Source organism: Peromyscus maniculatus, chromosome 1 (genome assembly GCF_049852395.1).
Source record: "Peromyscus maniculatus bairdii isolate BWxNUB_F1_BW_parent chromosome 1, HU_Pman_BW_mat_3.1, whole genome shotgun sequence".
Taxonomy (NCBI): Eukaryota; Metazoa; Chordata; class Mammalia; order Rodentia; family Cricetidae; genus Peromyscus; species Peromyscus maniculatus.
In genome coordinates this window covers 152,880,328-153,019,770 of record NC_134852.1, presented here as the reverse complement: position 1 = coordinate 153,019,770, position 139,443 = coordinate 152,880,328, and the positions used below count along the sequence as shown (strand labels likewise).

The 139,443-nt window shown below is 52.4% G+C and overlaps 5 protein-coding genes and 1 long non-coding RNA gene across 29 annotated transcripts; 3 read left to right on the top strand and 3 right to left on the bottom strand.

The window, feature by feature from the left end:
* The first annotated feature begins 4,750 nt into the window (after window positions 1-4,750).
* On the top strand, window positions 4,751-7,327 carry LOC102927506 (uncharacterized). Of its 2 annotated transcripts, none has more exons than XM_076566484.1 (5): window positions 4,751-6,002; window positions 6,086-6,221; window positions 6,308-6,440; window positions 6,519-6,646; window positions 6,729-7,327. In XM_076566484.1, exons 2-5 carry the CDS (start codon window positions 6,167-6,169, stop codon window positions 6,761-6,763), a joined length of 351 nt encoding a protein of 116 aa, XP_076422599.1. In that variant the 5' UTR covers window positions 4,751-6,002; window positions 6,086-6,166; the 3' UTR covers window positions 6,764-7,327.
* Window positions 7,328-24,424: 17,097 nt separating this feature from the next.
* Window positions 24,425-43,070, top strand: LOC143269634 (uncharacterized). The gene is made up of 3 exons (XR_013046203.1): window positions 24,425-24,689; window positions 42,164-42,368; window positions 42,625-43,070. It is a non-coding gene; the product is annotated as an uncharacterized LOC143269634 (long non-coding RNA).
* Window positions 43,071-46,599: 3,529 nt separating this feature from the next.
* On the bottom strand, window positions 46,600-54,240 carry Mrpl23 (mitochondrial ribosomal protein L23). 2 transcript variants are annotated; one of them, XM_006977286.3, is made up of 5 exons: window positions 54,112-54,240; window positions 51,549-51,671; window positions 50,538-50,620; window positions 49,919-49,992; window positions 46,600-46,821 (listed from the first exon to the last, which is right to left on the bottom strand). In XM_006977286.3, exons 1-5 carry the CDS (start codon window positions 54,126-54,128, stop codon window positions 46,684-46,686), a joined length of 435 nt encoding a protein of 144 aa, XP_006977348.1. In that variant the 5' UTR covers window positions 54,129-54,240; the 3' UTR covers window positions 46,600-46,683. The 2 variants fall into 2 exon arrangements, with proteins under 2 accessions (XP_006977348.1, XP_076411719.1); XM_076555604.1 differs by lacking the exon at window positions 54,112-54,240 and adding an exon at window positions 52,726-52,853.
* An 18,977-nt stretch (window positions 54,241-73,217) lies between these two features.
* Window positions 73,218-90,063, bottom strand: Tnnt3 (troponin T3, fast skeletal type). Of its 17 annotated transcripts, none has more exons than XM_076555523.1 (17): window positions 89,937-90,063; window positions 87,150-87,184; window positions 86,991-87,004; window positions 86,192-86,209; window positions 84,790-84,807; window positions 84,582-84,596; window positions 83,338-83,352; window positions 81,020-81,058; window positions 80,440-80,458; window positions 78,091-78,136; window positions 77,398-77,514; window positions 77,227-77,304; window positions 76,879-76,992; window positions 76,664-76,773; window positions 76,435-76,525; window positions 75,379-75,419; window positions 73,218-73,457 (listed from the first exon to the last, which is right to left on the bottom strand). In XM_076555523.1, the coding sequence occupies exons 2-17, from the start codon at window positions 87,164-87,166 to the stop codon at window positions 73,403-73,405; spliced, it is 807 nt and encodes a 268-aa protein (XP_076411638.1). In that variant the 5' UTR covers window positions 87,167-87,184; window positions 89,937-90,063; the 3' UTR covers window positions 73,218-73,402. The 17 variants fall into 17 exon arrangements, with proteins under 17 accessions (XP_076411638.1, XP_076411633.1, XP_076411647.1 ...); XM_076555518.1 differs by lacking the exon at window positions 75,379-75,419 and adding an exon at window positions 74,710-74,750 and having other exon boundaries at window positions 89,937-90,062; XM_076555532.1 differs by lacking the exons at window positions 75,379-75,419; window positions 86,192-86,209 and adding an exon at window positions 74,710-74,750 and having other exon boundaries at window positions 89,937-90,062.
* A 1,745-nt stretch (window positions 90,064-91,808) lies between these two features.
* Prr33 (proline rich 33) lies at window positions 91,809-98,258 on the top strand. 2 transcript variants are annotated; one of them, XM_006977252.4, is made up of 2 exons: window positions 91,809-91,894; window positions 95,719-98,258. In XM_006977252.4, the coding sequence occupies exon 2, from the start codon at window positions 95,726-95,728 to the stop codon at window positions 97,034-97,036; it is 1,311 nt and encodes a 436-aa protein (XP_006977314.2). In that variant the 5' UTR covers window positions 91,809-91,894; window positions 95,719-95,725; the 3' UTR covers window positions 97,037-98,258. The 2 variants fall into 2 exon arrangements, with proteins under 2 accessions (XP_006977314.2, XP_042113680.2); XM_042257746.2 differs by having other exon boundaries at window positions 91,820-91,908.
* Window positions 94,203-130,840, bottom strand: Lsp1 (lymphocyte specific protein 1). Of its 5 annotated transcripts, none has more exons than XM_006977253.4 (11): window positions 130,601-130,840; window positions 105,590-105,733; window positions 102,658-102,816; window positions 100,664-100,760; window positions 100,232-100,324; window positions 99,999-100,042; window positions 99,778-99,859; window positions 98,819-98,953; window positions 98,438-98,515; window positions 98,190-98,296; window positions 94,203-94,581 (listed from the first exon to the last, which is right to left on the bottom strand). In XM_006977253.4, exons 1-10 carry the CDS (start codon window positions 130,666-130,668, stop codon window positions 98,207-98,209), a joined length of 990 nt encoding a protein of 329 aa, XP_006977315.2. In that variant the 5' UTR covers window positions 130,669-130,840; the 3' UTR covers window positions 94,203-94,581; window positions 98,190-98,206. The 5 variants fall into 5 exon arrangements, with proteins under 5 accessions (XP_006977315.2, XP_006977317.2, XP_076411627.1 ...); XM_006977255.4 differs by lacking the exon at window positions 130,601-130,840 and adding an exon at window positions 118,171-118,650; XM_076555512.1 differs by lacking the exon at window positions 130,601-130,840 and adding an exon at window positions 118,171-118,650 and having other exon boundaries at window positions 98,202-98,296.
* Window positions 130,841-139,443: the final 8,603 nt, after the last annotated feature.

Below are 139,443 nucleotides of genomic sequence, written 5' to 3'. Positions count from 1 at the left end.
GTAAATGTACCATTAGGAGTTTAGCCCACCCAAGGGAGTCCTTCCGCTCTCCTGTAAAAACCTCCATCACATTAGTGGTTGGATGTGATGCAGTCAACCCCAAAGATCTTTGACTATACCAGGAGGAGCACAACAGAGGATAAAGAGCCATGGTGCCATGAAGAATGTGTTCTAATGATCAGAGAGCACACGGGCTGCCCACAGCCTGGCTGATGTCAAGAAGACAGTCATTGCCTATGCTTCCTGAATCACCACAGAAAAGGAAAAGGTTGGCAAGCAAGGAGAGAATCAGTTCCCATGTCCTGGGGGTGAGTTGCAGGGCGCTTAAGCCCAGAATCCAAAGGGGCACCCACACATACGTATGGGCTTCCATCAGACATAGGAGATTATGCCCTATTCTTGGGTGCCTGCTGAATCTGTTGCAAGTTGTAGAGAATGAAGTTGCCACGTGGTGGCAGCACGCTCTCTTGCTCCAAATGTAAAGACCCCCGGTATTAGAATCCATCCACACGCGGCAATGTCTTGGCTCACCCAAGTCTAGTGTCTCGGTGGATCACAAAAGTCATTAGAAGAATAGGACACGCGCATTTCTAGGCTGGCCCCCTGTGGTCTTGGACCCCCCAAACCAACATCGCTTAACGATCGGTGAAGAATCAGTTGTACGTAAAGACCGCGGTTGCCGCGTGGTGGCAGTGAAGTCTCATACATCGTAGTCCTAAAACAGACTGCGACTGAGATTGGGGTTCACCCATAGTGGTATCTATGATCCCACAGGCCCGGGCTTCATGAGGCCAGGGATTCACGAGAGTCCTTGATAGAACTTTCCTGTGAGCCATACCAGGCATCTGACTTTTAGGGTTCCGAGGCTATCGGCGTTGTGGTGTGGAAATCAAGGCATTTCTATAACACGTGACGATCATAGACTGTGTTGTAGCTATCTATCTTAGTGCCAACCCCACAGTCCTCAAATCCTGAATCTTGGTACTGACATCTGACATCTCTGTCCAAGGAACCACTTAATCAGAATACTTCACTCCAGCCCTGATCACCCCCAGATTCTCTCAGCAATAGCAAAGCCAACAAAGCCATCAACTTGGGCTTTGAGATGCTAATTGGACAGTTCAGGTGCTAATGAGTCAGGAGCACCGCTGTAAACAGTTTGGAAACTAAGCATTCTCCCATTACCAGAGCTCAGCCACAAGCTTGGGAGCTGCAGAACCCCATTTCAAGCCTTGGGTATCAGTTGAGCCCCAAATCAGCTGCAGGTGTGGCAGTGCCCCAAAGTTGTCATTTTGTGGCAGCATAATTTTACACATGGTACAGCTTATAGATGGCAAAGTTTGGGGTTCACCTGTTGTACTGTCCCTGGGAGCCTCCATACAAGAGTAATCAGAAGGCAGGGTGCTTGTGCATTTCCAAAAGGGTCTTCTTGGGTCTCAGATCCCATAAAGCAGTATATAAACCAGTGTATATGGCTCAATACCAGATGGCACGGAAGCAATTGTGAGTGAAAAGACCTAAACTGCCGCACCCAGTGACAGTGTCATCTTAAACATTGCAGCCCAGAGGCAGCCAAAGATGGGGTTGACCCGCGGCAAGGTCCGGGGGCCAAAGCTAGGGTTCGCCTGCAGCAATGTCTAAGGCCACCGATGCCCCGGGGTTTGATAAAGGTCATAAAAGGGTGGAATACTTGTGTTTCTCGAGGGTCTCTTTGATCTCCGGACCCCAAAACCAATCAGTATCAGAAGGCATAGAAGCCATTATATGTGCAGGGAAATGGATGTTACCGCGCGGTGGCAGCATACTCCTATCTATTGTAGCCCAAACGCAGCCATCTGGGGGGGAGTCACTCCCAGCAATGTCCTAGGTCACCCAAACCCGATGCAATTCTTGGGGGGAAGGTTAGATTGTGTACCCCTGGAGTGTTCCCCTTGCACCCTGAAACCAGAAAACTTGGCTCACTCCTACACGGCACAGGATCGGCTGTGATTGGTAAGACCGAAGAAGTTGTTTTGCGGAGACAGGGCAGTCCCACACATTTCAGCATAAAGACGATGAAAATTGGGGTCCACCTATGGCAGTGTCCAGGGCACTCAGACCTAACATTCAATAATGCATGAAGGCCATGGGATGATAGGACATACACATTTCTTGGGTAGCTCTCTTCGGTCTCGCGCCCTTCGGATCGGTTCGCTCTCTACACAGCGCAGAATTGGCTATGGTTAGACAGACGTTGCCGCGCGGTGGCAGTGCAGTACTACACATTTCAGCGCAAGGCGCTGAAAGTTGGGGTTCACCTGTGACATTGTCCAGGGCACTCAGACCTAGCATTCAATGATGCACGAGAGCCATGGGATAATAGGACATACACATTTCTTGAGTAATTCTCTTCGGTCTCGCGCCCTTCGGATCGGTTCGCTCTCTACACAGCATAGAATTGACTATGGCTAGCGATACACGTTGCCGCACAAGGGAAGTGCAGTCCTACACATTTCGGCACAAGGCTATGAAAGTTGGGGTTCACCTGTGACGATGTCCCAGGTCACTCAGGCATAGCATTCATTGATGCATGAGAGCCATTGGATGATAGGACATACACATTTCTTGAGTGGTTCTCTTCAGTCTTACACCCTTCGGGTCAGCTCACTCCCCACATAGCGCAGAATTAGCGATGGCTAGAGAGATGTTGCCGCGTGGTGGCAGTACAGTCCTACACATTGCCAGGCAGACGCGACAAAGGTTGGGGTTCGCTCGTGACAATGCCCGGGCTCCGTGCCTCAATGATCACCAAGAGTCATAGGGGTCAGTCATTTGTGCACTTATGAAGTGGTCCACTTCCGTCTTGGGACCCCACAAACCAGCCAGATCTGCTCAATCGCTGCATGGCACAGAATTGGTTACGGGTGGGAGATGTACATACCGCGAGTTGCTGCAAGTATCACACACGGAAACCCCAATGGTGGTGAAAGCAGAAGTTGGGGTTCAACTATGGCAATGTCCCAAGTCACCTAGAAACCATAGCGAGAAGTTGAAGAGTTGTATAGAGGCTAGGAGATGTCAGGGTTCAGCTTGGTTTGAAGCAATGGGGGTGCGGGGGGAGGGGGGCAAGAACTGCTGCCTGGCCCATGAACAGCCTGCCCGCGGGTGGTCAACTCTCAGCCTTTGTTCTGCTGGTACTGCCAGGGTTCTTAAGGTTCATCGGGGATGGGCTACTTATGGGAGTTGCTTGGGCTTTTATGCCTAGCATGGAAGGACTTCTGGGGTGATTCTCTTCCATCTTACATACCGATCTCCGAAAAGAATCATTTGTTTAAGGGTGTAGAGATGAGGGGAGACAGATAGCTCAGTGGTTAAGAGCACGGACTGACATCCCAGAGGACCCGGTTTCAATTGCCAGCACCCACACAAATGTACCTGGCCGTCCAGTGTCCGATCATGCCCCCCCCAAAAAAAAGAAAAGAAAAAGGTGTAAAGAAAGCCACAACCATGAGGCAAGAGCACAGACTCACATATTATCACTCCAAGATAACAGAAGTGGGGTCTACTTATGACCAAATTGGGGGTGTCTTTTAGTATCATAACCTAGGTTCCTCCCATGGAGATGACCAGAGCTTTCACAAAGCAAAAATGGGGGGGGTCCCACAAAAGAGCCAGAAATTAGCACTCAGTTGGCATGCAGCAACTGGGCTGAGGATCTGTCAAGAAGCTATTGCACCCTACATAACCTGAGGGTCTGCCGAGTTGTCATAACTGGTCAGCACTGGGGCCCTCCTCACACCTGGAGTTCCAATCCCTTCCATCTAGGGCTGCCCCACTCTCTGATGACTCTAATATCTTTGATGTGTGGGTGCTGCCCATACCGGTTAGAGCCCCAGAACTCTCAACAGAGGCCAAGAACAATGATATACCCCAAGTGGCAGAGGGACTGGGCATCTCTCCTGCCCTCATTCTGTCACTGATAGTGGTAGCACGCTAGGATAGGGAGACAATGTTGTGCTCCTGGTTGGCTGGGGAGACCGAGGCCAAGCTGTGAGGTCACTAAAAGAATTCATCACCAAAGACTACTAGTAAACCTGATGGCCAGGAAGGGGATGGTAAGAAGCACCCAAATTAGTTGCCTCGTTTGATGCCACTGTGGCAAGACAAGGTCAGTCAAGCAGACGGGGACAAAGGCTGGGAGTTGGCCACCAGTAGCTGTTCAGCCGCCCTGCGGCAGTATGAGAACTCTGCCCCCATCCATACTCCTGTCGTGGTCACCATACAAGCTGAGTGGTGAGCGACTCCTGCATGGCAAGGTGCCCAGGGTTCCATGAAGGACGCCAGTGGGCTAGGAGGCTGTAAGTTCTCGACCCAAAGGGAGATATTTGGGGACAGTGCCAGGCCCTGTCTAAGGGATTCAAAGTGGGAGTTATGGTGAGGCTGTCTTTGGAGAATTTTCAGGACGGGTGCGGGTGTGGGGTGAGGCGAACGTGCGCTGGAACGATCCAGGGTGGAGGTGGGCCCTGCGGGGCCCCCGGCGGGGCCGTACACTGATTGGCTGACAGAGTAGGGGCGGGAATTCTGGGCGGGGCCACTCCAGTTAGAAAAAGCCCGGGCTAGGGGGCCCGAAGCACCGGGTGCGGGAGGGGGGTGGGGGGTGGGGGGTGGGGGGTATGGGGAAACTGGGGAAGATGGGGTGCTGGAGGGGAGTTCTGTGGGGCCGAGGAGCACCTCGGCATCTGGAGTCTGGCAGGAGTGGTGAAGGGCAGAGGGGCTAGCTCAGGCAGTGCAAAGGCATCGGGACCTGGGAGCCAGGGAGGAGCACGGTGTGGCTTCCAGGCATCGCAGAGGCTGGAAAACATCGGTGTGGCGCTGAAGGGCCTGAACTAGGGTTGGTGAGAGGAATGGGGAGCCAGACATTCATCCCGGTCACTTTTGGTTACAGGACGTGGCGGCTGGTCGGATACAGGGGAGCTGCTGGGAAGGGTTCGACCCCAGACCTGGCAGTGGAGGTGTAGCTGGCAGCAGTGGCAGGTGAGGATCGCCGTCTGCTGGGCAGGTGAGTCTCCTTCTTCTCTCTGGGCCTCGCTGCTCTGACCTTCTAAAAGAAGGTTTAGAGAGCGAGGCCGGTGAGAAGAAGTGGCTGGCCTCCCAGCAGAATGGCACATGAGAGGCAGGACAGTTAGCAAAGGAGACATCGTCTCGGGGGGAGCCGAGACAGAACAAGGCCGGGGGACCATTGGCCACCCCGGAGTGGACAGAGCATTTAGAGGGAAGGAAGAAGAGGGCGCAGGGCTGCCAGTCAAGACTGAGGCTGCTGACTCCAGGGAGGTGATAGGTGACCTTGGAGACAGTGGCAGAGGCCATGGGATCCAGCAAGAATAGAAGCATTCCAGGCTGGGGTCAAACAGGGCAGGACGGGGGTCACAAGACACAGATGGGTCCCCAGCCGCCACCACATCCCACCCACCGTAATTCATTTAGAAGAAGGTTCAAGAGTGGCTCTGGCAGGGCCGTCCAAGGCCTTTGCCAGAGATTCGAGGGCCGGAGAGCGGGAAAGAAAGGCAGTGCGCAGGTCTACATAGCAGGGTGTCACCAGGAGAGGGGTGGGGGCTGCAGGTGTTGGACTCCAGGGGATTTCACAGCAAGGAGGCTGCAGTGGGTCCAGCCTGCAGACACCACTCCCACGAGGCACTGCGGCCCAAGGACTGGCGCGGAAAGGGCCCACAGTGGACGCTTGTGCACTGTATGCCCTAACCGCTCAGCCCCTGGGTCTGGCATGGCAGACAGAATATTTCCAGGGGAGTCAAGGGCACAGGATGAAGCCAGACAAGGCGAGGCAGGTGGGGCAGAATGAGTGAGTTTTCTAGGAAGGGAGGTTGAGGCGCAGGTAGAGAGAGGCAAAGCAAATGGGGTGATGAGCCAGTGAGGCACTGGCCTCCAGAGTCCGTGGCCAAGGAGGGCCTTGCGGGCGGCGACGGAGCAGTGATCGGTGCCTCTGAGAGCTCGGACTGGAGATTAGGGTAAGTGTCCATCTCGCCTGTGGTCACCCGTCTCCTCCCACCCAGGTACACTTTATTCATGTCTCCTTTTTTTCCCCCCACAGCCAGGTCTCCAGCAGAAGTGGGTGTGCCAGCCAGGCACTAAAGGCCAGGATGGCAGGTGTGGTCAATACAGACAGAAAGACATGACATGGTCCGGTGTGATGGAGAGGACAGAAGGACGGCCATCCAGCCTTCCTGGTGAGCATACTATACTCCCCGCCATGGGGCAGCACACTCTACCATCTAGTTGCCCGCCCACTCACACCAGATTCTGTCCTTTACAGAACATCATGGGCTGGCGCCGTGGGACACTGCCACCATACAAGCCGTCTGTTCTTTTAGTTTTCCCGAAGAGCTAACACATCTCTGCTGCTCTCTGGATCCTCCTCCCCCTACTTTGAACCCTCAAGATGAAAGGTAAGGACTCTTTTGCCCCATATGGGTGGGGCATGGCAGGCTGCCAAGCCCAGGGGCCTCATTCTCTCCCTTCCACAGAAATGGTGCTACCCAGCTCATGTCTGGGCCTTTGAATCCGGGGACTCCTGGAAGTCCGTCTAGTTCTGAATCAAGAATATGTTGTGCTCGGAACCACTACACTACCTGCCTCAGGAATCGGCTCGAAGGTGAGCCAGGGAACCCTTCTGGAAACTTGCCAAGTCCTCCCCACTCCTGGCCCCCACCCATTTGTCTTTTTTCTCTCTTCAGGTGAAGCTGAAGGAACAGACGGTAGCGGCACTTAAACGGCAGACCCACAGCACCCACCCACCCACCCCTGAAATTCCATCTTCATGGCCAACTCTGCCTCGCCTGGGAGACCACCACCCACAGCATCCCAGAGCCAAGCCTCTGCTCTGGGATGGATCCATCACTATCATCTCCCTCCTGTCTTTTTCTTCTTCGTCCTTTCCTGCAACCTTATGTTTCTTTCCTTTTGTTTTTTCTTTGCTTTGAGAGACTCAAAAGCGTCCGTGACTCTGTTTCCCCCGCCTATCCCCTTTGAATTCAATTTGCACTAAGTCGTTTGCACTGGTTGGAGTTGCGGAGACAGCCTTGTGTCTCTCCGTGTGAATGTAAACAGCGAATGTGCGGGCCCCTTTGGCCATGCCGCCCCAGTGCCTGCCTGTCATCCACCTCTGTCTGGGGGCGACTGGGTGTGGCCGCGTGCTTGAGGCCTCGCCTTCCCCTCGCCTAGTCTGGAAACAGTTCCATCATAAGTGTTCAACATGCCCTACTTCATCCTTTGTCCCTCCCTGCCAGGGCCTCACCAGAGGTCCTGGGTTCATCAATAAATACAGTTACAGTCATTGGTCTCAGGGACTTGAATCATGATGTCTGCGACTCACTTGGGGAGAGTTGGGGGGCAGAGGAAAGAAATGAGGGAGGGGGGATAAATGGGTGGAGTATAACACCCACGACGACGATGAAGAAGAAGATTATGAAATGGGGAGGGCCTCTAGGGTGGAATGGGAAATAATGGATAGGAGGGGCTTATGAAACGGAATGGGGCATTGGGATGGGGGCCATGAGGGAGGGGGGCTCATGAAATGCCAAGAAGTTATGGTATGGGAGGGGCCTGTGAATATGAAAGGGTCCCTGAGGAATGGGCAGAGGAATAGATATCACAAGTGGAGAATGGCAGAGTGCCATGTGAAGACAGAGGCAGGACTGAAGAGGCTCCCTAAAGAGAAGGGGGCTGGGGAGGTGAAGGGCATCCTTAGCAATGAGAGAGATGGCTGGGCCCCAACCAGAAACCTCTGGATTCCACACTGCTGCTCAGTCCTGCCTGGATAACTCCCTGAATCCTCACACTAGTCCCAAACCCTGCAGCATAATGGAGGCTGTAAAGTGAATCTGACATGCAGTGGGGCTCCTAAGGGGTAGGCAGCCATACTTGAGGCTGGGGAGACCATGGCCACATAAAGAGGCGCATGGTTGCCTCTGGGCCTGCCTCTCTTGCTCTGAGCCTGCTGAGCTCTAGGCTGGAGCTCAGGTAGATGCATGCAGTGGTATTGTCCCTTGCTGTCCGCTGTGGGTAGGAGCTGAAGGGCCACAACAGAGAATAAGGACATGCACAGGTCTGAGGGTAACTGCAGTGTAAAACGTGGGGTACAGTGAATACTCAAGGACATTAGGAGGTCAGAGGGAAAGACGGGTAGATGGAGGGTTGTCCTTGGGTGCAAGCAGAGCACCCCATGGGGTTGTGATTAGTGTCCTCACAGGGACAGCAACTGGCTGGGCTGATCCCTCTGTCTCCGAGCCTCCTACCAGCCTCCTAACTCCTAGACTCTTACCTGTACAAATACTGGAAAGGGACTTGAAGAGCAGCTCTTAAAAATGAGGCTGGGGTCCTGGGCCCTCATCCCCCCTCCCCCAGTCCCAGTGCTTACAACAGTCAAGAAAATCTCCTCCGGCTGACAAAGACCAGACGGGACTGACTGTCAGGAACACCCACCCTCTCCACCCCATACCCTCTCTGGGCAGTGGGCCAGCTCCTCCCCCCCCTCACCACATGTCTGGTCTTTCTTCTGGACCCTCTTGCACAGTATCATTTGGCCCTCAGATTTTCTGGGAGGGGGACCACTGCGGCACAGGGTGGTTAGGCACCCACTAGACACAATTACATACGGGTGTTTCTCTGATCATCTCCACAGAGGATTTCAAAATCTTCTAGTCAGACCACGTCCATCTTCCTCACCACCCCACAAGAGGTGCCTTGCCCCAGTGTCATGGGTGGTGGGTATCTACAGCCTTTACCTCTCTACCTTCCAACCCTACAAAAGCCAGGCTCGGAAAATAAAAAGCTTCCTTCCAAGAGACGTTGGCTGGAACAGCTAGCAGGCACTGCAGGGAGCCCAGGAGACGAATGTTGAGGACTGGGGCAAGGGAACCCAAGAAGGCCCAGAGTCTGCCTAGAGACACAGAAATAGAATCGGTGGGCAGAAAGGGGGTTCAGGAATGACATGAGCTGCCTCCTCCGTGCCATGCTTTCCTGGTCACCTGGAAAGCCTGGCAATACTAAAACTGAGTCGTACCCAGACTTGGAGGTGTAGGGTGCTGGAATCACACACCACCATTCTGGAGTTCTACCCAGAAGACACTGAGACAAATTTGAGGAAATGAGGGTGCCAGTGTGGCAAGGGAGAAACTGTCCCTTCCTCTCCCTCACCAGTCCGTGGCAGATGCCTCCAAGTACCCGCCGCTCCTGTCAATGTCACAGATGGTGAGGATGGCATGGGCCGTGGTCTACTCTGGCTTAATCCACAGCTCTTATATTTAATGCAGAGGGTTCTGAAGCCGACGTCGAGAGCCAGGAGCCCCCCCCCCCCCCAGAGAACTGGATGGACAGGGGATGTGGGGGGGGACAGGACCTCAAGGTGCAGGCCCCCAAATCACCGTAGCTCTGCAAACAGGTGTGCCTGTGAGTCGTGGGCCTCAAGAGCCTCGCCCCGGGGTGGGGGCTGGGAAAACAGAAGTGGCCCAGCCCCCCACACCCCCAGCCAGCACAGCCCCTCCATCAGCCCACAGTTTGGAATGTGTTTACCTTTAGCCCAACCCGATTTCCTGCTTTTTAGAAAAGGGGCTTAAAGAGGGCTGCTAGACAGGCTCCAAGCCTGCCACCCAAAGGCACTTTCAACCCACCCACCCCCACCCCCCACCCCCCACTCCCCACCCCACCCCACCCCACCCCCGTGCTGAGAAGCTAACAGGGGCTTGAATTTCATCCCCAAACCCCAGCCAGGGTGGGTAGTGGGGAGGGTGGGGAGGGGCCGGCTGCTCGGCACTGCACAGCCTGGGAGGAGGAGACGTCTCAAATCTTCATGGGGCCCAGGGTCCCCCGCACAACCCCCACCCTGCAGGCACAGAACCACAGGGGTCCTCACACACCCAACCCCCTCCCCAGCTATGTTTCAGTGACAAGTTTAGTTTGGACAAAGAGCGGAGTCGCTCATTAGAGAGTCCTTATCTGGTGGCGTGGCCACGGTAATAACTCAGGGTTTGTCCCTGGAGACCCATGTGCTGCGTGTGGGTTCGTATGTCTGTGTGTCTGAGGAGGGCCACGTGGCCTCACCTCTACCCCGGACTGTGTGGTAGGATCTCCGTGCTGACCAGTTGGCCAGGGGCTGGTGCTGAGGCTGAGGTCCTGGCCTTTTTCAGGATTTTCTGTGGGGGTGTATGTGGTCGAGGCCCCGTGTGGGAACAGTGTCTCCAGGAAAGTACACCCTTGCGTCTGACTGTGTTGGGCGTCTGTGGTTTCATGTCTCAGGTTGAACTGAGTAACCCAAGAGCGCGTTTCAGGCAGGAATCATGGACATGGGGGAGGGACAGCAGTCAGAATATTTGCTATCCCACTGAGTAGAGAACATTCCAATACTGTGCAGGGAAGGAGGCCTCTTAGGCCCCGGGAGGGGGGCAGGGAAAGCTTCAGGTCTGACTGCAGTACACACCCTGCAGAATCGCACACATGGCGTGGAGCTGCAGAGGCTGACCTCTCCCTAGCAAACTGCACAGAGAAGACAGAAGGTTGGGAGTCCAGTCTAGAGATTTATGTTGTCCTCTTCAACCATGCAGACCAGTACCTAACCAGAACCAGAAGCTGGGCTCGAAGGCTGTCCCTTTCCAGACTGTTCCCAGCCTCTACACAGATGACTTATGTGCATGTGCGCGCATATGTGCGTTCATGGGTGTGTGTGTGTGTGTGTGCCATGAGGAACTAGGGCTTTCTCTAAGATTGTGTGAATCTCCAGAAAGGAGAACAGAAGGTTCTGGAAGAAGCTGTGGTCAGCTCTGGCCTCCCCTCGGGCTGTTGTAGCCAGGCTGGCTCAGCAGGGCTACCCACCCTCTTTCTTTTCCTTTCCTTCCCTCTCCTCTCCCCTCCTCTCCTTTCTCCTCCTCCCCCCTCTCCTGGTGACATTGTTGGCCCCTTTCCAGGGCTGAGGGGAGCCGGCGGGGGCCCTTCCTGGAAGCCCACCTGCAAAGGCTTGCTGGGAAGGGGCCTGCTCTCCCTCAGGCTCCCACCCGCCCGCAGCCGTTTCCTGGAAGCAGTCACTGTGGGTATTCTGTTCCTTGTCAGCTCGAGCCTGCAAATAAAGCAGACACTGTGCTCCTTGTCCTTAGGGAGCCCAGCTCCATCACCCCACACCTGGCAAGACAGCGGGCGGGCAGTCGGGCCACGGGGAGCAGTGTGAGGCGGGGGCTGGACCCATAAACAAGCACAGGCGCCAAGTACAGGAGGCTCCTACCCCCACCTCTGTGCGACACCTCTGAGATGAGCACATGCCAAACCCCCAAACCAGCTCTAGGTGCAAAAGGGAGATCCCCCAGGACAGGACACCAGGGAGAGAGAGGCTGGCAGCAGGTCTATGGAGAGCCACTGGTTTTGCAGATATCTTCTGCCTGAATGGGAGGTCCCGGGGATCTGGGGGTCTCAGGAGAGAGGCATCTCCTTAAGGAAGAGGAGACGGGGCTTGGTAAAAAGAAAAACTTCGCCTTGAGCCAGGGGAAAAGGCAGTACAGAGTTCTGAAGAGTCAGAGTCAGGGCCTTGTGGGCACCCCATCTGGGAGAAGGGGTTAGATGAGAAAACCTGGACTCCAGTCTTTCTAGGGGGAGAAATGAAAGGAAGGATGGCGAGGGGCCTGAGTGCCGAGCAAACACTGGGGGCACACATCAGGCCAGGCCTCCAGGCTCCAGGCCCAGGCCAGGGGAGACATGGAAGACGGTGACTCCCAGGCGTGCTCATGGGGTGCAGTGCTGACTAGGTAGGGTCACAAAAGACGAGAAAGTGACTGGTAGGATTATGGTACCTGGTGTCAGACTCTGGGGGCCATGCGTCTGAGAAAGAATGGGCTCAGAACATGCATCTGAGCCCCCACGCTACACTGTGTCCCGACCTCACATGGGTGGAGGGCTTGGAGTAGTACTGCCAGGGATGGGGTCTAGGGGAACAGTGGGGCCCCATGAAAGGCTGGGAAAGACTGGTTTATTCAGGTGGCATTCAGGTTGTGCGCGTGCGTGGTGGAGCCCATGGGACTAAGGGAGGTGTACACAGAGCCCTCAACAGGCTCCCCATTGGCTGCTGGTGACTTCACTCCTGTGTCAACACCACCATGTCTGCCGCTTCCTGGCTGGCCAGAGTTTATGGAGCGGGACGCAACCCCGCCTGGGCCCCCACCTCACTCGGCCCACACACTGGCCCACTGTTAGGGTCTTGGGGGGTGGAGGCTGCGCCATAACATCCTGGTGCCTCCTGCTCTTTCACCCACCTCTGAGCTCCTGGGACAGTTCTTTCCCTCTAGGCATCCCTGGCCAGAGGGTGTGCAGCCCCCACCTCCCTCTCCCTCTGGAAAGGAGCTTGAGGTCCTGGGGCCATAGAGGCCTGTAGCCTGTGCCTATGGTTATGAAGTCAAAAGTAGAGCACAGAGCAGAGATCTCAGGCTGGACGAGAACCCTAGAGGGACTGTAGGGTCTCTCTCTTATGAGTCTCACAGACTTGCCTTCTCTGACCCTAAGTTCTTGCAGGGTGGCCACTGGTCAGAGAATAGTCAGAAAAGCCACTGTAATGACCACCCTTGCCCACCTGGCCTTGTGATTCCCCTTGGAGCAGGACACGCTTTCTGGGCAGTTAGAAGGACCCTTCCAATGACCAGAACCCTCATTATCCCTCCTAGAGGCTAACAGCCCACCCTTACCCCAGCAACCAGGACAGGGAGGAGTTGAAATTCTTGATTCTCTGTGTCCACTTGAATAATGGTGACCCGGAGGAAGCCTCTCCTCCCCAGAGAGGCTACAATCCCAAAAGCGGTGGCCAACACCTGGAGTAGGTGCATTTCTCACAGAGCCAGTAGCCCAGGACAGCTGAGTGGAATTCTTCACCTTCCTAAGCTATGCTGATCCCTGCTACCACCATCAGGGAAGCTGCCTGTTGGGGTTCAGATTTGCTGGTTTCCTGGGAGTCTTTCAGGGACCCAGATGGGATGAGGTAGCCTGGGCAAAGAGCCCTGGCCTACCCAAAGCTAGGATACTTTCATAGAGAGGTACAGATATACTGGGGTTCCCTGAAAAGCCACAAGGTCCTTAGGCCAGAGCACCCCTGCCAGCTGAGGAGCAAGAGAAATGAGAGGGAGAAGACTCAGATGCCCTCAATCCTGCCTCCTCCACAGTTCCACGCCCAGTGGCTTCCATCACCAGTGAGCCATACCCAGGAACACTTGAAGGGTCCGAACACATCTGAATGAAGTCAGTATGGAAGGGCAAAATGGAGGGGAGCAGTGAGGGTGAAAGACAAGAAGGGGAGCCAGAGTTGGCACGGCAAACTGGAGGGGAGCGTCCTCTGGGGACACTAGGAAGGAACCCTACCAGTTGTCACTAAATCCCAACTCCCGTTGGCTGCCTTTCTGTCCCAACAGCCCTTCCCTAGGAGCAGGCCTTGGATACAATTCCTGTCCCTTCACATCCCTCCCTGGCCCCGCCCCATGGAGTGGTCTCTATTTGTGAAAGCTGCAACCTGTCTCTGCCCTGCCACGAACCCCTCCCCTCATCAGGCAACACTGTCCCCTACCAGAGGGTGAATGGCCTCCCTCTCCCTCAGGTCGTGGGGCAGAGTACATGTGTGCCAAGAGGGGCCCCCGTGGGCCACGTGGCTGTTTACAGTTCATGAGAAGCAGCTGAGATAAAAAGCTGTTTTCCCAGTGGGCATGGGGCCAGAGGGGGATGAGGGGGCTGGGGGAGTCAAGGCCAGGCTGTAGGGCTTTGTGCAACCTTGGACTCCCCCTCCTACGTGTTTGTGCCTACAGGAGGGGGTGCAGCGGCAGAACAGGCCCTGGACGAGGCTGTCAGCTCCGCTAGCTCCCTAGACTTTCCCTGGGTGCCTGGGAGTCCCAGGTGTTAGCCTTCCCTTCTGTGACATTCCACCACCCAACTGCCTAACTGTGACTGCATGTGGTCTGTGATTTGGGTGGGCATAGCCCTGTCCGAGGGACTGCCAACCTATGATGAAGGCAGGGGGGACAGGCGTCAGAGATATGTAAACCAAAACTTGGCAGATGTGGAAAGAGCCGAGATAGTAAGATTAAGGGTTTACATTATGCTCAAATCAAGGGTAGATGCTCATAGAGGAGTCCTGGGAACTAGTAAAGTCTCCAGGAAAAGGGACTTCAAACCTTCCACCCCTACCTGCCTAGGTAGGCCTCGAGGTAACCTCTTTGGGTAGCCAAAATGCCTTGGGCCTGGAAGAAAGCCCCATCTCTATCCACCTGGCCTCTCTAGGCAAAAGAGAGTCCTCCAAGATCTTATACAGCTGGGGGTACTCCCTTGGCCCAGCCTAACTTATCCCAGTGAGGCTTCTGGTGGGAGCCTGGGTGGGCCCTAGAAATAGACTGGCAAGCAAGGCCTTGGCTACCAATCTCTTGAGTATAATTTGTCCCTTGGGGGAGTCAGCTTTAAGTACCCCTGTAAAGCTAGGAATCTGTGTGACCTCTTCATACAGGTCTTTGAGTCCATCAACACATGCCTTATCCATATTGGGTCCCTCCCCTCCATGGCCAGCGCCTCCCTTGGTGTCTGAAGAAAGGTGCCTGTTCACATCTGCCTGACTCCTGCTTGAAATCTATGACAGCTTCCAAACCCTAATCTGGGGACATCAGTGAATATCTCAGAAATGGGTTACCCTGAATATTCAGCGTGCTGGTGGCTGGTGCTGCTAACAAGTAGAGACACTTTATGATTCAGCATGATGTCCCCACCTCTAGGGAGGACAACTCACCCTTCTTCCACCTGGGTAGCTCCTTCAAAATGGCAGCAGAGTCTGCAGGGCCCAGACTCCCATGGCCCTCAGTGGGTATAGTCAAGACAAGTGTTCATTGAGATGGGAATGAATATATGGACTCTTATCCTACCCTGAAGCCAGGGGAGACTAGATAGAGGTGGCAGATTACATTGTTCTTTAAGGGCAGTATCCCCACCCCATCCAGGAAACTTGCAGAAGATAAGGAAGAGGTAAACAGGGTGTCTGTAAACTCTGGGGAAAGTTCCAGAAAAGAGAGACTATCAGAAAGGCCACATGCTTCATACTCGCCCTTACCTCCAGCTGATGAACCCGGAGCCATGGTTCCTGGTTTTATTTTTCTCTAGCTCCCCAGGCCCTTACCTGCCTCACTCCACTAGCACAGATGTGTTCTTATTTATTGATTTTGATTTTTGAGAAATCTCATGTAGCCCAGGATAGCCTTAGAACTCACTAGGTAGCTGAAGATGTCCTTGAACTCCTTCCTATTCCTCCTGCTTCTATCTCCCAAGTGCTGGGATTACAGACATGCACCTCCACATCTGATTCACATGGTGTTAAGGATTGAATCCAGGACTTGGTGCAATGCTAAGTAAGCATTCTGTCAACTGAGTTACATCCTGGTCCTGTTTTTAAACTTTAAAACTGTCCAAGCAAGCCAGGCAGCAGTGGCGCTCGCCTTTAATCCCAGCCAGGTGGGTCTCTGTGAGTTCGAGGCCAGCCTGGTCTACAGAGCAAGATCCAGGACAGGCACCAAAACTACACAGAGAAACCCTGTCTCGAAAAACCAAAAAACAAAACAACAACAAAAACAAACAAACAAACAAAAAAACTGTCCAGGCAAGATCAAGCAGCTCCTACAGTCCAGCATGACCTATTTAACAACTGTTGTCCATGTAGGTAACCCATGAAGGGAAGACCACTTGGTGTGGCCTGGCTGCTCTGTGCCTCTTGGAGACTTCCATTCCAGACTGGGCATCTCCACCCTCGAAAGACTTCCAGAAGGTTACTTGGGGTGCCACGGGTGAGAGCACTAGCCAGGGACACCAAGGAAGCTCTGTAGATGAGAACTTAGGGTGTGGCAGCCTTCCGGGCCAGGAAGAACATGCTCTGGATGTAGGACTCCCACCACCAGAACATAGGAATGAGGCAGGTTAGCACACTGGACACTGTTGGATAGGCCTCTGATAAAGGGGACTTAGTGACAAGTCCAGCACACCAGCTTGGCTGTGTTCCTTGGGTCCCTTGGGTCCCACCATCTATAGGCCCGACCACCCTCTGACATCACACATGTGTAGGTAACCAGAGGTCCCCAGACTTCATGGGGCAGCCAAAAGACAGTTCCTGAGGACCCGCTATGGAGCATCGAGACACGGGGGAGGAACTTGCGAGAACGTCAAATGGTCCCACTGCTAGGGTCAGCAGAAACCCAGCCCACAGTCCCTCCCTCGTCAGGCGGTGCAAGCGGGGGCTGAGAGGGGCAAAGTCCTAGGACACTGACCGCACAACTCAAACAGAACAAAGACCGGACCCCCTGGACAGGCCGTGGGGGCACGGTGCGAACTTAGGCAGGACAAGAGAGCCCCTTAGCGTCGTGAGTGTGGTCCTACATCGCTGTCTTTGCCACAGTCCACAGCCTCTCTGGGGAGGTAACCTGGGACTTTCGGGGCCAGGGAGCACATGCCAGGCCTGCTGCCCGCACAGTGGGGCAGCAGCCTAGCACCCAGCCTCTATGGAGAGGAGTCCCACCTTCCCTAGTACACGAATCCCTCCTAGGAGAGCAAGGTTTCAAGGTGTCCTCTTTCAGGCAGCTCCTCAAGTTCTAATCCCAGGGGCCCAATTCTAGACCTCCCTTGTCAGCCTCAGGAAGCACCATCCCATTTCTGCTTCTGGGGGGCCCTTTGAGAATCAGGAGACAACAGAAATGAGTTTCCTCCATTCCTGTCCTGTTGGAACCAGGGCTGGAACAGGCAGAGGAAAGTATCCCTTTGCCACACAGTGCTGGCAGTCAAGGAAGTCCCCAGAAAGGGAATGCTGATTTCCCTCAGAGACACTGAGGCTGGGGTAGAGAAGGGACATATATGCCAGGCGGTGGTGGCGCACGCCTTTAATCCTAGCACTCGGGAGGCAGAGGCAGGCGGATCTCTGTGAGTTCGAGGCCAGCCTGGTTTACAGAGCGAGATCCAGGAAAGGCGCAAAGCTACACAGAGAAACTCTGTCTCGAAAAACCAAAAAAAAAGAGTTTTGGGTTGGGGATTTAGCTCAGTGGTAGAGCACTTGCCTAGCAAGCACAAGGCCCTGGGTTCGGTCCTCAGCTCTGAAAAAGAAAGAGAGAGAGAGAGAGAGAGAGAGAGAGAGAGAGAGAGAGAGAGAGAGAGAACATACAGAGAGGTGGTGGCAATCCTAGCCCAGCTTCCAGATCTTTCTGACTGCTACCATCAAAGCTCCCAGCCCTCAGGCTGCAGGGGTACCTTCCCCAAGTATACGCCAAACTCTTGCTCAGAAGACTCCCCAAGTACCTCTGGCACATTCTGGAAGCTAAACCCTGGGTAGGAAAAAAAAAAAAAAAAAAAGCGGCTGTGCTATGAGATGGCTGTGACCATCGTGGATCAGACCTACAATAGATACAAAGGATAGGCTGGCTTTTGTTCAAGAGGAGACAGAATCACGGTGCCCTGAAAGGGATTAAAGAGCTGAGAACCCACAGTCAAGGTCTCACTCTATCTAGAAAGCCTCAGAGTTCAGGCTGCAGGGTTAAAATGGAGGCTGGAAAGAAAGCCTTGCACACTCAAGAAGAGGAACAGTGTCTACAGGTCTCAGAGCGCCAGGTATGTAGGGAGGGACTGCCGTATCCAGAACTGGGCAGGGAGGGGGTGTGGGCTCTTTCATCACCCCCAGAGATGCTACACAGCCCTTCTTGTGGAAGTAAGACCCTCTGAACCTAGAGCTGTAGCTATGAATGACTTATGAGCAAAAGTCCACCTCCTGAACCCCCTGCCCAGGCAAAGCACGCCTTTCTTCTGGTGACAAATGGGGGGTACCCAGCTGCCACAGCCATCTGGCTGAGGAAGACACTAGCCCAGAGGGTGTGGTGTGGCCTGCTAAGGAAGGTCAGAGGCCATGCTGGCCCGGAAGAGCCTCCAGCCACCTGGGCAATTGCAGTTCGGCTGGTCCCCACCCGCCCCTCTCTGCAGGATCAGAGGAAATCACAGCGGTGCAGGCAAAGTGTTTATTTTCAAATGACATTTCTAAGAAAAATGGCCTCCCCCAAATGCTTGACCCTATGCCTGGAATGTGGGGAGACAAACAGCTGTCTCGACTCCCAGGCCCCATGAAGACCCTGGTTGGGGGCAGGGGCTATGAGATACCTCCTGGGGATATACCAGCCACAGTGGTCAGGGCACAAGATCCTGGCTCTGGGCTCCATTCCCAGCCTTGCTGTGTCCCCAGCAGGATACCCACACCCCCATGGCCCTGGGGTCACATGCATGCAGGGACAGCTTGTCTTGACCAGCAGGGCCCAGCACCCCTAGTGTGGAGTTCACAGCACTGGCCTCCCAGCACACGCGCCATCCCACAGGCTGCCTTAGCGCCGCTGCTCCTGCTGGGCTTCTGGCCACCCAAGCTTGCCCCAGCCCTCCTCTGAGCTCCCCACTCTGGGAAGCACACAGGGTCCCCAGTGCTCAGTCCACAGAAGGGTCCCAAGTCCTCTGGCCCATAGTTCCCACAGGCGGAGACCAGGCTCTAGGGGTGAAGACCCTGTTTCATGATTTCCTCCTTTAGCTGATTCTCTACTGCCTAGCCATCAGCGACCCGCTGCCTGACCCCCACCCACTGTCTAGGGCTGGGGAGAGATTTTGGTGGATGGGTGGGGATTCGGAAAGGTACCCGAGAGCTGTTCCTGCCGACTCAACTCTGACCATAGCTGGCTTGTGAATCTTTACTGCTTCCATTTTGCCTTCCTCTGGTCTTAGCCTACCCTGGGGATCCCTAGAAGCTGCCTTTGTGTGCTCATTGTGAGGACACTGAACCTCAGCAGTGCTGTGAGCACTGTGAGGTGCAAAGGACCTCACCTGTTCCTCTCTCAGGGGTTCCCTTCTCAACTTTCCCGTGAGCAGGGCTCAGGGAGCCATAAGCAGGTCCCTTCTCCAGGGGTAGGGGGTGTGTCCCAGAGCTCTGATGGCCTGTACTTAGGAGCGGGCTGCTAAAGAGTGGAGGGGTGCTTCTCTGCCCCCGAGCCCCAGCTTCCTGCCTCACAGCCCACAAAGCACTAAAGGCCACAGGTCCTCGCAACATCAAAGGCCCAGGAAGCTCCTTGTACTGAATTAAGTGTAAAAGGGTCCAAGGCATGTGGCCTGCATCTCCCACAATTACCCCTGCCTGCTGCAGGATGTGATGGGGACGCGGTGGGAGGGAGACCCTCGGAAAGGCCAGGTTGGGGGCAAAGAAGCATGCAAGGACACCCCTCTGTACCCCAACAAATAATAGCTGGAGGAACTGCACTGGGCAGCAGAGCCAACACACAGCTCTTCTTTGCTTACTTCTGTGGGGCCTGAGTCTCAGTCTGACCACGCTGAAGCCCTTTACGGGAGCATCTAGCACAATCCATTGACAAAATAGGACCCTTGGAGGTCCTCACTCACATCTCAGGGTCCTTGACTAGACACAAAGGAAACAGACAGGTGTGGGGCCCTGTAGAGCCCACCAGTGGAGAAGTCTCATGGAGCTGCAGGACCCAAACTCAGAGGAGGTAGTTGGGGGAGGAGGTTTGTGGGACATCCCAAAGTCCAAGGGGAAAATGCTGATTCTCCTCTGGCTTCAGGAAAAAGGGCGCTAAACACACCTACACAGTAGGAAAAAAACAAGCATTTCCCGGAGACCTGAGAATGTTCCAGAAAAGTGAGACAACAGTTGGAGGGGGCAGGGGGCTGTGGGGTGGGCAGGGACCTGAGTCCAATGAGGGCCATAGAACAGACGTCAATGACCTGGAATCCTTATCACCTGGGCCTCTCTTTACATACAGTGTCCCCTCTGCAAACTTTAGCTGAGCAGAGGCCAGGCCAAGGGTCAGGGGCCAGCCATGCCCCCTCTGCCGGTCTCTGTCAAGCTCTGTTGCCCTCCTGGCCAAAAGCCAGCACAGCATCTGCCCATTTGGTCCCAACTGAGACAGGCCCCTCTCCCCAGGGACACTTGCAGAGTCCTTCATCCTGGGGCACTTGGAGCCTCTGTGCACGATCAGCCTGTCTGGCCCTGGCAACATGATTTGCGATTTTCCGCCTCCACACTGTTGCTAATTGCCCTGGACCTGGGAAGGATGGATGGGGGAGGGGGCTCTGTAATCCCATCATCCCCAAGCAGGGGATCGGGCTGCCAGGAGATGACTCCATTTACCCAACTAACGTCAGCAGAGCCCTGGGCCTGGGGTAGGTGTGGGAAGAAGCTCTGAGAGGGCAGAGATGTATGCTGCAGGGGGTAGGGGGGTAGTGTATAAAATGGGGGAGGTGCCCCCAGTCCTTGTGGCCCCTCAGTTCCTTAGAGCAGCTGCTAGGCTTCTTGGAGCCCATGTTCCTTGGTGTGGATAACCACTGTAATCCACCGTGGAGGGCTTAGTTCAGGGGGGCCAGACTGGACCTGTCAGCCGGCTCCAGGAGGCAAGGACAGCTGCTGTTCCCCAGTGTTCCCAGGGACTAGACCCACCAGGCGTCAGAGGGAAGCCCCCAATGTCACCTACTCTTGTTCCCAAACCATTCCCTTGCAAGAGTCAGGTCAAACTCAGACAGGCTCAGGCCCCACGAAAGTAGGTGGCAGAGAAGATGGAGCTGTGTCACCAAAGGCGACAGAGAGGATCCCTGGGCAGCTACTGGTTTCAGAGGACTTCCCCCCTGAGCCCCATTTTGCAAACAAGGATGAGAAACCTAGCAAGAAGCTTTGTTTTAGTTCACCTGCAAGGTGTGGCCGAGTATGGGAGTGGAATCTGGTTCAGCAGGGGGAACGGAAGGTCTTTGATGAGTTGCTGGAAGGAGGGGAGACAGTTTGAAGAATGAGGACAGCTGCTGGCTTCCATGCAGAGGCCCCCTTCTCCCGCTGAACACTCCGTCCCCCACTCGTCATAGCCCACCCAAGGACAACACTGTCCCCCACTCTTAATCCTCCTGTCTGCTTCTTCCCAAGAGCCCAGGAAATTGGACACATTTTCAAAATTCTCAGGCTGCTGCTATTTCCTCCTCAAATTCCTCCTTGCCCCAGCCACCCAAATCCCAGCCATGGGAAAGAGACGCCATTGCCTCTACACAGACAGCATCTCCAGGCGGGGCTTCATCCAGCACAGGGTAGATGGCGCAGCAGCTGGCTGCTGTGCCTGGGCAGCTGTGAGGTGCAGGGGTGCCAGGGAGAAGAGCCCCGATTACCAGGCCGTCGTGGGAAAGCTGTAAAGGAAAGCTACCCAGAGGGCTTTTTGCCTGTGGCCCCTTTCCACTCTGCCTGGATTTCTGGCCTCCAAGTGCCCTAGGGAGAGGCAGATGGGAGTCCCAGCTGGGGACACTTGTGTCCTGCTGGCTACAGGCTCTGCCAAGAATGTCCATCTGCCCGTGCTGGAGTTACCTGGCTCTAAGCGTGGGTACCAGTTCATCAGATCAGGCTTTTCTCAATACATCATTACAACAGGGCCAGTCCACCCCCGGGACTCGCAGGGCAGCCCAGTCACCATACCAAAGTACCCTGCATGTTCTCCAGGAAGGGCTTAGCACAAGAATAATGCCTTCCTGGGTTTGGGTACCAGCTGGCTGCCAGGCTATAGCCCTGAGGCAAGAAAGGCCTGGTGGGCAACCCTACCCAGGTGGGCATGAGGATTTGTGGAGGTGAATGATTCCCAAGCTCACATGTCCAGGAGGACCTTGAGGAGGTGGCCGAGGGGCCACGTGGTGACCGCCTGGAGAGACAAGAAAGGTTTACTGAAGATAACGGGCGGAGGGAGTGGTAGGCACAACTAGACCCTGGACCCCAACCTCTCCTGGACTCTCTCGGGCGGGCTGGCGTCTCTGGGGTCGCTCCCAGTCATCCTGTAACTGTGTAACCAGTGCCTTATCACTAGATGTAGAAATGCTTACAACCTGGTGGGCTGTGGGGGCCGGGCTGCCCTCCCGCCCGCCCGCCCGCCCCACATGTCATTATCGGCAAGTATTCTAGCGGTCTCAGCCTTTGTTCTTCCCACCACCGGCCCGGCCTTGATCCCTAGCTGCCCCCCACGCCTGCTGCCTGCCCTTTGCCCCCTGTTCACTGCAGCCAGATCGAACCCCCACCCGGCCCTTCCTGCCCGAGGCCCTGACATCCCGCCAAAGGTGTCCATCTTTGCTTTCCTCTTTCTCTACTCCATTTCATGACAGAAAGCAGAAAGTTTCCTCTGCATGCCACAATGGGACCCCCCCCCCCCAAACAATGGAGCCAAAAGGTGTTCCTAAGCTGGAACCACTGGGCCCTCAGATTACTTACTGAACTACCCTCTCTCCCCATGGACCCTTTTCCTGTGGTTTTGAATTCTAAATGAGATTCTGCATTGCCCCTGCCATGCCTGGGCTTTCCCACAGAAAGAACTGGTGTCCACCCACCCAAGAGAGGATCTTTAATACGGGAGACATTGGGTCCATGTGCTCAGGGGGCAGGTACCCTTTATACACCACGTTTCCCTACCTCGCCAAGATGTTCACTGTTGGCCTATTTAAGGCAGGAGAGCTTCCTTTAGCCAGGAAACTGGAGGCTAGGGCACAGAGGAACCACAGGTGAGAGGAGAGAGATCATGTCTCCCGGAAGGAGGTGAGGGGTCACCAGGACAGAGATGAACAGAGAGACACCACTCCACATGCAGGGACAGAGAGCAGGACTCTTGGTCTTTGTGAATTCACTCCTTCACTGTGGACCTTTCGTTTTATTGGGGTATGATATGTAACAGACTAGGCCATGCAAGCACAAAACATGTGCTCAATGCTGGGCAGTGTCTGGGTGTTTTATTTTCCTTCCCTGGCTGCAGTTCCAAGGCCTCTCAGCTTGCTTGCTCTCCTAAGTGCAGAGTGGATACAGAGGTGGTCCTCTGTGGTGAAGGACCTGGATGTTACCTCCAGGCCGAGAGCACTACATGGACAGAGGGCCAGGAGAGGGAGGGCAGATGAGGCCCAGACCCAGCAGAATCTAGGGCTATGTCCTGGAGACTGAACACAGAGTAGGCCCTGCAACCTGACCCAGGCCTGCCCTGGGTCCCACCTGCCGGCCAGGGTTCCTGCAAAACCCTGACAGCTGAGGAGTCACACCTTCCCAACTCTGGTTGTCATTAGCTGCTCCTGGCGGGAGGTGGAGGGGTGGAGGCTTGGCCCCACAGCCAGCAAGGATCGAGGCTCACGTGGGGCCACCTGGACCTCATTATTCTTAAGTGGTCCAGTCTGAGCTTGGGGAGAGAGGAGAGAAAGCTGCCCCACCCCCCACACTTCAGCCAGCACACTGGGGCCCTTCTGCCGTGATGGAGTGCTTACCCCAGAAAGAAATCCACAGAGGGCTGGGCCCCAGAAGATAGACTGAAGGACTTGGCTGGGAAGGGGCTGAGCAAGACAAAAGGAATTTGGGGCTAAGGTGGGACAGTAAGTAAGGCTCTGGTCCTTCCCTGTCACTTAAGGTTCCCTGTCTTTCCCAAAGGTGACCTGGGATGTTTAAGAACAAGGCCACCCCCATCATCACCCTGTTACTGACAGGTAGGAAGGGTTTAGAGCATTTTCCCCACAGCACTACCTAAGAAAAAGCCCCTTCCCCCCGCTGAACCCCTGTTCACAAGCAGAAGGATGCCTCCAGAGAGGCCCCTAACCAATGATGGCAGCGGAATGGTATTAAGGGGGCCAGAAAAGGGGTAGCACAACATGGGAACCAAAACCCTTTTTCATCTGTTCCCTGGCTCAGGCTATATCCCCAAGATATACCCCCAGCAGCCATGGACGATCTCAGTCTACAAGAGAGCAACTTGGTTTCCATGTAGGAAGGGTAGGCCTGGCTCCCAGACCAGTTCCCAGATGGAAGCTTCCATTTTGATCAAGCAGTGACTATCATGTGGGTGGGGAAGGGGACATCTATCAGTGTTCAGAATCTGGGGCAGATGGTTCAGCAGAGCCATTGGTTCTTGACTCAAGCCTGTTATTCTTTTGAGACTATCTTGGACATCCATATTGCGAGTCCCTTTATACCTCCTTGTACGCAGGAGCTGGGACCAGCCTCTCTCTCTCCCCTCCTGTGCAGCCACAGGAATCTGCAAGGGGCTGCTAGAGGGAAGGGAAGCAAGGGTGCAATGGGCAGGGCAGGGTGGGGCAGGGCGGAGCCGGGCATCTGTGGGAGGCTGACCTGAGCAAGGGGACATTGGCGGACCGCTGGCATCATCACCTTCACGTTTTGACCCACTGGGTGAATATACACTAAATGAAGCACAAATTAGCACAGCCAAGGGAGAGTCAATTGTGTCCCTTCTTCTTAATCCCTTTGGCTTAGGGTTTCCCCAGCCTGGACAGACTGTCCGAGGGGAAGGCTGCCCAAGGGCACTCGGGCATCCGTCCGGGGACATTCAGGCAGTGACCAATCCCAGGCCGCCCCGCAGTGTGCCCTGAACTGTGGGCCTTTTCCCAGCCGGCCACTGTGGGGGAGCAGCCACTGTGGGTCCCCAGGTCTTAGAGAGATGATCAAGGATGGGGCAGGGATGGAGATCAGCGTGAAGCCATATCATGGCTAGAAGAACATGAAGGCCACGCAGAAGGACATCCCTCAGAACTAGACCTTCTCTCTCACCTTCCAGCACCAAAGCCGAAGACCACTACAGCCCAGCTCCGCCACCATCACATCTTGGCTGACCAGCTCGGGACAGGTCAGTATCAAGATGTTCAGGATGGATCTCTGGGAGCTGAAGACAGTAAGCCCTCAATGAATCTTGGGCTCTGGTCCCAGCACTGGAGGTCCAGGTAGGGGCCCAATGGGGGTCTCTGAGGACTTGAGGGCTCACCCAGGGGCCAATCAAGGCTGAGCATCCTGTGGAAGACAATTGCCTCCCTGAGATGATCACAAAGGAGGCAGTTACCAGTATCCAACTTTGTCGGCTGCAGGTACCGGTAACTTCTCCTGCAGAGGGGGTACCCTCCCCACCAGCCCCCATCATATCTGGGTCTGGAGGGTCTTGTCCTGGCCCTAGGGGCTCCTCCCACATCAGGATGTGGCCCCAGCCCCATCTAATTCCATTTCTTCCCTTCCTCCTGGCTTGCCTGGAGATACAGAACAGAGGGGCCGCTCCCAGCCCCCAGTCTCAGAAGTGTGCCCCTCTGAGCAGATAAGCCTGCCTGAACCCGGGACAAGTTAGCTGCCCCCACTGATCTGCTCTGAAGGCCAATTGGCCTTGGGATAAGCAGATCTCATCCGGAAAGAGCCTTGTTCCCCTCACCCTAATCCCCCCGGCCCCTTGAGCCCAGCGGGCTGGGAGCTTTGACCTAAGCAAATAATTAGTCCAGAGACTGGAAGGCTCTGATCTTTGTTCCCTGCCTTTATCCTTCCTACCCTTCCCCCTTTAGGTCTTGAGATAACCAACAAGCCTTTTTTCCTTCTTTCTTTCTTTTCTTTCTTTCTTTCTTTCTTTCTTTCTTTCTTTCTTTCTTTCTTTCTTTCTTTCTTTCTTTCTTTCTTTCTTCCTTCCTTCCTTCCTTCCTTTTCTTCTTCTTCTTCTTCTTCTTCTTCTTCTTCTTCTTCTTCTTCTTCTTCTTCTTCTTCTTCTTCTTCTTCTTCTTCTTCTTCTTCTTCTTCTTCTTTGCTTTCTTTAGACACTCTCCAGCTCAAGCTAGCAGAAATGGGTGGGCTGGCACCTCAGTCCACACCAGAACCAATGCACAGAGAGCAGAGAGAGCTATGGTATAGGGGACCAGCCAGTGGGGACAAGATGGGGCCTCATCACCTGAGGGAATTGCAGGACTAACTTGTGTGCAAGGAACCTCTCAGAGCATGGCAGGGAAGAGGGACCAGCCTAGGTTCCTAGATCCTCTTCATGCCTCATCTTGATCAGGTTCCTTGAGATGAGGCCTCCCTCATCTAAACATGATTCTTCCAGGTCTCAACCAGCCATGGGCAGACTCAATCCCACTACCTTGAGACCCCTTTTCCCTCTTATCTCCCCAAGCCTTTTAGGTGGGACTTCCAGGAGAGGAAAGTGGGTCCCAGGAGCCCCCAGCTCAGGTCGGTCTATCCTACCTTGCCCCATACCAGTACACAATTACCTTCTACCACCCCGCAAGACACAGGTAACTCTTTGCTTCTTGAACTTGCTAGCCTTGTGTCTTGGTGTCTGGTACAGGGCACTCTGGCTACTGGCTGCTCAGCATTCCAGGTTCCACGCTGGCTGAGGGTCCCCACTACCTCTATCCTTGAAGACACATGGTCATTAAAAAAGAAAAAGAAAGGTGCCCATCTTGGTGGTGGCTCTGACAGGGACAGAACACTTTCTCCTCTGGACAAGTTTGGGAATTCTCTCCATCTTGGGGATCTTTTCTTCTGTCTTTCCTTCTATAAGAATGTCACCCTCCCCTAAAGCTACCTCTTGGGTCCAGGGATGGCACCGCATTCTGCAGCCTATTTCTCTCTTTTAGTCTGTTACTACTTTTACTCTTCCCAGAATCCTTCTCTTAGGTGTTCACTTGGCTCCTGTAAAGGCCGTCCATCTTCCCCAAGTACTCTCACCTGATGGGCCAGCCCAGGCCCCATCAATCCAACAGCCCCTCTTTCCTTTCTCCCTGGGGTTTTCTATTTCCTCTTGGTCCCTCCTCACATGATAGCAGGAGGGGCAGAAGGAAGATGTTGGCCCAGGAGACTCTGGGCCAGAATATAACGGCTTGGAGACTTCCTTGAGGGGATGGACTCAGGGGAAGGAGAACAGTGTTTGCCATGTGAAAAGCTTAGGAAAAGGCTTCATCCAGCACCATAGGAGCTCAAGAAAGATGGGGAGAGTCTTGCCTTGGAGCTGGCCAGGGTAGTATGTGGGTTCCCTAGTCCTGGGCTCACTGTGAACAGAGGGAGGACCATGCACCACCCTTACAATAATCACTAAGAATGGACCGGCATTGCTTCACCTTGAAAGCCACCGTGTTGCAATGTCAGACAACTATCACCACTGCCTTTGTTATGGCATGGTCACAGAGTCCCACTTTACCCCAAAGACCCACAATAGCACTGAACTTTGGACTTGTAGCTGGCCATGGACATTTTTTGATGCCTCAAGGGAGATGGATTCGAGGTCTAGAATCAACCCAACCACTACACCAGGACTATCAAGGTCTTACTTGAACAAGAGACTCCCATCCCAAGAGGTGCTGCAGCCAGGCTCCAGATCCCACATCTGGGGCTGGAGCATGTCTAGGGGTGCCCTTCTTCCTGGTCTTGCCTGCCCCCGCTGGAAGAGAGAGGAAACAAGCTGCTCCTGGATAGAAGGTGCTCCAGCCATCTTGCCCTTCACGGGCCTTCAGGAGGGTTGTGTGGGTAAGAAGGTCAGGGAAAGGCAGAGGAGAAGGTGGAGGCATTTCAATGCGCGGAGAGAAGGCCGGATGCTGCAAAGGTACGGAGGAAAAAGGACAAATATGGCTGCGTCTGGCACACAGTGGCCTGGGTAGTTGCTGGCCTTGGCCAACTCTGCCTCTGAAAAAGTGCCGTGCCTCACTGGCCAACCTCTGACTGCTACATGTGAGATTTGTGGACAGTGCTGACCAGCTAAGCCCTATGGGCCAAGCCAGGCTCCAAGGGACAGGAAGGAGCTCACTGCTCAGTGCCTGGCCTCGGGCACTGCCGAGCCGTCTCCCATTTCCAGGGCACCTGGGGACGGGCAAGGCCTGGATGCTCAGCCCAGCTACTGACTGTCACCGGAGGAGAAGGTTAAACCTCTCCTCTCCTCTCCAATGCCTCTACCCTGATCACTTAGCTACTTTCCCACTTTAGCTTCCAAGGCCTTGAAAAGCACATCTCTTAGGAGCTGACAGGACGAATCCTCCACATTACACTCCAGCCCCAGCAACACACTGTCCTTCAGTGCTCACTCATGGAAGAAAGCTGCGTTTCAGGGCCAACTAGCTCCTTCCAGGAGGACAAGGGTGGGACTAGGCAATCCCACCCACCCCAGTCTGGCAGGGAGGGGGGCTATGGGGTAGCTGAGGCACTGAGAACTGGCAGGTAACAGGCAAATGGAGAAGCCATGCCTGCGCTCTTAGCTGCCTTCTCTGGCCATAGGTGTCATCCTCTGGGACTCAGAAGTACGGATGGACGCTGGCTGGCTGGGAGTCATGGGTTAGGGGACAGCCAGGTTGGGCATGGATGTCTTTTTGAGACTCAGAGAAAGGGAATCACTGTGAGAGGAGAGGGGCCGGAGGTAATCATGGTTCTGCTAATTTACAGATGTCTTTTCCCCAAGGCTGCACCTCTCTCCTTGGGGGGAGAGGGGTGCTGTTGGTGGAGGGAGCTTGGACCCGATTTCAGTAATTCCCCTAGGAAATTATAATATGGAACAGAAAGGGACCCTCCAGCTGCTCATCAAAATGCTGAAAACAACAGATAAGTGAGCAAGGGACTGGGTGGCTTGAAGTGTTGTTCTCTTGGCTTGGTAGGCAAATCCCTGCAGTCCCGTGTAGGGTTTGCCCATGGGGCCCATGGGGGCTTTAAGGGACTGGGAAGGTGTCAAGGCACTTGCAGGAAGACTAGGGGCCTGTGGACTAGGACAAAGGCAGCTAGCTACTCGTCCAGTAGCAATGGGGAGGGAGGTAAGGACAGATGTGAGAGACTGGGCAGGGACAAGGTCCACTCAAGGGCCTAGAAAATCAGGACAAGTGCAGGAGCCTGAGGTCCAGGGGCAAAGTTGGCAGGACCCACACAGCCCGGACTTGAGGCGCCAAGACTGAGGTTTCTGACAATAGGGAGACCGGGAGGCAGCTCTGCTTAGAACTGGGGTGAGCTGGACCTGGTGCACAGCCCAAACAGTGCCCTGCCCCCACGCCTCAGCCTCCTGCCTGCCCTCCCACCCGCTTGGGCCTTCTGGATTCCATCAGGTACCACAGCAATCTGGCTGTGACAATAATGAGGCAGGCTGGGGTCAGCAGGGTGACCTTTCATGGCCCCAATGTTTGGAAATCCCCAAATCAAAATGACCCAACAGACAAGCTTGAGAGTAGATTTCCCAAGTGGCCCCTTCAATTACCAAGAGAGGAAAACAGCAGGCCCCAGCCATTACCAATCTTTGCAGACGGGATAACTCAGGCCCAGAGAAGTCCCAAGCAGGCATGCCCAGCTTTCAGCAAAGGGGGAACCAGGCTGCCTAGAAACTGCACACGCCAAGCAAGAGACCAGTGGAGGGGTGCATGATTGAGGGGTCCAGCGCCCACGATTCTGTAGACTGTGGCACCCACCTGTAGGCCAGAGCACATACGAGTGTGGGGCAGAATGGAGGCCATGAAGGGGTTAACTTATAATAGCTCAGGGCCGGGGACACCAAGGGCTGAGTGAGGCAGGATTGCAGGATAGCCACCCCCAGCCCAGAGTTTTGTGAGCCAACATTCTTCTTTTGTGTCCTTCCTCTCCAGGTGTTATTTGAAAAAAAAAAAAAACACTTCAAACTTCATACAAAAAAGCTTCACGCTGAAAATTTAATGTAGAAACCCTGTAATCGCTTTTCCAGAGATAAGACACGGCCAGGAGGGGAACCCGATCCCTGTAACACAGAAAGCAGTCAGGGAGGCAGGGCCTGAGGCGGTGAGGCACAGGCTGCGGGGTTGGGAGTGGGGGTGGGGGGTAGGCAACAGCAAGAAGGCCACTTTGGGGGCACATCCACAATAGGGACACTTGAGCCTTCTAGAAGGCTATTGGCCTTCTGTGTACACAGTCGCTCCTTCTTTGGGCAGGACCCTTCTGCCCCAGGGAGCTCAAGTTTCGAAATGACGCCATGGCCTCTTGACCAGCAGCCTCAGAGACTAATTTGGGGTCCTGAAAGGCTCAGGTTGGGAACAGCTAAGCTGCGAAGGGCAGCTAGGCCAGCAGGGTGTATGACCTCGCATGCCAATGCCCTGCTGCCTTCTGGTCAGCAGCGCCACCATTAGTAAAGACTTGTGGACGCCATGCTCCCACTGCCCCTACCCACCACATGGCCCTGGGTGCTCATAGTCCTCTGACCCACCAAGGCTTGGGGTTGTAGACGTAGGAGACCAAGAACGGCCTTATCCCTAGGCGTTGAGCCTCCAAAGACAAAGAACCTAAAACTCCTGGCTCTTGCGTCAGCCCCTATCTCCTGTGAGCAGACCCAACTCGTCTAGGTTGTTCCCCACCCAGAAGAAAAATATCAGAAAACAGGCTAGGAGCGCACAGAGCCTGAGACCTCCCTGCCGGGAAGGTATGGGGTGGGGGTGGGCTGCTCCGGCGGGGCCCTGGGTGTGTTTGCGCCAGACCTGCAGTTCTGCAGCTACATTCCATGGGTGGGGGCGGAGGAAGGCGCCATGTGGAACCAACTGGCCTGGCTTGGGGGCAGGAGGCCCCCCAAGCAGTGAGCCCAGCTGGGCATGCCTCTACTGCCCCCTTCAGGTGGCCCAAGGCTCAGGACCAGCTCCTCCCGAGACCCCGCTGAGTACTCTTGATGGAGACTCAGGCACCCCAACAAATGGGATCCTACGTCTAATAGAAGGAACCAGGACACAGAAACCTCTGGGGCAGTGGGGTGCTGTTCTTTGAACAGTCCCAGACCCTCCAGAATTCAGTGGGTAGGGGCTGGGGATACAGCTCCCCATAGGTAGAGTGATTGCCTAGAATATATGAAACCCTAGGTTTGATCTCCTGCACTGCATAAACTGGACATGGTGGCACATGCCTGGAATCTCAGAACCAGAGAGGTGGAAGCAAGAGAATGTGATGTTCAAGGCCATCTTCAGCTATATAACAAGTTCAAAGTCTGTCTCAAAAATGAAACAACAAAAACCAAAGAACTTGGGGTGGGGAAAATACCATATAGCTCTCTATATGACCCCAAGATCTTGGGAGCCCTGATCTCTACCTTGGGGGTAGGGTCACACTCACCCAAGCCCCACACAGACTCCCCCATAGCCCCACATGACATACTAACTTGGGTGGGTTGGGCAGGAAAAGGCAGGGCACACATGGCCAAGCAGGATTTCCACAAACCCAGTACCCATTTCTCCCAAACTTGACTATGTCTCTCTTGTCATCCACCCCACCGAGAAGACATCATCGGCCTGAGGCTACTGTTTGCCTGTCCCCCTCAGGGTTGCCAGGACAACGATACAGAGACCCAAGAAGGAGTCATAGCTCAGAGGTGACCGAATGGTGCTGGAAGCCCAGTGCCAACGTCAGGTGCCCTGTACCCTCTTAGGACTCTCATACCCTGGCCCCAGCCCTCCCAGACCCACCAAGAATATTTCATGAGCTCCATAGGCAAGCACGTGGTGGCTCAGTATGCCAGACTAAGTCCGCCAGACTGGCGCCAGCTCTTAAGCCCCATGTCCCCACCTGGTCACCCTGTCCTTCTTTGGAACCTCTGGCCACTTAACTCTCAGGTCCAGTTTCCCAAATGGGAGCACCCTGACCTTTTCCTCTATGTCCCCACAACTCCACAAAGAAGGGTGTTTGTATCTGGTACCCCTATCTACAACGCTTCTCTATATCCTGGGGTCTTCCCGCTCTTTAGTCCCCATGGTCATTCATTGCAGTCAGTGGGTAGGGACCCTAGGGTGGGAAGAAGAGCTTGTGAGGAAGCAGGAACATGTAAGGAACATTGCCCTGTTTCATATCCAGGTCATGAGTGAGACAGCATACCTGGAGAACTAGGTGACCCTCTCAGTCCCTTTCTGGGGGCCCTGCAGGTTTTATAGCATGGGGGTCCCAAGAAATAGCCCCTGAAATCTCCCAGTGTCTGGCAATGAGAAGCATCGTTCTGACTGGGGCCATGTTGATGGACAGGAACAACTGTGAGCACTCCAAGGGACACTTGTATTTCAGCAGAGGGCGGCTGGGGCGGGCTTCCCACCATCTCGAGGGCCATCCGATATTTTCGGATAAAGGACATTCCTGGCATCCTTCATCACCCTCCTTGGGCAGCTGTTGGCTCCTTTTATCCCAGCACAAGTGGCCATGTCCTCCTCAAACCCCAAAGGAGGCTCGGAACACATACTTTTCCCGTTATGTACCGGTCGAGGGGCCAAGGAGGATTTAGCTCGGGTGAGGCCCAGCAGGCAGGGGATGTTCTGGGAGGTGAAGACAGGCCCAAATGGGGAGAACAGCTGCTCCTAACCCCAGAGGGCCTGCTGAACCTCGAGCCTGGGATTTATTTTTAGGAGGCCCCCCTTCCAGAATGTAGGCTGCCTCAAACCCAAGGACACAGAGACAAACTCAGAATGTTCACACACCAGGGTACCCCAGTATCTGAACAGCCCCTCAAATCCAAGAGTGCCCAGTGGGTTGTCTGACTCTAGTCTCTGGGACAAGTGGGCCAGTCCTTTGGGTATAGTTTCCAGTGGTACATTCATTCACAACCACACCTTAGCATGAGCCCCAATGTCCCCTGAACTCCCAGACCCAGGCCAGTTGCTTCTTCCCCTGAGATGTGCATAAGTCATTCATTTAAGTCCGCTCAGCTGAGTATGTAGTATGGGAAAGTCAGAGTTTTGCAGTCAGGGTACCTATGTCCCAACGATAGGACCTCTGGAGGCTAAGGAAGGGGACACCTTCTAGGAGAGAGTCAAGTGACAGAAGTATGGACAACATCAGGGTGAAGCCCCAAAGCCACACAAGAGACCCAGCAGAACCCTAAGACCTCCATAGGGTCCCTGCCAGCTTCAGAACAATGATGTTGCTTCAACATGGGACCCTTCTAGTTACCTCCAGCTCAGTGAGTTTGCTTTTGGGGCCAGGCATAGTGTTGTGGAATGCCTTAGGACCTGGGACCCTCCTTCAGGAAGCAGGATGTCCCAGGGGTCTGAATAGGCCTTAAGGATTGGACTTTACAGATCTTCCAAAGTCCACCATCCTAAGAATAGAATCACTCCAACTGGCATGTCAGTTGGTCTTGGTGACTGGGCAGGCTGGCCACGCCACCTCGTGGTCGGGGTCTGGGCCGGCACAAAGGGAGGCTCCCTTTCCATGCCAGCAGGACCAGTGCCAGCTCTGAGGAGCAGTTTGTCCATGAGATGCCCATGCCTGGCCACATTCTGCCACACCGTGGCCATTGGGAGGAAGGGACAGGGACCAGGCTTGGCAGGGAGGCATTGAGGCTTTGCCTAACTCCTGGATCCACTGGGACAGAGGACAGGGGCTAGGCATTAAGAGAATGGGAATCCTGGGAATGGATCACCCTATTATTTTTTCTTCTGCCAGCCAGGACCCCATTGTGGGCGCCATGGGCCCTGGCCCCCGACTGGGAGTGGCTGCGGCCTTGCTTGCTTGACCTTGATCAGAATTCCTCCCTATTCAGATTCCCTGCCGGTATCCACCCTTCTGAATGCTTAAGGGAAGTTCCTTGTTGTGTATCCTGTATTTTGGGCGTTAACTACTTAGATGCTAGATGGTCGAACATTGAGTCTGGAATGTAGACCACTGACAGCGAACTTCTGCCCTCCGGGGGTTCCTCCATTTGTGCTGTAAGCCTGTACGTATTTAAGGTTTCTCCCCTCTTTCAATAAATGGCATTCGACATCCAAACGTACGAATGACTCGCTGTCTCTTGTCTCTATTTTTTAATCCGCAGCCCTTCGCTCGGACGTGGTGAACGGTTAGCGGTGACGCAGGCGTTACCGCTACAAATGGAGGTTCCTACCGAGATCTGAGAAAGAAAGGACCAGCTGACGGACACTCTTGGAAGGCCGGCCGGCATTTTAAGGTAAGAGTGGATTGGAATGGGTGCTGCTAGCTCACAGTCACTCCTCGAGGAACAATTAATTGGACTGTTGAGGCGGCAAGGCACCAAAGTTAAGTAAGGGCAAGACAGCTAAAGATTTTAAATGAAAAAGGAAATCTTCCCCATAGAGAAGAGGGAAGGAAAGGAAATTTCCCGTTAAAAATGGGGGAAAAATTTTAATCAAGAAAAAAGGATTTTCCCGGTAAAAAGGGGAAAAATTTTTGAAACTAGGCCTAAAGATTTGGGCCCTGTAGAGGAAAGATGAAGGAAAGAGAAAAGCCTCTTCCTGTGGTAATGGAGGAAGAAAAGACTTTTTCCAGTTGTAGAGTTTTCAGGATAGCTGAAACTCTGAGCTCTCTCTGCCAGTGCAGAGCAGCAGCATCTAAATTACAAAGAATCGGCAGGTAGGCCTCATTGCTGCTGGCTGAACAGCAGGCGAGCCCAGAGCTTAAAGTTTTACTGTCTGTGTGCTTAATTTTGTTTCAAATGTTTTTTATTTTTCCCTCAGAGTGGGAATAATTCAATATTTAGGATCCCTTCGTGGGAAATGTTTTTCTGTTTTTCCCTTATGGTGGGAATAACTCGTTATTAGGTATTCCCTTCATGGGAGTAGGAAGTTTAAACGTGAGTTTATGTGTGCGGGGCGCGCCCAGCGACTGTGGCCAACAAAGACAAAGGCGGGGCGGACAGATACACGCTGGTGGGAGACAGAGCCGTGATAGAGTGCGAGTGCGGCCCAGGTAGGCGCTGGCAATAGAGCCCGAGCAGTGGGCAGAACAAAGCTAAGCTACAGCCTCAGCTCTCGCCAAGCGAGCTGAGGCCTGGAAAGGGACTAACACTAAAAGTTTAACCGGGCCTAACTTCTGGTGAAAAATGGTTTTGGTCAGGACATTAAATGCTAAGTCAATGCTGTGTGAATAAAGGATGTTCTGTTCTTTTGATTGTCTTGATAAATGTTTGGATTTTCATGGTAGATAAACTAAAGGAACAGGATTCATAATTTTGAACTATATATTAGGTATGCTCTTGTCTGTTATATATTAGATGTGCTCTTGTCTGTTGATCATTACTGAAAATTTGGCTCTACAATTTAAGTTGCTTTCTAGAAATTCTTGGTTTAATTCTATAAAAATATAACACCTAAAATGAATTGGGTTATTAGCCTATTAAATAATGTTGCTAAGATAAACCCATAAATAATAATCTCTTCCTGATAAAAAGGTTACAAAATTAATTTTCCAATAAATCACTTGGAAGAGTGATGACCCTGTATGGGTGGAGCAGTGTCCCCTTGCTAAGGAAAAATTGGAGGCTGCGTATGCATTGGTTAAAAAACAGTTAGATGTTGGACATATCATTCCTTCCACTTCACCTTGGAACTCACCTATATTTGTTATTAAAAAAAAAATCAGGAAAATGGAGGCTGTTACAGGATCTTAGAGCTGTAAATAAAACCATGCTTCTCATGGGAACAACACAGCCTGGCTTGCCTGCCCCTATGGCAATTCCTAAGCATTGGCATTTAATTGTGGTTGACTTGAGGGATTGTTTCTTCACCATTCCTTTGCATCCCGAGGACAGTCCTCGCTTTGCTTTCAGTGTTCCTTCAGAAAATCTTAAGGAACCTTATCAGAGATATCAGTGGGTGGTATTGCCTCAAGGAATGGCCAATAGCCCTACTATATGTCAAATTTATGTGTCTTTGGCCCTAGCTCCAGTTTGAAAAGCTTTTCCAGGTGTTTATATAATTCACTATATGGATGATATATTAATGGCTGCTAAAGATAAAAAACTTGTTTTTGATGCCTTTTCTTATTTACAAGAGGTTCTTAGTTTGGCTAATTTACAAATAGCCCCAGAAAAGGTACAGGTATCTTTTCCCTATCATTATTTAGGTCATGAATTGTTACGCACGGGCATACGCCCACAAAAGATTACACTGCGTATGGATCAGCTACGCACACTTAATGATTTCCAAACCTTTCTGGGAGATATTCAATGGCTTCGTCCCACTTTAAAAATTCCAACAGGTCAGCTTCGCCCCTTGTATGATGTCTTAAATTCATCTCCCCGTAAATTAACAGCTGAAGGACGTGTAGCCCTACAACGTGTGCAAGAGGCCCTGGAACAGGCTCACGTACAGTATATAGATCTTAATTCTCCCTTATTGTATTTGTGTAAAGAATCATTGTCTTCATGCTTTCGCTTACATGGGAGTGCCAAAATGCATAAAAACTGATAATGGTCCCGCCTACAGTAGTATGGGATTTTCAAAATTCTGCCAAGATTTTTCTATTGTTAATAAGACTGGTATTCCTTATAATCCTCAAGGGCAGGCTATAGTAGAACACTGCCATCGTACCTTAAAAACTTATATTGCTAAAGTAAAAAAGGGGGAGTTAGGGGCTCATCTTTCCTCTCCACATTCTATTCTTTCCCTTGTTTTATATATTTTAAATTTTTTATCGGTGGATTCTGCTGGAGTATCTGCTGCAGATAAGCACTGGAGGGCTCCTGTTGCAAATCATCCTCTGGTGCAATGGAAAGATCTTTCTACTGGCACTTGGAGGGGACCCGATCCGATGTTGGTGTGGGCCCGGGGATCTGTTTGTGTCTTTCCACAGGACAATGAAGTTCCTCTCTGGGTTCCTGAACGCTGTGTGCGCCCTGTGGCTGCTGCTGAATCCCAACATGGCAGAGACCTATTGGGCCTTCGTAAAAAACTCTCCCCTTCTGATGCCGATGGGGATTGAGAGCCCAATACGGCCAGCCTTGACAAACATTATTCTAAGCCTAGGAACTGTAGCCATATGGTTGGATTCCTCAGAAGGTAATGTATGGTAACTTTTTTCAAAAAACATTGAGAATGTACCACACCTTGGAGATTAAGGATAACTCTAAAGGTCAATGAACTTCAGTTGTAAACAGCATACCAGCTAAGCCTTTTTCTCATCTTGCAACCCCCCTCAAGCTGGTGTAGTACCTACTTTTCAGGAATGGCTCTGTGCAACATTTATTTGCCTCCTGAAATTCATCTAGCCTTTTTTGAAGATACCTCAAAATTTGTGAGCCTGAATGTGGCCATTATTGAGGCCATTAGTTCTACTCCTTGTTTGCTGTTTTTGTTTTCTGTTTTCTTTGTTTCTTAGTTGTTCTCTTGCAGACCTGCCAGCCTAAGTAGTGCTGGGATCAAGAAAAATGGGCCTTGGTGGTTCGTGTTCCTGGAGCCGTGTCCATGCCAGTGGACCGTGGCAGCTAGACACAGATGATGCTCACACGCTCCAGAAGAGACTCTGACATCGCTGTTGCCGTTGTTGCTGTTTTAGCAGTGGTGGTCGCTGCTGCTATTGTTTCTGGGATTGCTATTTCATAATTGGTTACTACAGCTAGCACAATGGAGACCCTGGCAGCAAAAGTAGCTACCACAGTTAGTTAATCTTTCTTATTGGGCATGACAAATTTAATTCCACTTTTATACATTATAATTGGCTTTGTAAGTTGTAAAAAATTATTAAAACTCAAGTTCCATTTGCTTATGGGATACCACCTTACAAGGACTCCTATTTACAGCAAGGCTCGTTTTAGAAGGGAGTGGTTCAATTGCCTTTAGCCTCCTGGCTATGGGTGGGTTCGGACTTCTGTTGGTCTTTTCTGTGTCACACAGATTGCAAGCCCAGTGCCACTTTGAGATCTTTGGCGGCAGTCACTCTACAGCTCACATGGTTGAGTCTGTATGATAATGAGTATTCAGAGACGGGTAATGCTTGGGCCGCTGCCACCAACCTAAGACAGAGCACTTGTGTGGCCTGGGCAAGTGTCTCTATGACGGGTAAGGTGGTCTGCTGGTCCCACGCAACCTAAGTCAGAAGCTCATTTAATAAAAAGGGGGGAACTGTGGGCGCCATGGGCCCTGGCCCCCGACTGGGAGTGGCTGCGGCCTTGCTTGCTTGACCTTGATCAGAATTCCTCCCTATTCAGATTCCCTGCCGGTATCCACCCTTCTGAATGCTTAAGGGAAGTTCCTTGTTGTGTATCCTGTATTTTGGGCGTTAACTACTTAGATGCTAGATGGTCGAACATTGAGTCTGGAATGTAGACCACTGACAGCGAACTTCTGCCCTCCGGGGGTTCCTCCATTTGTGCTGTAAGCCTGTACGTATTTAAGGTTTCTCCCCTCTTTCAATAAATGGCATTCGACATCCAAACGTACGAATGACTCGCTGTCTCTTGTCTCTATTTTTTAATCCGCAGCCCTTCGCTCGGACGTGGTGAACGGTTAGCGGTGACGCAGGCGTTACCGCTACACCCCATGTGACTGGCATTACAACACCACATGTTTTGTTTTATTTTGGTTCAATAATACTGGGGATTGAACCTAGGGTCTGTTATATGCCAGGCAAGTGATCTACTAACTGAGCTATATGCCCGGCTTATAACATGCTCTTTTGTAATTATTGTTGTTTATTGTTTTGTATTAAGACAGGGCTTCATGTCTTCTAAGCTGGCTTTGAAATCACTATGAAGGTGAGGCTGGCCTCGAACTCTTGATCCTTGTGTCCATCTCCCAGGTGCTGGGATTATTGGCCTACTTCACCATGTCTGGCCTTCATGACACATTTTATACAAAGAAGAACCTCACAGTCATAAGGCCAGCAGCTTAGAGTGGAAACTGGACTCTTGTCTTAGGCCATGTTTCCCTTCTAGAAGCCTCCCTGTCTACTCTTGACCCCCAACAGCCCAAATGTTCCCTGAAGCAATGAGTGCTCCATGACTAGATTTTGGCTGTTGTCTGTTTTATTTTTTTTAGTTTTCTGAGGTGGCAGTCCCACTATGTAGCCCAGGCTGGCCTTGAACTTTCTAAGTGTGGGGCTCATAGTTGTGTGAAATGCTCAGTTTGTGACTGCTGTCTACTAGACACTAGAAGCAAGGTCAGGGGTGGGGAAATAAGGGGGTGTCATTCCCACCCTTGTGGGCACCTAAGGTGTTCCATAAACTTTCATAAGAGCCTTTAGGCCAGATCCCCTATGTACCCTCAGAAACTGAGAGATGACAAGCTGAGGGGCGGCAAGATGGGAGCCCAGAGGGCCACCCTGAAATGCTCAAAGCTTCAGGAGGTAATCTGTGCCCCAGTGAATGGTCCAGTGGGGAGCGGGGGAGGGGCTGGACTTTCTCATCCAGCAAAGGCAAAGCCCAGAAACAGCAGACCCTGTCTGTGCCTGCCGCCTGGCCGGCTTTCCTAATGAGCTGTTTCCAGGCCCTTTGATCTGGGGCTTTAACGACACCCCCTACCCAGGAGCCTCTCATCCTGCCTGCAGCCTGCACAAGGCTTATTATCCAGACCCGATGACCTGACCGGCCTGGGACCAGCCTGGCTGCCACCTGGGGTGGACACTAAGGGCTCTTGTTCCCTTGTGGGGGAGGATGTTCCTTTTGGGTCCAGGGAATGGGCTGTGAGGATAGATTGTCCCCAGAGTCACCTGGGCATCTCTATGCCTGAGGTTGGATTCTCTGACCAATGTCCTCTTTACTTCTCATCGTTTAGGGCCTGCTGGGAACTTTCACAGACACATACAATGTAGCCCAGGTCTGAGGGCTCTTCACTCACTTGAACAGTACACTCCATTGGAGCTTGGGGGCTAGAGGTCCGATCCCCAGTATCCTGCAGGCCAGCCCCTTGTTCTCTCCTGGAGCTTATTCAGAGTAACTGCTGGGTCAGCAGCCTCTTGTCCACTTCCCAAGACTGTCCGTCCGTCGGGCAGAAGCTTCCCCCTTCATCATGCATCTTCCTAGGCAGACTGTCACTCTGGTTGGCTCCTTTGGTCTTTGTGGCCATCTTGATCTCCTCTGGCCATGGCTGTGCCTCAAGAAGCAGTGAGCCACCCCAGGCTGGGCAAAGTAAGCCTTTGGAACTCATGGGGACTGAGTAGGACCAGCTGTCCCTGATGGGGGTGGTAAACATGGAGTGAGACCTGAGCTGAAGGGTCTCACTGTTTGAGGTGACCCTCCCCCCAGGGCATCCCTCAGCCACTTGTGAACACACTTAAACACACACTGGCGGGAAACGAGGCCTCTGTGCACTGGTCTCGGCCCTCCCCCTTTCTGGCAGCAGGCTTGGAGTTTTATGAGTGCCACAAATCAGGTGTCACACAGTTTGGGGCTGACATGGTTTTTATAAGAATTATTTAAGGCCCCAGCCGCCACTGAGGTCCCAGGGAGGACTGGGGTAGGGAACGTCCAGCTGTTTGGCCCATGGAATTCCAAACACTTCATAAAGTAAAGGTAGAAAGTGAAACGGGGGGGGGTCCCCAAAACTGCAAGGGCCAAGCTCATGTTCTCAGTCCTAAGGGCCAGCCCGCAAGGCCCTGGTTCTGAGCTCTAGCAGGAAAGTGAGAGCCATGGAGTTTGAGAATTTGTCCCACTAGCCCCCAGCAACACCCCGAAGTATCCCACCCCCAGGACATTCTTTGAGTTCTGGGGACAGAAGTCAGACCCCCTCCTAGTGATCTTTCAAATTTCCATTATCTAGGTTCAATGGGCAAACTTCTGCAGGTCTGGTCTGTGCCGGGGACCCAAGGGTGCACCCCAGTTTTTGCAGGCTTGATCTAATAATTCAGCAGTTCTTAACCCGTGGGTCGCAACCATCAGAAAACCCAAATTTCCGATGATCTTAGGAACTGAGACCCTGTTCAGTAGCAAAATTACCGTTCTGAAGTAACAATGAAGAACTTTCACTGTTGGGGCCATCACAACATGAGGAACTTTATTAAAGAGTCACAGCATTAGGGAGGTGGAGAACCACTGCACCAAGTGTTATACAATGTTTGACTGATGAACTGAACTAGTTAAGAGCAGCCCTGAAAGGCTAGTTAAAGATCCAGCGGTTAGTAGAGGGATGGGAGGGTGGGTAGCCCTAGGTATCCAAGCACATATATATACCCTGGGAGAACTGCTGGCCTTGCACAAGGAAGCATGAGCAGAGAGAAATAGACACAAAGACTCCCCCATCACACAGCAGTTTCTGTTCTAGTGTCCAAACTGCACCCCGCCGCCCCACTCCCCACACACAGAGCAACTTGTCCCAGTGATGCTGGGCACACGGCACTGCTCCTCACAGTTGGTGCCCCACAAAGGCTAAGGAGCAGACCCCATGGCAGGGAAGGAAAGGGTGGGCTCAAAGATGCCAGGGGACCAGGGCCGGGGGCTCGCCCATGAGAAGGACGACTCTCCGCTGCCTTAAATCTAGCCGGAGAAAGGAGGGAACAATTCTGCCTATCACAGGCCCTGAACCAGGCCTGGCCTCAGGAGAGCTGGTGAGTTCCTGGTACCTCTGTGGCCCTGTGTGATGCAGGGAGCCAGCTGGGAAGTGGCGGCCCGGAGTGGATGTTAGAGTTAGATTCGGCAGGCTCACCACCTTCCCAGCCGAGCTTCACAGAGGCAGCCTCTGCCCCAGAACCCCCGTCTTTACAGAACACGCCGCGGTGGTAAACACACACAGCTCCAGTACAGGCAGACAGAGGTGCCATCTCGCCTCACACCATGACTTGTATGTAGGGGCTGTGAACCCTTCAGCGTCTCAGTCCTCTCCGAAAGGGAAGGCGCTGAGGTGGCTTGGTTCTAAGGCACGTCGGAAGACATGGCAGGGTGAGGAGGGGACGGTTTAGTTCAGGGGGAACCTCCAGGGCCCCAACCCTACAGAGGCTGACCACCTGATGAAGTAGGAGGTGGCAGAGAGAGGGTGAGCGTACAGGGCAGGGACTGGTCTGGCGTGGGGAGGAGTGCAGGGACCAGGGCCGGAACAGCAGAACTCCAGCACCCTCAGAGGCTGGAGCCAATCAAAGCCAGATGTGGCAGCAACAGAAAAACCTTATTTACAAAGAAATAATGAAGCCATTTGGGGGATTGGTGCTGGGGGGTGAGCTCAGACAGGGGGGGACCAATGCAGACACGAAGCAGGTTCCTCACGGGCAGGACTGGAGGTGGTGGTGCTGCTCCAAGGCCTGGGTGAAATGGGGGGGTCTGTCGGTCCCTTAGTGGCCTCACTGCTGCAAGGCTGAGCTGGTGGGAGCAAGCGAGGTCCCTGGGGGAGGCCTTCTCCCTTCCTCTCTGGAAACTCTATGCCTGAGGGTGGAGCAGGGGCAGAAAGTGCTAGAGGGGAAACTGTAACAACCCCCCACACACACACCACAAAAGAAAGGCAGCACAGGCCTTGCCCAGAGTCCCGAAAACTGGGTAGAGGCACAGTACAGGTAATTCTTTGTCTGTATGTGTGTGTGTGTGTGGAGAGAGATGGCAAGCCTTTTTTTTTTTTTTTCTTTCGGGAGGCTCTTTCATTGGGACTTGGGGCTCTCCGATTAATTTAGCCAGTCCCCAGGTATCCTGCTTCCTCAGCACTAGGAATACAAGCATGTTCTACGGTGCCTAACTTTTCACAGGGTTCCAAGGGAGCTAACGCAGACCCTCATGTTCCACAGCAAGTACTTTATACCCACTGAGCCACCGTCAGAGGAGCAAGGGAACAGACCTGTGTGTCCATCAGCTGCTGCCTCTTCAACCTTGCACAGAAATCCTGCTATCTCCTGAGGCTTGAGCTCAGAGTGATGCCTGAGGAGGCCCACAACGGGAGCAGCCTCTGGGACGGTGAGCACAAGCCTGGAAACAAGGGTGGGGGTCAGGGAAGGGACCATGTTCACAGGACAGCCAGCATGTCCACTGGGACCAAGGAATAAAAACACGTGTCCACACACAAATTTGAATAGCAGCATCAGTCACAAGGGTCAGATGGTTGAAAAAAAACTTATGAGCCCACTAAGTCACAAACAAAATGGTAGTCCACCCATACCACAAAGTATCACCCAGTCCCGAAAAAGGAAGGAAATCCTGTCCTCTGCCACAGACTAGATGGGCCTTGAATGTACTGTTTGAAGATAGGAACCAGCCACAGGAAAGACAGATCCTCTGTATTACCATTCACGTGATGTTCCTAGAATGACCACATCCACACGGACAGGAGAAGGTAAGATGCAGAGCCAGTGGCTGAGGAGGGTAATGGAGGGGCACAGCTAAGGGGTGAGAGTTTGTGGAAACGTGCGTAACTCTGGCAACACACTCAAAGCCACTGAATCACATACTGACGTTCAGTCTGTGCAATGCGAAGCACAACTCTGGAAAGCTGTTTAAAGCCAGAAACAATGGGACTGGGGAGACAACGTTCAGCAGGTAAAGCCACCTGCCACCAAACCCGATGAGCTCAGTGTGATCCCCTGGAAGCAGAGAATGGACTCCTGAAACTTGTCCTCTGATCTCCACACCCCTTCACACATAATAAATGAGTAAATAGAATTTTACTGTGTTTTCAAGAGTTTTAATTTTGTGTCTATGTGTGCATCTGTGTGGTGCCCACAAGAGAAGCCCTGTACAGCTCCGGGGCTCTGGATCCCCCCGGAGCTGGAGCTGTCTGCTGGGGTGAGCAGCCTGTTATGAGTGCTAGGAACCGAACCCAGGTCCTCTACAAGAGCAGTGTATGCTCCTAACTGCTGCGCCATTTCTCCAGTCCAATCGATGTAATTTAAAATAAAAGGCAAACATTGATGTCCCAAGGCCAGCTCTCTCCTGCCCAGGGTAACAAAATGAGGGGACAGCCCTCTCACCAGACCCGAGAGCCCCCTGCCCTCATCCTCTGTACTAACCTGCTGGCATGCCACCCACTTTCTGGGGTTCGTAGTTTCTCTGCAGTCCCTCTCTCCTGCCCTCACATTCAGCTGATGTTATCAGAATCGCCAGGGTGGGGTATATGCACCTTCTTTGAGGGTTAAGAGAAAGGGATACTGAGTCACAGGGAAGCCAGTTCCTGGAGTCCTTACCCAGGGACAGAGAAGGGACACTGAGTCACAGGGAAGCCAGTCCCTGGAGCCCTTACCCAGGGACAGAGATGAATTTGCTAAGGCACTGGCTGGTCTTCCCCTCCTGATCCTTCAGATGGGGAGAGGGACCTGGGGTCGAAGAGGAGACACCCAGCCTGTTCCTCTCGGAGAACAATGTGTGCCTGGGGTTGTAGGCAGCCTCAGACGGGGCCCTTGTCCTGACTTCCAGAGCAACCCATCCCAGGCCACAACCTGTGGACTTCTCCTCAGGCCACATCCATGGTGTGGTAAGCAAGGCTGGGCTTTTCTGCCAGTTCTGGTTAGCCAGACAAGAAGCACTCTGGGAAGATGAGCCTCACAGGCCCAGAGGGGCCAGCAGGGCACCCGGACACCAGAGGGGGATACAGAAGCTTTGGGACTCCTTGAGTGACTGGGGCAGGCCATCTCCTTAAGCTCGACCAGGCAGGCTTACTCTCTGTGGTTGTTCACGAGGTGTGCGTGTATGTGTGCATGTACACTTGCACACGGCCGGCTGTAGCAGCTCACCCCAGCCTTCTGTCACCCTGTCCTGAGCATCCCCTCTGGGGCTGAGTCTGTGAGGTTACAGGAGTTTAGAAGGGCCCCCCCGTGAGGCCCTGACCTTATGCAGCTCCTCAAGAATTAGTAGGCTGTGTGTACAAGGAGAGGTAGCAAAGGAGTCTGGCAACAAGGAGGAGGTGACCCTGTCTTCATGGCCCTGGTCACTTACTGACCTAGGCTGTCTTACCCTAGGGGACTTGGCTCTATCCTAGAGTGATGACTGCACCCCAGGGCACCCCAGCTGCCCTACCCAGGGAGCCTCCTGGGCAGGGGGGAAGCAGGCACCAGCAACTGGAGGCCCCTGCCTCCTCCCCTGGCTAGAAGAGTGGGTTGTAGCCTGGGCCTGTGGGGGGTGGTGTGTGTGTGTGTGTGTGTGTGTGTGTGTGTGTGTGTGTGTGAGAGAGAGAGAGAGAGAGAGAGAGAGAGAGAGAGAGAGAGAGAGAGAGAGAGAGAGAGAGAGAGAGACTGGGGCAAAGCTGGTGGGGTGGTGGGGGACTGAGGCAGCCAGCAGGACATGATGAAGAGTGACCTTGGCCCCCAGGGCTGTCTGTGCCCCTGTGGAGATTGTGAACAGTTCCTTGTGCATGCAGCGTGAAAGATGGGATTCCTCCTCCCCCAACAGTGAGGGTCCTCCGTGCCCGGGGCCCCATGAATTATTTCTCTAAGGAAAATACAGTTCTCCTGCCCACTTCCTGACCTTCGCCGTCCTCTAAATCAACACTTGAAGGGTGCTTTTGCTGGCCTCCAGGCTTCACCAGCGTGCTCTCCACCCCCATCCCCCCAGCTCTGCACTCCAGTGGGGGTGGGGCTGAGCACTGACTCCATCTCAGGGGCCCCCAAGCCCTGCTCAGAACCCACAGCCCACAGCCGAGCCACGTTGCAGAGCACAGATTCCAATCCCGGCAGACAGGCGCCCAGAGACAGGAGCAAGATGGCACATGAGCACATGAGTGTTGAGACAGGGCTGTCCCCAGCATTTGGTGATACCATGCAGACTGCTCCCCAAATCTTCAGGCAAACTTCCTCCTTAGAACTAAATTTCACACCAAGACGCACTCATAATCAGAATCACTGAGACAGTCATAATCACAACCACACACATTTAAAAGACACACACACAGAGACACAATCACACACCCAGAGACAGAGGCAGTCACATCCACACTGATACACAATGACAGTTTGACACAAAGACACACACACTGACACAGTCACAGACATATAGTCACACTCACACACATACCAACACACACAGTCAGTCTCACAAACACAACACATGAACACATAGTCATAGTCACACTCAAACACACACCGACACAAAGTCACAGTCACAGAATCGGACACACATGCTCTGAGACACAGTCACACTCTCAGATATAGAAACACACATAATCCTGTACACAGACAGAGATAATTCATTTCCAGACCCGTACAACTAGTCACTGAAGAGACAGATACGCTGATACCTAGACACAATCACACACAGAGTCACAAATACAAACTGCGGCTTAGTGGCACACTCCTTTAATCTCAGTACTCGGGAAGCAGGGGTACTGAGTTTGAGGCCAGCTTGGTCTACAAAGCAAGTTCCAGGACAGCCAGGGATACACAGAGAAACCCTGTCTTGAAAAACCAAAACCCAATCAACAAACAAACACACAAACTCAGGCATCAATGCTGAAAAACTTTCAATAGGCACATACTCTCAAGATTCCGGTCAGCACAGCTTAAGGTGCATGACTTTGCTCTTAAAAATCTTGAAAATTACAGCCTGTGTAGGTGTGATGGGTGTGTGGAGGCTGCTGTGCTACCCTACCCTATGTGTGGAAATCAGAGGACAATTTGGTGGCGCCTACTTTGTCTATCCACCTGGGTTCTGGGGATCAAACTCAGGCCTTCAGGCTTAAAGGGAAGTATCTTTATCTAGCAATCAATCCTGCTGGTCCTCTGCGCCTTGTAATCTCTGTCCCTGTCCTCCTACTGGCTCCACGCTGCTCTTTCATGTCTCATCACCCATAGCCTTTGGTCACGGTGGCCTGGCGGTCTCCTTGCAATGACACAGCCCTGGAGCCTGCAGATCTGCCTCTGATGTCCTTTATGCCCTTCCACATCCTTCCTGCTCACCATCCCTCTCTGGTCCTTCCTGCCATTGTATCCTACCAAAACCTGCCTGGACGGGCGATTCCCTCCTCCCCCCAGTGAGGACTGCAATGTGGGACTGTTTCCTGGGGCTCACACACTTGCCTGGTAGTGGGCTTCTGCTCCCACAGAGGCCCCCTGAGTTGTCCTATCAGCTATGAATATTCACACTGCTGTCTGTGCCCCCAGAATGCTGACCTGCCTCAGGCTCTACCCACTGCCAGGCCTCCTGCACCACATGTGTCAGAGACCCAGAGGTGCCATCCAAGACAGAAAGCAAAGTGTCCAGCTCTTTTTCCACAAAGGATTTTTATTCGGGTTTGTCAGAACCACTGTGCTCGCTAGGTCTGTGGCCCAGCCCCTGTTACCACAGGTCACAGGCCAAACCAAGAAGGGATGCCAGGGCACCGGGGGTCGCTGCTCTGCCTCTGCTGCTGAGGCTCCTCTTCCTCTGCAGAACTGGGCTCTTTCTCAGGAAAAAGATCTGGAAAGGTGAATGTCTGCCCATGTGCCTGGAGAGAAAAACAGGGGCTTAGTAGAGAGACTGAGGCTGGCCTTCCTATCACAGCAGAGGAATTTAATGCCTGGAGGCCAGCAGTTCTGGACCCTGGATGACAAACAGGATGATGAGCCACCAGTGTCTCTGGGCAGGGTTCCTGCTGGGAAAACAAACACCTTGCAGGCCAGCCCTTCGACCTTTATCTATCAGCGGCAGGCTCTTACCGGGACAATGGCCCTTTTCATGGACATTATCTCTTTACAGGGGTCTGCACCAGCCCAAGCCTCATTAAAAACAGTCCAGCAAAGGCCCATTCACCAGGCGGCAGCCCGTGGAACTGGGGGCAGGAACTAGGAGCAGAAAAACAGGACACAAATGACGTCTGGTGCCATGCTAAAACTTTTTCCATCCAAAATATCTAAAGGCCTTCAGCCACATTAAAGGCCGCCCTCCTCCAGGCTCCGAACTTGGCAAATAAAACGTACAGAGAAACCTACATACGCAGCAGTCTATAAATCAAGTCTGGCTTTGCAAATTAACTGCTTTTACGTCTTTCACTAGAAGTTCAGAGTGTGTCAGCATGGCCACGTCCCAGCCTGGGGCCCCAAGCACGTGGGCCAGCACCAGTGAAGGCCTTGGGAGGGGGAATGAGCCAGTTCTGCAAGGCTCTAAGCAGATCCAGGGCTGGGAGGCTCACTTGCAGCCTGCCAACATCTCCAAGATAAGAGGTGTAAGAGGAAAGGGGCACAAAAGGGCAACCCAGAGGCAGAGAGCCCCCCTCTTGTCTCACGTGGAGACAAATAGGGAATTCTGACTCTGGGGCACCTCAGTAAATTCAGTCAGAGGTGTGCACTTGGCCTCCAAAGACTTGCTTTGGGACTGGGCATGTAGTTTACTTGGTAGAGTTCCTGCCTAGCACGACTGAGGCCCTAGGTTTGATCTCCAGTGCCACAAAAAACTTTGGGTGGTTCATGCCTGGTGCTGTAATCAGCACTGGGGAGGTCGAGGCAAGAGAATCAGAAATTTAAGGTCATCCTTGGCTACACAAGGAGACCAAGGCCAGACTGGGCTATATGAGACCCTATTTCAAAAATAAAAAAGGGGAGGCAGTAGCTTGTAAGCAGAGCTGATGGCCCATCTAGAGTTGACAGCTGTGTCTGGTGGCAGCTGAAACCCAAAATGATAGCCTGAGGTCCAGAGACAGATAAGACAGCCTATGCGGGTAGGTATTGGGAAAGAACAAAGACAACCAGTAAGGGACCCATTTAACCATCTACGGGCGCCCGTATGACTTCTCTGAGGACTATCTCTAGAGATAATGACTTCATACTTTAAAAAAAATGTAGCCACCCACTCTCCAAGGAGGGAGAGCCGGTTTTGAGGGGCCCAAGGCAGGAAAGGAAAAAAGGCCAAAGTGAAAAGTGGAGAAGCCAGTCCTGACTCCAGTAATCCCAGGGCCCCAAACGCCATTGTTGGGCTGGACTGTGCCTGCCCGTAGCATTTATTCTGGAGCCTAGGGCTCAGGGCCTGTATGCACCACTCAGTCAAACACCATTCTGTGTAAACATGGTCAATGCTCTTTTTGTTATGTGGGGACTGGGAGCTTGCTAAGGCTCCCTCCCCACCGGACCAAAAAGATGTTTATCAGTTTGTCAGAAGAAAAATGTGGACGCCCACCACGTGGGACCCGCCTTTCCCCTTCCACACTCACAATGAACTGTCTCTCTCTGGTTGCCCCTTCCTGAGTCTCACAATACAGTTACCAGAAGCCCCCCACCCCCAAAGGACACGCTAGAAGACAAAGACAGTCTTTGCAGATACAGCCGGGAAGTCCCAAGCACTAACCATTTCGAGACTGGAGCTGGGAAGGGGGGTGCACTACAAATTTTAATTCTGGTCGAGAAGCCTTGCCCAGTGGGGACACGATGGGTCCCCATTTATCACGATTTCACAGAGGAAGGAGGCATGCCTGGTGGCAGCTGCAGACGCCAGATCTAAGAACTACCGTCCAGCTTTCATGAGCGTGGTGGGGCTGAGGGGGGCAAATGTAGGGGCTCAGATGTCTCAGAAGCCACTTGTAACCATAGCTGTCTCTGAAGTGACTTGTGGCAAATGCCAGCATATGGATGTGGCCCCACAGGCCATGACAAAGACAGATGGGGGGATTCAACACCAGTGCACAAATGCACACACACACAGGCCTTCAGACAGCCTGGGCCTTCTTTTCCCACCTGCGTGGCTGATTTTGTGCACAGCAAATATTAGAGCCTGTTTAGAACAACTGTGGGTCTTTTTTCAGCAAAGCTGCCTTCTTCACGGGGTCTTTGAACAAACAACCATCCAGCCCGGGGTGGGGTGGGAGGAGCCCATTCTCAATAGCATGACTGCCATCTAGTGGCCAGCTGTGGCAGCGGGGCTCCCTGGAGGGCTGTTTACACAGAAACTGGAGAAATTGGAGGAAACCCCCCTGTGGGGTTCAAGCAGTGGGGGGCTAGTTAATGGACCCTGCCGAGTGGACTCTTCCCGGCAAGATTCCCAGAGGTCAAAGGGGATTCTGCTTGGACACTCAGACCGAAGGGTGGTGGTTTAAAATCTGGCCTCAACGACCACCGTGGGTCTAGGAGAGAGGCCAGCAAAAGCAGGCTTGAAAATGCATACTTCCAGGCAAGTCTGCATCTCAGCGAATAAAGACCCCCCGGCAAGGACGAGGTGAAGTGGCTTTGGTGCCTGCCATGATTAGACTGACTAACAGCAGAATGTGCAGGGCCCTTGTGCCCCAGACATCTCGACCTCTTCACTGCATTGGGCTCCTAGGGGAACATCAGCTATGCATCAGGCCCAGGATCTGCCCAAGGCCGGGTCCTCACCGAGCTGGGGCTTTCCACATTCACCTTCTGATTTGTTTTCACCAAACACAAAGCCTGGCCATTGGCCTTTAACACAGCGTAAGGAATGGACTCAGCGAGCTCGGCCGGCCGAGGTGCACTAGGACCTGGGCTTCTCCCTTCCCAGGTCTCCAGGTCGAGGCTCCACAAAGGTGGAGTGCACTGCACAAACAGCCCCGGGACGCAGCCGTGACAAGGAGCAGAAACAGGGCTGCTCTCACTTACCAGCTGCACGTAGGCCACTTTGTAGTCTGGCTTCTTGATCCTTACATTCTTGTCGTTTCTCCTCCTGTTGGAGCCTGTGAGGGGACAGCAGACCCTGCCTTAGCTCCTGGCCCCTGATCAGCCCCCACAGTCTAGGAACCATTTTCCAGCAAGGCACAGGATATCATCTGGGGATGGGGGTTTCAGAAGGTAGACAGTACACCAGGAGGGGTCTCAGACAGATCTCCCATTAGTGCCACTGAAACCAGTTTCTATGTTTAAGTAAAAAATAGTCTTTGAAAACAGAAATGACGACAAAAGAGTTTAAAAGAATAAAAGGGGCCTCTTTTCTCTCGGGTGAAATGCAGCTTCTCCAGGGAGGGCATTTCTCAGGAGGTAGCACTGCCAGCCAGCCCTGGGCACTGGCTCTGTCACTGATGGCCACATCAGGGTCTACTATAGGAGGAGACTACTGTGGAGATGGACATTTCAGGGTCACAGCTGAAAGTGCTGGGGACCTTCAACAGCCTGTAAGGAAAGGGGCTGGGAGCAGACTTCTACCAAGCCCCTCATGCCTCAGTTTCCCCTCATGGGGAGTACGGGGACACCACGCGGTAAAGCCACCAACATAGGTACCCACCATGCTGCACCCTCGTGCGCACCGCAGCCACAGGAATGTTGTAAATTTGCTCCAGGTAATTCCGGAGGTCCACCCTGGTCATCCTGGAGGAGACGGAAGGAAAACAGGTCGGAGCTAAGCCTAGATAAAAGATACTGAGAAAGATATCCTACCCAGGGATGAGGGTTGAGTTCAGAAGCAGCTGTAGCCAGCGAGGCCAGGCGCCAGTACTGTCCTCTCTCCAGACACCAGGATAAGTCAGGGCAATGACAGCTTGGTTTCATCAGCCTGGTTTATTTGTTCCTCTCTACCTGGGTCCTTGATCACCACCGGAGCCAACTGGGTAGCCTGGTAAAATGTACAGTACCAGGCCTGTCCCCAGGCTGGGTTCCTATCTGTGACTAAAGACTTGCTACTGTGCTAGAAAGTGGCCTCTGGGACAGGGTGGGTGAAGCCCACATGGGCTTTCAGCACAACTCTGGCCACCATAAGCTCCTGCCCATGTCTGTAAGGCTGGAGAGACCCTACCCCAGCTTATATAGGCATCTCTCTCTGCCCCCTGCTCCTTCTTCCCCAGCTGAGGTTTTTAGGACTCAGAGCAGCACCAGCAGTTCAGACTGTACTCCACCGCCCTAAAAAAGTGGCACACTGAACTGAGCAGAAGGAGATGGGGAACTCAGGGCTAACAATCCAGAAGCTCTGCAAATCTCAGCATGCTCCAACCCAGCCTCCGGGGACTCCGTTCCTGGGAAAAGGATGGAGGCAAGAATTCAACAAATCTCAGGCTTTCTGTTAAGCTTTCCCCAGGTGGAGGGCGAGCCAGGAAGCCAGCCAAGAGCATGCTTGCTCTCTGGCTGCCTGAAGCTCTGCAAACACCAGGCCCCTCCACCATCCGCTGAGCAAGCAAAGTGGCCCCAGGTCTTTCCACCACAGGAAAAGCCTGGCCCTGGGGAGCTGAGCTAGAAAACAGGACGGGGCCCCACATCCTGGAGGCCGCTCCCCAGCCCCCAAATTCCTCTGGGACTCACTTACTCCATGGGGATCCGGAATTGCACAGTATCTTCAGGCTGGGCAGTACCAGGCCGCACCAGCTGGATGAAGAAGTTGGTTCGGAATACACGGAGCTGGGGGCCACCCAGCTGGTAGAGGGGGTACCTGCTCAGAAGAGATACGGGATTACGGTTACATGCTTGTGCACACACAGAGTGCTACACAGAGTGCTACAGGCTCATGTGTCCACGCACACCAGGAGGGTCAAGGCAGGCCAGGGACAGTTATACATAGGACCTGTACAAGGGACATGGAGATCACAGGGCCTGTCCCTACTGCATGGTCTGATCAGTATGGGGGGAGGGGACAGGAAACTTCCCAGGCTTTAACCTCCCTTCTGGGGTGTCAGGGCTATGGACACTACAGCTTGCCTAAGGAAAGGGCAAAAGGGTAGCTAAAAAAAAAAAAAAAAAAAAAAAAAAAAAAAACAGGAGCTGAGGCTGATGGTGTGGCAGGGTGTCAGAATAATGGCTGTCATCTCAGCTTGTAAAAATGTAAGAGAGTAAGGGAGGGAGGACCTCATGAGCAGAGCGACAGCAGTACCCCACTTGAAGATATCGCTCCTACTTCTGGGTGTTCCCACGGCCAGGGAGAAGGACTCCTTTACTGTCCCCCTCAGCACAGAAGAGCCCTTGAGAGGGAGACGAACAGGCTGGGGGCTGGTGAAGATAATGTTTCTAACACGGTGCTCCAAGCTGGCAATACCTCACTGGACTCCTAAAACTACCCAAACAGGCAGAAGCTGCTAAGGACTTGGGGTAGCCACTGTTTCTCACCATTATCAGACCTTCAGACAAAGCAGAATCTCTGCCTGGTGGGCTTGTACACCTCCCAGCCCACTGAACAGACAATGGAAGTGGAGAAACTCAAGGTCTGTTTCCACGAACAGACATGGTCAATGAACAGACATGGAAGTGGAGAAACTCAAGTCCAGGATGCCCAGGTGGAGGGTGGGTACACAGAACCACCTAGGGTCGCACTGATAACCAGAGGTGTGGCATGTGGGTCAAACCTGGGTGCACCTAGGCCTGTGAAAGACTGAGTTCTATGCTGATCCAGCTTTGGAGAAGTATATACTGGCTCTCCAACTCCAGGAGGCACCACACTGGAAGGACCAGGCTGAGAGCACCAGGGGGTTTCAGGGCAGAGTAGCAGGTACCTGGGTTTCAGATGACTCTGAAGGTAGCCTGGTGGGAGCCTCAGAAGCAGGACCCGTAGCCCAAAGTTTGCTAAACTCAATGGCTCAAGAGCCAACCCAGTGATCAAATCCATACTCTGCTGCCAGACTAGTTGCCTAGAGATTGCTGCCAATGCCATGGCTGAGCCTCCCTGAGAGAACCTTGAACTCTGTGCCTACAGGAACAGGCAGCAAGGAGGGCATTGAGAAGACCCTGAAAGAGGGGCAGGTTCTGAAGGGGGATGTGAGTGGGGCCCAACTGTGGCACAGCATGAGGACAAAATTGGGAAGACCTTCCTTAACAGTGGAAATGGGGGTACAGTGCACACTAAACTCCCTAGTCTCTGAATCTTCAGGAATAGGACCTGAGAGCAGAGCCCCTAAGACCACACTGGAGTCATGCGAACTATATGCAGATTTCTGTTCTCCCTACATCTGCCCTTGCCCACAAACTCTTCCCACAGACTGCCAGGCGCATCCCAAGCCTGGTGACTCCCCCAGGAAACCCTGCAGCCTCCTCTTGGTCCCAGGACCCTCCCTGCTCTCCCAGCCTTGCTGCTCTTCTGAAACCTGGCTTTTCACGGTTCCCCTAACTTACTTCTTTCCTACTATCTTTCACAAGCACCCCAAAGAGCGTATTTCACGTGGAACTCCTGGCTCTCCTCCCTTCACAATCTGGGCACCTGGCTCCCCACTGGTAACTAAGCTGTGACTTGCCCTAGGTAGCTCAGGTCTCATCCCTGATCTCACCCTGTCCCCACCCACCCATCGTCCATTCACACATGGGTCCCACTAGCTCCCTGCAAAACTAGGGCGTAAGCATGAGAGCTGAACCTTCTTCTGCGGACCCTGGTCCATGCTAGCCAGTTTTGAAATTATACGGGTGCCCACCAGGCAATTCCTGCAACGCTCTCCCCAGCTGTGTGCAGGGCTCCCCAAATCCCGTCTCCATGAGAACCCCCCAAACCCACATTAACGCTCAACCCGGGCCACCCATCCAGTGGGTCACGTGTTCACTGAACACGTGTTTCCTGCTTAGACTGTGGGAGGCCAGCCCTGCTGGCCACGTGGAGATCTGTGAATGCAGCAACTTTTGGGGGCTTGGGCCAGGGGTGCTGCGAGCACTGGCCGATCTCGGCCCAGCTCTGGCTATTTGCCAGAGGAGGCCCGCGCGGTTAGCTGTGATTGACAGCCAGTACACTACGCCGCGGTGCGCCTGCCGCGTGGACCCCTGCGGGAAACCGGCTGAGTGCGGGAAACCGGCTGAGTGCGGGCGCCTCCTGCTTCCGGTCCTCGGGACCGCCCGGGCCCCACGCCCACCCGACCTGGGCTGCGCTGCCCGCTCAGCCCGCCGACCACGTTACTCACAGCACATTCCGCGCCATGGCAGCCGCACCTACCAGGCCGGAAGGAGCGACGCCCCGCACCGTGCCCGCGCTGGCACAGCGCCCCCTCGCTTCCGGAGGCCGCGCTACCCTCTCCCTGCACCGCAGGGCCCCGCACGTTCGGTGTCCCGCAAATCCCCACCCCCACCGCAAGCTGCCCGGGCACCGCCCCTGGCACAATGTACCCCGCCTCTCCGCCTGCAGGGTTTCCTAGGGGAGTCACACAGTGCACAGCCCCGCCCTTCATCCGGACCCGCAAAAAAACCTGCGTGCACACTGTACCCGTTTTTCCCACCCAGACCCGTACACCGCACAGAGTCCCGCGCACAACTCGGTGTACAATGTACCTCCCTGCTTTTCAACATGTAAGCACCCTACGCCCACATGCTTCCCCACCCACAGGGGCACAGCCCTTTGCCATGAGCCACCCCGCACTTCTGCGCTACTGGTGGACTCTACAAAGGGCACCTACTGTCCTGCCTCCCCATCCCAACGTTGCATGGTCCCACCAAGCACTGTTATACACCCTGCACCCCCAAATGTACTCTGTCCCCTTGCTGTAGGTAGTCTAGCACTACCTTTGTCCCCAATCCTCTTTTTCTCAATTGGATCAATCCATCCCATAAGGCTCACCAAGGCCTGAGCGTCCAGTCCCCACCCTGTGTCCCACAGCCTAGCTGTACAAACATCCACCCTGCCTGCCTCTATGCCCAGCTCTTTGTCTCTTTCCCTCCCTCAAGCCCATCAAGAGGCTACTCCCATCCCCCATTCCACGCAGGACCCTAGCCCTCCTCAACAATTCAGTCACAGCCTAGCCAACAATCCCGGGGGCAGCAGAGATGGGGAAGGGCGGGGTGGGCTGGACCTCCTGTCTGAGGTCTAAGGCCCCTCTCCCAACCCGGTGTGGGTTGTTTTCCCTTCCAGGCTCCCAGGACCCCCTCCTTTCTCCTTCCCTCCCTTTCTTGGCCGCCCAGCCACATTTGCAGCCCAGCAGCCCTGCATACTCCCTGTCCCAGGAGCCCTTGGCCACACCTCCTTCAAGAGGCCACTAGCTTTCTTAGGCCATTCTGTCCACTGGCCCTCCACCCTGCAGATCAGGGACCCTCTAGCCTGGCCCTTACTAAGGGACCCCTGTCCATAGTTCCTGTCCCTGACTTGGGAGGGTATTGCAGCTCCTTTCTGCTTGTGGACTCCACTTCCCCTACAAGTTCTCTACGCTGGTTTCCAGCTCCCTCAGTCCTTGTAGCTTTCTGTCTGCACCCCATGGCAGCATAGTGTAAGGGAAGAAGAGGCCTCAGGGAAGGAGGAGGGGCCTGGGTGGAAATATCAGGCACACTGTAAGGGACCACAATGGACCTCCAGGAGATTCTGTCCCAAGATGGCCAGTGTTCTGTGTTTCTAGGTCTAGCTGGGTAGAATAATGGTGACTCCAGGACAGTGGTTCTCAACCTTCCTAAGTCTGTGACCCTTTAATGCAATTCCTTAAGTTGTGACTCTCCAACCATAAAATTATTTTCCATTGCTACTTTATAACTGCACGTTTGCTACTGTCATAAATCATAATGTAAATATCTGTTTTCCAGGATCCTAGGAGAGGCCTGAGAAAGAGGTTGTGACCCACAGGTTGAGAACCATTGTTCTAGGAGCATCTGGAATTCCTCCCTCTGCCCCACCTATTTAGTGATGGGAATGACCATTGGGGTTACCTAGGATGAAGGAATTGAAGGTAAGTAATGAGGTCATGAGCACAGGTCCCTGACCATATGCCCATATGTAAGCCTCCTATGTCGTGATACATACTGAGTGTAGTTATGGCCCACGAGACTGCTGGCTGGACAGGTTGTTGCCCAGCAGCAGATGGTCTTAGCCTAGCCTGAGTTCTGAGGCCTCTCTCCCTATGTCTCCAGGTCAGATTTGTCTCCCCCTTCCTCTCCCTTCTCTTGTTCTCAGTCTGACTGGCCTACCACACCCCTGTATACTCCCCCATTCCACACCAATTCTAAGAGGCCGTTGGCTAAAAGAGGGGACATGAGGACCAGAAAAGTTCAGCCTTGATGTTTCCTTAATAAGCATTGTTGGTAGCCATATTTTAAGCTGCCAGTTAATCAGCTCAGGGTTGTAGTCCAAAGTTGGGTTCAAAGCTGGCCATATCTGCTGGGAAAAGAGACTTGATAGACCATATGGGTCTTTGAGAATGAATTTAGGTTCATCAGGCTTGGAAGTAAGCACCTTTACCCAAACTGAACTATCTTGCTAGCTTGATCTAAAATGAGGTGATTCTGAGACATCCCTTGGGAAGAAAGCATTCAAGTATGAGGCAACCATGTATGTAATATATGGTGTATAACTCATGGAGAAAAGACACCCTAAAGGGCAGGAGTAAAAAGGACCAGGGATGAAGAAGGTGCTGACCTGGGAGCTGGGGTCCTCATGGCTTGGAAAAGAAAGAGAGAAGGAAGGGCCTTTGGAAAGTGATGAGCAACTGATCTTGGGACACATTGTATAAGGGAACATTATTGCCACTTCAACTGCCTACCCCAAGCCTGTCCCACCAAGGTTCCACAATTCTCTTTTGGTTGGAATTTTCAGGTTGAATGCCAGGTGATTCTGGGACTGAAAGATGGACAGTGTAGGGGAGGACTTCAAGGAATATACCAGATCCTCCCAACATCAACCCCAGTTCCATTCTGGCTCATATGTCATGGTTGTGGCCTCTGAGCAAGCCACATCTCCAGCACTGGATAACCCAGACGTGGTGGGGCATGCCTATAATCTCACCATTTGGGAAGTAGAGGCAAGAGGATCAGGAGTCAGAAGTCATCCTCAGCTACATGGTGAGTTAGAAGCCAGCCTGAACTGTGTAAGAAACCTCTCTCTCTCTCTCTCTCTCTCTCTCTCTCTCTCTCTCTCTCTCTCTCTCTCTCTCTCTGTCTCTCTCTCTCTCTCTGTCTCTCTCTCTCTCTCTGTCTCTCTCTCTCTCTGTCTCTCTCTCTCTGTCTCTCTGTCTCTCTCTCTCTCTGTCTCTCTATCTCTCTCTCTCTCTCTCTCACACACACACACACACACACACACACACACCTCTTTTCCAAGTTGTCATTAGCCTTTTAATTTGAAGGAGGCATTCATAACAGGCCATATTTACAGTGGGCATGTGGACATGTGGGTTTGTGTTAGCAGAGATTGCCATCTGAGATGCCAATGAAGCATCCCTATGGCTTTGTGGTTCTTCCCACACCTCCTTGGACCCTTGTTCCCTGCCATTTTTGACATGTCATGGAAATGAACTTGTGAGGTGTGGACTCTCCTGTCTGACAGTGTTCACAGTATGTTTCTGCTGAGATTCACCTCCCAGGTTCCCAGGTTGCTATATAGTCAGTTAGTATTTACCCTGTGGTCTATCCTCCCCAGCCTCTGCTGCCTTGTCTTTCTCCTCTTCCAACTCTCATATGCATACAGAATCTCATACCCTTTAGCTCACTATATAGCCAAGATGACCTTAAACTCTTAATCCTCCTACCTCCACCTGGTGAATGTTAGTTCACAAGCATGTGCTACCATGCTGGTTTAAGCTGTGCTGGGCATTGAACATGCTGAGCATGCTAGGCAAATATTCTGCCAACTGAGCTACATCTCTAGTCCTTCGTTTTGGCTTGTTTATTTATTTGTTTTTGAGACAGAATGTACCCCTGGATGACCTGGAACTCACAAAGATCCACCCACTTCTGCCCTCCTAGTAGAGTGCTTCAAATTAAAATCATGCCAGGTACCAATCCATCTGGCTCTTTTGGCTTTTTGAGACAGGATCTCACTAGGTAGACCAGATAGCCTCAAACTCTCCAAAGTCATCCTGCCCTGCTTCGACAGGACTGAGATGACAGGCGTGAGCTATCTATCATGTCAGGCTGGTCTTCTGGCCTTTTCATTTCAGCCTACCCTGTGGTGCCTAGTGTTACCGAGCTCAGTCACCACTTCACGTCTCTCCAGCAGCATCTTTTGCTGACCAGCTTCTTCCATGAGCCTCCTTCTGTCTTGTTCAGATCCTAGCCCAATGTTTTGCATTTGGGGTGTTTGCTTTCCAGTCAGTGATTTTTGAGAGTTCCTTAGGAATCCTGGATCAGACCTAAGGAATCTCATGCTATGTAGAGATTCTCTCTCTTGGTCCCTAGCTTGTCTTCTCAGCCTCCCTGTAGTTACCATTTGAAGAACCAAATTAAGGTTAATAATAATAATAATAATGAATTCCAATTTGTCGATTTGTTCTAGAGAATGTGCTTTTAATGTTGTGCCTAAACAACTTTGAATGACCCCCAACCACAAAGATTTTTCTCTTGTATTCTGTGTTCTTACTATTCCTTTTTGAATAGACTTTACCTCCATATGGGGTATGAACTCTGTTATTTTTCTTTCATTTATTTATTTGTATTCAGATATTCAGCTGTTTTAGCCAGTTTTCTGGAAGAAACAGTTTTGCACCCAGATGCCTTTGCACCTTGTGCTGGAAAATCAGCGACAGCTCTGGGTAGCGGCGCTTGCTATGAGAGCTGGCTACCTGAAATGGATTCCCAGAACCTACGTGGAAAGAACCAACTCCCAAGAGTTGGCCTCTGACCTCCACCTAAGAACTGTGTCGTGCATACCCTCCACATAAAATAAATAAGTACATGTCATAAAAAATATTTTGTTCAAGTCTTGCGTGCTCATCTCTGGGCCATCTTGTTCCTTTGATCTATTTCGGTGTTTTATACCCATGCCACCCTGATTAGAGTTTTTGTTCTCAGATTATGGGCTCTTTGATTTTATTGTTCTTGTTCAAGGATGTTTGGACTGTTTAGGGCCATTTGCTAGATTCTGTCCACAAAAACATCACCAGTGATGATGTTTACAGGGGATCTGATCTGCAGAACATTGTAAGGAAACCCTGGTGCCACTGTAAAGTATGCGTGCATTCAAAGATTGGGCCAACGGGAAGTTTTTAAGAGCAGAAAAGGGAGACATTTACGTAAGCTGCCTGGGAACAAAGTTCACCGGTCAATCATGAAGAGCCAGGGGCAGCTTTGGCGCCAGCTCCTTGGTGGAGGTACCTCTGGGGGCTTATGTGTTCTATCCAGAGTGTCTTGTAGGCATTGCCGCAGGCTTAAAGAATGTTAAAGATAAACTTTGTTTCAGAAATCTGTGCATACGTGCAGAGTTGATGGGAGTGTGGAATGAGAAGGAATCTCTGGTGGGCCTTCAGAATGTGCCTGAGAAAGTAGTTATCTCAGCCCGTCAGGCAGGAGGTCTTTATTGCTTCCCGGCTCTCAAGTTGTTTGGGGCTGACAAGAACAATTTTATCTCAGTCTCAGCAGCTTTCACCATCAGTTTAAATTTTACAATTGCCAGTTAATTTTTACAAATTCAGGGAGAACTGGGCTGCTTATCAGCATTAGCCCTCAGCAGCCCCCATTATCCAAGGGTGTCCTTCAGTTCTGTTTTTTGCTTTTCAATGTATTGGTATCTCACACTGTCAGAACTGTCACTAAGCATGGCATGTTTTTGTATCACTGGAAAGTGGCATCTTGAAGATGTCAATGCCACACCATTCCAGGGAAATAAACTTGACCTTGTGTATCCATCTTGTCTCTTGCAACTTTACCAAACCCATATTTGCAGTTTTGGGGGTAGATTTTTATCAAATAAGATGCCTATGTTATCTGTAAGCAAAACGGCTTTCAACTTTCCTTTCCTATCTGCAGCCGCTTCTCCTAGATTGCCCAAGTGAGCAGCCGCATTGGAGAAATGCGAGAGGGGGGCCTGGAGACAGCGCTATCCCAGGCCCCTTCTAGTTCTCAGCAGGGCAGAGGGCTTGCTTGGACCTTCTGGAGGAGCTGAGGGAGTTCTCCACACCACTGCCGAGAGCTGCTGTGTTCCCCCTGAAGTCAGGAATGAATGCTTGCTAATGCCATTCCTGTACTTAATGAGATGATCATGTCAGCTGGGCCTGGTGGTGGTTTGTAATCCCAACACTCAAGAGGTGGAGGCAGGAGGGTCAGACATTTGAAGCTAACCTAGGCTACATGGTTAGTGCTGGCTTGTAGTGCTGAGCTACAAGAGATTCTGTCTCAAACAACCAAAGGACAGAAAAGATCATCTTGTGTTTTTCCTTGTTGAGTTCCTCATACAATGGGTCACTTTGATTTTCCAGTGTTACAGTAACTGTTCATTAGTTCCTGAAATGAACCACAGTTGATTACCATGCATTATCCTTTTTATGGAGAACTGGATTTTGCACTCCAAAAAAATTTTTTTAGTTTTATTTGTGTGTGTGTGTGTGTGTGTGTGTGTGCGCGCGTGTGCGTGTGCCTGTGCGTGTGCCTGTGCCTGTGTCTGTGTGTTGGGGTGGTCCACACTGTTGGTTTCTTATAATGACATTGATTTTGTATAGGATAATCTGATCTCGTGCAGTTGGGAGGTACTCTCTCCTCTTTATTCTTTTAATAATGTCTATAATGGCTACTATCGCTTCTTTAAATATTTGGTCAGATCTTCTGGTGAAGCCATGTGCCTGGGAGATTTGGGTGGCAAGGCTTGAGTTGTTTTCTGGACTGTGAGCACACTCCCAGGGCCCTACTTCTTGATAGCTCTGGCATTTTGAGTTTTTCAAGAAATGTGTCCATTTAGTTAACTTGTCAGTTTTATTAATATAAACTTGTTCAAAATAGTTCCTTAGAGGCTGTAATGGTGCCACCTCCCTCTTTCCTGATGGTGACAATTTCTAGGTCCCTCACTCCATCACATTGGCCAGAGGTTGATCAGTTTGTACTGATTCTCTAAGAACCACATTTGGGGTTTCTTGATTTTTCTCATTGCTTTTTTGTTTTTGACACCCCCTCCCCCCCAGCTTCCACTTCCCGGCTGGACCATTTCCCTCCTCCCGCTTCCTTTGGTCTGGCTGTTTTTCTTTTTCTGTGTTCTGAGATGTGAGCGCTGAGATCCCCGGGTCAAGCCCTTTCTCAGTTTCTCACACAGGCCTTGGGGCGACAAGCGTTTCCCCTGAGTGCCTCCTGAGTGGCGTTTCTTAGCCCTCAGCGCTGGGTGTTCATTTTCATCCTGTTGAGAACACTCCCCAATTTCCTTGTTGAGTTTTTTTCTTGTTTAAAAGTATGTTATTGAGTTTCCAAATACTTGGGGATTTTCCAAGGATCTTTCTGTTATTGATTTATAATTTAATTCCATTATGGTCAAAGCACATACTTTATAGGGCTTGAATCCTTCTCAACCTATTAAGGCTGATGTAAAGGCCCAGAATTCAGGCCGGTGTGGGTGAGTATTTTCTACACACTGGGAAGAGCATGCCTCAGAGGGGATGCCCTGCCACTGTCAATCAAGCCACCTTAGGTGATTGTATGGTCAGGTCCACCCCAGGCTTGCTGATTTTCTGCTTGCTTGTGCTGTTAATTATTGGGAGACATCCGCTAAAGTGTTGGACCACCAGCCGGTGTTTCTCACCCCTGTCTTTCTCTGAAACAATGTCTCACTATATAATCCAAGTTGGCCTCACACTCCCAATCCTCCTGCCTCAGCCTCTCCAGTGCTGGGATGGTCATGGCACACTGGGCACATTGCAGCCTGGCTCAGCTGGGGATTCCTTTATTCTTCCTTTCAATTCTCTGAGTTTCTGCTGGCATCATTTGAAACTTTGTTATTTCTTTTAAACCATTTGTGTCTACATTTAAAGCATTGGGGGCACAGGGGTAGGGGGTGGGGAGCGAGGGGGTGAGGAGGTGGGGAGTGAGGGGTGGGAGGATTTTTTTTTATCCAGTTTGACAAGCTTGATTTCTCTCCCTTCCTGCCTTTCTTTGCCAGTATGAAACAGATTTGGATCTATCAAAAAAACATTTTTATTTTCTTTTAAATTTATTTTTATTTTGCATGTGTGAGTGTGTTCCTGGACGTATGTTTGTTCACCAGGGGAGCACAGTGTCCCCAGAAGGCAGAAGAAGGCATTGGCTCCTCTGGGACTAGAGTTACTGATGGTTGTTGCTGCCATGTGGCTCCTGGGAATCAAATGTAGATCTTCTGAAAAAGCAGCAAGTACTTTTAACCTCGGAGCCGTCTCTCTAGTTTCTGAAAAAGCACTCTTAACTATGATCTTAAGCACAAGGGTTAAAGTAAAGAAAAAAAGAAGAAAGGGAAACGCACCTAGGAGTATGAGTATGGGCTGTTCTGAGACAAAGTAACTCTTTTGTTTGTCACGTGTAGTCCAGGGAAGGCAGCTGTGCACCATACCGGAATTTATGTGATCTGGGGACTGACCCCAGGGCTTCATGTTCTCCAGGCAAATGCTCTGCAGTTGGAGCTACATCCCAGCCTCAGTTTGCAGTCTGCTTCTTACCTGGGATCTTTAGACCAGTCGCTTGGCTTTGCTTGGCTTTGTGTTTTGGATGCTGGAGATGGAAGTCAGGGCCTTGTGCGTGCTAAGCACACGTTCTATGTGAGCGAACCTCCCTGGCCATTTGCTCGGGACCCTTTTCAGCCCGCTGCCTTCATAGCTGCTTGTTTTATCCCACAGTTCCCTACCAACCAACCCCCAACACCACTTTGCATTGACTTGAACTTATATTCATCTCTTCCTCCCGTTTTTCTTTTCTTTTCTTTTTTTTTTTTTTTTCCCATCAGGATCTTACAGCTGTGCTCCCTGCAGTCAGTCTTAGTGGGTACCTTGGGGTCTCATTCAGCTTCACCCCATTTGCTTTGGCCTGGTGACCCCTGCCCCTTTCCTGCTTTGTTTCTGCTTGATGGGTTTTATGGGACCCCGGACATCCTGAGTTTTGCCTCAGCAAGTGCCTAATATCTTTACATTTCTATAAATATTTTTGAGCTTTGTAGTTGATGGACTGCATGCCCAGCACACACAAAGCCCTGGGTTTGATCTCTAGCTCTGTAGAAACTGAATAAGCAGGCTGTAACCCTATCTCAAAACATACACACAGAGGCGGGGGATGGTTGGGGGCGGCTTGGGAGTTGGATCCTTCAGGTCTTGTTTTTATGATTTCTCACAGGCAGGTCTGGAAGAATGTTCAGCTCCGGGCCAAAGGTCCCTAAGACTTGGGCAAGGTTTCCCAGACCCAAGACCTGTGAGCCTGCAGCCCTCTGCCCTGGCTGGTGGGAACAGGCTCCATTCCTGGGCCTGGGAAGCGGCAGTGCTCAGAGGATTGTTTCCCAGGCTCATGTTGGCCCCAGCCATGCTTGCTGTGCAACTGACGAGCGCCTGCAGGACCCCAGGTCTTCCCACTGCGCGGCACGGCCCTGCCCCCACTCCCCCACAGCCTGTCTCTTGAACTCCAGTTACCTCAGTCCCTCAGACCCTCGGCTCAGCTCTTTCACTCAAGTATCCTGAGGCTCCACCTTGCTCCCTTCCTGCCTGAGGCCTGGGAATTCTCTCAGGGAAGAGAGCTGGGCAGTGAGAGGCCCCTAGACGTTTCCGTTGCACGGGGGTCATTGTCTTTGCCAGCTGATGTGCGGCGCCCTAGACACCATTGTTCCATGGCTTTGTGTCTGTTTTGTTTTGTTCTGGTGTTTTGTTGGCTGCTGCAGGCAGCGGGGTAAATCCGGTCTCTATTACTCCATTTTAGCCAGGAGTGGAAATATGCCTTTTCATTTTGATGGATAATGTTTTGACATATAGCAATTTAAAGTTTCCCAGCACTTGGGCAGTGGGGGCACAAGGATCAGAGGTTCAAAGTCATGTTGAGCAACATAATGAGTTTAAGGCCAGCCTGGGCTACATAGTGAGTTCAAGGCCAGCCTGGGCTACATGAGACTCTGTTTCAAAAACATTAACTAAAGAGGTAGAATTCACTAACCTCCATTTCCTCCACAATTCTGTTTTTTTTTTTTTTTTATAAGCTGGGGAAAATGTTTTTCAACCTCAACAAAACAAAACAACACACACACACACACACACACACACCAGATTTTACTGTCCTTCTGAATTTTTGTTTTGCTCTTAAATACTACTTTATTTATTCTTTGAACATTTCACACATATATTCAATGTATCTTGAGCACACCCACCCTGATTTTATTTTTAGCAATCTTTCTTTTGCTGAACTTCCTAATTCCCTTTAGTTATTGGCATAGAGCAAAAAACCTCGTTCTCTTTTTTTCTTCCTAAATTCCTATTTTATTTCCCCCCACCTTCTCCGTTAGATACACCCCCTTCTCAACCGGGCTGCCCCACACCCCCTCCCCGAACTCTCCTGTGCGCACAGTTTCATGCTGATAAACACTGTGGGAAAAGGAGGAACACTGCAGTCTAGGAAGGCAGAGGGCACGGAAGGCATGGTCAGGGGCTCCCGCTGAGCTTGTCACTTGGCAGCTGGGTGGTCTGGGGGCTTTGTGGGGACCGGCCTGAGCTTCTGTGTGTTACCCTGGGAATCCAAAGGATGGTGGGGTCCACTTCCTTTGCTGTGAGGGTCACGGGAGACAAAGACCGAGGATGCTTTGTGCAGTCGCCGCAGGCAGGGCACACACCTTAGGAGTCTGGACCCGGCGCTTTCTCCGCTGCCTCTGCATCTGTCTTCTGCACTGAGTCTTAGATGTGTTGCTCCAAAGGCTGCCTCGTCCCTGCTTCAGCCTTTACTCTCAAGAAAACCTTATTCGAATTTTGGTGGGTCCTAAACGCTGGAGCACTAACCTGCCATCCCAGCCCTTGGAAAGTGGAGGCAGGTTTGGCTACATAATGCCAAACTTGGCTACATAAGGAGTTCAAGGCCAGCTTAGACTACATGAGCTGTCTCAACAAACAGACAAGCACACAGAAAATAATTTCAGTTAAAAAATCTGGTAAACCATACAGGATGCACTAATTTTGAAAAAAAAAAAAAAAAGATTATTTTAAGAGTCAAGCTTTCTGTGCAAAAGCATGTTTTGTTTTGTTTTGTTTTCTGTTTTTTAATCTTTTCCTCAAGTTTCATTTTTAACACATTTTAGTAGTTTGAAATTTTCTTTCTGTAGACCAGGACAGTTCTCAGGAGGATAGTGTCTAAATACTTTTATGCCTTTGGTTTCGGCTGTTGTTTTTATGATTTTTTTTAAATGGAAACTCTCCCCCCCTTCTGTATCTTCTGGCTGGTTTCTGGTGGAAAATAATAAAATATATTGATTTACAATACACACTTTGCATCTGACTGCTCCCTGAACCCCTCATTCATCCTGAGAACTCTTCCGCCGACTCTCTGGGGGCCGCAAGAATGTGGTATTTTGGTCTCCTCCTTTCCAGAAGTTATACATCTTATTTCCGTTGAACATCTTTTCGCATTGTCTTGGGTTTTCAGACCCGGGTAGAGCAGTAATGGCAAAAGCAGGCATCCGTGCGTGGTTCCTGCCTGAGCTGGGGGCTTGGGGCTTCACTGGCCGGACAGACAAAGATAGCGTTTATTTATGGCTTTCCCTAGTTACTGCAGGTTTTGTTCTGTTTGCTTGTGAATATAAAGATAGAGTTTTTGCGATGTCCTTCCCTCCATAGAAAGTAGTTATTGAACTGTTTAACCGTTAAGATGTACAGAAGGCATAATTAAAACAGGAAAAGCCTCCACCCGCCTGTCCAGTGCAGGCGCAAGACAAGGAACGTGAGGAATGCACCCCTAGGCTCTGTGTGGCCCCTTAGCCCGCATGTCCCCTCCCCTGCAGGGCTCCAGGGACCCTTCATCTGAATTCCACCGTGCTCTGCAAGTCCAAGCACATAGGATACATTTTTTAGTTTAGTTTAAGTTTTGTTTTTTGAGTTTCTGGGACTCAAACCCAAGGGCTTGTGCATAATGAAGCAAGGGCGCTCTCACTGACCCACACCCAGCCCAATCTACCTCTTAAATAAAAAAGTGGTTTTAATGTCTTGCTGCATTCCCCTTTTGCATTTGGCCCTTGATGGGAGGGTGTTCAGAATTCTTTCTTTCTTCTTCTCCCTGTGCCCACCCCGCCCAACCTTTGGTTTTCTGAGGGTCTTGCTGTGTAGCCCAGGCTGGTCTTGAATTTACAGTGTTACTCAAGCTAGTCCCAAATTTGGGATTCTCTAGACTCTCCCTCCCAAGTGCTAGGACTCCGTACATGTCCTACCTGCTGCCACACTCAACCCAGACTTCTGATTTGGTACAATTGCTTTCTTAGCACTGCTCTGGGTTTTCTGTGGATAATAAATACTACTTATTTTGGCAAGATTTTCTGCTTAGCCCCCCTTCATCCAGGTCCCTGATCTTCTCCCTGAGCCCATCCCTAGACATTAACAAAGAATCCTGTTAGTCAAGTCTGCAAGCTCTCCATCCTGACACCTGAGCACCCCCTGGTGTCTGGTCAGGGTGCTCCTCATCCCAGGCACCTCCTCTTGTACCTTTCAGTTAGTCACAATTCACTTTGCTCCAAGGTTCTGAGTCCCCTGCCCACACCCCATGGGGCTAAGCCTGTCTCTACCCACTGTATGGACCCAATGGGTCCCTGTGGCTACCAGTATAGTCTTTGTGGTGTACTTCCCTGCTGCCAGTGTCCCAGACTTCCTCTTTAACTGAGGGCTGGAACACAGGACCAGTAAGTAGCCCTAGTCCCTTGAATGTCTTTCAATGGGAGGCTTTATTTTTATGCTTTTTCCAAGACGGTGCTGTGTGTCTTTTGTTGGGTTTATTCTTATCCTATGCTTGAAATTTTTTCAATTTGGAGGTTAACAAGATGGCTCACTGGGCAGAAATGCTTGCCATGTGAGCCCAACAACCTAAGATTCCATGGAAGAAAGAGGGAACCAACTCCCAAAAATTGTTCTCTGACCTTTACATGCGTAGCATGGCAGGCTCACATGCACACGTTACATGCACAAATAATAAAAAAAAATTAATTAAAAAAATTTCCATTTTGAATGGTATACTTTTCTTTGGGAGGGAAGGAAGAGACAAGGCTCACTATGCAGTCCAATCTGACCACGTGATCCTCCTGCCTCAGCCTCCTCAGCTGCTGGCATTCTCAGAGCATACCACCACAGCTGGCTCCAGACAGCATCTTCAAGTCATCAGATCTCAGCTCTGCTCTGATCCTAGGGGAGCCTCCAGTACTCCGTCTTGCTCACTTCTGACAGCTCAGAACCCTTGGTTCAGCTGTTCATAATGATAACAGAGTTTCTCTTTGCCGACAAATCCCTCTTCAAAACATTCCTTTATCTTGTCTCAAGCTCCGACTAGGACATCTGGTCTGTTTGAAGTACAAGCTGGCGTTCTTGCTCTTTTGCCTTAATTTTTTTTTTATTGTTTGTTTGTTTTTTGAGACAGAGTCTCATGTAGGCTAGGCTGATCTCAAACTCTTAATAAAATGAAGATAACCTTGAGCTTCTGATCCTCCTGCCCCTACCCCTCAAGTGTTGGGATGGAACCCAGGATTTTATGTGTGCTGGGCAAGCATTCTGCCAACCTAGCCACAGCCCAGCCTTGCTTTCCTTTTTTTCAGTTTTTGAGATAGTCTCTTACTTTCTAGCCAAGGCCAGACTGGAACTCACTACGTATGTAGTCTAGGTTTGTCTTGAACTCACAAAATTCTCCTGTTTCAGCCTCCTAAATGCTGGGGCTGCAAATATGAGTCACCATGCCCAGTTCTTACCTTTTTTTTTGTATCTTTGAGACATGGTCTCTCTGTAACCCAGAACTCTCAGCAATCCTCCTCCCCACTCTCCCAAGTGCTGGGATCACAGATGTGTGTCACCATGCTAGGCTCTTTTTTTTTTTTTTTTTTATTTTTTTTTTATTTTTTTATTTTTTTTTTTTATAATATTTTTATTTTTTTATTTTTTTTTGTGTGTGTGTGTGATATATATTTTTTATTTTACAATACCATTCAGTTCTACATATCAGCCATGGGTTCCCCTATTCTCCCCCCTCCCACACCCTCCCCTTACCCCCAGCCCACCCTCCATTCCCACCTCCTCCAGGACAAGTCCTCCCCCGAGGACTGTGATCGACTTGGTAGAATCAGTCCAGGGAGGTCCAGTCCCTTCCTCCCAGACTAAGCCAAGTGTCCCTGCATAAGTTCCTGGTTTCAAACAGCCAACTCATGGAATGAGCACAGGACTTGGTCCCACTGCCTAGATGCCTCCCAAACTGATCAAGCCAATCAACTGTCTCACCTATTCAGAGGGCCTGATCCAGCTGGGAGCCCCTCAGTCTTGGTTCATAGTTCATGTGTTTCCATTCATTTGGCTATTTTTTTTCAATAATTGAGTAAAACTGAAATTTATTATATGCCACAGTCGTCCTAGGGACCTCCATGCTATATATATAGCCTCTATGGTTCTATGGGTTGTGGTCTGATTGTTCATTTTATATCTAGAATCCACCAATGAGTGAGTACATACCATAACTGTCTTTCTGGGTTTGGGTTACCTCACTCAGGATGATTTTTTCTAGTTCCATCCATTTGCCTGCAAATTTCATGCTTTCATTGTTTTTCTCTGCTGAGTAGTACTCCATTGTGTATATGTACCACATTTTTTTCATCCATTCTTCCGTTGATGGGCATCTAGGTTGTTTCCAGGTTCTGGCTATTACAAATAGTGCTGCTATGAACATCCATGCTAGGCTCTTGCTTGGTTCTTTATCATAAAGAGAATGTTTCAGCCATTCACTTCCCAGGGTGAAGCTTCTCTGTAGGTTTTTGGAAGATGGCCTTCTTAACTTGACTACTGGAACCCTCATTATTTTTGGTTTTATTGTTGTGAGCAAGGCTTTCATGGTGGAGCCCTGACTAGCCTGGAACTGTATATGTAGACCAGGCTGGCTTCAAATTCCCTGCGATTTGCCTGCCTCTGCCTCCCAAGTGCTGGGATTAAAAGCAAGTGCCACGATGCCCGGCTTTCCAGAACCATGGTGTGTTCTGTGCTTTTTTAAAAGAGCTTTTTACTTTTGCAGCACCAAGGGCCTCCTGCATGCTAAGCAAATGCTCTGCCTCGGTGCTGCCTGCCAGTCCTCAACATATTGTTGGTGCTTTTACACCCTTTTTATGTGTTGTAAATTCAAATCCCACTGTTCTGGTTTCTGATGTGAAGCCATCATTGTTTTTTAGAAGTGCAGGTCGATGTTGGGGGACATGGTTTAGCCATGGTGTCAGCACCTTTCGAAAGAGTTGTTTATTCAACGTTTGCTCTTTACCTTAGCCCTGTTTGCATGTCGTATTTCCCCTGGGGACTGGGCTGTTTTCTCCGGTTTTCAGACAGATTGCTGCAATGTGTTTGTGACATTCTTGTAGGGCAATCACGTCCGGGCCATCTCTGCAGTTACAGCCCCCTCTCATTATCTTCCCGCTTCTCATTATCTGTATCTGTCCCCTCTGGCCACTGAACTTTTCATCTGATAGCAGCAGTTGACGCAACTCACCTGTCTGTCTCACAGACCAGGTTTTTGCCTCTGTGACCCTCTCCATACAAGTACCTACTTATTAACTTCTGTTTATCATGGTGTCCTGGCTTCTCTGTTTTTCATTTAATTCTTGGCTGCTCTGTCAATTTCTCAAGTCGTACGTGTAACTCATGCACCTAACCGACATGGAGGCTGTGTTTCCTTTTCTAATGTAAGCAAAGGGCCCCATGGTTTCCCCTGGTGTCCCTCCTGTTCCCCAGCACCATGATCCATTATCCTTCAACCCAAAGTGCTTCCTGCTGTCCTCTAAGACTTCATCTTGGATTCAGAGCTATTCACTTCCTTTCCAAGACATGCTGAAAGAGTCCCCTCCTTGCTGAGCTGGAGCGTCTCTGTTCTGCCTCTGCCCGAGTGTGCTTTGGGTCCCAGGCTGAGGTCAGTCAGCCTTTGTGAGATTCATGTGCATTCCCGGCCAGTGGAAACAGCGCAACAGCCTCTTGGTTCCCATCTCACACACCTTCTCCCAACCCGCTTTTTTGATCCTTCATCTACCGTTACTGTGAGTGGAATGCTCAGAACCAGGACTTACTGAGGCTCCGAGTTCCCCCATTCAGTTCTGAACCTCTGGACCACAGCCAGCTTCTGGTACATGGGGCTGTTTTGCCCAGGGTAGTGGCCCATTCTGTCCCCAGCTTAGCCATTCTGTTAAGGCAGTTCTGGGCTGTTTCAGCTGCCTTTCAGAACAAGGCAAAGAGATGAGATTGGTTTCTGGACCCATAGGGCCCAACACTCTTTGTATTAATTTTTCTAACTATGCAATTCTGGGAAAAAAATGTAATAAAGTACCTGGTCACACTAGATGTAGTTAAACCTACACATATAGGAGAGTGGCTGTGTAGGGGTGTGTAGGAAGGGATGAGGACTTGTGGGCCAGGGTGTCTGTTGAGGTGTACCCACACACAATGGGAGGCTATATCTGTGAAGGCCATTGGTATGTGCGTGTGTGGAGTTTTGGACTATGTTGATGTATGTGCACACAGGGTGTGGACAAAGACCCTCTGATTGGCCACACTTCACCCAGGCTCCTGTCCCCCATTCTGCCCCTGAACTTCCTCATACAAAAGAAGGAATCTTGCTAAGTCAGGTCAGCAAGCCCCTATCCTGACACTCTAGCATCCCATGTTTTTTTACAGTGCTCCCTATATGTTGAGATCAAGTTGTGTCCTGCCATAAGTGACTCTGTATTGTTCAAAACTGGTTTTTGGTTTTGTTGTTGTTTACTTTTTTTTGGTTTTTCGAGACAAGGTTTCTCTGTGTAACAGAATCCTAGCTGGTCTTGAACTCACAGAGATCTTCTTGCCTCTTCCTCCAGAGAGCTGAGATTAAAAGTGTGAGCCATCACACTCAGCTTTTTTTTTTTTTTTTTTTCAGGCTGTGTGTTGTCCTGAGAGACTCCATTTTATAAGCAGCTTCTGACTCCATTTTGAAGATGGAGGGTGACTGTGTGTCTAGGGACACAGGAATGATACTATCTGTCCAGCACCACACACGAAGGACAGATTAATAAACACCTTATTTCTGGGAGTAGAAAGGGTGCCATCCTAAAATTTTATCAGAGTGAATTGAGACTGTAGGGGCACATGGACATATTAAATTTACTAGAGAAACCAGACCCAAGAACTCACCAGATATACCAGACCAAGAAATAGGTAGAAATCCCTCATCTAGACTTCATAAAGAGGCATTGACCTAGTACAGGGATGGATAGTAATGCCCGCTCCCTGCCCTAAACAGTGTGCATGTGTGTTGTGAAGAGCGGACAGTCTGAGAACATCTAGCTGTCCCAGGGGTTCTGCTCAGTTTGGTGCCCACTGTTGATGTGGCTTGTTCAACCGCCATCCTCCTGTTTCCTTGCTTGGAGCTGCCATTCATCTCTTTACACGTTGGTTCATCTGGACCCCCCCCCCCCCCCCCCCGCCCCCTTGCTGTTCACTTCACTCCTGCAGCTCAGCTCTGACCGCACAGCAGGCCTGACTCCACAGACCCCACGGGGCAGTGTCGCCAGCCTCTGCTCCAGCTCCATTCTGCTCTTTATCTTATCAATACAGAGACTCTGAGGGCCCTATTGATTTCCCAGCTTTGGCTTCTCTGGACTCTTTGAAACTTCCTGCCCCTTTAAACCTTTGTAGCCATTATGTAAGATTCATATATGGAAAGAGATAGAGATAGAGATAGATGTATTTACTGTGTGGTGTGTGATCTGAGAGTCAATATTAGTTGTTAAGATTGGAGTGAAAGACCTTGTGTTTGCCTCGGTCAGGCTATCAAAGAAAGCGGGATTATCTGGCAAATGCTGCCATTGAAAACAGCCTTACCTTGCGAATGCACTGCTGTTAATCAATACATTCTGACATTGTGGAAAGACACAAACATGTTTGTCTACTTTTCTCCCTTAGCATATTGAAGACACCACCCGAGCAATGTCTAATCCCCTAGTCTAGTTTCAACAGCATCATGTGACGTTTACTTAGCCAAAGTCCTCTCCCCTGATGTCTCAATCACTGTCCATTCCTGCCCTTTGGTTCCCCCTGCCCATTCCAAACTGGCTGATCCCATTCTTTCCGCTGCAAGGTGTGCTGCTGACCCCATGTTCTATGGTGCTCACAGAACCTTCTCCACTGGATCACAATCAGGGCCACTGACCAACACGCTGGGCACAGAGCATCTAGATACATCACCATACAGTGTATTTACAGTCCTTTTAGTGCTAGTGTGTGTGCGTGCGTGCGTGCGTGCGTGCGTGCGTGTGTGTGTGTGTGTGTGTGTGTGTGTTGTGTTGTGTGTGTTTCTCAGAGGAACCACAGCAATGTGGATTGGAGTGCACACACATGGGGTTTACACCGCTCTCTGTTGAGGTGCACACAGAGATGGAGTCTGTACCACTGTGTGTTGGGGTGCATGCACAGATGAGGCCACACTGCTCTCTCTTGGGGTGCATTACAGATGGGCTACATGTGCTCTCTGGGGGTTTTAAGTTGCCTTCAGGGGCCTGGTGAGGGCTGACTGCACTCCCTGTCTTTCATTCAGAGCACTGGCTGCGGCTGCCCTGCCTCCCCAGTCTTCCTGGAGGTGTTTGTGCATAAGCCCCTTCCTCTATGAATACCTCGCTGTGCAGGGCTCCGCGTCTTGATCCAATTTCTGTGATTTATATTTTCCATAATTCTATTTGGTCAGGACTTTCAAATTTATTGCACAGTTGTGTTCTGTGTTCCCTGTAATATAGGAGAACGCTGTTTGCCGAGCTTGCTCCCTCGTGGGAAACGTGCTTTCCTGCATTCCTCTCCCCCCTTGATGTGCTAGCTGGAGCTCCCCCTCGCCTCCCCCCCTTCGGGTGTCTGCAACGTCTCCAGGCAGCCAGCCTTCCTCCCTAACCCTCCCAAGGTTGGGCTGTTTCTTCTTTAAACAGTACTTTGGGCTGCCCAGGCAGCCTTCTAACATGGAGGACTCTGGTGCAGAGGAGAGAAGGGGTGCCCTAGGAATAAAAAGCCTCTGATAAGAACCCCAGCAAGTTCTGGGGGGTGCATTAGGGCACAGCACCATGTGCAATCGGGCCGCAGTTGCTAACAGCAGTAAAATACCCTGAGTCTTCCAGGGTGTCCCATGGTGCTCATGTCTGGCCACCTCTCGACCTCCCTCTGGCCCCTTATGCATCACAGCACATACACAGTAGAGGGGAGTCTGAGAACTTTATTGCCAGACCCCAGAAGGTGAGGGCATTGAGGCAGGATGAGCCCTGAGCTCCAGAAAAAGCCTGGGTGTAAGGGTTGGAGGGTGCAGAGCTGGAATAACCGGCCCTGGCGGGAGTCAGGGGGGTAGGGGGGAACGGTCTCTGCTTGGTACCGCTTGGCTCCTTTACTTCCAGCGCCCACCGACTTTGCCCTTGGCTGTGGCACCAGCCTTCTTGCTGCTGCAAATGGGAAGCAAGTTGTGCTTAAGGTTCAGAAGTGTCCAGCCAGCTAGTGGAGACTTTCAGCTCCGGTTTTCCCAAGTTGTTGCCCCCCACTTCCAGTGCACACACCTCGTTCCAGCCTGAGCAGTAGGAGCTCACTCACCTGCAGTGGGCCTGACCGGGCCTGGGCACTAGTGTGGTTAGGACAGGGTTAGCTGGTTACCTGAGCTCACCTTCTGTTCTCCTGCTTTGGCCAGGGGAAATACTGCAGACAGGCCCATGCCACCCTAGCTTTAAACACTATTGTTTTTGGGTACCTGTCCCCAGGACTTGGGACCTAATTATCTGAGGCCCTCTATACCCCACCAAGCTGGAAGCAGGATGAGTGCTGTGTGAGGGTCCAGGCTGGCACGAGGATAAAAGTACATGAGCTCTGAAGCCAGCCCAGTGGGACCTTGGGGTGGTGACATTGTGTCCTCACAGACCTTCCTGAGAATCCTAACATATGCATACACCCATGTTCACATGCACCTGGCATCTCATCAAATGAGTCTGTCATGACCCTCCAACCCACCCAATAGAGATGCAAGCCAATAGCTCCTTCCCTGGAGGAGCACCCATCTCCCCTGAGCATCTTGGAAGTGTGGAAGGAAGGAGAAAAGTCCCAAGAAACAGGAAATCTAAGCAGTTCCACTTGATTCTGTCCTTGGAGTGTGACAACCCCATGTCCAGGCTCAGTATCAGACTCCCAGCATTATATCAAACTCAGAACCTGGTGAGGGGTCACTGTAGCAACAGGTCCCTCCAGCTAAAGCACTGGGATCAAAGGAAGGGCCTTGTGCATGCTGGGCAAGCACTCTACCAAGTGAACTATACTCTTACTCCTCATTCCTTTCTTTCGTTAACTGAGATAGGGTTTCATGTAACCCAGCTGGCCTTGAACTCCTGATCCTGCTCCCAGCTCTGGAGAGGTATTGGGATTGTAGATATTCATTACCACACCCTGTTACAGTCTTCCTGCTGGCCAGCACATCATAGAGGGGGAAGGTATTACTAACAAACTCCATCTGGCACTTCCTGCATGCACGAGAGGAAGGAGCCAGTGGGTCCTGGGACCCAGTTAGTCTTGTTATTGCTCTGTTAAGGGCCAGCCACCAAGAGCCCTTGTTCAGGGACCAGTTAAAATGTCTAGGCCCTGGGTAGGGTTGCAGGTAGCTGGCTCTGGGGACTCTGGGCCCAGCACAGAGCGAGAATGGGCTGGGCTACTTACTGCTTCTGGGCTTGGTCAATGCGGCTCCTGAGGGTGGTGATCTGTAACAACACAGGTGACTTACTGTGACAGAGACCTGGGAAGCCCAGCTGGGCACTGGCCAGGGGACACATGTCTTTACCACAGGGCTGGCCAGCTGTGGCATCTCCACTGTATCCTCACTGCAGTGACACAGACTCCTGTCCAGTTTCCTTACTCTTTCCTGGCTCCTTTGTGAGAGGACACTGTTGCTTTGTCCTCCGGCTGCGTCTTGACTTGCTCTCTAGCTACCACACACAGCAGCTCCCAACTGGCCACTTACCTTGTGGCTGTGGCAGGATGCAGGCAGGGTAAGGGACAGGGTGGAGGTGAGGCCTTCAGACCTTCCAAAGTTCCACCTCTGACTCCTGATCCTGACCTTCCTGCTCCTTGGCCCATAGTGCCTGCTCCTGATTTGGTGGCCTAGAGGCCCTGGCCGCAAGTGGAGCTCTAGGAAGGCAAGAACCTTGCTTTCTCAACTGCCAACAAGGGCATCAGGCCGGCCTCATAGCCACCAGCTGAGGTCAGGAGGGAGGAGTTGGGGCATAAGGACAAGGCCCTATGCCGCCAGAGACTCAACAACCCAGATCTTTGCCATGCGAGAGGCTGGCCGAGCATTGCACACCCACAAGCCTGGCTCTGCCTACTCACAACTTGGCCAGCATCTCCACTCTGGCCCGGACAGTCATGATCTAGAAAAATCGAGATGGTTACCAGGTTGGGTGCGCAGCTGAGGCTTCAAGGCCCTGATAAGTATGGGGCAAGTCTCCTGATAATCAGCCAGGCTCTGTGAACCCCGGAGACCAGACATGGGCAGAGTGTATGTGGAGGCTATGGGTTCCTGACTCAGCTATCGTTGCTAGGAGTGGCCTGGCCTTTGCTTGGTGGCATCTCCGAGCTAGCTCCCGGGATAGCCTTGAGGCTGAGGGATGAGTCTTCTCTTTCTAGAGATGGCAAACAATGAAGGTATGGAACCAAGGCTCTCCAAAGTTGAGCAACTAAGACCCATCTCATTTACCCAGAGGTTGCAAGAAGGAGCCAGAACGTGTAGATTGTCTATCTTGATGGTTGCGGGAGATGCCCCTGCACAAGTTCCCACCTCTCCCTTCACCTGGCGCTCCAGGGACATGAGGGGGAGACATGAGTACAGCTTTGCTAGTGAACTCCAGGTGTTTGCACTTGCAGTAAGCACAGTAGACACCAGGACAGGAGCCTTTCCTTGCATCCATGGTGGGTAGGAACAAGCTTGACTTCTAACTCATCCCCCAAGGCCCTGCCCCATCTCTACAGCCCCTAACCTTAGCTTGCCCTCATACCTATGAAGGTTGTAACTCCATTTCAGAATCCCTGCTCCCCAGAGGAGACACAGTACTAAACTCCCTTTTCCAGTTTCAGGTGAAGGTGTGAGTCACCCTACCAGCCTGCTTGCCTGCCCTGAAGAGGCAGATGTCATGGGGACCTCAACAGGTTAAGAACCCATAACAGTTCCAGCTACAGCATTGGCCAGTTCAGATGCAGGTCAGGCTGAGAGCTCAGGCACTTCCCCTGAAGGACAGTCTCCAGAAGTGGCCCCCAGCTGGGGCTCAGTGGAACCAGGTCTCAAGGTGAAGGCAAGACTAGAGTATAACTGGGCTGTGGGGAGACAGTTGACCCCCCCCTGGAAAGTGAGACCCCGCAGGCTCAAGAACCAGAGATGGCTAGACTCACATCGTATTTCTGGCGTTTCAGCTTCTCCCCAAACTCAAATTTGTCAGTCTCCAGTTGGTACAGGGTATCCCAGAGTTCCTTGGCCTTGTCCCTGGAAGATGGAAAGAGGATAGGATGAAGCCAGAGAGGCAGGGCCCAAGACCCTGCTTCCTCTTCCAACCACCACAGAGAGCTGTGGCTCGGCTCTTTTGGGGGAAGGGCCGGGCACCATTTGGGAGGGCCAACCCACCTCAGCTTATCATCACTAAGATGGTCGATGTTCAGAGGCTTGCGTCTCTCGGCAAGAATCTTCTTCTTCATCTCCCTGGCTGTCTGCTTCTTGCCTCTCTTCTGGTCAGCCTGCAGAGGGGGGGAGGTGATAAGTGGCCCAGTCTCCGGAGGCACACGGCGCAAACCCCAGTCCCACTTGAAGGCCACCTTCAGGGCTCTGAGCGTGTTCCTCACCTTGGCCAGGTAGCTGCTGTAGTTGGCACCCATGGAGGACAGGGCCTTCTTCTTCTTCATGTCATCCTCAGCTCTCCTCTTGGCATCTTCTTCCTCTCTTCTGGCCTTCTCCTCCTGTGGAGACCCCACCCCCAAGATCCAGGCTTCAAAGACTAGTTCTGGACTTAGAAACTTCTAGAAGGAGGTTGTTCTTGGGCAGAGTGGGGTGGGGGAGTTCTGCAGAGCAAGAGGCATGAACCCAGTGGCTCTGTTGTTGGCCCAACAGAGGGCCACCATGAAAGGAAGACCCACGAGCCTGTGCTTCTCCTGCTACGCAGGCTGGAGGCAGCAGCATGACCCAGTCCTTACCGCCAGTCTGTTCTGGCGTTCCCGCTCCTTCTCAGCACGGATTCTTTGCTGCTCAGCTCTTTCCGCACGGCGCTTCTCCTACAGCCGAGAGGGGAACATGGTCAGCCTTGCCCTGTCCTGCTCAGTTCCCTGCAGGAGCACCTAGCACCCTCCCAGGGCAGAGGTACTCACAATTCTCTCCTTGAGTGCAATCAGTTCCTCCTCCTCCTTCTTTCTAGCTTCAAAGTGGCTGTCAATGAGAGCCTGGAGCTCCATGAGGTCCTTGTTCTGACGCTTTTTCTGAATATCCTGGAGGCGAGAGAGAAGTTTCTATCCCTCCTGGCCAGCCTGAGACCCACCTGCAGCAAAGGGCACCTTCTACCAGGTCCTTACAGCTGCTGCCTTCCTGAGGCCCAGAGTGACCTAGTCTGGACATGCCATGATCAAGATAATGCCCTTCCTGTGGAGGAATCCAGGCCCTGACTAATCATGAAGCCAGCACTTGAGGTGACCTCTCTCAGACTTGGCTCTGTCATCCCCAGAGATGTCCTCTTGGGCCAAACAGAGAGGAGACCGTGAGATTGACTTGCTGCATACTTGAATGGGTGTTTGAACAGATAAATGGATAGATGAATGGGTGGATAAAATGATAGACAGTTGAGTGAAAGGATAGGTGGATGAGTGAATGGATGGGTGGGTACAAGGATGGGTGGAGGAGAAGGGAAGGGATCTCCATTTCCTTGGGTCTGTGAGTGAATTATGGGAGTGTGGCCTAGAGATGGACTACCTTGTTTCTGGCTGTTTGGGAAGATATGACCTGAAGCCTAGCCTAGAGTTCAAAGGTTGGAGCTTGGAGTGAGGGTGATCTGGTCCCCATAAACTTACATCGAAGTCTACTTTCTCCCCTTCTGGGATCTTAGGAGCGGTAAGTCTGGGAAAGAGACACAAAGATTGTTTCATAAGCAGGGACAACTGGAACCTTCCCGCAGTGGAGGCCAGCCAGCCTCGAATCTAGGCTGGCCTCCTCCTTTTCCTTACACCCTGGCACCCAACAGAGCATGCCTTCACTAAAACTGTTTGCCTGGCTCTTTGTTTTTGGGTTTCTAACCCACGTCCCAGGAATAGTTTGTTCCTTCCTAGAAGGTGTCACCTCTGTTTTGCCCACTGCTTCATGCCACCTTTCTCAGACACATAAACAAATGCAATCAAGCCCTAGCAGAGGGCAGGGTGGCCACCACGAGCCCTTCAGGGGGCAGTGACTGGCATCAGCTTCTGGGGTGAGACCTGTCCTGTGGCTCTGGACACTCTTTTAATCTTTCTTTCTGGGCGCCCAAGTGAAGGAGAGCCTGTAAGGGGAAAAGGAGCCCCCAGCCCGCTGGCTGTACGACCCCCTCCTCCTGCCAACACATTCCAGATGGAGCAGGGAGCCCAGACAACCGCGGCTTTGAGAAGCAGGCCACAGAGGAAAGGGGAGCTGAAGAGCGATCAAAACCTGGAGAGGGAAGGGATTTTTCTAAGCTCTGAAGCCCCAAAGTTCCCTCCAAGGGAAAGCTGTACAGATGATGCTGTGTAAATGAAAAACTTATGTATGTGGAGGGGGAGAAAAAAAAAAGCAGAAATCGAAATGCAGAGGGGGGAAAAAACCAGACTGAAAAAAAAAAAAGAAACTTTTCAGCAAATTGAGAGAAGATTTATATCCCTGAGTAAGCGGACGATTAAGCAAACACGAAGACGTGTCGGCCATGAGATAAACGAGCACGGGGCACAAGCCACTGACTCGCAAAGAAAGATGAGCAGTTAGCCAACATGGACAGTTCGTGGTGGTGCCACCAGAGGAATGCTAAAGCCACCATGAGATGTGGTCGGCTGTTCATCAACGGGTGAGGGGCAGATGCCCGTTCCCGCCTTTGGGCGCGGAGGGTGTGGGACACAAGACTGCTCACAGCCCACGTAGGAGACCGCCTTGGCTGAGCCCTGGTGGAAAGCAACTTGGCAGTGACTGTCAAAGCCTTCAGAGCGTTGGTCCTCTTTGACCCAGTAATTCCAGTTCTGGGAATGTGGCCTAGGCAAACAGCCCTCACGATGGAAAATGCGTTCCGACCAGCGTTATTTATGATTGTAAAATATTGGGGGAAGCCTGTGATCGGGGAATGGTTAGGAAAATTATGGTTTGTCCAATTGATGGAATATTATGTGGCCATTCAAAATATTTAAGAAGACTATGTAAAAACATGGAAAAATACTTATGAATAGTGCTAAATTATTTTAAAAGCAGAATCCAAGGCTGTATAGACAGTCCCGTGCTTGAAAAAACATAGTCAAGATCTTTATTTTCCAAGAACTTTGTGTAGAAAAAGAGCAGGAAGAAATAAAGACCTTTTCCCCCCTCTCTGCTTGCCACAGTCTGACTGGTGGGTGGGTGGGAGAATTATGGATGGATATTTTTCCCTCTTCGTTTGACTTTTATGTATTTTCCAAATTTTCTTAATGAGGTGTTTTATTTTCATATTGAGAACATAAATAATTTTCCTAAGATGAGAAACTATCTCACAGTCCTGCATCTCTTTATGTGAACTTGATTTAAAACAGCATTCAAGGGAGGAATCTGGGCCAGCTGCACTCTTCACCTACCTCTCCTCTCCTCTCAGGGATGGGGCAGGAAACGAGGGGAAGTGTCAAAAGCTCAGCCTGGCTCCGAGCGTGGAACAGGCAGAAAGGCTTAAAGGAACAAAAGGGGGCTTGTGTATGGAGGCGTGTGGGCTTCCACGTGCAAGATTCTGGGTTCACCTGCCCCCTGGTGCACTCACGAGTGAGTAAGGAAGGCCAGAGCAGGACCTCTGCTGAGTGGCTCACAGAGGGGGCTCAGCCCCTTTTTGGATCAGGTCAATCCAGAGTGGGTTCTCATCTCAAGTAGGAGATCCTCGTCCCTCAAGCCCATTTTTTTTTTTTTTTTTAAATATCTGGAGACCTGGGCAGTCTCCCAGCATAGCCAGGCATGGCAAATATGTGACACCTTCAGTCCCACTTCTGAGCCTTAGCCCATTGCCAGCGACCTCCTTGACTGTACTGGCTGATGGGGAAGAACCACAACCTACTGTCTTTTATTCATTCCTACTGGCAACGCTGGTCCCTATCATCTTCTGCCATTTGGGCTTTCCTTTGAAAACAGTTCTGGGTCTCTCACCCTGCCCAGTTCTGGCACCCCACGTAGCACTGCCTGGATCCCACACTTACTTGGGTCTTGGTTTCTCCTCTAGTCATGACAGCCAGCATGGGGAGAGGAAGAAAGAGAGATCAAATAAGATAGGATGGTCTTTCCTGCCACAGGAACCACCAGGCTGGGGACTTCTACTCAGCCCACCCAGACCCACTCATCTATTCAGAAGCACAAAGCCTATGAAATTCCCCCGGGGCTCTAAGAAGAACTTAGGGTGCAGGGATGAAGGGAGAAACCATAGCAAGATATATGTGTCCCTGGAAGGCTGGGAGGGAGGGAAAGGTAGGAAGACAGAGGCCTAGAGGACAGGTTTCTAGAAAGTCTGGGACACATCTGGGGTGCTGGCTTATCTCCACTGACCAACCACCTGCCTCTGAGAGGGCAGACGCCTGGCGGATGCACATAAAGCCTCAGCATCTAGAGATCCCATGCCAGGGAGAAAAGGAAGACAGACGGACACATGGACGGATAGAGTGAAAGGGCTGGAGAGTCAGCGACATAGACACTGGGCCATTGGCTCCTCTCGCCTCACACAGGCAGAGCCAGAGCCCTGTGCAGGTGGAGCAAGGGGCTGCAACAGCGGCTGGCAGGCCTTACCTTCCTCATCCTCCTCCTGCTCCTCTTCCGCGACAGCATCTTCATGGTGTGGGCGCAAGCGCACATGCAAGAAAAAAGCCGCGCAGCTGCAGAAGTGCAGAGGCCACACAGCAGCGGTGGCCACATGAACAGCAGAGGCAGGCACGCACAGGGCCCCGTGCCTGAGGGTGGCAGGGCAGCTCCTACACCTTCCCAAAGGCTTGGCCCCCTTCGTGGACCCTTGCTGTTCAGGCTGGCCTCTCACTCTCAATATAGCTAAGGGTGACTTTGGACTCTTTATCCTCCTGCCTCTGCCTCCCAAGTGCTGTGATGACAGATATGCCCTGCCATACCTGGTTTATGCAGTGCTGGGAATTGAACCTAGGGCTTTATGCATGCTAGGCAAGAAGGCTTGGCCGTGAGTAGAGAGCATGGGGACCTGCCTTGCCCAAAATGCACATGGTGACTGGATCTAGGTTTGGCACTGGGAAGATCCTGAGGCTACTCTACCTTCCAGCTGTCATGGAACCTTCCATTACCCTCTACTACATAGTCTTATACTTGGGCACATACTGTGGTTTTTACAGTCACTTTATTTCAAACTCTTTGCAAAAGTCTGTATTCATAGAGCCTGCTTGAAATCCAAAAATATTTTTGGCTCACCCATATCTGTGAGTTTTGACAGGTTCAGCCCTTAGGACAGGGGCCTCCTGATCCTGGGAACCTGCCCTCTGACCCCTGAGAGGCTTTTCCCCATGAGTCTTGGAGGGGCCTTTCTTCTTTCCCTTCTTTAGAACCTCGCCTAAGCTGGTTGCCACGAGGGCAGGCTGCTTCCTCTGAGTGTGACCCACTCTCGCAGAGGTTGGGGCTGGTACTGACCACAGTCGGGGCCTGCAGCTGCTCAGCATTACCCTCCCTTCCACCATCCTTTAGCCCATCCTTGGCTTTAGGTGGAAGCAGAGCCACTGACATGTGAGCATGGCGCCTGGAACACGGTCAGACCCGGTAGGGCAAGCATCCTCGACTTCTAGCACCTTTGTGCCTGGGCTGTGGCCAACGGGCCCCATCCAAAGTTTGGGCGGGGGGTCTTGCCTGCAGGTTCTGACCAGTGCCCTTCTGTGACGCCTATTTCTCACCCCTCCGAAAGACACACGGTGACTTAACCACCCAAGCATGTGCCATCACTGCCTGAATAGGCAGCTTTAGCTCTGCTGGTAAAGCCTCATGCCACTCTTGCCTAAGATCTTAGGAGTGGCTGTCAGGGAGCTGTGGGGTGCTGCAGAGCTATTCTTGCATGAGGTCCAGGGGAGTGGCCTGGGGAAGGAAGTTAAGGGTCTCACCCTCCCCTTATGAGATTCTGGGGGTCGGGGAGGATGGGGTGCTCCCTGGAGTTGCATAAGAGGCAGCTGCATTGTGGTAAGGTGAGGTCTCCCCTGTGCTCTGTCTCCCCACGTTCCTGCCTGTCCATTTGTCTGCCCGTCAATCTCAGTTCTGGTCCCGGGGAGGCCTGGTGACCTAAGATGTGTGGCCTGAGGACATCCTGGGTCCTTCTCCTAACATTATCCAGGTGCTTCCTCTCAGGCCCAGTCACCAGGAGCCTGTGAGGAGCGTGTAAATGGAGGGGCTGAAATGGGCTCCCCGAGTTCAGCCCCTCCTGCCTTCCCCAGTGTAACCCGCCTTGCTGCTAGGCTGACAGTTGCCCTCCCCCCACCCCAACGCAACCTCTGTCATTTCTGCTTGATGGGTGTGTCTGGCTCAGGCCCAGGCGCTGGGTGGGATGCTGGGATCTGACTGATTGCCTGTTCGCATGCATGGCCCCCGGCTGTTCCAGGTCTCTGACATCCCCACCTTGGGCCTCAGCCTGACTTTCCGCTTCACCCCACTTGCCCCTCCACCCTCCCTTCAGCCTCACCCCTCCTTGCTTTCCTCCCTTTGGCTTGATATCTGGGGTAGGTTGGAGGCTACCTATCCAGCCTCTCTGCTTTGTTCTACCTATCCTGATGAGGCCCCAGAGGGCCCCAGGGGATCTCCAGCACCATTTTCTTAAGGCTTGCTCTGTAGTCCCAGGATAGCCCATATGTTCCATGCAATCTTCCAGATGGAGGTCCAAGAAGAGCCTTTTGGCTCCTTGCCCTTATACACTGTGACTAGGGACTGTCACTGTCACCTAGGCCAGCAGACCAGGCTAGCGTTCCTATTCTGTACTGTCCTCGGTCCAGAGGCCAGCAGGGCTTAGTTGGCAGTGGGTACATTGGAAAGGGGGTGGGAGGCAGGCAGTCAGGGACGGGAGAGGAAGGAGGGGAAGGCTCTTTGTGGCTGTGAGGTGGACCTGGACCTACCTTCTTGGACTTCCTCTGTGGAACAGCACCAGGGGAAAAGAGAGGGAGGGAGGAGAGAGAATGAGTGAGTGGAGGGCAGTGTGGGAGACGGTGGGGGAGGGAGGGACAGGTGAGAGATGGGGTGAGTTACACGGCACCCTCTTGTTCCTTCTTGGCTAGCTCCTGCACACATACGCACATGGCCACATATGTCACGTGGCATTGAAGTCATGTCACATACCTGGTTCGGGGGCTAAGGAGGGCCACGGAACAAGAGGCAAAACCGCGGGCCAGAGGTCAGAGGTCAGAGGTCAGAGAAGGGATCCAGGTTAAAAGGAAACAGCCGGTCACCGAGGGGTGGGATACGTGCAGGAAGCGAGCAAGATACTGTCAGAGTTAGCTGCAGACCTGCCACCCTTGACCCCACAACCCAGGTTCTGGGGCCCTCTCAGAATTGGGGAAGAGGAGGGGCTGAGGAGAACCAGACTCACCCCCCACTTTCCTTCCTCACAAGTGGGGAAACTGAGATAAGAGTTGGGAGTCTGCCTCTGGCTTTTGTTGCAGTGTTTCAGTTGGTGCCTTCCTCTTCTACCCACCTCCTGTCTGCCCTCAGCCAGGACCAGCCTAGAGCTGCAGCCCACTTGGAGGCTCTGGTACCCAAGGGGAGCAGAACCGAGGCCTGCTCCGAACACCTCTTTTCTTGCCATCCCACAACTAGGTGCAAAAGACATTTCCTTGGGCCTCTGCCTGGTAGGCCCCTAAAGAGTGTTGGGGTGGGGCCTGTGATTGGGTTGGTGGGGATACAGGCTAGGGAGATTAACTAGGGAGGAGGCCCGTCTTCCCATCAGGTCCTGAAGCAGGGCCTCTGGCTACTCCTGCATCTCTCCCTAGTGACCTGAGTTCTTCTGACCTTTGCGCTAGTGGACCTAGCAAAGGTCTTAGTCACACCATGGGCTTTCACAGGCTTCTCTGGGGAAAGGGGACTCAACCTACACCTAGCTCAACCACTTTGGTCCTAGGCTGCCTTCTCTAGTGTTGGAAGCATCTGACAGAGGTTGGGGCAGCTATGTTGTTTTGGGGGATTGTTGGAGTCCTCATTCTCTTTGGTCAAGCGTTGGCCACGGTTAGTGGGTTATGTGGGGCCACATGGGGGGCTCCTTGGTTGGCTGGCGCCTCCTTCCTTCCCTGCCCTCCTTCCCCACACCACATGGCTCCAGCCAGACCCTGGGCTCCACATGGGGACCAGAAGTCCTGTATCCTCATACCTTCCTCCTGGACTTCTGCGGCCGAGGGATGAATGCCAGGGAGTGCAGGGTGGCGGGGAGGAGAGAGGAGAGGATTAGAAAGGAGCACATAGCAGGCCCTTAGAAACAGGGGCTGACGTCACAACTCTATAAGAGGGAAGGTCACACCAAGTTCATCATTAGGGCACAGGACAAGGGCAAACGGGGGTCAACCCCTAAGCCAACTGACCTTCTTCCTGGGCCTCTTCTGAGGGTGAGCAAAGGTGACAGAGACGTGGCATGTAGGAGAGAGAACGAACAAGGGCAGACATTAGGAACAGGGCCTTTCTTGTGCTCTCTTGGGCTAAGCATGATGAGCAGGCCAGATTCCCATGCTTGGCCTACAGCAGCTCACCATAGTGAGCAGGGGCCCTCGAGCATCAGCCACTGCTGTCCCGGCCGGGGCACTGAGCTTGTACCTTCCTCTACACCCTACATCCCGTGTCCGGGTGTTTGCGAATCTGCTCTACAGGATATGGAAGCGAGGACCAGAGACAAAGGCCAGGCATTTTGGGGGAAACTCCATGTGCTCAGACCATTTCTGACCCAGGACACCCCATCTAGCTATGAGGATTAAAGGTTGGTGTCAAGGGGCTTTGAGGAAATAAGACCCTTCTGGCCAACCCTAGGACAGGGCAGCCCCTGGGGCCACATCTCACTCAGAAACCAGTCTTTTCATCTTCTGGCAGCAAAATGTTTGCTCAGGTTGTTAAGGTAGCAGATATTTTCAAAATATTTTGAAAACAGGCATCCGGCAGCCCTTGCAGGACGGCCTGTCTGGTGAGCTGCGTGAAGCCTCCCTAAGCTGAGCAGGTGCCAGGGGCAGACAGCTTGTCAGGCCTGGGAACCGCTGTGCCGGGCTGCTCCCAGGTGCACCGGGACTCAGCGCTTTGCCCGCCCACACCTGCCCAGGCACGACAGAGCCAGGGAGGGGTCTCCGGCAGCCCAAAGGTACAGTGAAGAAGAGATGCTAAGAGAGACAGACAGAGACAAAGGGATAAGGACAGAAACAGAGAAGTGGAGAAAGATGAAGAGAGACAGACAGACAGACAGACAGACACACACACACACACACACACACACAGAGAGACAGAGAGAGACAGAGACAGAGACAGAGGTAGAGAGACAGGGACAGAGAAAGGCAGGGCTAGAGACAGAGACACAGAGATACAGAGACAGAGAAAGAGATAGACAGATAGGGAGACTAAAAGAGAAGCTACAGCGACTCCTAGGGGTTATGGTGCATGGGCCAAGACCCTTGTTATTAAGGAATGAGAGTTTTAATGGCACATCCCAGAACACATCCCACTTTACATACCATGGACACAGTGACCAAAGACATGTGTGAGGGGTTAATGAGTGTCTATCAATCAGTTGAAGAGATAGAGGATTAATAGTTTAATTAATGATCAAGCCATTGACCATTAATTAAATAATGGCATTATTAATCATTAACAGAGCTAATGATGAGTGATGATGGTTAATGGTGCATTAATGATGAGGGAAGTAGACAGTTAATTGTCAGGTCAGGGAGGATCCCCAAAGGCCTTCCCAAGGATGGGCATTGAGAGGCCTGTGGCTTCCTGAGTTACCTTCCTCTTCGTATTGTTCTGCATTAGAATAGAACAAAAGAAAGGAGCCCAGTTAGCAGAGATGGGACTGGCGATGGTGAGGCCACTGAAGGACCAGCCTGTTCTGCCCCTGCATAGTTGGGTACTTCTACTGGCTAGGGATCAGGTCGGAGATCTTCAGCCCAAAGAGACTGAGTGGTGGCTTAAGGAGATGCCATATGAGCATGAGGACTTGAGCAGAATCCCTGGGTTCAAATAAAAAGCCAACTATGGTTACATACTGTTGTAATCCCAGTGCTGAGGAGGCCCACCACCATCTCAAAAAACAAGGTGAACAGCTTCTGAAAAATGACATCTAAGGTGAACTCTGGCCCGCACCTACAGACACATGTGTAGCACACCTGTGTACACACACGCACACAGACTTTGTGGCCTTATAGGGGAAAATGTCTCAGCCACAAAGGTGACATAGGACGTCATTAGATGTCATGTTCTGTATGGCTATGTGGGTAACCAAAGGTGACAAGGACAGAGAGGCTGCCTCTTGAGTCCTCAGGGCATCCCAGACATGCAGGTATACAGGTTGGGGTAGGTCAAGGTGTGAACACCATAGAAAAAGATGTATGCCAGAGGTTCAAGACAATTTGGGAGAGGAATATATTGGAAGCCCAGTGACTGATCTAGCTGGTCCGGGACTCTTAGGCAAGGGGTCCCCACGAGATGAGTGCTGTCAATAGTCAGAGCCACCCACCCCCCAACAAGGGTGACTCTTCTGTCTAGAGATGGAAGTAAAGAGAGAGAAAATAGAGAAGACACTTACCCTCGACTTGTTCACTGTCACGGTGGTGGTGGGGGGTAGGGGGAGAAAGAGAGGAGAAAAGTGAGGTGAGCTGGAGCTGCTGACCTGGGACAGACATCTGTAGGCACCAGGGCTACCATCCCACCAGCAAGGGAGGCGACCATACAGCAGGGTACTCACGTTTCCTCGTCAGACATAGTGGCGGTGGGTTGTGTCTGGAGAGGGAATGACAGCGGGACAGTTAGGAATTGCCTTCGATTAGAAGCCTCACCAGGGGGCAGGCTCTCAGAGACTGGGGCCTAGAGGGGATGTATATAGATTGCAGTTGAGGGCTACCTCTTGGTCCCCCTGATTGGCCCTTCTCCCCATGACTCTGATCCCCCTTCTTCCTTCCCTGGCTCCAGCCTGGAGCTTTGACTCCATAACTGACTGGCTGTTGGAAGGTTATTGTGTGCATCCCACTCTGGACAGATGTCCCCTCTACAGTATTTTCATGGAAAGCCATCCAAAATGCAGAGACTTTCTCAGGTCAGAGGTAAGAGCTACAGGACCCTCTGGATCTGGGGACACCCTCCTGGTCTGAATTGATGGCCTCTGGCTAGGGAATCACCCCAAGATGTCTGAGTCCAGCTCCAAGGGTACAGACGTTCTCAGTTTGCCAGCTCTTCTTCCTTGAATGAGCCCAGATCTCACGTTGTGCCTCATGTTTTTCTTGAGAGTCCAAATTCCTTTTGGGATACCCCAGGTCCTCTTTTGTGTTCTCTTAAACCCTCTAAGGTAACCCCTTCAAATCACAGAGCCCATAAGCGTTCAGTCTCTTTGTCTCCTTTCTCCTGAAATACATGGAGACTGAACTCGACAGGGTGGGTCTGAGAAACTTCTCTGTGGGAAGCCTGAGTTTGATACACACGTGCTGAACAAACTGAGCACCTCGGATCTCCTAGCACTCCATCTGGGCCTGGATGTACATGCTCAGGTACGGTGGCTACCAGGACAGAGAACTTGATGGTTCCTGTGAACTGGCCACTGTACATGCCTGCAGTGCCCGGGGCCTGGGGACCTTCAAAGGACTGTATCAGAATGTTGACTCAAGGTCTGACCAACAAAGTTCATAACAACACAACACAGCTGACGTGAAGACAATAGCTCTGGTGTCCCCAGGGAGCAAATACAAGAAAACGGTTGTTCAGGGGCTAAAAATGCACCAGCAGCTTGATGCTAAGGTGAGAGCTGTTTCTAAGCCCCGTTGATAACGTTAGCTTTCCCAGAACTACTAAAACTTCCTGCAAAATTAACCCACAGATACCTGGGAGGCGAGGCCAAGCACCAGGTCCAGCCCTGCCCCATCCCTGGGCCTCTGTGTGAGAGTTCATCAACCATAAATAAGCCACTCAGCCAGAGCTGCCCAAACGTCTCTCTGCTGCTCTGAACCCTACCAGTCCTTCTAACTCCTCCTTCACTGCCCTCTGCACCCCCCACCCAGGGACACTCTGTGGGGTGGGAAGGTCAGTGGGGTGGAGCAGTGGCGCTGTGACCATACCCTCCTTTTGCCCACCTCTGGTTTCCATTGGACCCACACACCTGTCAGCAGCAGAGGGAGGGGGTAGTGGGGGGTGTGCATTTATAAGGAGCCAGTGGCAGCTGAAGTGTCCAAAAATAGGCATCAAAATTAGCAAGACTCCTCTGTCCTGAAACCCAAGAAGGCAGGGGGGTAGGGTTCTGAGAGCAACCCAGCCATCTTGGCTCCCCTCCTGGCTCCTGCAGGCATCCAGCAAGAGCTGCCTTGCATCCTTCCAAAGTGAGGCAGCAATGGTCCTCATTCCAGGTTGGGGAACCGAGGCTCCTGGTCCTCTGTAGAGCTCCCTAAGGCCCACTTGAGCAGATCTGGGTCTCTCTACCCTTGTTTCAACATCCCTGTAAGTTGGGGAGGGGCAGAGGTGGGGTGGCAGGGATGGGACAGGGATGGCCAATCAACAGCTGAGAGAGAAAGCAGTTGTCCTGTGGAGAGCTCTGGCCTTAAAAGGGGTTTATGAAAATAGCCTGTGAGGTCAGGTTCCTTGGGGGTACATGCCAACCTCCGCTCCTTCAAAGGTGGCAAGGCTAGAAAAGGGCAGGAGGCCCTGCCACTCACTTGCTATGGGACCCTGATCACTTCCGGTCTTGGGCTCAGTACCCTCTGACCAACCTTGGAGGTTGGAGGTCCTATCTCCTCCAAAGATTCCCAAGGACTTCTAGAAAGCTCACACACAGGAAGTTAGAGTTCTCAACCTGGAGATTTCAGAAAGGCTGGCGCCTGGAGGACTAGGGTCTCTTGGGACCACCTATTCTCCCAGCCATAAGCAAGATCAGATATGACCTTCCTGCTTAGGACCAGTCCCTCCCATTCCCTCTGTCCTGCTTCAGCTTGGCGCCTGTCTATCCTTGATCTGAACCTAAAGGATCTGCCCCAGGGACCCCCAGATGCCTCTCCCTTTGAGCACGTTCCTAGGGTGACCTGAGATAAGACCATATCTACAAAATGAGAAGAGTAGCTTCTCCCAGAGCCCTAGGCTCCAAAGAAATGAGTTGAAATTCCATTCCTTCCCTAAGATCACTCTTACACAGCCCCAGAGGGGCTTCCACCCAGCTGCAGCACAGCAGGCTGTCCTAGAGCTCTGGTTAATGTCCCTGGGTGGATCCTTATCTCACCTCTGCACTTCTCCCTAGATCCTACCTCAGGAGGGCTCCTTATTCCTGAGGCCCCCAGAATCCCCTCCTCCTTTCTCCTCCCATGCCCCCCCTTTTTTTTATTTATCTGTTTGGTACCAGTTCGTCTCTGCCATTCCAAGGCTCAGCCACCATGCCTATAGTCATCAATAACTAACACAACATGAGGCCCAGGACCCATTTGAGTGGCCCTTAGATATTGGGTACCCAAACCCTAGCAAGTCACCCACTCCTAGGCAGGCTGTTCACATCCATACCCACCTGCAGTGGAGTCTGAGAAAGGCTGGGGGCTCCCTGTGGACAGGACCAGCAGCAGGCACTGCCCGACAGCCTCACCCCTTCATGTTATAGTGACATCTGATCTTCCCCGGCAGCCCATTGGCCAGCAGATGGGTGGCTGGGGCATGGGGCATGGGGAGGGGGAGGGTGTGCCCAAGCAGGCCCCCTGACCAAGTATAGGAATGCCCCAGAGGGGGAGGCCCAAGGAGGCCAGGATGGAGGAGACATGCCTGGAGGAGGAGGAGGCAAGGTCCCCAACTGTCCTAGAAAGGTGTCAGTTGCTATTTTTACCAACCCCCCCCAGCAACGGGCACATGTTTGATGGGCTGAAGGAGGGAGGAGGAATGGACTAGGTGGAGCCAAAGGCTGTTCTTGAGCCAGGCTGGTATTGGGGAGTGATCATCAGAGCCTGGGTTTCAAATTCCTTGGCTCCCTGTTCCTCTGCCCAAGGTGGCTTGTAGGAATAGGTATTTTGCTCAAGATAGGGGTCTAACTCCTTGTGGCACCCCTGTAGCTCTGCCCTACATCTCTGTCATAGAGACAGCTGAAGACACTCATAGAATGAAGGACCTTGGATCCTTGACCTGTATTGCACCAAACCCTTTACAGGTCAGGCTTATTTTTTCAAGTGGATATCATTGGAACACATAGCATGAGAAAAACAAGAGAAATGATGACCTAACGCTGTGGTGGTTGTCCATCTTCCCCAATGATTGGGGAAGGCTGGGTCATGTTTAGGCCTGTTATTGGTCTCGGAGTTCCCTACTAAGTAGTGGAGACCTAGGCCCTTCTGGGCTCTGAGCAGGCCTGGCCATGTGCCTGGCCTTTCTTTCCTCAAGACTCCAGGGGGCACCATCCAACCATGGACACCTCTCCTGGGCCTTGTGTGCCTGGATAGCTCTGCCTCTAGGGAAATCAAAGCACCAATTAGCAAGAGACCAACCTAGCACTTCCCACTCACTCCCTCAACCCCCGCAGACCCTACAGATTGGACATGGCTGCTAGAGCCCATAGATCTGTTCAGTTCAGGGGAAAAGCCAATGTGAAGTATAAATGGTAGATGAACCCTAGGGGACAGAGACAGGGTTCCTGTCCTTGGGTCTCCTAGGGTTAGAGACGTCAGGATGACCAGCAGGAGGCTCACAATAAATATCCCAGTCTCAGCTGGATCTTAAAATTTCTGGAAGGTTGCAACTGACCCACCAACCACTTCATACTTGCCATAAAGTGGCAGAGACACACAAGACCCACCTTTGGTCAAAAGCAGGGTGGAGTCAGTCTTCTAGCTTGCTGGCTCATAAAACAGGCTTCTCTCCTGCTCTCCTCTCCTCCAAGCACCTGCCCCTTAGAGACCCCTCAAAGCTGGAGTTGCTGGGCTACCCCAGCCTTCCTGGCCAGAGCCTATGCCTCCCTCCACACCTATCCATGTTCTTGGATAGACAGGGTTCAGTGAGCTCCAAATCACATGGATGCCCAGCTTACTCTAGCCTTGGGAGTCATCTAGAGTTTATGAAGCCCCACACTGGTGCCAAAGAGATTCTAAATCTCTTCTGTGAGGAGGCCAGCCTCTCTTTCATCTGGCTTTACTGAGACCAAGCACATCCCTCAGCTGATTGACATAGAGAGCAGGCATGAGGGATTTGTGTGGTTATTGAACCCCTGCATCCAGAAGCTCTTGTCTGAGAGGAATGGGGGTCCTTAGAGGTCTATAGGTGGGTATGCTACTATCTCTGTAATGGCTTCTTATGGCCAGCAGAGGAGGGTGGCAGCCACTTCAGAAGCCTTTGGCAAGCACTCTCAGTGAGGTCAGAGAGACAGGGCAGGTCTTATTTTGGGTAACAGTCATCTCCTTCTCAGGGGATCAGGCCCAAGGTACAGCAGGACAGCACAGAGTGGGCATTGCTGGACCAGCTGCTGCCGGCCACTAAAGATTTGAGCAGGTAACACATGCCAGGTAATATACAACAGGTCCTACTTGGCTTGGCGGGGAGAGAAGACAGAGCAAAAGGCTCTGTGGGGATCTGGGAGAGGATTGGAGACCCTGGTGGAGGTGGGGAACAAAGTCTGTTGGATGGGGGCTGGACTTCTACCCAGGAGACTGAGAAGCAGTGGAGTTTGAGGCTTTGCAAAGTGGTTGTAGAGGACCCCTCAAAGTTGATGCATGAAGAACTGAGCCCAGAGGACAGAGGAGGCTGAGAAGGGCCTGTGTCTTGGCTCCATTAGCCAATATGAGTGACTCCTAGGATAGTGGGGTGCTCAGAGGCCATTTAGTCTGGGTGCTAAGCAGTCTGGGATTGGAAAAACCCCTAGACCCTGAGCCTTACCCAGCTCCCCTAGTTGACCCACTGTGACTAGCTCTGCCAAGCTCAAGATAGGATTGGCTGACGTGGCACTTGGGACTCGGCCGCTATGATCTGGGCAGCAGCTGCCTCCACGCATGACAGTTTCTCCTGGTTCTAAAAGCTCAGATTGGTTCTACAGGTATTAGGACACTTCCTGTGTCCATGGGACTTCACTCTGAGCAGGGACTAGAGGAAGAAGCAGCAGCTTTTGGGACCCTCAGGAGTCAGGCAGAGACAGGGAAGGGCAGTGTCCTAGTGTCATTGGCAAAGCGGCCAGTGTTCTAGCAGGAGATAGACTCCATACCTGAGACCCAAGCAAGATTTAGTGGAGTTGTACTTAGAGGGCACACCTTGCACTCTCCTCCTGAGGCCCAAGAGCGAGGCTGGGCAAGTCAGGGGAATAGGGTGCAATAAACACTTTTCCCTAAGCCACTTGACATGCCCATTCCGGTCCTATGCTAGTGTCTTGCTCCCTGTGCCCTTAAGGACCTTGAAACAGTTTCTGCTTGCTGCCCTTGGCCACCACCTCCTTTGAGTAGGAAGGGCAGGGAGTATCCTGTGCTCTGGGAGAAGCTCCTGGTTGAGCAAAGTAGGGCTCTATCACGGTGAGGCTGTGAACAGGAATGGGGTCATCTACCTGTGCGCTTCAGCAGCTCTGTCTGCTGAGCTTTAATAGTCCAGAGCTATGTGTTCCCTCCAGTGGGGTCTGAAGCTTTCAGAAAGTCACAATCCTGAATGTCTAGGTGGATGTCAGTCAAGCTTAGACCATCACCAGTCAAGGATCTACAGATTCTAGAAGCAACAGGGCTCAGCATTAGGACAAGGGGTGGGCCTGTGAGGGGAAGGAGCCCCTGAGGACAACATCTCATAGCTCAACTGCCATTCACATACTTGTTCAGCCACTATACATCCACTCATCCTCACAATCAGCTCGCACATTTGCTACTTCCTTCCTTTCTTCTCTCCTTTATCACCATTTTCTACTCACCCACCTACTCTCTACTCATCCACCCATCCGTCCATCCATCCATTCAACTACTTACCCATCAATATATCCACTATTTACCCATCCACCTGTCACTATCCATCTACCCACCCATTATCCATTCACTTTTCCATCTATCCATTCATTTACCCAGCCAGCCAGCTAGCCACTCATGTATCTATTTCTCTATCTACCCACCAATGATCTATCCTTCCACCTACACACTCACCTATCCATCCATTTATCTATCTACTTATGCTCTGTTCATCAATCCATCCCCTTACCTATAAGCCCACCCACCCATTCTTCTGTATCCTATCACCCACCTGTCTACCCATCTATTACCCATCCATTATCTACCCACCCATTCACCTACCTAATAATCCATCAATCATTCATCCTTCCACCCCTCTGTCTTCTTATCCATTTATTTATCATCTATATACCTACCTATCTGTCCATCCATCCATCCATCCATCCATCCATCCATCCATTAGCTACCCAACAACCTAGCTGCCTATCCATTCAACAATCCTTCCATCTATCTGTTCATCCATCACACCTTCAGAAAGTACCCTCTGGGTACTAAGATGGGGATTGCCTGGTGGCAGTACTTGTCCTTAGTGCACACTACTAGGAACAGACTGAAATGCCCTCATTCAGGTACTAGGAAGTTTACTTTTATCCAGGCAAGGAGTGTCACCAATGTTCTGGAAGAGGAGTAAGACAAATCCATTGTTGATACCCCAACTTGGGTCACTCCATACCTAAGATCCTGGAGCATAACACACTGCAAGGCCATAGGACAAGACAGAGTGGTTGCCCACAGAGCTGGTATATGCTATACAGTTTGAGGTGGCCAACAGATGTGGCACGTTCTGTTCTGACCTTGTTCCCTGTTAGTAAGTACAGGAGAGCCAGTGCATGGAAACACTCAAGATACTTTATTACACAAAACAAGAGATCTGCAAACAGGGAAGGGCAGGACTCAGAGTCCTGAACATTCAGCATGGGGACAGGTACCCCTTGGATCTGGTTGGGATGCTGGCCTTCTCTCCTCCATCCTTCCTTGGGAGCTCTTGGCTCCTCTAGGGAGTGGTCCCTTTTGTTGATGGTGAGAGGCAGCGTTGGTGGGGCTGGGGGCTGGTCAAATGATGAGAGGCATAGAAGATGGAGGGTCCAGGAGCAGAAGGAGAGGGAAGTGGCAGCTGAGTTGTTGGAGGCACGAGAGCAGGCCAGACTGGCAACGGGAAGCAACTTCTTGGTCAGGGCTGGGAGTGGCATCTGACTGGAGTCTCTCCTGGGAACACAGGCAAGGGTACAGGATGCATTAGGCTGGGGTTGAAGGAGAGGCCATGGCCTGCCCCTCTCCTAGTGGCCATCAGACCTCACCATACCCCTTCTTATCTGGGGAAGCTCCTGCTTACAGTGGCCAGTCACCTGGGAGACCTGCTCTCAGGATAAACTCTCTTCTGGGCCTAGGCTGGCTCAGCGGGGAATACTGACAACCTACTGAGGCAGCCTCCCCTTGAACCAAACCCAAAGTTGCCCCAGTTCTCAAATCCCAGTTTTCCAAAGGTTACCCAGAAGCTGGGAGCAAGTGCGGGAAGAGCCCTGCGGCCCCCTGCCAGTGTTTGCTCCTGCTCCAGCAAAGCCAGCTCCTACCGCAGCAGCCATAGGCCTCCTCCCGCCCCAAACCAGATGGCCTCCAGTGCAGCCCAGATGCCATTTGTCAATGTCCTTGCAAACACGTGGCGCCCAGAAACCAAGACAGGCAGCTTGGCCAGGACCACCCTTGGCAGAAGGGCTGTGGGGATATCTCATTCAGCAGAGCTCAGCGAAAACTGCTCCCATCATCCGGCCAATCTACCTCTAAGGCTACAGCCTCAGCTTGCCTGAGCCTTTTGGCTGCCACCCCTCACCACTGTCTCAAAGCACACGGACGCGCCTGTGGTCAGGCTGGCGACGGAATGGCGCCCCTCACGTGTCTGCAGGCAGCCTGCCCTCCACCACGGTCCGGCAGCTGGCCAGGCACAGACAGTTTGCTCGTAGTTCATCAGTGGGTCTCTGTTCCCATCCTGCACTACTCTAGGACTGGGCCCAACCTGGGTACTTGTAGGTAAGGCCAGCTTTGTGCTGGGCTATCATAGAGGACAGAACCCTGAAGGCAGGCAGGTTCTAGCCCTTGTCACCCACCAAGTGACCCGGAGCCACTGTAAGTTCACCTCCACAGCAGAGTGTGACGCAGCCACCCACAGTGACCAATGCATAAGGTTAGAAGGTACTTTGCAGTTTGGGGGAGCCTGGGAAGTAGGCTTCTAGTAGCGGAGTCTGCTTATTTTCCCACTTCCTCAATACAACTGGGAAAACACCCAGCCCCTCCTGTGGACTGGGGAGGGGGCCCAGCGTGACCCACTGCTTCTCCCCTCTACCCCAGACCAGGGATGCTTATTTCAGTCGTGTCGATGCCCCCGGCAGCAGGTGGCCCGAGACCTGAGGCCCCCCCTGGGGCCCCACCACCCTTGCTGCCCAAACCTGGAAAAGACAACCAGAGACTTCAGAAGCTACTAAGAAAAGCTGCTCGGAAGAAGATGCTGGGAACAGCCGCCACCTCACCTGGGGCCTTCCGTACGTCCCTGTCCCCTGTGAGTGAGGCCAGTCATGACCTGGAGACCACAGTCCAACGTCCTGCTGAAGCCCCTCACGTGCTGGTCCCCCTACCCCGCTCCCCACATACCCCCATTATTCACCACGTAGCCTCACCCCTGCAGAAGTCCACTTTCTCTTTCAGCCTTCCTCAGCAAAGGTCTCTGGCAACTCATTTCAAGGCACCTCCTAGGCTTGAAGCCCCAGCCCCAGAAACTGCCTGGCCCCGCAGTGGCTTTGCCCATGTATCTGCCCCTACAGCGGGTGGTACCCACATCACCCAAGTTCATATCCGGCTGTCATCATCCTTGCATACTGGGACTTCTGAGTCCCCCAGGATGGCCCTGGATGGGGATAAAAGCCCATGTACTTCCAGCACCCAGCCTCTCATCCCAGTAGCACATATTCGCCCACTGCCCACTGGGGTGCAAGCAGTCAGTCCTGGGCCAGAGGAGCCCCCTGTAACAAGACCACCACCCAGCTTTCATGCCTCAATGTCTAGAGAGGCTGGCGCTAGGGTGGTGGTGCCCATAGCCCCTACCTACCGCTCATCTGGACCCTCACCTTATAGCCCAGCTCCTGAAGAAGAACACCCAGAGGAACTGCCCACAGCAAGGCTTGCTATGGAGCCTAAGCATGCCTCCAACCTCCCAGAAGCCTTGGGCCCCTCAGGCCTCCACCCATGCCCTGTTCCCAAAGTTGCACCCAAGCCCTGCCTTAGTGGCTGGACACGGCTAAAGAAGCAGCTGATGGAGGAGGCAAAGGAGCCTGCATTTCCAGAGCCAGAGCTGAGCTTGGAGCCCACGCAGCCAGAGGCACCCGCCCCTGTGTGCCCACAGCCCCCTGCCTCCAGGGCCTCTAGGATGTGGGATGCAGTGCTGTATCGCATGTCACTGGCTGAGTCCCGTAGAGGCCACCCTGTGGGGCCTGGAGATGGGGGACAGCCCCTGGCCTGCCTCAGCCGCCTGCCTTTTCTGTGCCGACCTCGCTTCAATGCCCGGAAGCTACAGGAGGCTGTCCGGCCCCCTCCTACCCTGCACCCCATCCTGGAGCTGCATTCCCAGCCCAAGAACTTCAACCGGACAGCAGCAGGTTGGAGGCTCCAGTGATGTAGCCAGAGTGGTCTCTGGGACTCTGGACTGGGGTGGACAGAGACTGACTGAAGCTGAGGATACAGAGAGAGGGCCTCAGTCCTCACAAGTGGACACAATGGGTCTGGATGGTACATGGCCATGGCAGCTGGCTACTGGCTGCTAAAAGGAGCCTATTGGATAGACACAGATGAGTTGGTGGGAGCAGAAATGACAGTGAGAGAGGTGGAAGAAGCCGGGAGCATGTGGGTGGAGGCAATTTGAGGGTGTGGAGGAGAATGCAAGTTGGAGAATGTTCATGGATGGTGGGAGCCTGACCTCAGGACCAGGCTTCATGGAGGGCTCTAGGTCCAGTGCAAGCCGGTTTGGATGAGGGGTATTCAGAGGTACATAGGACTGGGCAGTGGACAAATGATGTTCTGTGGTCTCATGTGTGTCGCTTCTGATTTCCTGCCAGTAAGGGCTTACTGGGTAGAACTGCACTGAGGGCAGGGCTTGGTGCAAATCACAACCAAGTTTCAACAGTTGGGTAAGGACAGGTCAAGCCAGAGGGCTATGAAGAAGCAGGGGCCAGGCACTAGAAGGACCCCACCCGAGATCTGCCTACATCAGCTGTGAGAAGAGGGACCCAAAGGAGTCAGAAGAGGCTTCCCGCCACAGCTACCATAACAGGATTCAGCAGGGGCTGGGCTATCAGTCCTACCTTGGATAGGATGGGTACTATGGCTGTGGATAGAGCCACCAATAAATGTATGTATACTCACACAGGTATCACTTCTGTGTTCTCCATGGGATGGGGAGAGCAGCAGAACCCCTAGGGGCCTTCAGCTAAGCAGAGAGAGGGGCAAGCCAAGCTCCTGCTTCCTTTAACAGATGTATGTGGAAGTTATGCCACATTCGTTCTCCAGGGCCGGCCTACACTATGATGAGCCCCGTTGGATATGGTAGGAGTTCCTAAATGGAGTTTTGAGTCTCCTATGGACAGTACTGATCCTGCTTAAGGGGATAGAATTCCAGGTTTTAGAGAGCCAGGAAGACAGCTGGTAGCCAGACAGAAGACATGGCAACTCTAAGGCCAGGTCTTCAGGCCTCAAGCCCTGAGATATGGCCCATCCATGCCAGTATATTCCCAGGAGGACCCATTTTGTCATGCTGTGGTCCTTTGACTCACCAAGACACATACATGATCTACGGTGCCGAGCTTTCATCCACAAGCACTTTCTCATATTTCCCATGTCCAGTGGCCACGAACTTGTATCTCTTTCCAGATGGGGTGCTCTGTTAGGTGAGACTAAGTGTCAAGGAGATAGCTAGAGGAAGGGGATGCTGCTGCCTCCAGGAAGTCTTTGAGGATGGAATGCAGTAGCAGCCATCATTGTTCACTACTAGCCTGTGCCTAGCACATAGAAACCTTCCTACCTTGATGGTGGATGAGATCTTGGAGCCTCCTTTCTGCTCCCACAGGCTTTTCTTGCTCATGTCTCCAGCTACAATATCCTAGGGGCAGACACAGGGCAGGGTCTGTCACAGGACAGATACTGGCCAAGGGGCCTTGTCTTCTGCCTGGTGCTGGAAGGTGGAGGACCTACCCACCTCACTTTTGGCAGGGAGGAAAGGAGAGTCACACTGCCCATTTATCAGAACAACATGGATTTTTTTCTTGAGTCCCGAATCCTATCCCATCCACACTTCACCTTGGCTATCCCAGATTTGCTCTTCCAAGGGACACCCCCCCACCCATGATGGTTAATTTCCCATGCTCAGCCTTCCCAGTTTGGCCTGCTTGGGGAGGAATCCTACCTGGCAGGAGGGTGTCTTGGAAGCAGACTGAGTCTGTACCTCTCCTGTCTCCCAACGAGTCTTGGTACTGGCTACAGCCATACTGGGCAGCTCTATGGAAGGCTGTCGGGACAGCTTGGGAGTTCGGCCAGCAGACTGCAGAGGAGACAGAGCCCAAAGGAGTCATCATGGTGGGCATTGGCAGCCCTTGTTCGCCTTTGTGTTTGCTGGCGGCAGCGATTCTGAACAGATGCACTATCCTTCATTTGGTGCCCCGTGAGCTACCCCCCAGTTCTGAAGAACACAGGAGGCACAGTGTCATGTGGGTCCTGCCTCATGCTACACATCTTGGGGCTGATGGGTTAGATGGAGAAGATTTTTGGTGTGATAGAGGAATACCTGAAGAAAGGGTGTTGGTTGGTTAGAAGGATGTGGTTTTGATGGAGGAGGACTCACAATGGAATAGAGGAAGAGTATATAGAGGAATGTTGCCTGGATGGAGGGGTGGTGGTTGGGGGGAGGAGTGCTCATTGAATAGAGAGACACTGGTTAGGTGGAGGGGTACTAGTTAGAGAGACACTGATTGGGTGGAGGGGGTGTTGGTTAGGTAGAGGGGTAGAAAGTGAAGAACAGTGTGGATGGAGGGGTATAGGTAGGGTGGAGGGATGTTGGTTAAGTAAGTGGGCTTTGTTAGACCGAGGGAGTCCTGGCTGCATGAGGGAGTGTTGTGTGGTGGGAGGGGTACTGGATGAGTGGGGTGTGTGACAGGACAGAGGCCTGCCTGTTGGAATGTGAGAGACCTTGGGTTGATGCAAGATACGATGGGAGTTAATAGAAGGACACTGCTTGAGTAGAGAGGGGTATGATGGGATGGAGGGAGTAGCTTAGGTGGATGGGCATCAGGGGAATGGATGATGGTCTATTCAAGAGGAGGCCTGGCCTCAAGAGGAGGCTTGGCCTCAGAACTGAGCCTACTCCACCTCAGTGGCTTGGGTATACTGCTGCAGGCGCTCATCGATGGTGGAAATGGGCAAGGCTGGTTGGGACTTCTTCACGCTGTTGCTGGGAGGAGAAGAAAGGATAAGCCTTATGTTCTTTCCAATGTCCTCCAAGCCCACCCAGAGCACTGCCTCCCCTGATCTTGACCCACAGCTCCTATCCCACCGTGTCTCTGAGAATCCTAGAAAGCAAGCAGACATACCTCTTCTCTATGGAGCGATTCAGGGACTCCGTCCTATCAGCCAGCTGTGGAGAGTGCACAGAGGTGGGGGTCATGGAAAGCCACCCAAGACCCATGTTCTATCCCCTAGTGAGTCTACCCACTGACCCAACCACACTCCTGTATCACGGGGGTTTGCCAGGGCAGCAGGGGATGAGGAGAACATAAACTGGGGACACAAGCAGGAAGAAAGGGGATGCTCAGGCTTCACCTACTTTGGTGGTGGGGCTTAGGGGAGGTGAACTCAGTTCAACAGTCTCTTCCAAGGCCAAAGGGCTGGGGGTCCTGGCCTGATGACTTGTCAGGTGCTAGGGATAAGAAACACAGGCAGCTTAGATGACCCCTCCCTGCACCCTCCTGCCCCACCCAGGGCCTGTCGGAGCGGCAGCAGTCTTCCCCTCTGGGGCCTCAGGCCTGGTCTGGCTCTGACATGCTACAACTCTGGAATCCCCAACTGTAGGGAAGAGTCTCTTGGTTATGGAAGAGGAACTTGCCCAGAGGGTCACCAGCTTCACCATCCTCCAAGAATGTGTCCTGGAAGGACTCAAGTACAGTGTTGGGAGTGATGTCTTCTAGGCCAGTCTCTGAGACCACAGCACTCATGGAATATCACAGACCCAGTCCCTGGGGAAGCCCTCGCCTCTTACCTCTTCTGCCTCCCCAGAACTTCCAATAGCATCCTCTGGATTGGGCTCCCCCTGGCTCAGGTTTAATTCCTCCAGGTGGACTTTGGTTTCGTAAGCCCTGTGGGAGAAAAGGGAGACAAAGTTCATTGTAGAGGACCATTTGTTCCTTGGTTCTAGACGGCTTCCAGGTCTGAGCCTCAGGTGTGTCATCTGTAAAATGGGGGAAGTCCAATGAGTTGGTGCACAGGGCTCTTAAGAACCCAGCAACTAAAAAACATTTTTTTTTTTACATTTATTTAAAGAGACAGGGTTGGTTCAGAGGACAACTTGAGGGAGTCAGAGTTCTCCCTCCTCCATGTGGGTCCTGGGCTGCTAACTCAGGGTGTTAGGCTCAGGTCCAGCCAGAGCACTTTTCTAGAAGGATATGTAGGGCTTTGTTAAAAGCCAGCACTGTCCTAGGGCCTCTGTGCCGAGAGGCTCTAGAAGGTCCCTTTGAAGACATTAGCTATTGCCCACTCCTCATTGTATAGGGCCACCCAAGTACTGAAGCTGGATGCCTCCTGTAGTTCCTCTATCTGGACAAGCCCAGCTTCTGGGAGCTTTTGCCCTGCCCATGTATGGGCAAATGGGTCAGCAGAACGTAACATTGAGGAGAGGATATTGGGGGCCCAGGCCCAGGGTGTTTGGGGGTGCTGGGTCAGCGGGTGGAAGAAATCAGGGAAGGGACTGCATTTCTGAGGCGAGGGGCCTTGGGAGGGGCAGCTAGCCAGTGGGCAGCCGGGCGTGACTCTGCATTTGAGTGAGTGGTTCTGAACCTGGAGGAGAAGATAGTAAATTCTTGTATTTTCCATTATGTCAGGCCCCTTGGTATATGCGCCAGCCAAAACCCAAACCCACCGCCCAAGGTGGGCTGGGGCTGGAGCCAGCAGCAGCCACACAGAGGGGCCATTCAAGAGCTGGCGGCGTGCGGGCTAGGCAGCCAGGCGGGTTTGAGGGTAGGGTGGAGGCTGCAGCACCGAGCTCTGCTGGAAGATCAAAAGTGCCCCCTGCTGTTGAGGAGGAGAAGGGAGGAAGCTGAGAGCAGGGCTGTAGCTGCCTGCCTAGAAACCCAGAATGTGCACAAAGCACCCGGGCACAGTGGGGGAAATCGAGGCTGGTGATGGGCAGACCCAGGATAGCTGGCAGTGGACAGGCTCAGAACCAGGGCCCCAGAAAAACAGGGTTTTTGGAATGCAGAGGATGGTTGAAACTGGAGTACATTAAATAAGAAAGAGCTGAGCCGAGCAGTTGCTCTTGCTGGCCTGGGGCCTTGGAGGGGCCAGGAAGGGGGCCGGATCACTTGAGAAGACAGCTCAGCCTTGGCTCTGGCCCACTCAAGGCAATGGGGCCCTGGCCTCCAATTTTGGAGCTCCTTAGCAGGGCCAGAGACCCTCACTACCCAGGCCTGATGGGAGAGGCAGACTTAATCCCACACCTGGCCCTGAACTGGGGGGAAGGCAAGGTGAGACTTCATCAGCAATCCTTCATCTCCAGACCCAAGGGGGCTGTGGGCCCCCATTCATCCTGATTTAGACAGGCAGACACGTCCACACATCTGGAAAGCGTGTCCCCTGGGCCGTCTCACAGGCACACATCTGGAAGTACCTGCTCCCCTTCGTGGGAATGGAGCTCAGCCAGCCCGGGGAGGGCGGGCGGGCGTGGGCTGCAGCGCCTACATTACGTAAGTGGGCCGCAGCTGTGTGCTGATGTGGCAGCCCCCCACCCCAGTAGGCCACAGCTGGTCAGGATGAGGCCCCCAGCCCTGGGGAACCCGGGAATGCAATGTCTTCATTGCTCTATCCCTATAGCCCCCTCCCTGGCCATCCTGACATTTATCTCCCTTTCTTTCTACCTCCCTACCCGCTTCACATTTTGGGGGGCTTTTGGGAAAGTGCAGACAGAAAGGAATTGTCCAGGCCCAGGCTGGGGTCAGAGAGAGCCAGCGCACTGCCCAGCCTGGTCCACACTTGACTTGCCTGTCCTCTGCTTGCTTCTCCTCTGGACTCTCACTTTGCGAGGGCTCTCTACCCTCTGCAGTCCCCTCATTCTCCCAGAATTGCTGCCGCTGCTCCGTCTTTTGGGACCAGTCACCAAAACCTTCGTCTTCCTCCAGTTCAGAGGACTTTAGGCTGAGGCTGAAAGAACAGAGGAAAAGGGGATTAGGAAAAGACATGCTACAACCTATGTTCCTTTCCTTGTCTCTTCCCTTAGACCCTGACTCCCAGAGTGAGACCTCATCTGCTTCTGAGGTGGCTCTCCATGTCTAGGTTCTGTCTCCTTGTGGTCAGAGATTCGCCAGGATAGAGCTGTGCCTTCTCTAGCAGCCTACAGCTTCCTGAGAACAGAGTTGTGCCTTCCCTGTCAGTCTAGGACCCCCTGAGAGCAAAGCTATGGCTCTACCACCAATCTAGGACTCTGAGTGCAAAGCTATGACTCTACCACCAATCTAGGTCTTGCTGAGTGCAAAGCTATGGCTCTACCACCAATCTAGGTCTTGCTGAGTGCAAAGCTATGGCTCTACCACCAATCTAGGACTCACTGAGTGCAAAGCTATGGCTCTACCAACATTCTAGGACTCCCTGAGTACAAAGCTATGGCTCTACCAACATTCTAGGACTTGCCGAGTGCAAAACTATGGTTCTACCAACATTCTAGGACTCCCTGAGTGCAAAGCTATGGCTCTACCACCAATCTAGGACTCCCTGAGTGCAAAGCTATGACTCTACCACCAATCTAGGACTCACTGAGTGCAAAGCTATGACTCTACCACCAATCTAGGACTCCCTGAGTGCAAAGCTATGGCTCTACCACCAATCTAGGACTCACTGAGTGCAAAGCTATGGCTCTACCAACATTCTAGGACTCCCTGAGTACAAAGCTATGGCTCTACCAACATTCTAGGACTTGCCGAGTGCAAAACTATGGTTCTACCAACATTCTAGGACTCCCTGAGTGCAAAGCTATGGCTCTACCACCAATCTAGGACTCCCTGAGTGCAAAGCTATGACTCTACCACCAATCTAGGACTCACTGAGTGCAAAGCTATGACTCTACCACCAATCTAGGACTCCCTGAGTGCAAAGCTATGACTCTACCACCAATCTAGGACTCACTGAGTGCAAAGCTATGGCTCTACCACCAATCTAGGACTTGCTGAGTGCAAAGCTATGGCTCTACCACCAATCTAGGACTTGCTGAGTGCAAAGCTATGGCTCTACCAACATTCTAGGACTCACTGAGTGCAAAGCTATGGCTCTACCACCAATCTAGGACTTGCTGAGTGCAAAGCTATGGCTCTACCACCAATCTAGGACTTGCTGAGTGCAAAGCTATGGCTCTACCAACATTCTAGGACTCACTGAGTGCAAAGCTATGACTCTACCACCAATCTAGGACTCCCTGAGTGCAAAGCTATGGCTCTACCACCAATCTAGGACTCCCTGAGTGCAAAGCTATGGTTCTACCAACATTCTAGGACTCCCTGAGTGCAAAGCTATGCTCCACCATCAGTCTAGGACTTCCTGAGGACAGAACTATGTCTCCACCATCAGTCTAGGGCTCCCTGAGGACAGAGTTATGGTTCCACCATCAGTCTAGGGCTCCCTGAGGACAGAGTTATGGTTCCACCATCAGTCTAGGGCTCCCTGAGGGACAGAGTTATGGTTCCACCATCAGTCTAGTGTTTCTTAAGGGCCAGACTATACCTCCCTCATTAGTTGAAGCTCCCTGAGAGCAGAGACGTGCCTCTTCCTTTAGTGTATGGCCTCACAGAGAGTAGGACTATCCCTCCACCATCAGTCTAGGCCTCCCTGGGGGCAGAGCTATGGCTGCACCATCAGTCTAGGCCTCGTGGGGAGCCAGGCTATGCCTTCCTCATTAGTCTATGACTCCTCAAGAGCAGAGCTACGCCTCCTCCTTCACAAGAAGGTTCTCTGAGAGTAGGGCTATGCCTCTCCCTCAGTCTAGGGCTCCTTGAAGGCCAGGCTATTCTGCTCCCTGAAAGCAGAATTTAGGGCTTCCTGAAAGCAGAGAGATTCCTCCCCGATCTGTCTAGGTCTCTCCAAGAGCACAGTGTGGCTCCTCCTTTCAAGCTAGAGCTCCTGGAGGACAAGGCTGCCTTCTTCAACAGTCCAGGGCTCCCCGAGGGCAGGACTGTGCTTCCTTCATCAATCCAGGGCTCCCCCAAAGTAGAGCTCGGCTTCCTTCTTTAGTCTAGGACTGCAGAGAGGGTTGTGCCTTCCCCCATCCATCCTCGAGGCTGCTGTGGCCCTCAAGCTGATCCTCACAGCCTTTCGTAAGCATCGGGGTGAGCTACTGGGCAAGAAGGGGTTGGGGGGCTAGCAAGGACCCAGTAACTGAAGACCTGAGTGAGAGGCCATGACCCCTGCAGCACCCCACCCCGCCCGAAGCTGCTGACTCCGAGAAAATGGAACAAAACAGGGCCAGGAGGAAGGGGAGAGTTATTGGAAAAACAGCCCAGCCCAGCCGCGGAGGCCTCCTGGGCCCGAGGAGGAAACGAGCCGGCCCGTGGCCGCCAACTTGGACGTGGTCTCTGTGAGTCACTGGCAGCCAGGAGTTTGGGCGGGGGGCTCGGGGGCCAGGGCCTCATGGCTGGGGTCAGCACCAGTCCAAGCCAGGGCTGGAGACATTCAGGGTGTCCAGAGCCTGTGAGTCAGGGCCCCTGGAGGCTGTTGGGAGGGGAGGGCCTCACATAACTCTGTAGACCCTCTGGCTAGTCAGCATCCCGCAGATGGTGTTTACTGGAAACTGCAATGACCTTTGTCCTAAGAGCTGGGCCCTTCCTCTAATTCCTACACTGTGGCTCTAAGTCCAAGGCCTGACCCCAGCGTGTGCTTCTGCCTAGGTCCTATGTGGCAGTGAATAGGGGTCCAGGACCCAGCAGCCTACAGTGCCTGCTCTGCTGGCTGTCCCAGGGAATGGCCGCCTTCTTCTTCATCTTTGTCCTGGTCCTGCAGCAGCTTCTCTCGTTCCCGTTGGCGTTGCTCACGGGCAGCCTCTTCTTTGTCTTCTTCTCTCCACTGAGTCGTGAGCCTGGAGAGGCAGATGCAGAGAGACAGTGATGCCGTGAGATGGTGAGGGTATCGGACAAGCCCCTGCTGCTGGCAGGCAACCACAAGTCCCCAGACCAGTCTATGGGCCTCAGTTTACTCTAAAAGGAAGACTATGCAAAGCAGCTGTGAAAGTGCCTCTGGCCAAGGGGGTAATCCCAGGGCTCTGTACACAGAGGTGACCTTCCGGGAAGGGAAGAGACATCTGTGTCCATAGGCTTCAGGCAACCAGTGTTGGAGTTGGTGGTCAACTGTCCCGTCCCGCTGGCCGCCTCTTACGTTAGAACATAGTCACCTTGTTCCGTGTGGGGACCAAGAAGGACTTTGGGAAAGGTGATAGGGAGTCCAGAGAGAGTCTCAGACATGGCCACCAGTACAGTCTCCATCTGGAACCTTCCTGCCTGCCTCCTAATAATGGCATGTTAGGAGACAGTAGCCACCACACAGGGTCCAAGTGTGAGACTGTGTCTAGTAGTTACCAGGTCAGGCCTTCTTTATCACCCTACCAGCCCCTTCCTCACTCTACCTTGCACTTGGGGACCTTAGAGCACCCCATCCTCACCCCAGGGTCCTCTCCACAGAGGTCTCTGTGGGTTGTTTCAAAGTTGGGGAAACTGAGGCAAGCAACATCTGCAGCCCTCAGAAGATGCTGACACTCAGGCTCCTTAGAATCCTTTCCCCTAAGCCAAGGCACAGTCAGAGGACTCAGGCTAGCTTGGGTCCAGGAGGTCTGGAGACCCTACACAGCAAATCTGTGTTGCTGGTGTCTAGTAGATACCTCAGGCCTTGGCCACTGTTCCTCCCAACAGCCCCTCCAGTTTGCCTGGAGTTGAGAGGGATTGGGGGGTCTCTGTTCTACAGTTTTCACAGCCCCGGGCCCAAGGTTCCTGGGCTGCTCAGAGTTGCGGCTCCCTTCTGGGGTCTCTGTGCTTCCTAGCAGTGTCCGCCGAATGACCCCACAGCCCGCTCCCCTCCAGGCCTCAGTCCCCTGGCCAGGAAGCCCTGCCAGCACATGATCTAATCTCTCCAGGTCTCCCCTAAGCCTCTCAGACGAAAGCCAGGCCTCTCCACAGGCTCCAGGATGAGGTTCACTCCTCCCTCCTCCCCCCCACCTCCCGCCCGCCCGCCCGCCACATGGGATTCCAGCCACGCAAGCAACTAGCTAGCTGCCTGCCTGCTCCTACCTTGCACCCCAAGCCGAGCTGCCTGCCTCAGCCTCAGAAGGGCCTTCAATTTCCAGCCCGAGAAAGCCCCTTAATTCCCTACACCTGGCTCCCATCACGGGCAGATGCCGAGGGCCTCCTGGTTCCCTCCGTGGCCTCAGCCAATGTGGGGGCCGCTTTTGGCCCTTCTCCACCTGGTGAAGTACAGTTCTGTGCTCTGGGGGCTATAGGTTGCTCCTCACACACACGTTTACCAGTTTACCCCCCCCCCCCAAAAGTCAGGGCAGAGTGTATGGAGAGAAGGCTCCCTACTCTGTCTCTGAGGCAGACCATAAAGAGACACCCCCTGGGGTGGGTTTGTACCCACTTTCTGAATCTACGTATGTGCAGGGTAGGGTGTACATGTGTTTGAGCCTATGTGCAAAGTTCTTGTGTGTGTACACGCACTCAGACACTTGTGTGGTTGTGTAAACCTGAGACTGGGGCACAGGACTCACTTAGCCCCGCTTTGTAAGTATGGATATCTTGAATAGGGGGTTTCACTCTGAGTGGGACCAGAGCCTCGCCTGTTCTACCAAGGGCAACCTCCCTGCAAGCACATTTGGGTGCAGGACCCCTTGGGGTCCTTCACTTTTGGAGCAGAGAATCCAAGCTACCACAGCATGTCACCAACACACAAAGCCCAAGGAAAGGGGCATCGGGGTTTGGCTTGCAACGAGTATAGGAACAAGTACAGGGATTCCATCACAGCTTTCTTCTGAGCAGGACACGTACACATCTCATGTGGCCACATAGGCACTCACACACAGGCCCTCCCACGCACGTGCTCACACATGAGTACACAGGGTCACCCTCAAACATGTGCAGGCAAGGGTAGGGAACAGGGATCACAAACAGCAGGTCCCATCCCCTCCCAAGCTCTCTCAGGGGGCCGCCCCTGCCTCACTATTTACTGTTTTCCTAACCATCACCCCGACAACGTGGTGCCGGCCTGAGCCTGGGACTGGCAGGAGGCCAATGTGTATTTTCTGGGAACATCCTTTGTGAGACCCACCCCCCTCCAAAGTTACCCTAACTTAGCCCTCTCTGGACAAAGTCTTGGGGACAGTGGGGTGCAGGGTAGGGGTCTACTAACATCACCCCCACTCCCAGCCCCTTCCTGGAAAAAAGCTTGTCCTAGCTCCTGACCCTGCTCTGAGGCTGAGCAGGCCTGGGGCCCCTTTCCCCTGCTTCTTCCCTCCCGCCTGCCTCAAGCAATGAGTAATGCGCCCCCTCCCCATGACCTCACCCCGTCACTATTCCACAGCTGGGCTCCGTTCTGGGAACTGGAAGGGGGTGGCTCTCCTGGGGTGGGGTGGGGTGGGGGCCTCTGGCCTGGGAAAGGCGCCCCCCGGCCAGCGGCCCAGACCCCTTGGCACGTTCTTCGGAGCTGTCAAGACTCTGGCGATGGCCGCCCCGCCCGTGGCCCTGGCCCCGCGCAGCTGCAAGGGATTTGGCGTTCCCGTACAAACGCAATCAGGCCATTTCCTGAGTCTGTTCTGGCTCGAGGGGCCCAGAGCTCAGCCTAGGGGCTGGGGAATGGGGCCCTGTCCCCCCACATCCTGCCCACACTGTTACAGGGCTTACCACAGGCTGGGGCTGGGGTTGGAGCTGGGCCTGGTGCTGAGGCCCCACCCGGGTGCACAAGGGTGTACAGACCCCCACCAGTTCCCACTCTGAATGGGGCTCTTTTAAACTCAAGGCAGTTGCTCCTGTCTTCTGCACCCCTACTCAGTGTCTTGTCCCTCTTCGTCCTCTGCACCCGTGCCCCCTCTCCTGCTGCCTAGACCCCCGCGGAGAGCCCAGCAGTGCCCATCCTGGGTCCAGTCCTCCCAGCTACCCCCACTCTCTTTGTTCTCCCAAGGATAGTTCTAAAAGGTTGACAGGCTTCAGTCCCTGTTGCAATTCTGCCCCCTGCAGGCTGCCCATGTGACTGCCCCTTCCAGCCAGCTTGAGCCCAAAGGCCAGTACCTATACTGTTTCTACATTCTTCAGGGGGACACTAGAGAGGACGAGACGGGGTGTGTGTGAGTGGGATCACGCAAGGATATCCCAGGTGACCCTCTCCTTCAGATTACAGGGGCCCCTCCCACCACTGTCTCCTGGGTACCAGAGGATGGAAGTAGTGAGGAGCCTGGGGGCAGCCACCAGGGGGGTTGATTTGACTCTCTGAGACCACCAGGGTCTCTTGCCCCCAGGGGAGTAGCTTCCCCAGGGTCACAACACTGCCCACCAGGGGTTCACTTGACCTGGAAGTAGCTGCATAGCCCTTGGGAGAGGGGACAGAGAAAGGAAAGCCCTCCTGGTGCAGGCTCTCAAAGTTAGGTGCCGATCTCTGAGCGTGGAACTCAGGGTCAGTCTTCAGGGATCACTGTAGGCCACCACCCCACAGCCCATACTTCTGAGCGCCAGTTCCTGTCACTACTATAAGCTGGACCCATGGGTTGTTGGATGCAGGGGTCCCATTCCCTGTGGACAATCCACGCAATGGTGTGGGGGTTCAAATGCTCAATTGCCACCCACCCTGGAAAGAAGCATGGAGGTGGGTGTGTGGAGTGAGCTCAGAGTGGAGGGCCCTCCCTGGTCAGTAGTAGGTGAGTGCTAGGTGGGACAGGCAGGAGAGTACAAGTCTGCTCCCCGAGGCTAAGATGAGCATAAAGGAAGTTGCTTCCTATCCCTGGACAGCTGGCTCTGGTCCAATCCTCCCTTCATCTTCCTAGCAGAGCATGGGCATGGTGGGGTTACTCTTTCTTATTGTTAGAGCCAATGTATGCAGGGGATAGTTCATTGGGCCAGACCATGTCTCCACTGCCCAGAAAAGCACTGCAATCAGTTGGTTGAAGGGAGGGGCATGATCTTGGCCGCTGTTGTGAAGGATGATTGGGACCTTTAGGCCAGAGAGAAGGAGAGTGCCACAAAGTCAAATGGCAAAGTAGACCCCAGAGGGACTCAATGGCCCACAGGGTGGCCTCTTGAGGTATGAGTTGATCCCACACCAAGGAAGCCCTGGTTCTGTTCGGGGAGCTGATGGAGAAGGATGGGCGGAGTGGTAGCAGGAGTGGAGGAAGTGAGAGGGAGAAGCCAAGTCTAGGCCTAGCTGGGAATGGGGGACAGGAAGTGACCTTCAGAACAGCCCAGTGTCCGTGACATGTACAGCAAGACCCGGGCCTCAGTTGGGAGAGACACTGAATGGGGCCTGGATATGCAGCATGGGGTGAGAGGGTCCCTGGAGATAGACAGTACTAGGTCATGGCTATAGGAAACTCCATTCCAGGGTGGAGATCTTTAAGGGGTCTCACAGAAGCAGCCTAAGTAGGTCGGGAAGTGGGGGGGGGGCGGTGGATGGTACAAGGAAGGCTGGGTTGCCATACTGCCTGGTCCCCAGGGCACCGCCCAGATCAATGTTCTGTCCACTGTGGGCAGCATATGCATTCAGAAGATGAGGAGAAAATACCCAAGTTAATACTGGAGGCTCAGCCTCAGTGGCTCAGCTTCACAGGCTGCTGCCCTTGGTCACAGGTAACCTAGACAGCCCAGCATGCCTCTGGGATCTGTGCTTCCACGTTTAAGAATCAAACCCTCTATTCTGTGCTGAGTCCTTGGCCTGCCCAACTCTCAGAACACACAAGCAGCCCACATTCTGGGGACTTGGTTAGTGCGATCCGTGCAAGGGATAGTTCTGAAGGGTCATGGTAGCCAAGCCTAGGGGCGGGCCTTGGGAAGATTAAAAAGTGCAGATTGGTTGGCTGGGGCTATGGGAATCACCCAAGGTCCTGGGCCAGGAGTGAAGATGTTCAGAGCCAGGACGCTCTGGCTGCCTCAAGAGTAAAAGGCAGATGAGGGGGAGACACAATAAGTGGGGAGTTAGTTGCTGTCACTGCGGCAGCCCATCATAAGGACCCTGGGGTGGGGATGTCACATGGAGGAAGCTACAGAATCAGGATGGGCATACCTGTCTCCTGCCCTCGGGAAAAGAAGGGAGCAAGCTAGCAAGTGGGAAGGCACTGGGGAGGCAAGTTGGGGGAAGCCTACGGTGTGCGTCCCAGGGGTGCAAGGATAGGGGTGAGGTGGGGCCCCAGTTCTGGAAGAGAGGGAGAAATGAAGGAACTCCCCACACCACACACACACACACACACACACACACACACACACACACACACACACACCACACACACACACACACACCACACACACACACACACACACACACACACACACCACACACACACCACACACACACACACACCACACACACACACACACACACACACACACACACACACACACACACACACACACGTGGCCTCCTAGGACTCCAGGGCCAGCCTGGGGTTCTAGGATTTAAGACATCCTGCAGAGGGCCTCAAAGGAGGCTGTGGACTCCAGCTCTCTCCTTCCCACCAGATGGAGGCGCTGTCCGTCCAAGGTGGGTGGGCCAGGTGGTTGTCACTCTTGGTACCCTTTGAATGTAAAAGGCTCTGGGGTGGGCAGGACTCACGGCGGACCGTCTTCATGAACTGACCTAGAACTGCCCACTTCCCCCTGTGACAGTTAAAGCCATGTGCCTCCGTCATAACCTGTGCTGTCCCCCATAGGCCATACTCCACCCCCGAATCTGCCTTTTCTCATGGGGCAGCACATTGCATTGGAAGACATCTAGTTGCCTCTACCCAGGACTCCCAAACCTGCAGTTTTCCCAGATGGCCTCTGCCTGGAGTTCCGTGCCAAGGCCTCTTAGAGCAGGCCATCCCTGCCTGTCAGGCCTGTCAGAACACAGCATCAGGCTGTGCTCCCCGGGAGTCTTCCTGGCTTCCTCCTCTGCCTTTTGTCCTTCCTGATCTCTCTTGATGGCTGGATCTGAACCCCACCCAGCCAGCATCTCTTTGGTTCTGTGGAACACAACAGGGCTGCCCCTCTCTCTCTCTACCTATCTATCTATCTATCTATCTATCTATCTATCTATCTATCTATCTATCTATCTATCTATCTATTTATTTATTGCAGATGAGGAGTTGGGAAAGCTGAGGTTGCACCTGGGCCTTACCACTGGCAAGTCGAGTCAGAGAGACCCAGGCTTCCTCTGCCACCACCCCTGGTTCCAAAGGCCTGGTAATCTGCTCCAGCCAATAACACCCCAATATCTACTATCCACTCTACTGCCCACACATTAACTGCATTTATGTTCCTAAGACCATGGTATCTCCTTTTCCTCCCACAGACCACTTCTCCCCTCTTTCTAAAGCATCCCCCTGCCCACCAGTGCCAACTACTGTCAGCTCTCCACTGCCCCAGTGCATCTAAGTGGGGCTGAGAAGCCAGCTCTGACCCTTTGGTGTAGATCAAGGGCCACAAAGCAATCACAGGCTCTTTCAAGCACACCGGGCAGTGAGTGGGGACATGTAATTGACATAATGTACTTAAGGTAAGTTGTCATCATTGCCCATGCTGCCCTGGTGGCACGGTGGTGGGAGAGGCTGCTGCAGAGTGGTCAGGGGATCAAACAAATGCATAGACATCTGGGAGACATCTCTAGATGGTGCCATGGTTTGGGGGATCTAGGGAGGAGAAGGTGTCCAGTAAGAAAGCTTGTTCCCCTCCAGGGTGCTCCCATCTTCCTTCCCTTAGTACAACAGCATGTATGCCTGTCCCCATGTCCCTGGATCTAGGTACATCCTAAATCATCTGAGAGCTTTACATGGGAAGGGAGTTCCTGTACCTGTATTCCATCCATCCTTACCCCACAAGCTGGGGCTACCCACTTAGTATCTTGCCACTTTCACACTCCTTCCGGGGAGCAATGCACACTCAGGGGAGGCAGGCACCATCTCTCCTCTGGGGTAAAGAAGGGATGAGTCTTGGAGCCATACATCAGGGAAATGATATGGCAATCCATCTAGGGACCACAAAACCCCATCGGAAGAGCCTGGCAAGTCAGATGTGGTCCACACCTGTCCATCACACCACCCAAGCTTCCCAAGCAGACCCCAAGTCTGCTTTTGGAAAGGGTGTCAGACGGAGCCTCAACCTGAAGGCATGGCTTTCTCAGAAGAGTCTACAGCTGGGTTCTGCAGAGCCTTTCTTTAAGACCTTGGGACTGGAAAATGGGAATGCTACAGGCCTCTCTATCCCACACCTCCCTCAGAGACTGGGTTAGGGTTCTGCCGTCCAAGTGGGGTCTAGAACCAACCTGGTTGTCCGGCTGGTAAGTCCCTCCTGGGTCTGGGAACCCTACCTCCTACGATATGCTTCCCGGTCAGCCCATTGCTGGCAGCTTCCTCATTCGGGACTCCTAACTCAAACATCTCTGGCCCACCTGACCCCCATGGCCTAACGGTGGACACCAGGGCCTAGACCTCCCGTCTGTTACATCTTGTCATGACTGGCAGCTTGTGCTGACCTGAGCTCGATTTCTCCCTTCACTGGCTCTGCACACTGTGTCCTCCGTGTCACTGACCAGAATTGCCACAGGGGCTAGGGCCAACCGCACAGCAGCCATGAGACCTCCCTGGTGCCCGCACTCTGCTGCTCAGAGATGTCTTCTCGCTGGCCCACTCATCATCAAGCTCCCAGGGGGGCCTGGGCTCAGAGAGACCATGGCTTGCAGCAGCAGACAGTCCTGGCAGAATGCTCACAGGACTCACGAGGCAAGGCTCTGGCACACTCCCTGACACGCGATGGTGGCTGGCACCGGCTTGAGACTCTGCCATCCCCTCCTTTTTCCTCCCTGGCTGACTGTACCCAGATCCACCTCACCCCGAAGGCCTGGCTACAGCTCTCTTAATGAATGCTGCTCAAATGCCTCATCCTTCATCTGGTCACAGGTTTGCACATTGTCTAACTTGTCTGCCCACCTGGACAGATGCATGGCAGGTGACAGTGTGTAACCAAGTCACTCCCCAAACCCATGGTCCTATGCCTGGCTCTGAGTCCCTGATGTGCCTCAATTTTCCTGCTCCCTGAGCAGCCAGGCAAGGAGATGGGTACCTAATGATTAATTTCAATATTTTATCTGCTCCTTGATCCAGGAACACCCTGCCTGGCCCTGTAGCCACATCTGAACTCTCAGTGCTACCCAGCCCCCAGGGACTGATCATTTCTGGGGTTCTGGGGGAGGAAGGGGTCTATCCCAGGTTGGTCTGTTTCAACCTTCAGCCTGAGATATCCCTCAGGTCGTTGAAGCTGAAGCCAGAGTCAGTGTTCTAAGCTGCATTAAGCAGGAAAGGGCAAGTCTCCATGGCCTGAGAGAGACTCACACATCCCTATGGGTGTCCCATCAGCTGAGGCCAGTGGGACCTGCACTGGTCCCTGAGCCCATTTCCCGGCCAACACCTAGAGCTAAACTCAGCAGCCATATTTGGTTCTCACAGCATTCCCACCACATACGCTAAGAGAAGAACAGCATCCTAGACCTGGGGGACCTGCATGGTCACTGCGTGACAGAGTGACCCCCTCACCCTCCGTGAACTAAATGTAAGGAGAAGAGACAGCAGCAGGAGTTGAGGGGCAGGACCCAGGTCGGGGGGCCACCAGTCCCTCCCTTCCCACAGCTCTTCCCATCTGTTCTTTACCCTTCTCTCTCTGGCTTACAAGCCTCTTCCCGACACCTTTATCCCTCCCTTTCAATACCAACCACCCGGCGCCCAGGTCAGCTAAGGGGGGACAAGCAGAGAAGGTACCCTCCCTCCAATGCTGGCTAGGACCCCTCTCCCTTCCCCTCCCCTCCCCCTCCCCGTGTATCTGTTCTCTTCCTACCTCTTTGCTCTTTCTTCTTCCTTTTCTCCTGTCCTACCCGGGAGACTTTCAAAGTCCCCAGGAGCATCCAATGTGTTACTCCCCTGGACCTGGCATCTCCAGGTCAGGCCCTCCATCTTCCTGAAGTGCCATTACCAGCTGGCCTTAGCTTGTCCCCTGCCCTGGATAGATAGTAGCGGACGCTCATAGCCACATTCCTGCTCCTTGGGACAACAACCTGCACAGCCAGATCTACGGGCTGAGGGCCAGGTCTGGTCTCACTTGATACCAGAGCCTAGGAACCTTTCTCTGCCCATAGATCCACCTAACAGGTTCTAACCCCGGCTACTACCTGGAGCGCCTATCCTACCTGCAGCCACTTGCCCCCCTCAGCCCCTGTGCCCACCTGAAGCCCTTTGCCCTCCTTCAGCCCATGTGCCCACCTGTGCTCTGGAGACCTTGGTGGTCCATTCTGGCATTGTTCTCTGGAGAGATGCTCTGGGCCTGTAGCAGTGTCCCTCGGGGCTGTACCCCTTGCAGCTATCCCAAGGGTCCCAAGAGCCCCAGGGTGTCCCCTCCTGACTCCAGCAGAAGCATGGGGTGGGTGAGTCTCTGGGTGCCTTGGCGCCCTGGCTGCTGCTTGCCGCCCGATCTACCCAGCTCTGACGCACCGGCTGGGACTGGAACCGGAACCTCAGTCCTCTGGGCTCTGGCCCTGACACCCTGCCCAGGGGGCTGGGCCACTTGGTCCCTGTACCCCCTGCTGCTGGCTCGGCTAGGCTCCAGGCAGGACAGGCTCTGGCAGACAGACCACCCGGCCCGCGGGGGTGCCGCCCACCGGCCACCCGGCCTGCCAGGGTGGGGCCACCCCACCCTCGGGATCTCGGCCTCCAATGGGTCCGTGGAGCCACGCCTCCCTGGACACTGTGGTTGGAGGCCTGGCTTCCCCTCCCCCCACTGGGCCACCCAGCAGACTGCCAATCCCATCTGCTACCCTCTGCCACACTGGGATCCCCAGAGGTCCAGTGGGCCACATGTGGGGTGGGAACCTGCTTGAAGAGTCTTATACCTCAGGGGAGCTATAGACTGATGCCATGCTATCTGCTGTCTGATGGGTGCTGGGACTAATGAGACAGAGGCTCACACCACCCAAGGGAGGCTTGGTTCGTGATGCCTGCTAAGATGACTCCTAGCTCAGTCTCTTAGGCCAGCATCAACTCAAGGTACTCCTGACCAGCCCAGTTGCTCTTAAATCTAGGCCCCTAAGGGCTGCAGAACCAGGTAGCCAGCTGAGAGCCCAGGTGACTATCCTTAACTGTGGCCTGATCTACGGTAGACCTGGAAGGACCCTGACTCCTCTGAGGCAGGAAGTGGGTACCCAAATTCCTAGCACAAGGGAGTAGAAGCAAGCCTGGGGTCTGGCCAGTGATATGTTAAGCCCCCAATTCACACTCAGACTCAGACTAAAAGAGTTGGGGGGACATGCTGTTAATTTTCCAACTAGTCCATAAAGTTCAGTTTGCATCTTGGCCTCTGCTGGCACACAGCAACCTCTCCAGAGCTTGTCACAGATGGAGACGGGCAGGGCTCTGCTACTAGGTGTGATGAGAAAGCTTTGGGTTCTTGGGGAAGGATCTGAGCAAAGGCAGTGAATGATAGGAGGTAGGTCACCTGCTGGGTGGCCTTGAGCAAGTCACTTGACCTCTCTGAGCCTACTTTCCTCATCTGTCCAAGAGACAAGGTGGAGACCTGTTCTTCAGGGCTGGGCAAAGTGGACAGTGTTGGATGCTATAGACATGTGGACAGAGGGCTCGATGGGAGCAGGGGTGGAAGGTGTCATAGTGCTAGGTGGTAGCATGTACATGTCTGCACATGTGTGTGTACTCAGTGCACATGAGAGGTATGTTCTATCACGGGGCCAGGTTCCCAAAGACGTACAGTTTAGCATATATCTACCCCGGGCATCACTCCATGTCATCCATTGTGGACCCACTCTACACATGGACAGGCAGTTCTCCATCATCACCCACAAGGGACAATGCTCTGGACCCACTCTCCCACTTCATCAGGGTTCCCTAAGACCTCCTAGGGACCTGCCCTCCTGCCTTGCCTACTGGTTAACCTTGTAGGCCTTGGTCTCTGTGTCCCCTCCCACCTTTCTTCAGCTCAAGACTTTGAACGGTGCCAAAGCTAACCCCTGCCCAAGGTCTTGCCTGGTCTATAGCCCCGTTGCCCTGCCTCTGGATTAGCAGAAGGTCAGCCTGGTGCTGGGTCTTGCAGCTCTTCCTGTCACCCCCCAGCCACCATGGTGCTGGGATCAGTTTCCTCCTTGTTACATGATACTGGTGAGGCGATAAGATTGATCAAAGGTGCTCCTACATTCTCAGGACACGGGGCACCATGAAGGATGGTGACAATGGAGAATACATCCCAGCCTGGACAGGACAGGAAGGACGCCTAGCCTGAGCGAGGTGGCCATGCATGAGGACCCTGAGCAGGCTGGGCTGGTCCTGAAAGACTGGCATGGGGCATGGATATGGTATTGGCTGGGAGCTGGGGCAGAGAGGGGCCAGGAGGCTAACTTAGATCCTGCTGCTAGTCTGCTGACCTTGGTTGCCAGCTGGGACCATGATAGGGCCAGGACTTGGAGGTAGCCATCTCCTGGCATCTACCCACCACTCATCTGTGCCCTGTCTCACCCCTGAGAGCCAGGACCAAAACACATAGACACATGAAACAATGCCAGACCCACCCTCTAGGAACATAGGGTTTAAGCAGCCATGGAAGTGGGCCAGGGAACAGGCCACCACATGAGCAGAGGAGCCGAGCCTTCCTGGCTAGGGAGACCATGACAGGCTTCCTGGAGGAGGTGGCACTGCCGCAGAGCTTTAAAGCTGGAAGAGGGAGGAAGAGGGAGGGCACAGCAGGCGGCTCAGAGGGCAGCAATGAGCAGTTAATTGGAAGCGCCTGAGGTTTGCAGGGCCTGGGCCTACGGTTGTCTGTTCTCTCACACACACTTTACGTAGGAGAAAACAGGCTGAGTGAGGACTCGCAAAGGCCTGAGGTCCAGTGGCCAGAGAGTCAGGATTCCCGATGGTTCCAGTGCCTCCCGCTCCCAGGACTGTCAGGCCAGTGGTTTCTGGGGCCTATGGCTGTGAGTCCAGTCTCATTTGTAAGGTGGGAGGGGGGTGTCACTCGTTAGTTCCCAGGGGCAGCAAGAAGACATGGGGAGGGGACCTGGGCAGCTACTCTGAGGATACATTCTCTGTGGGTCCTGAGGACACACAGGGAGCTATGGGAGGAAGAGGTGAAGCTGCCTGGCTGGCCAAGATGATGGCTTCGTGCTGGGCTTCAGTATCCTCCCGTAACACGTGCATAGGCAGCCCGGCACAGCCTGTGGGCCACATATCTGCCAGTCTGGGTGCAGGGGGGTACCACTGTCGGCAAGGGCGCCGCGGGCACCATGCCTGGGCTGGGAGGGACCTACCTCAGCAGCTTCTCCAGGCCCCGTTTGCTAGCATTTCTCCTCAGGAGTGCGGGGCCATTCATGCTGCGGGCCTGCCCGCGACGATGCTGGTGACCTGTCCTGACCCCTGGCCCTGGGGACACCGCCTGCAGCTTCAAAGGCTCCTGGTGCTGAGGCCCCAAAACTCTGCTCTCCTCTCCCTTCTTTTCCTTTCCTCTCTCCTGCCCTGCCTTCTCTCTCCTCCTTGTCCTTCTCTTTGTGTCCTTGTCCCTCTCTTGTCCCTGCCCCCTTCCCTGTCAGTTTGTCTGGTCTCTCTGGCTCTGACAGCCCTTCCTTGTCTGCTCTGTCTGTCTGTCTGAAGGATGCCTGTCTGTCTCGGCCCCTCCAGCCCCTGGGGGCAGGGGTCTGGGGCTGGCTCCCAGATGGCAGCTCCAGGCCCTTCCACTGTCCCTGGACCCTGTCTCTGTGGGTCTCTCTCCCCTCTCCTTTCTCAGGACGTTCAGCAGCTGCTTTCCTTTTGTCCCCCAGCCCCCTTCTCCGCCCCCTCGGTCTCCTCCACCTCCACCACCTCCTCCTCCTTCCAAGACTAGTAAAAATGTCAGAGAGAAACCCTCCCAGCCCCGCAGTGTGGGGGCCTGGCTGGACCTCCACGCCCGCTTGTGGGCAGCATGGTGGTATGCCCCCCTCAGACCATCTTGGCAGCTTCCGCCACTTCCCACCTCTCTGCCCACTGCTCCACTCTGGGTGCCTGGCCTACAGGTCATCTCCCCATCCGAAGAGCCTCTTGCCCAGCTCTGCCTGCCTGCTGGTGCCTGCTCCGAGTCCTGCTCTCCCTGACCCCTGGCCCTCTCCTCCCAGGTCTGGGCCTCGGCTGCCCCTGACCTGGCTGACTGCCCCTCCTTGCCCTTTTCTTCTCTTCTGGTGTTTTCATCCCTATCTCAGTCTCCCTCCTACCTTCCCTCCCCCATTCCTTTCCCTCCCTTCTTTTTCTCCCTCCTCCCCCTCCCTCTTCTCCCCCCTCTGGGTCTTCTTTTTCCCTCTGTTTATTCCCAGCTCTCTGCTCTTGTATAACCTCCAGGGGAGGCTGGGCACCCCAGGAATCTTCCCAGGTCGCCTCGTTGGGAGGCTACTGCCCTCCCCAGAACCTCAGGCTGTATTCAGAGCAGGGATGTATAGACACCACAGAGAGCATCTTCCTTGGTACAGGGAGCCAAAGTCCCCAGAGTGGTGGAGGGTACCCGGGTGGTCGGTGCCCTCACCAGCCAGCCCCCTACCCTATCCTCTGGCTCAGACCCAGGGACAAGCAGCCCAGCCCATTGTTTTTCTGGTTGGGCTTAGTCACTGTGACTCACTGGAGAACACTGGAGGCTAGTGGCTGGGCTGGGAGGAAGTTGCCATGGGCCAGTTCTGGGCAAGTAGGCTTACATCTGGTGGCTTCTCAGATCACTCACACTCATAGCTGCCGACAAGCGGTACTGCTAGACCCATGAGCCAGATGGGAAAACCAAGGCTGGCCAGCAGCACTGTGCCAGGTCACAGAGACAGAGTCTGGCAGGCCCAAGACCATAGTTGGGGCTATTGGCTGCCAACCACTGCCTACTGTGTCTCCCTGTACGCAGCTGGCCCCCAGTTGTCCTCCACCTCCATACTGGGAGAATGGACACACATGAGTTGCTGGGACCTCTAGGTAGGTCAGGAAGTCAGATTACAGGAAACCTCAGGACTACTGAGGACAGAGGAGGGAGTTGGAGTCTCCGGTGGGAATGGATCACTGGTGGGAAGGAGGTATGCCTTAAGGTGATGACACAGATACAGTGTCACATGGATCCACAGCTCTAATCTGCAGCAAAAAGATGACTTACCCACCTTTTCTGCAACACTTGCTACAGGATGAGATCCAGCTGTTCTGAACATAGCGGTTACAGCATCTCCCTCCCCCGGCATCTCCCAGGAGGAGATGGAGCCAGGGTGTATAGCAGAGACAGCAGAGTCCACTGCCCTCTCCCACAGTGCAGAGACATAATACACAGCACATTCTGAAGTAATAAGGACAGGGCTGGGAAGAACCTCCCTCTGGTGAGCCCATGCTGAGAAGATCACCCAGTGGAACCAGCTTGTGCTGCGTCTGCGCCACAATTCACCACACTACCTCCTTGCCCCTATTCCTATTTCCAGCTAGACAGCCAGGAAAGACACTGGGTCAGGGCAATTTGGGTTCAAAAGAAGGAAGAATGTTTCCAGACAGGGGAGGGCTGCCTTAATGGGGGGGGGGTAGTTCTTATGAAGAAATGTAGAATGATTTAAGGCTTTGAAGCCATGACATGTATGGACAAGTGGACAGAACATTTGATACTGACATTACTGTCTATTATTTGTCTACCTACCCACCCATACATACACGGATGTGTACACTCACTCTTACATCTACTCACCCATATACTCATTCTTACTCACCTACCTACCCATCCATCCATCCATCCATCTTGTCTTTATGGTGCTTGTATTTTGATGTATCACTTATCAACCCATCAACTCTTCATCATGCTTATCCATTTTCCGATGTGAATGCAACACATCCTACTATTCAGTCATTTTAAGCAACTATTCATACAACTATGCCCATGTCTATTCATCTTTCATTACATAATTTCTCCAATGAAAAAGAATCTTTCAATTGACCCATCCATTCATGTGTCCATCCATCCATCCATCCATCTGCCTATCTATCCACTTACCTACTTACTTAACTATCTTGAAAATTTTCTGAAGTTTATCATTATTAAGGGAGGCTGCATGTACCACAGTGAGCATGTGGATGTCAGAAGACAGCTTTGTGAAGCTGATTCCCTCCAGCCTTCTTTACATGGTTTCTGGGGATCAAACTCAGCTTACCAAGCTTGCGTGGCAATAACCATTTTACCACACTGAGTTATTTCATCAGCACACCTAGAAGAAGTGTTCAGTGAGCCAGCCAGCCATTTGGTGCCTGCTAACCTCCTAGTACATAATAATGAATACTACCTACATGTTCACTCTTCGATTTTTATGTTCATTTGTTCCACCAGGAAAATGTCTTCAATCCATGCTTCCATCTCCAAATATTCTTCTGCTCTTGTTTTCACTCATTTGTATAGATTTCTACATTTTCTTTATACCTTTTCCATATTCATTTATAAATCCATCTTTCTAGACATCTTCTCACCTAGGAAGCTGAACATCCAGCTGCACACATCTGTTTTTGTGATACTGCATGCACTGTCATCCAAGCAAGTCAGTACATTATGTATGAGAAATCATCCTCCAGCCCAATCATCATCACCTACTCTTCCTTTCTGTCATCCTTCCACTCACATATACACTTAATTAGCCACACATTTGTCCATCAATCCACATGTTTATTCAAGAAACACAAATTGAATTCCAATAATTTTTCATGTGCTGGGAATTCAGCACCACTCTCCAATGCTCATGATGCTAACATTTTAGTGGGAACAAATAAGTAAGTATGTACCAACACATTGCAGATGATGGTTAATGCTGCTGAAAGTGGGAGCCAGAGTAAGCAAACAGGGAGCACCAGAGATGTTTTGTATGATAGTTAACAAAGAAGAAAACTTGGTGGGAAGGAATAAGCACTTCCTGGTTTAAGAAGAGGAGAGAGAGGGAGATAGAGTTGAAAAGGGAGAGAGACTGACTGACTTTATCCCAGGTGGAGAAAGTATTCCAGAAAGGCAGTACAAAATTTATGATGGAGAAGTGTCTTTTCACCAATCAGTGTCTCCAGTAGTTCATCCCATACTAATTTATCCATTTTATTGATTTGTCATATGTTTATCTTGCCACCATACATCTATTGTTGTATCTATTTATCCATTATTTATTTATAGTCATATGTCTGCCTCTCTTCATATTATATCTGTCTAGTAATTTATCTATGTCCTATCTACCTCCTCTTTCATCCACCTATTCTTTCATCCTATGTGCCACCCTCCAATTCATCCATTTATCCATCCCATGCATCCATCCATCCACCCACCCATTCATCCATCCACCATTCACTCATGCATCTATCTATCCAATCCCCATCCATCCATGTATCCATCCATCCATCTACATACCCACTCACTCACTCTATCTACTATCTATCTACTCACACCCATCCAATCACTCACCCATCCACCCACTCATAAATCTACCCATCTACCAACCACTTATCACACCTATCCACCCCACATCTATCCAATCACCCATATATCCACCCACCTACCCATCTATCCACTCATCTACCCACCCACCCACCTAATCATCCATCCATCTACTCACTCACCCATATATTATCCATCCACATACCCACCCACCCACCCATCCAACTATTCATCCATCCACTCACCCATATATCCACCCATCCACCTACCCATTCATCCACCCCTATTCATCTACCCACCCATATATCCACCCATCAAGTCATCCATCTACCCCTCATCCACTCACCCATTCACCTACCCATATATTCACCCACTCTTCAATTCATCAATACAACCCCATCTACCCATCCATATATCCACCAACATTCAGTCATCTATTCATCTCCCATTCATCTAACCAATCCATTTATTCATCTACCTATCTACTCATTCATCCATCTATCCATCCATACATTCACTCATATATCCACCCATTTATCCATCTACCCATCCACTTATTCACCCACCCATACACCGATTTATATACTCCCTAGTCATCCACTCACCAATATCTACCCATTCAGTCATCCACTCACCCTCCATTCATCCATATACCTGGTCATCCATCCACCCACCCCTCATCCATTCATCCACCTATCCTCATATTCACCCTTCCATCCAACTACCCACCCACCAGTCATCCATTTATCCATTACCTTATTCATATCACATACTTATTCATTCATCCACCCACTCACGCATCTACCCATCCAGCCACCCATCTTCCAACCCATATATTCACCAACATTCAGTGATCCACTCACTCATTCCTCCATCCATCCAACCACTCATTCAGCCATCTATCCATCCATCCATTCACCATCCATCCATCTAACCACCCACTCACCCATCCATCCACCCATATATCTACCCACCCACCAACCCATTCACTCACTCATCAATACATTCATTCACCTCACATCCATCTATCCACCCTCTATTCATACACCCACCCATACATTTGCCTATTCACCTATCCATATACTCCATTCATCCATCCATCCACCCATCCATTAATCCACTCATCCACATATCTATCCACTTATCCACCCCTTTATCAATCCATCTATACTTACAGCCATCACCCACTATTTATCCACCTACTCATTCATCTAGCTACCTAGTCACTCATTCACCCACCCACCTACCCATATAGCTACCAACATTCAGTCATCTGCTCATCCCCCATATATCCACCCACCCATTTATTTATCAGCCCATCCACTCATTGATCTAACTCCACTCACCCATCCACCCATACACACATTCAGTCATCTACCTGCTCACCCACTCACTCATTTATCCATTCATCTACCTACTCCCAATTCATCTGCCCATCTATACATCCACCCATTCAGTCATCCATTCACCCCTATTCTTCCACCTATCCATCCATCCATGCATCCATCCACCTACCTATATATCCATCCATTCATCTATTTATCCACTTCTTATTCATCCACCTACCCATTCACTCATTTATCCACCTATCTACCTATCCATATATCCACTTACCCACCCACTCATCAATCAGTCCATCTATCCCATCCATCCATCCACCCATTTATATATCAATTCACCTGCACATTTATTGATCTGCCCACATATCTATCCACACACCCATCTGTAACACGAATCTTAAAAGGTCTTATTAATAAAAAACAAACCTGGAGCCAGTTATTGGGGTGAATGCTGGAAGATCAGAGAAGCAGAACAAGCAACAGCTAACCTCACCTTGCAATTCCTCAGCTGATCCTGTTTCCTCAAACTGGAAGCCTCTGTGTCCTCTTCCAAATGGATCTCAGCTGAACTGCTGCTAAAAGCCTAAAAGCTTAACAAACTTAGTTCCTAGTCCTCACGCCTTATATACCTTTCTGCTTCCTGTCATCACTTCCTGAGATTAAAGGTGTATAGCCGGGCGTGGTGGCGCACGCCTTTAATCCCAGCACTCGGGAGGCAGAGGCAGGCGGATCTTTGTGAGTTCGAGGCCAGCCTGGGCTACCAAGTGAGCTCCAGGAAAGGCGCAAAGCTACACAGAGAAACCCTGTCTCGAAAAAACCAAAAAAAAAAAAAAAAAAAAAGGTGTATATCACCAGACCTGGCAGTTTCCACTGTGGCCTTGAACTCACAGAGATCCCAATGGATCTCTGCCTCCCAAGTGATAGGATTAAAAGTGTGTGTGCCACAATTTTCTGGCCTCTATGTCTGCCTAGTGGCTGTTCTGTTCTCTGACCCCAGATAAGTTAATTAGGGTGCACAATATATTGGAGGACACAATATCACCATACCCATCTATCCACCCACCCATACATACATTCATCCATTTACCCACCAATCTCTTTCCATATTTCCTTCTCCACCCACCTTTCCCTTTATTTATATATTTCTTCACCGCTTATTACTTTTTTTTTTCTTATTTCCTGTCTTCTATGACTAAGATGTGGCCAAAGCTCATGGCTCAAGAATAAGGTCCCAGGAGGTCAGGTCCCTCCTATAATAGACCATAAGAGCTTGGGAAGCACATATATTCTCTCATTCTCTCTCTCTCTCTCTCTCTCTCTCTCTCTCTCTCTCTCTCTCTCTCTCTCTCTCGGATTTTTCCAGACAGGGTTTTTCTGTATAGCTCTGGCTGTCCTGGAACTAACTCTGTAGACCAGGCTGGTCTTGAACTCACAAAGATCTGCCTGCCTCTGCCTCCCGAGTGCTGGGATTAAAGGTGTGCGTCACCACCTTGGTTCAGATATATTCTCTTGTCCGTACATCTTTAGAACCCCTAGCAAACATGCTCACAGACCAGCGTACTACATGGGGAAAGACACAGTAAGCAGTGGGAGCCTACTGGTGGAGGGGCCCAGGATGGTGGCGTTTAATAGGAATGTGGCTCTGATTTACATATGGGAAGCCTCCAAATGCTTCCTGCACTCATCAGCTCCATGTGTTCCCCTTTCCAAGCAAGGTCTGGTGGGCCAGAGCTAAGGGCGGAACCAGGGAGCTGGGCGTGGCGAGGAAGCCAAGCATGGTTGGAGCTGGGACTAGGAGAAAGGGCAATGGAGTCTTTCCAGATTTCTTTGGAATAAACTAGCTAGATCCATCTGGCTTGAGTTCTATTGCTCTTTTGAGGAGAGGTTCCTGGGAGAGGAGGGAGAGATAGAAGGTGGGGGAGGGTGAGAATGGAGAAAGGAGGAGGGAAAATAAAAGGAGAGAAAGGAGGGGAAAGAGGAAGGGGAGAATGGGGAGAAGGGACACGGAGAGGAAAGAATGAGAGAAGAGGAAGAGGAGAAGAGAGGGGGAAGAGGAGAAAAAGAAATGGGGCAAAGAAAGGAGTGGAGAGGAGAGGAGAGGAGAGGAGAGGAGAGGAGAGGAGAGGAGAGGAGAGGAGAGGAGAGGAGAGAGGCAAGAGGAGACAGTGTTGACTTTCCTCAGAAGCTAACCACATACAGTAGGCTGCCTTGAGGAAAGAGTGTGCAGCCACCTTGGGGTGGGAGGTGGGTCTGCTCCCTGTAGGTAGAAGGGTGTGAATCTGCTATTGAGGGGACCCCATCCTTATGTACTCATCCAGGTGGCAGCTGGTAAAATCAAGGCTCTGGAAGGAGAGTTGGATGTAGGACCCATGTCACCCACAACAGACAGGCTCTCCTGGACATTCCAGGCGGCTTTCCAATAGCACCTGGTCACATTGGGCTGGGGTTTGTGTTGACCCCATATACACTGCTAACAGCCTACCTTGTTCCGCCCCTGAGGAGCCCTGATGGGAGAAGGAAGCTCATAGGGGACTGAGGAATCTTGATTTTGCAGATGACTTTTCCCATCGATTATCTGCCAACCGATGGAGGTGGACTGTCTTCATTCCCTGGCAACTAACTTGGAGGTAGTCAGCAAATGGAACTTGGTAAGACTGACCTGACCACAAGAAAGGACCAGGGCCTTTCCTGACCCACCAACTGTTCACTCTCAAACTCCTAAACTCTAAACCCACAGCCCCTCCCCTCTCTGCTAGCTCCTTGGTGCTAGGGAAGAGTGGCTGGCTAACTGGGCGATGGTGGCACACACCTTTAATCCCAGGTCTTGGGAGACAGAGACAAGTGGATCTCCATGAGTTCGAGGCCAGCCTGGTCTACATGAGTGAATTCCAGGATAGCCATGGCAGTTACAGAGAGAAACTGTCTTGAGAAACTAAGAGAGAGAGAGAGAGAGAGAGAGAGAGAGAGAGAGAGAGAGAGAGAGAGAGAGAGAGAGAGAGAGAGACTGGCTAGTGAAAATCTAATCCTAATCCTGGGAAATGGGCTGGCCTGTCACCAGGCAACCCCTTTATCCAAACCTGTCCTCTGCAGATATCAAAGAACTGCCATCCAAAGAGAAGTCCTGATGCCTCAAGGCCAGTGGGAACCCACCCAAGAGTTACCTTGATACAGCAGGACTGGGCCTTCCAAGAGCCAGAAGAACTCACCACAGCTCTGTGGTCCAGTGCTACCAGAGAAGATGCAGAGACCCATGGCTACAGTGGCCTAGACAGTCCCTGAGAGAACACTCGTACCCCAGCCTGGGATGTCCCCACAGAGCACCTGCCGCCCACCCTGGGCTACTCCCACAAAGACCACTCGTTCCTTGTCAACCTCCTTTGCAGATTCTCACCACAGTACCCTAAGAAGCAGCTTGGCACAGCCTAACCCAGGCCCTAGCCCCTCACCCTAAGCCCACAGAGGGCATGTCTAGTCACAGTAAACCATCTCTAAAAGGGCTACTCTTGGGGGAATGGTGTTCAAGATCTGTGCATGCTAGAGCTTTAAAGACTTGGCAAGGACACTCAGGCCATGAATGCTAGGCCTGAGCAGCTGCATTCTGATTGTGCAGATAAGAAAACTGAGGCACTAGATGGTGACCCTTTACCTTCTCCTCCTATCCCAATAGCTCAAGTTCCCAGAGGGAAAGGTCTGGTCCACCTCCCCTGGGTCTCATCCCTTGGCAAGCCCCTACTTCCTCATGACTCACCAAGCACTGTGATAGCCCTCTCAGGGAAACTGAGGCAGAGGCAACCACTAGTACAATAGTAATGTCACCCTGCCAGGGCCATCCTGCCCCAGGCCTCTCTCAGCACTGCCTACCTCAAGCAGACAGGGCAATAGGGGAACTTCTGAAATCAGCAAAGGTAGGCCTGCGATGTCCCAAATGTGCCAGGCATCCGGTTTCCCCTCCTCAACCCAAGATGGGGATCTGAAGGAGCTAGATAGAAGGTGGGAGAAAACCTAGGCTCCGCCAGGAGGAAGCCCATCATCATCTGGGTGAAGCTCAGCCTCCCCTCTGTCTTGAGGAACCCCTGACTTGGCCTGGCCTGGCTCAGCTCGGCCATCTGTGGAGAGAGCTCCAGGCCTCAGCTCCTAATCACCCCACCTTCAGTGCACACCCCAGGAGGGCAAGGTTGGAGGAGTCCCTCCACTGGGCTCCTGCCTCTGAGATCAAGGCTCTCCATACTGCCCGAGGCCCTCTGAGTAGAGCTCGGAGGGTCAGAGGGACAGGTGGTTCAGGAAGGAACCTTGCCTAGGTGACCCTCAGATTGTCCTGGTCAGCAGGTGTGGGGTTAGGTCAACAAGGTTCCCAGGGTAGATGGGGACCCAGAGCAGGGCTCTGAGCAAAGCATCATCATCATCATCATATGCTGAGGACATCAGGGTGCAGACGTCTCAGGGGCCAGATGAGCCGTGCAGCTGAGGGCACAGGTAGCTAGGTAGAGAGGGCCAGGCCTGTGCAGAGAGACCTGTCCACCTGAGCCTGCCTCCAGTGACAGGAGGCATGGCTCCATGCGGAGTTGGGGTTCCAGGACATGGATAGTGGTTGACTCTGAGGCCCTTAAAGGCATGGGGAGCCACCCTCTGTGAGCTCTGTGACTGTCCTGTAGCTCCCGAGGCACTACACAGTGGAGAGGTAGGGGAGTTGAAGCTTGGTCTTGGGGCAAAACATTCCCTCAGTGTCACCCAGCAGTCCCAACAGAGACATGTGCAGCTCTGTGGAGATGCCACACCCTGTTCCCAAAGGACAGGAACAAGCTAATGACCCTGTGTTGGGGAGGCAGGCAAGGAGATAGCACCCCACCAGAGGAAGAATGGAAGTCCTGTGTCAATGGTGTGGAGACGCTGGAGTGGTACACAGTAGCATTCCAGCCATCTGAGGGCTCTGTGAGAGAGAGGCTTGGCTTTGGCCTGCCTTGGGCCTGGTATGCTCACCCTGGTATTTCAGGGCAGGTATGAGGGAAGCACCTGGCCTCCGTCTGGTGTACCCAGTCCTCTATGGGCAGCATGGGGTGGGGACTCCCCCGAGCTCCTGCTCAGCTCTGGCCTTCTGGGGTTTCCTGAGTGGGTACTCTTAGGTCAAATATTCCTGTCTGGGCATCAGGGACTTCTTACCACATTAAACAGGAGAGTCCCCTGGTCCCTGAGTCACTCTGTGAAAGGACAGCTCCACCTCGCCCTGGGTCTCGGTTTCACTCTGAAAGGTCAGCGGTCTACTTGGTTCTCTTTCTTCCACCATTTTGGGGAGGACATCTTTAGGGGACTCCCAGGCCCATTGAGGTCTTAGGACTGTGGAACAGGAGTTTCTGACAGACAGGCACAGGTGCAGCCCGGTTCCAGTCCTACAGCAAGATGCCCAGGGATCTGCTGTGCCTGCCAGAGCTGTGGGCACCCTTGACTGTGTTGCTTAGACCTCGGCATGGCATTTGAGACAGCTGAGAGAGGGGGCCGAGGAAGGGCCTAGGAGGAGGGTGGGGCGGGCTTGGCTGCTTGCACCTGCCCTTCTATGGGCATGAGGTGGCAGGGGCCTGGCGTGAGGGCATTTCTGGACAGGGTCACAGCTGTTGCCCGATCACCCTGTTCCACACACCCCACAGCTTGTGTCCTCACTCAGCCTGGGCAAGTGTCCTTAGAGCCCTTCTTTGGCTCTCATGATACATGTCCCCCCTCCCAGGAGACAGCTCTCATAGAGCCTTGCTGGGGACAATGTGGCCCTGGAACCCCCAGATTGGCACATGGATGCTGACCCAGGCCAGGCCAGTCTCTGTTTAGCCTCAGACTCTTTTCTTGGCTGAAGGGTTCCCTGAACAGTTCTCAAACCAGGGTCCAAATGCAAAGCAGCAGTGGGGAGCCTGAGGTTGGCCCTCTGCCCCCAACATGCACCCTTCACAGTGAGGCCTCTTTCCCATTATCTGGGAGGACTGAGGCATTATTGTCCTTGCCCAAGATCTGGAGCCTGGCTCCATTTTTACAAGGCAGCCTGGGGACTACAGAGACCACAACACCTGCTGAGTAGCCCTCCCCTCCTTGAGGCTGTAGCTGCAACCTAAGAGCCACACCTTCCCTGACAGCCGGACAGCTCTGGCGGCAGTTTTCAGGCCCCCGGGGCCTTACCTCCTTCTTCCCCTTCCTCTTATACACCTGGCCCACATCCTGCTCCCATGAGGCCTCTAGTCCCTGGCTGTAGAATATCCCCTTCTGCCCCTTGAAGACCCAGCCTGTCCCTAAGCCCTGACACTCTCTTCTGAAACCTGTTCCTGGGACCGGTCAGAGCAGGCACCCATGGCCTGGCTTAGTCTCCATGCCTGGCCACGGACAGCATCCCTTTGCATGACCCCCAGCTTGACCCAACACAGGGAGGAACCTCAGCAGTTCTTCAAATCACAGATGCCCTTACGAAGCTGGCAGCCTACAGGCCTCTGCTCAGCTCTGTCTGTGGCAGAGGAGTGGCCCCTTTACCTCCTCAAAACATTCCCCTCCCATACCCACTGTACCCAACAGCAGTGCCTGGTTCATGAGATGCCATCGGCCTTCTGTATCCCCACATAGCAGCTTTGGGAACCCCTGAGACCTGGCCACCTCTGAGTATCTCAAGGCAGGCCAGACCCCTCAGATAAGTCTACAGGTCAGCATCCTGGCCAGGATTCACAGCCCCGGTTTCTCCCAACACAGCTGTTGCTTTCTCCCACTGATCAGACCACATTCAGGCATGCCCAGTCCCTTCCACACCAAGTATCTACCCCCTTTGTCCTGGCTGTGGACCCTAGCCAGGGAGATCTATCGTTGCCCAGTTAGGCCAAGCTGCAGAGGCAGATACGGTTAAGAGGGGGTTTCTGAAGGACCTCTAAGTGAGTAAGCACTATCCAGGACTCTGACCCACAGGACTTAGCACAGAGCAAGCTGCCTGCTGTGGGGCTCACTCACTCTTTGCTGTCTTCTGCATGCAGCTCTTCCTGCTCCTCACAGCTGGGATCGCTGGCAGCCTCCGCCATGGGCCTGATGTCTTTGGTGTGGGTGCGCTCTTTGTGGCTCCTAGTGCTTCTCTGTAGATGGGCCGTGGCCTAGAGCCCCCACCCGGGGCAGGTTTCACTTCCTCCTTCCGGCAGGCAGCAGGTTGAGGTTTGGAACCTATTGGGACTTGGGTTGGGGTGTTGTTTTTGACTCTGTTGCTGCAAGAGAAGAAGAAGAAAAAAGCTAAACGCAAACCACTCATCAGGAAGTGTTGAGCAAGCTGCAGCCGCCGGGGGTGACAGAAAAGGACCGAGGGCAGAGGTGGGTGAGGATGCTCCTCACAGGTCTAGCCCATGTGGCTGGGACACCCTGTGTATCTCTAGGGTGCCTACCAGGAGTCCTGTGAGTAGCTAGTTCTCCCAGTGTCCAGAATCCGTGATCCCTTCAGCAGACTGTGCTCCCCTATGGACTGCTTTCAACTGTTTTACGTGGAAGTCCTCCATGCCTCCATGTGTGCTCACAGAACACGGTGGAACCAGTTCTTGATACTTCAAGGCCTTGGGCACTCTTGAGTAGTCTTTGCTTTCCACCCATGTCCAGAGTCCTGCACATGGTGCTCCCATAGTCTGTAGGTCTAGAGCCTGTCTCAATCTGTCCCCATTCCTAGCTAAGAGGCACCTGCGTTTCCTTCTTGCTCTGTCAGCTCAGTTCTCTTTAATCCTGTCTCTGTGCTCTGAGCATTTGGAACCAATATCAGAGTTGGTTGATGTTCCCAGATAAGACAGGGTGGGTCATGGATTCTCCTGAGAGGCAAGATAATATCAGGACCAGGGGAGAGACCGAGGCTTTTGAGAGGAAACCAAAAGGATTCTGGGTCATCAAGGAATGTTGGAGAGTTTGAGGGCCAGATTCCAAAGCTCCAGGACTTGAGCTGAGGTGTCATTGGGCCAAGTTGGGGCAGTCACAGTATGGTAGAGACTCCCTCCTTGAGGTCTGCTGGCCCAAAAGACAGAAAGAAAGGAGCCAGTGCCATCTCGGTCAGCATAAGCCAGTGAGTGGCCTCAGGAATCCAACTATGAGGTCTTTCAGGTGAAGAGGGGCAGAAGGACAGGAGAGATCCTGGGGGTGCTGGGAAACTCAGTGGAACCCCTGGAGTGACATCCAGAAGCAGACCAGTGCTTACAAGCGTGCCTGAAGGGAATGAGCCCTTTCTCACCCACGTGGCTCAAAGGCAGGCAAAGCCTGACTCACTCTATCCCAATCCCGAGGAAGAGACACAAAGGAGCCCCGGATGAGCAGTGTCCAGCAGGCTGGGCCAAAACCCTGACTGCTTCCTCTTTAGCCTCCCGTCCCTTTTTGCACTTTGCTTCCTTGGGACCCTCCCAAGGGCCCTGTTGGTTAGTGGCTGGGAGTACAGGGGGCATGTGGCATGTGGCAGAGCTATGACACTTCAGTCCCGACACCTCTTAAGAGGTTCCCACAGGCTCTTACGTCTGCCACAGGACTCCTCCATCCAGGCACCTTTCCTGTGGATTCCAGCCACTACTCTGTATGACCTTCCTCTGGCCTGCTAGGCCTTAAGGCTGGGGGATGGGCAGGTGGAGGCCATTGGTTGTCTATAGGCTGGGCTGACTTCCTAATTTTCAGGGCCTCTGATCTAGCAGCTAACATCTTCCAGAGGGAACTTCAGACCCTACTAGCACAGACCCTTCAGGCCTGCAGAGCCAGCTTCTGCCTGAGGGGAAGTCCCAGTCCGGCTTTCCCAAAGCTGAAGTGTTGTTAAGTCTGCACCAAGAGGAGCGGTGTGGAGGGCAGGACTCCTGCAAGGGGGTGGGTCCTATACCCCAGTCAGACCACTTCACTGTAAAAGTTAATCAGGGGCTGGCAGGATGGCTTAATGGGCAAAAGCACTCTTGAGACCAAACCTGACGACCTGAGTTCAGTCCCTGAGCCCTACATAGTGAAAGGAGAGAACCAATTCCTACAGGTTGTTCTCTGATCTCCACATACATGCCCTGGCACATACACACACCTCTCCTGTGGATTCCAGCCACTACTCTGTATGACTTCCTCTAGCCGGCTGGGCCTTAGGGCTGGGGGATGGGCAAGTGGAGGCCATCGGCTGCCTGTAGGTTGGGCTGGCTTCCTAATTTTCAGACCCATCAGCTAACATCTTCCAAAGGGAAATTCAGGCCCTACCAGCACAAACCCGCATATAGACACACAAGCACAGGCACACACACACATGCACAGGCACACATACATGCACACGCACACACGCATGCACACATGCACACAGTTTTATATGAGTCCACCCTAAGAGGGTTATTGTCTTGTCACTTGGTGGGCATCAAGAAGTCCTCACCACGAGCCAGCCCCATGCTCCTGTATGTCTAGCCTTCAGAGCTGTGAGCTAAGCAAATCTTTGTTCTTTGTAAGTCACCCTGCCTCAGGGGTACTGTGTAGCATGCCTGGGACATGTGGGTGCTATGTGAGCTGCCTCATCCATTATTTTAGTTCCATCTGAATCGGGAGATTTTGCCTTCTCTGAGTTTCATCCAGACCCCAGCCATCAAAGAGGGTGCCCCTGCCTGTTTGGCCTGTCTCCATCTTCCCGGGCGGATGCAGAGGCTGAGCCCTCCCATTAAGGATTGAATTGCATACTCCAAGATGCATATGTTGAAGTCTTAAACCCCAGGACTTCAGAATGTGACCTTATTTGGAAATCGGCTGGTTGCAGATGTAACCAGTTAGGATGAGGTCATTGAGGGGAAGGGCCTGCTCCAGTGTGATTGGTGTCCTTACAAAAAGAGGAAATTTGGGCACACACACACACACACACACACACACACACACACACACACACACACGAAAGAGGGGGGAGGGGGAGAGGGAGAGAGAGAGAGAGAGAGAGAGAGAGAGAGAGAGAGAGAAACAGTCAAAAAGGCAGAATTCGGTGATGTTTCTACAAGATGGGGGTCACCACCCCCCCACAGAAGCCTAGACGCCTGGGGGGAGCATCCCCCCACTTAGCCCAGCAGTGCCTGTTCTACTTGTCTAGCCTGCTGCCTCCAGAATGAGAGAAATGTGTCCACCACTCTTAGGGTTTAGATCGAAGTGTCTCTCACAAGCTCATGCTTTGAATGCTAGGTCTCTAACTTGTGACATTGTGTGTGTGTGTGTGTGTGTGTGTGTGTGTGTGTGTGTGTGTGTGTGTGTGTTGTTGTTGTTGTTGTTGTTGTGATAAAACTCAGGGCCTTACACAAACTAGGCAAATGATGTACCTCTGAGCTACATCCCCAGCCCTTTGTGGTGCTAATTTTAAAGGGGGTTTGAGCAGGCTGCTGTGAGCATACTATGAAGCCTTTGGGAGGTGGGGCCAATCTCTGACAGAAGTAGGTCAGTAAGGGCAGAACTTTCCAGGTCCCCTCTGCTTTTGTCTCTGGGTTTTCTCTACTTTCTAATCAGCCTCTGTTGAAGTCAGGTTGTGCCCTTACTCTAAGTGACTCCATATTGCATAAAACCATGGTGGCTGTGCATGGCTCTGGGAGACACCATTTCACAAGCAACTTTGCTTTTGACTCCATTTTGATGGAGAAGGAAAACTGTAGCCCCTGGGTGAACTCAGAATCTGCACCATCTGTCAGGTACAACCTACCCAGTACAGACGGACAAATGAGTTATCCCTGGGAACAGGAAGGGAGCCAGCCATACTATAAGTATATTAAGGGTGCTTTGAAGCCATAGTGGCACATGAGTGTATTAAAACGGTATCAGGAAAACCAGGCCCAAGAACTTATCAGACATGCCATGCCAAGGAAAGGGCGTGACTTCCTCACCTGGACCCCACAAACTGATGGACACTTAACACTGTGATGGTATGGCCCCCACCAACCTATCCTCTGATACTTAGTGTGTATGTCAAGGGCTGACAAGCAGAGGAATCCTCGACTGTCCCAGGAGCTTCAGTCAGCTTGGTCCCCTGCTCTCGACATGTCCTTGACTGTCTGCCATTTGGACCTGAACCACCAGGTCCCTGCTCCAGACCCCTTTGGATCTTTCACCTCACACCTGGACTCGACAGCTTTACTCTCACACCTGGGCTGCAGCAGCTGCTCCCTCCAGCATTGGTTTGGTTTGCTATCTTATCAATACAAACCCTCTCGCAGCCTACTTCTGAAGCCTCTTGAACTCTGCTGGAGCCTGGGACTTGCATTCAATCTGTAAACTGCATATGCGATCATAGATATAGAAGCATTTCTCATGTGCTCTGTGGGGTGATCTGAGAGTTTGTTTTAGCAATTAAGATCGGAAAATTAGAACCTGTATTTGTTTCAGCCAGGCTGCGGGGTAGGTGGGACTACCTGGCAAGTTGCTGTCCTTGAAACCACTAAACCTTATAAAAAGGCCTTGTTATTTAACACATTCTAACACTGTGTAAGGCACCAACTTTGTTTCTTATATAGTGTGCTCATGACAACCTCCATGTGAGAGATCTCTAGCCCAAGTTCTTACTGTCCAGAAAGGAGACCCTCTAGCCTGCCCTCCCTGCTGGGATGAGCTGAAATGTTCCTAAAACCAAGCACCAAAATAAATGGTTTATTCATTTTATTGTTTCTGTCAGGTATTTGATCACATTTATATGTATGATAGTTTCGTCCCCATCTACAGAACACTTAATGCTGACCTCTGTGTGTCAGTCAAACAGTCCAGCCCCTCCCAGGTCTACAGGGAAGGAAGCCTCCCTATCTTCCAGGACCTGAAAGGGTTATATCCACAGGCTACATGATGATGCTCTGGGGCCTAGAGGGCCCTGTAGGGTGCCTTAGAGTCATGCACACCCACTCTTCCCTCTCGCCCCCACTCCTTTCCCCATTCTCAATAGACTATTTGTTCCTCCTTTTGCTTCTCAGAACCAGGACTCCAGGTGTCCTCATGTGGGTCCCTTCCAACTACTAGAACAGATAGATAGGCTCTCGTTGACTTCAGCACTCCTGAGCCCTGGATTCTAACCCTCCCATGTTCCAGGACCACCCTACTACACAGTCTTCCACAGTCCTCCCCATCCCTTCCAGGGCTCCATTTTCTACTGTTCTCTATCACCTCTATTCCATCAGGACCAGCAAGAGTGCTGAGATGGAGTCCCCTAGCAGGAAGTGCTGGCCATCTGGCTATCTATGGTGTTCGTGTGTGTGTGTGTGTGTGTGTGTGTGTGTGTGTGTGTGTGTGTACGCTGTATGAGCTCCCTGTTGGCAAAAGGCCACAGACACAGCCCTTCCCCCTGAGCATCACCCCAGATTACACACATCATTCATTCACTTGGAGTCATCGACTTCTCAAGCTCCAAGGGCAGCATAGGACCAGGGCATGCTCCTGTGTCTCTACCTGATAGAATGTCCGGGGTCAAAAGACTGATAAAACAAGGGAGGCTTGATAGCTCTTGCTAGGATGCATCTGCTCTGCCTGAAAAGACAGGCAGAGCTGAGGAGAATGTCTGTGAAGCAGGCCTGGCAGATCGCCGAGAGCCGTTAGAGCTGGAAATACCTCCCAAAGGCTACTGCAGGAAGAAGAGCTGGGCAAAGTCCACTTCTGGTTTGTTCCCAGTGGAAGATACAACTGCAGGCAGGTGGTGGAGGTGGCCCCAAGAGGGCAGAGGTGTGGCCAGAGTGAGGGGATAAGGATAGTGATATTTTGGAGACTGAATGGCCCTGCTTGAATAAGGGACCGCAGGGACAGTATGACACCCAGGTCCTGGATGGTGAGCCCATGAGGAGCGTGGGAGGGTGGAGGTTTATATAACATGGAGGGCCCCATGTTATAGTCTGGGACTTCTTTTTGTGGGGTTTAAAGCAAAGGACGGCTGGGTACTGTTAGAAATATGTTCAGGGTCACAAAGAAAGAGACTATCACTCCCACTGTAATGCCGGGGCAGGGTGAACTTCACTACTGATCAAGAGGGTGTGCTCCAAGTTGAACACAGAGAACAGGAAGTGAATTTAGCTTTTGTTCTGACTCAGGTGACGACGGGTCTTTCCCCCATTGGCTGGGCCCATGTCTTAATTTAGTTGGCTGGTCTGAAAAGAATTGGCACACAGGGAATGGAGGAGGAAGGGGAAAAGGGTCACTGCTCCAGGCCATCAAACTCTTGGAATGCAGCAGGGGAGCCTTTGTATAAACAAAAGTTTTACTGAGTCAGGGAATTAAGCAATTTACATAAGTTGTACAAGGTGGGGGAGATAAAAAGTTTTGCATTCCTTGTCCTAACAACGAGTTTTATAGTGTTTGATAGAAAAGACTAATTTGATATTGCTTACAAATCCCTCCTTATTTTTAACCATTCTGCTCTTCAAACTCATTATAATGTTGCCCCTCTTTTTCTGTCCGATCTTATAAAAAGACACTGAAATGGGGCCGGTGTACCTGTCTAGTAATAGATGACTCAAGCCATAGTTAGGCTCTCAAAAGCATTAACTATTATGTCTATTTCACTAGCATGGCTTAAGGTAAACCCATCTTCCTAGGGTGCTTCTTTGACCAGGAGACTGACCAGGCCCTGTTAGAATGTTAAGTCTGTGTCTAGGTCAGAGATCCTATTCTTTTGAGGAGGAAGGGTTTTCTCTTAACAGGGCTTCATTGCTACTTTCTTATTCTACCCTCTAAAGACACTAGAAGTGCTTAGGCACAAGATCAGAGATCCCAAAACACTTTTGGTATCTTTGGTCTCTGGCAAAGAGGAAGCTGCCAAGGGTCCTAAGGACATTTCTAGCTTCTAGTCAAGAAAGAAACTGGTTACTCCTCTTTGGGGTCTTTTTACCCTACACCGCCTAGTCAGTTTCTACCTCCTGTTCTTATCCCTCCTCTCTCTGAAGCGGTAACCCTAACTGCCATTATGAGATTGGGTTGATGACCGGTCTGGCATCTTCCAGCTTGTCAGGTCCAAAAGAAACTGGGGTACAGGGTTTTGTCACCAGATGTATAAAGTGAGGACATGACCGCTCCAAGGTATGATTGAAGAGAAGGTTTTTATTGTAGATCTGAAAGAGAGTACAGCCAGAGGCATCTGGAAGAATCCATAGCAGGGAGGACAGCAGTAGACTAAACATGACTAAACTAAACTAAACAGCAGACTGAAGTGGGCCGTGAGAGGAAATGGAAAGGGGGGAGAGCAGGAGAGAAAGAGAAGAGAAAGAGAACAAAGAGGAGAGACGGCCAAGAGGGAGGGGGCTGAGGAGAGGGAGCAAAAAGAGGTCATGGTTGAAATGGCAGGGCTAGACAGGAAAGAGAAGCTGGGGGAAGGGAAGTCCACGAGCTGGAGAAGTTTAAGGTAGGGGGCGTGAGTGTGTGTGTGTGTGTGTGTGTGTGTGTGTGTGTGTGTGTCTAACATCTGGGGAGTGTGATCCATTGGACTGTTACCAATCCTCCTGGTCTTGGGTTATATTTTTCTACTGAATGTTGGAAATTTTGGCCACTATATGCAGATGGCCAGTATTAATTCCTGTTCCTGTACTGTCAAGGCCAGATGAGGTTATGGTTTTCGGGGGTCACTTGGGCTTGAAAGGAATCTGACTCCTCGAGCTTTTCTTTACCAGTTATCCACCTGTGTAGGATAAGTCAAAGGCCTTGCTTGACCTGACTGTGGCTTCCCTTGCAAGCCCTGAGGAAATCCTTCCACGGTGTTGACCTTCTCCTTTGTAGGCTGCATGCTGGTTAGAATTCACTGAATGGGGTCTCCATGGCCTCCCTGAAAAGAGAACAGGTGACTGTCCACACTTACAGAACATTTTGAGATGGCCCACAGTCCACTGGGAGGACTTGATCTTGGAGGACAAGGGGAAAATATTCTCCTTGTTAATCCACATTAGTGTAGTCTCCCAGTGTGGTTACTGAACGTCCAGAAGATTAGTTACACCAAACTGCTACTTTTAACTACTGTATAATATTTAAAAAGCCAGATTTCTAAATAAACTTGGACAAGAAGTACATTATAGCTAGTCTTTATAATTGATGATCTTTGACCTTAGAAACTTTAATATCATATACATCATCTCAAAGTCTCATCCATTATATATCTTAAGTAATTTGCTCAAATCTTCATAATTTATATAAGCTTTCTAGTCTTTTCCATTCTGGAAACATATAGCCATTCATATATATATAATCCCTCTTTACTAAAACAACTTCCATGTTGGCATCCTTCTAACATTTTCTTTTATTTACTGCTTTTCTTTCTAAATACCATGAGACATAATAGCACTAATAAATGAATTTACTATCTGTTGTGACAAATTTCTCCCTTGGGAGGGGGCGGTTATTAAGCAACAGCTATCTCCTCTTCATAAAGTTCCAAATTTCATCAGAGTTCACTCTGGGGAATCAATGAGTTTATTGGGCTTACTTACTGACCATGGGTGAGGGGTTACTGACAGGAATGTGGGTTTTCCAAAGCAGCCACATTGGAAAGTCTTCACCCAGCGTGTATAATGGCTTTCTCCTAGCTGCTCAAGAGGAGCCCTCCCCCACCCCCGTCCCACCGTCTTTTTCAGCATACATATTCTTGGCCGGGCAGTGGTGGCTCACGCCTTTAATCCCAGCACTCGGGAGACAGAGTCAGGCGGATCTCTGTGAGTTCGAGGCCAGCCTAGGCTACCAAGTGAGTTCCAGGAAAGGTGCAAAGCTACACAGAGAAACCCTGTCTCGAAAAACCAAAACAACAACAACAACAACAACAAAAGCCAGCATACATATTCTAAATCCTCTCCCAAATCATGAGGGCAATGTGATCAGGGCAGAACTGCACACAACTGTCCAGTAGAGAG

What these genes read in the sequence shown, in the direction of transcription:
- LOC102927506 (XM_076566484.1), top strand. Translation starts at nt 6,167, where the DNA reads ATGACATGGTCCGGTGTGATGGAGAGGACAGAAGGACGGCCATCCAGC. An exon ending in ACGGCCATCCAGCCTTCCTG is followed by an intron (nt 6,222 to 6,307) that starts GTGAGCATACTA and finishes TGTCCTTTACAG; the next exon opens with AACATCATGGGCTGGCGCCG. An exon ending in CCTCAGGAATCGGCTCGAAG is followed by an intron (nt 6,647 to 6,728) that starts GTGAGCCAGGGA and finishes TTCTCTCTTCAG; the next exon opens with GTGAAGCTGAAGGAACAGAC.
- Mrpl23 (XM_076555604.1), bottom strand. Translation starts at nt 52,838, where the DNA reads ATGGATTTGATCACTGGGTTGGCTCTTGAGCCATTGAGTTTAGCAAAC. An exon ending in CAATTCCGGATCCCCATGGA is followed by an intron (nt 50,621 to 51,548) that starts GTAAGTGAGTCC and finishes CGTCTCCTCCAG; the next exon opens with GATGACCAGGGTGGACCTCC. An exon ending in GCGCACGAGGGTGCAGCATG is followed by an intron (nt 49,993 to 50,537) that starts GTGGGTACCTAT and finishes GTCCCCTCACAG; the next exon opens with GCTCCAACAGGAGGAGAAAC.
- Tnnt3 (XM_076555523.1), bottom strand. An exon ending in GGGAGAAAGTAGACTTCGAT is followed by an intron (nt 77,515 to 78,090) that starts GTAAGTTTATGG and finishes TCTCGCCTCCAG; the next exon opens with GATATTCAGAAAAAGCGTCA. An exon ending in TGAAACGCCAGAAATACGAT is followed by an intron (nt 75,420 to 76,434) that starts GTGAGTCTAGCC and finishes CGATTTTTCTAG; the next exon opens with ATCATGACTGTCCGGGCCAG.
- Prr33 (XM_006977252.4), top strand. Translation starts at nt 95,726, where the DNA reads ATGCTTATTTCAGTCGTGTCGATGCCCCCGGCAGCAGGTGGCCCGAGA.
- Lsp1 (XM_042257755.2), bottom strand. Translation starts at nt 114,820, where the DNA reads ATGGAGGGCCTGACCTGGAGATGCCAGGTCCAGGGGAGTAACACATTG. An exon ending in CAGCCAGCAGAGCAGGCACT is followed by an intron (nt 102,817 to 105,589) that starts GTAGGCTGCTGG and finishes CTGTTCTTTCAG; the next exon opens with CCTCAGCCTAAAGTCCTCTG. An exon ending in AATCGCTCCATAGAGAAGAG is followed by an intron (nt 99,860 to 99,998) that starts GTATGTCTGCTT and finishes TTCTCCTCCCAG; the next exon opens with CAACAGCGTGAAGAAGTCCC.